We start from the raw sequence: 125327 nt of genomic DNA, 5'->3' as shown, positions 1-125327 counted from the left end.
AGTTTGAGTGTTTTCATGGCCAATTCGGTTCATTGGTTAGGGCAGTGTGACGGTATCAATTTGAGTAAAATTTCATATATACAGAGCAAATGTAGGTTGGACCCACGTGCAAATCGCATTACAACAACAACAAAAAAAAAAAACAGAAAAATATCAAACAGGGAGTGCCACGCACCAAAAGCACAGCCTCCTCAAAACGAACCCCCCAGCACGCAAACGCGTGCATCACACACACACTCAAAGCTTACACATCAGGACAAAACGAACAACACACACACACACACACACACACACACACACACACACACACACACACATACGCACGCACACACACACACACACACACACACACACACACACACAAAGCCAACACATAAGGACAAGACGAACAATAAGCATACACACACGCGCGCACACAAAGTCAACACACAAGGACAAAACGAACAAACAAAGGAACACAGTGGGGCACCGCCTTGGAACGGTCAGTGGCAAAAACACCACTGGGGAGCTTAAACCGGTTTATGGTGCGCACCCAAACTCACTCTTACCCCCACCATGTTCCAAATACATGGGACAGTGTAAATAAAAGTAATCCCCTCCAGGTGAATCTCTAACACACGTAATGGAAACAAAAAGGCATGGCATGTAAAACACAAAAATGCTAGTGTATAAATATATAAAAAGCCAACCTTAAAAACCAAAAACGTATGTACTCAATGCCTTTTCAGAAGACAGAGCAACAAGAGAAACACCCTTAAGGGCCCGACGAAACAGGCCAGAAGACAAATATCAAAACAGTTCAGTCCTGGTAGGATTTAAAAACATCATCATAGAGTCCTCCTCCTCTTCAGCCTGTTTTAATCCCGGGCTATTGAATTATTTACAATGAACATATAGTGACTTAAGAAATAAATATCACACTATTTTAGAAATCAAATTAAGAATTTTCACTGCACATGCCCCAGATGATGCCACAAAGAACAAAACTTTGAAGTTTAATTGAAATATTATATCGATTTAATACCTTTATTTTAGTTAAAAGTTTTGAGATTTTACACAGGGAGTCTATGATAAGTCCGAGTAAAATGTAATCAATACCCGAGTGAAATATATATCAATCAGCAATGTTTTGGACATGTTAAAATTATAAACTGTCACTTATGTGTTTGTCCCTCTCTATTATTAAAAATATATCTTTAAAACTAATAGTCTGATCTACAATTTGAGGGGTTTCGCCGCCGATTCGGTTCATTGGTTTAAGGCAGGGTGGCTGTATCAACTTGAGTAAAATTACATATTTACAGAGCAAAATTTAATGAAGTAGCAACCGGCGATGAAACCCTTCAAATTGTAGATCAGAATATTAGTTTTAAAAATATACCTTCAATTATAGAGAGAGACAAACACATAAGTCACAGTAGCCCGGGATTAAAACAGGCTTGTAATGCGATTTGCACGCGGTTCCTACCTACATTTGGGCAGGGTGACGGTATCAGTTTGAGTAAATTTTCATATTTACAGAGCAAATGTAGGTAGGAACCGCGTGCAATCGCATTACAAGTCTGTTTTAATCTCGGGCTCCTACTGTGACTTATGTGTTTGTCCCTCTCTATTATTGAAGATATATGTTTAAAACTGATATGAGGAGTTTCATCGCCAATTCGGTTCACTGGTTAGGGCAGGGTGACGGTATCAATTTGAGTATAATTTTATATTTACAGAGCAAATGTAGGTAGGAATCGCGTGCAAATTGCATTACAAGCCTGTTTCAATCCCCGGCTACTGTGACATGTGTTCGGCCCTCTCTATTATTGAAGATATATCTTTAAAACTAATATTGTGATCTACAATTTGAGGGGTTTCACCGTCAGTTCGGTTCATTGGTTAGGGCAGGGTGACGGTATCAATTTCAGTAAAATTTCATATTTACAGAGCAAATGTAGTTAGGAATCGTGTGCAAATCGCATTAAAGCCTGTTTTAATCCCGGGCTACTGTGACTTATTTGATTGTCCCTCTCTCTTCTTGGAGATATATCTTTATAACTAATACTGTGATCTACAATTTGAAAAGTTTCATCGCCGATTAGGTACAATGGTTAGGGCAGGGTGACGGTATCAATTTGAGTAAAATTTCATATTTACAGAGCAAATGCAGGTAGGAACCGTGTGCAAATCGCATTAAAAGCCTGTTTCAATCACGGGATACTGTGACTTATGTGTTTGTCCCTCTCTATTATTGAAGATATATCTTTCAATTTTACGTGTTTCACCGCCGATTCGGTTCATTGGTTAGGGCCGGGTGACGGTATCAATTTGAGTAAAATTTCATATTTACAGAGCAAATGTAGGTAGGATCCACGTGCAAATTGCATTACAAGCCTGTTTTAATCCTGGGCTGCTGTGACTGATGTGTTTCTCCCTCTCAATTATTGAAGATATAGCGTTAAAACTAATATTGTGATCTACAATTTTACGTGTTTCACCGCCAATTCTGTTTATTGGTTAGGGCAGGGTGACGGTATCAAATTGAGTAAAATTTCATATTTACTGAGCAAATGTAGGTAGGAACCGCATGCAAATCGCATTACAAGCCTGTTTTAATCCCGGGCTACTTTCACTTATGTGTCTGCCCTCTCTATTATTAAAAATATATCTTTAATTCTAATATTGTGATTTACAGTTTGAGGGGTTTCACCGCCGATTCGGTTCATTGGTTAGGGCAGGGTGACTGTTAAAATTTTAGTAAAATTTCATATTTACAGAGCAAAATTTAATGTAGTAGGAACCGGCGATGAAACTCTTCAAATTGTAGATCAGAATATTAGTTTTAAAAATATACCTTCAATAATAGAGATGGACAAACACATAAGTCAGAGCAGCCCGGGATTAAAACAGGCTTGTCATGCGATTTGCACGCGGTTCCTACCTACATTTGGGCAGGGTGACGGTATCAATTTGAGTAAAATTTCATATTTACAGAGCAAATGTAGGTAGGAACCGCGTGCAAATCGCATTACAAGCCTGTTTTAATCCTTGGATACTGTGACTTATGTGTTTGTCCCTCTCTATTATTGAAGATATATCTTTAAACCTGATATCGTGATCTACAATTTGAGGGGTTTCAACGCCGATTCGGTTCATTGGTCAGGACAGGGTGACGGTATCAATTTGAGAAAAAAATCATATCTATAGAGCAAATGTAGGTAGGAACCGCGTGCAAATCGCATTACAAGCCTGTTTTAATCCTGGGCTACTGTGACTTATGTGTTTATCCCTCTCTATTATTGAAGTTATATCATTAAAATTAATATTGTGATCTACAATATAAGGGGATTCACCACCGATTCGATTCATTACTTAGGGTAGGGTGACGGTATCATTTTGAGTAACATTACATGTTTACTGAGCAAAATTTAATGTAGTAGGAACCGGCAATGAAACAATTGGTTAGGGCAGGGTGACGGTATCAATTTGAGTAAAAATTCATATCTATAGAGCAAATGTAGGTAGGAAACCGCGTGCAAATCGCATTACAAGCCTGTTTTAATTCCGGGCCGCTGTGACTTCTGTGTTTGTCCCTCTCTATTATTGAAGATATGTCTTTGAAAGTAATAGTCTGATCTACAATTTGAGGGGTTTCACTGCCGATTCGGTTCATTGGTTAGGACAGGGGGACTGTATCAATTTGAGTAAAATTTCATATTTACAGAGAAAATGTAGGTAGGAATCGCGTGCAAATCGCATTACAAGCCTGTTTTAATCCCGGGCTGCTGTAACTTATGTGTTTGCTCCTTTCTATTATAGAAGATATATTTTTAAAACTAATATTGTGATCTACAATTTGAGGGGTTTCATAGCCGATTCAGTTCATTGGTTAGGGCAGGGTGACGGTATCTATTTGAGTAAAATTTCATATTTACAGAAATGGTGTATTTTGTGTCTGTTTGCACAAAACACTAGCTTTATGTAAAAAGTTGATAAAACATGCCTAATTCGTGTTAAATTTCGTGTGAAAAAATTTTTTTTGGCAGAAATTTCTGCTGAAAACCAAATGTATATAATATCCAGTATCTACCTTTTCCAGCAGAAATTTCTGCTAAACATATCAAGAGCTTATTTCAGCGGGAATTTCTGCCGAAGATATATCTTTAAAACTAATATTGTGATCTACAATTTGAAGGGTTTCAATGCCGATTCGGTTCATTGGTTAGGGCAGGGTGACTGTATCAATTTGAGTAAAATTTCATATTTACAGAGCAAAATTTAATGTAGTAAGAACCGACGATCAAACCCCTTCTAATTGTAGATCAGAATATTAGTTTTAAAAATATACCTTCAATAATAGAGAGGGACAAACACATAATTCACATTAGCCCGGGATTAAAACAGGCTTGTAATGCGATTTGCACGCGGTTCCTACCTACATTTGGGCAGGGTGACGGTATCAATCTGAGTAAAATTTTATATTTACAGAGCAAATATAGGTAGGAACCGCGTGCAAATCGCATTACAAGCCTGTTTTAATCCTGGGCTACTGTGACTTATGTCTTTGTCCCTCTCTATTATTGGAGATATATCTTTAAAACTAATATCATGATCTACAATTTGAGGGGTTTCAACGCCAATTCGGTTCATTGGTCAGGGCAGGGTGACGGTATCAATTTGAGTAAAATTTCATATTTACAGAAAAAATGTAGGTAGGAACCGCGTGCAAATCGCATTACAAGCCTGTTTTAATCCCGGGCTACTGTGACTTATGTGTTTGTCCCTCTCTATTTTTGAAGATATATCTTTAAAACTAATATTGTGATCCACAATTTGAGGGATTTTACCGATAATTCGTTTCATTAGTCAGGGCAGGGTGACGGTATCAATTTGAGTAAAATTTCATATTTACAGGGCAAATGTAGGTAGGAACCGCGTGCAAATCGCATTACAAGCCTGTTTTAATCACGGGCTACTGTGAATAATGTGTTCGGCCCTCTCTATTATGGAAGATATATCTTTAAAACTAATATTGTGATCTACAATTTGAGGTGTTTCACCATCAATTCGGTTCATTGGTTAGGGCAGGGTGACGGTATCAATTTGAGTAATCTTTCATATTTACAGAGCAAATGTAGGTAGGAACCGCGTGCAAATCGCATTACAAGCCTGTTGTAATTCCGGGCTACTGTGACTTATGTGTGTGTCCCTCTCTATTACTGAAGATATATCTTTAAAACTAATATTGTGATTTACAATTTGAGGTGTTTCACCGTCAATTCTGTTCATTGGTTAGGGCAGGGTGACGGTATCAATTTGCGTAATCTTTCATATTTACAGAGCAAATGTAGGTAGGAACCGCGTGCAAATCGCATTACAAGCCTGTTGTAATCCCGGGCTACTGTGACTTATGTGTTTGTCCCTCTCTATTATTGAAGATTATTGAAGATATATCTTTATAACTAATATTGTTATCTACAATTTGAGGGGTTTCATAGCCGATTTGGTTCATTGGTTAGGGCAGGGTGTCTGTATCAATTTGAGTAAAATTTCATATTTACAGAGAAAATGTAGGTAGGAATCGCGTGCAAATCGCATTACAAGCCTGTTTTAATCCCGGGCTACTGTAACTTATGTGTTTGCTCGTTGCTATTATAGACGATATATCTTTAAAACTAATATTGTGATCTACAATTTGAGGGGTTTCATAGCCGATTCGGTTCATTGGTTAGGGCAGGGTGACGGTATCAATTTGAGTAAAATTTCATATTTACGAGCAAATGTAGATAGGAACCGCGTGCAAATCGCATTACAAGCCTGTTTTAATCCCGGGCTACTGTGACTTATGTGTTTGTCCCTCTCTATTTTTGAAGATATATCTTTAAAACTAATATTGTGATCCACAATTTGAGGGATTTTACCGATAATTCGTTTCATTGGTCAGGGCAGGGTGACGGTATCAATTTGAGTAAAATTTCATATTTACAGGGCAAATGTAGGTAGGAACCGCGTGCAAATCGCATTACAAGCCTGTTTTAATCACGGGCTACTGTGAATAATGTGTTCGGCCCTCTCTATTATGGAAGATATATCTTTAAAACTAATATTGTGATTTACAATTTGAGGTGTTTCACCGTCAATTCTGTTCATTGGTTAGGGCAGGGTGACGGTATCAATTTGCGTAATCTTTCATATTTACAGAGCAAATGTAGGTAGGAACCGCGTGCAAATCGCATTACAAGCCTGTTGTAATCCCGGGCTACTGTGACTTATGTGTTTGTCCCTCTCTATTATTGAAGATTATTGAAGATATATCTTTATAACTAATATTGTTATCTACAATTTGAGGGGTTTCATAGCCGATTTGGTTCATTGGTTAGGGCAGGGTGTCTGTATCAATTTGAGTAAAATTTCATATTTACAGAGAAAATGTAGGTAGGAATCGCGTGCAAATCGCATTACAAGCCTGTTTTAATCCCGGGCTACTGTAACTTATGTGTTTGCTCGTTTCTATTATTGAAGATATGTCTTTGAAAGTAATAGTCTGATCTACAATTTGAGGGGTTTCGCCGCCGATTCGGTTCATTGGTTAGGGCATGGTGACGGTATCAATTTGAGTAAAATTTCATATTTACAGAAATGGTGTATTTTGTGTCTGTTTGCACAAAACACTAGCTTTATGTAAAAAGTTGATAAAACATGCCTAATTCGTGTTAAATTTCGTGTGAAAAAATTTTTTTTTGGCAGAAATTTCTGCTGAAAACCAAATGTATATAATATCCAGTATCTACCTTTTCCAGAAGAAATTTCTGCTAAACATATCAAGAGCTTATTTCAGCGGGAATTTCTGCCGAACTTTGTATTATTTTATGAATGCTGTCTGTCTTATATCTTCGTTTATACCAGCATAAAGATTTGCCAGACGTTTCATAAATTTGTTTTACCGGGCATTTATTCCCAAATTTTGAATTGTTTGTTCTTCACCTGAATTTCCACGTCAATTTCGTTAAGGTCATACATTTCAAATATTGGTTACATTTTAGGTTTCAAATAATATAAGAGTTTTAATTACTTGAATAATCGTTCTAAGAGTTTGTATATAAAACCATTTATAGTAATCTAAGACGAGATCTCATACAAAAATATTATGACTGTATGAAAAATTGCTGCGTTGCTATTCCAGTACTTAAAATTGTTCTGTAGCCGAAGTAAGTCAAAGACTTCACAGTGAAGCAAAGAGGCCTTTTCGTTGTCTTTAACCCTTAACCTGCTATATTTCTATAATGGACTGGTCCATCTTTCAATTTGGACAGTACCACTTATTACTCCAAGGGGTTTTCACTGAAAATTTACTGACTGAATAGTGAACAGTGCAGACCATGATCAGACTGCACGGATGTGCAGGCTGATCTTGGTCTGCACTGGTCACAAAGGCAGAATCATCTGCCGCCAGCAGGCTAAGGGTTAATATAAAGATACCACTTGTATATTCAACTAGTAGGCAAAGCCAAATATGGTACTGATCCTCTAACCACTACCATTGCCGTTTAAAATGTATTTCTTAGCTGTAAACAATAAAAGATAAATAGAAAAATAAAGGCATTAAAGCATATCAACACTGTATTTTCTTAAGATATCTGACTTTAATAGCAGAATACAGTCTGAGATAGTAATGATATAGGTATACAGAATAAGTATAATTTCAGGTGACATCTCTTCAGTTTTGAAAAGGACTTAAATTATGAAATTGAAATGTTTTTACAAATTATGAAACTGAAATGTTTTTCTCTTTCCATATTTGCTTGGGACTATGTAAGATGCAGTGATTTAGCACATGTTACTTTCTTCATTTTTCTTAAAATGTAATACAAAATATGTATTAAATATTAGTGACAATGTAAAGTTGAAGACAACTAAAGTAGAGTCCTGGTTTTATGTATTTTTCTATATTGTACTAATTTTCTTATCGCTTTAAAATGTCTTGAAATGAAATATAGCTCATTTACTTTAATTATTGTTTTTAAGGATGTGCATGATTTTCTATTTTTTTATTTGAATTTTTGAAAGTGTAATATTGACAGCAATTATTGAATAAAAGATTATACTATTAAATGGTATATAACTGTAACATTCATCCATGAAAGTCATTCTGAATTAAGGTAGATCTTTCTGAATTACTGTCAGTCCGGAATAATTCTGAATTAGTGTCATTACTGACATTCACCATTTGATTCAAAGGCATTCTTAATAAAGGTCACAGTCATTCTGACTTGTGGTCGCAGGCATTTTGACTTAAGGGCATAGGCAATCTGAACATGATTACAAGTCGTTCGGAATTAAGGTCACAGTCATTCTGATTTGTGATCGCAGACATTTAACTTAAGGATTATAGTCATTCTGAAATTATTAGTCAAAGTTATTCTGAATAAAGGTCAGTCAATCTGACTGAAGGTCTTAGATCATACATGTTAGAGAAAAAACCTTATCCGAACTAAGAATTTTGTAAAATCAAAAGGTATAGCACATCATATAAACGATTATGAAACAATAATGGATGTTTTTAGGTCGCCCTATGTTAAAATTCAAACTGAATTGTTTATACTTACTAATGTTCATGTAATGGGCCAGAGGCCTTTTTTTTGTAAATGTCCTACATTCCAAAATTTCTAAGTTTAATTTGAATATAGCTAATACTGCGTTGCCGTTTGGCATCTATGGGATATAACTATAGATCTACCCACACAGAGTAAATATACGTTTTTTCAGTGATTTATTAAATAACAAAATGTTTCACAGTGAAATGTTCCTCAAATTCGGTAAGAACTGGTTACAACAATTAAAAGACATGAAATAATTATAGAAAATTTGTAATGCATTTCTTTCATGAATATTATATTTTCATCAGTGGGTACACCGCTTCTGAAATATAGTAGGCCGGTGGTCTAGTGGTAATACGCTTGGCTGTCAATCCAGAGGTCCGGGGTTCGAATCCCGGTCCAGGCAATGGAAATTTCTGAGATACTCCTTAATGTATCCCATCTAACTAAGAAGCCTGTACTGGTTCTTCACAGGAAAGACGGGTTCGCAGGTATCGGTGCTATACACTGGACACGTTGAAGAACCAGACTGTCTATTTGCAAAAGGCTAGGCTAAGTTAGCTGGACAGGCTTGTGTCTAAAAAGGATTCCTCTCTATCTGTTCTGGGGGCTTTATCTCACTCTGACCCTCTGGTCAGATCGCCCTGTATCTGTACTAGTAGAGGATGAACTTCGCGCCCTGTGTGGCTGCGTTTGCTATATGTAAAGCACCTTTGAACGTGTTTATCATGAAAAGGGCGCTATATAAATCTGGTATAGTAATAATAATAATAATATTGCATCCGGTTTTCACTCGGTAACAGACATTTCGATCTTACACTAAAACAACAAACTTCCTCTATGTATTATGTAATATATGTTTTGAGCCGATGTAAGATCGAAAAAAGGTGAAAAATAACCTGTAATATGGGTTCTTCCATAGTGATATCTGATATAATTTGTGTTCTTCATGATGAACAGTAGCGTTATTCCTAATCATGTGTGTGCAAGTAACGGAATCTTTTACGTGAGTTAATAATTTCAGTTATTTGAAAAGCAGCTACCATTTTCCTAATAAAATCTGTAAAAAGACCCTTTGGAAGCATAGAATGCAAAAAAGAAAAATATAGCAGACTCGATTTGGTTCAGTCTGTTCATGAGAGGGAATGAAAAGTGCAAAGTGCAACATCTCTCATGCCCCTACCACCGGCTTAAGCGAAGTTCTGTTACATAAATATTACACGGACTCCATAATCCCAAAGGACCAGAAAATATAAAAACACTGAATCCAAGTTCGGGGACTTTTCACGACCGCCACACGGCACTAAAAGATTGCTATATACATAAGACAAATATTGTCTCTGAATCTGAAATTCATATGCCATTGCATCAGCCAATCAGACACAATGTTTGCCCATGGTGCTAACTGGTGCTGTCGTCTTCGCGAACCACGTAACGGTTCAAATATTAGAATACTATCACTTTAAAGAAAAGAGTATATATGACAGACGCACGTAATTTATTCCTCATTCCACATAAGTCTTTGAGACACAATCGTTGAGACTTTACCAAAGAGGCAAAATGAACCGTGCGTTTTCTTGGAAAGACAATTCAGCTCAGATTCTGAGAAAATGTTTCAGAGAGTCAGTCAAGAAACATTTAAAAGATGAATATGACAAATGTGAAGAGGACGGAAACGAACACAAATATGATGATGATGAAGATGATGATAGTGACGATGACGATGATACAAAAACAACCGATAACAGCGTGTTTGAAATGACATCAATGTCAAGGCAACTGGCACTGCAAAAGCTATCGGACATTGATAGTCGAATCCGACGGTGGAGAGAACTTACTGACACAATTGTGAGTCCTAGATTTCCTCCAAGACGACCGAAATGTTTCAGCGCTTCGGTTCAGCAAGTGATGGCTCAAAATGGAAACTTACCAGGTGTCAGTCTACATGATCAAACTTTTGGCGAGATGAAATATGACGAAGAAGAAAGCCAGGCTATGGATTGCCTCTGTAACGAAAGCAGTGTGACATTTAAGTTCCAGTACCTCATAATGACTGAAAGATTGAAAGTAACAATTGTCAAGGCATCGAATATATTTAGACACTCAGAATCTGAAAAAGATGTAGCAGTTGACGTTGAGGTTTGTTTAATGCCTGGTAAAGTACAGCGACAGGTTACGTCACTTTGTATGGGGACGCGAAATCCCGATTTTAACTCGGTGATGTATTTTAGCGGACTATCACTCACTGAGATGCACCAGATGTGTCTAAGAATCAAGATCAATGGTAGAGACGGAAGAACGGGATCACTTACCAGACTTGGAGAAGTGACAGTGTCGTTAGAAATTTTTGACATTATAGGTGAGACAGTGCTTGAGGAATTCATTAACACACGGATAGGTTCAAGATCTGGATCTGGCGTTGTACAAAGGACAAGATTTCAAGATATGTAATCATGTTTAACAAGATGTGTAATTAACACATCGTTACAATATAAACACAAACAACTCCTACAACGATGTTAAAGTTATACTCACGTATATATTTAAAAATTTACATTCAGATAGTATTGTTATTCAGGGTTAAACGCCAAAAGTAAGTTTTATTGTTTATTTTATGTGTGTAAAGATAACGTCTGTTTAATAATGTTCATGCATACTTTAGTGAAAAATAGAAAATTATTTTATAATTTGTCTTTCGTTCTTTTACATAATTATAAAACGCCTTTTATTTTGATCCTTTCACTGTAATGTGCAATATAAAAAAGCCTCATATGTTTGTTCTTATATCTTAGTACAAAATGTTTTGTTCCCCCGCCTTGTCCGAAGAAAAAAAGGGGGAAATTGACTTCGTGTCCGGTCCATAACACTGTCATCAATGAAGGGATTTTAAAATTGCTTGGCACAAATGTTCCCCATACTGAGACGGCATGTCGTGCGCAAGACCTAGGTCCCTACCTGCACGAGTGACGTTTTAGTAAAAAGTTTGGCGTGTAAGTTTGATTAGGATACTGCAATATCCACTAGCAATTAAAGGTGTTTTAAGTTGCCAACTGATTTGGCGCATTTCTTTAGATTGCTATAAAAATGCAGTTGGACTCTAATATAATTGTGTCTCTAAATCTTAATAATATCAAGTTATTACTTTTTAAATTGTACATATATAATGAACATAGATAATCGCACATGTATGTATGGCAGTACGTTTTGAGACAATCATTGTAATCATAAACTGTAATATAGCTATAGTTAAGGGTGAGAGACATAATTATAGAAAGTCATTTTGGTGTTACAATTATGCTACAAGTATAATCTGTCTAGTATTACTTCATCAGATAAAACTTCTCATTTACATTAAGTACACTACATTTTTAGATTAATTATCCTAATTCTAAGCCTTATTAATCCGTATCACTGATAATTAACTAAAATTATTTATTCAAGTCTTCATTCAAAGGGAGAGCTTCATTTCATTGTTTTGTTCCACGATTGTTCCAAATTTTATTATCGCCATTCTTAGATATACAAGTACAAATTATTCTGAAAATTGTAAATACACTATAAATAAGGTGACATATAGGTCCATTGAGCCGGATGTAAATTTCATGTTTCTTATTTGTAAGTATCATATCACAGTTGTTACACATGCCACTATAATAAATAAATTTCTTATCTTATCTTATCTTATATTATCTTATATTATCTTATCTTACTTTTGGAATTATCATTATACCAGATTTATATACCGCCCTATTTCATGATAAGCTTTACACAGCGCAGTTGTCTGTACATATATTCGTGAAGAAATTGCCCAGTCAAGGTAAACATTGGCTCTCTAAACGTAGATATCTCATAGTACAAAAAAATATGATAAATTCGAACATTGTAACGAAAAAAACAGACACAATTACACGATTAAAAAGAAAACTGCTGTTTTATTTAGATTCCTAGAAATTCTACGAAAATTGAAGTTCATAAGTTGTGAAATTAAAGTTAAAACACCTACACTGACAATAAAGAAATAAAAACTAATACAGAAAGTACTGTTATAAACACTATTTACAAAACCAACATTTTTTAAACAAGAAAGATGTTTTAATGCGAATTTGAATAAAAATAATAAATCCAACAACACCTTATACTTTCTGAATTCCCTTTCCTGATTGTTTTGTACCTTTTAAACATTCCTTGAAATACGAGGCAAAAGGCCCCCTTGTTTGGCTGAAGTACTGATGGAGGTATTACCTGATATTGATATTTTAAACACAAGTATCATTAAACATATCGCCCGTTGACCGAAAAACCGCAGGGAACTGGTTGGTGACCTTTGAGGATATTGTTTAAGAGAATACTGAATACTGTGTACCTATTGATGTTAATTTTATGATATTTTTGTTAGTTATCCGTCCTATATGATTAACAGTTGCCGTAGATGCTATTGCGTATTAACCAGAAAAATGCCAACATATCTATAGCTGTCACTCCCGTATCTCTTCCTTCATGTTTTTAACTCTCAACCTTATTTCCTGAAGTGAAAATTTTGTTCGCATTGTTATCAAGTGCGCTAAAATGAAAATATCTACGATTTCCATTAACTCAAATGGAAAGGATGGTCAAAGATGTGACTGCGTAAACCGTATCACACATACACTCTCACACGAAATAACCCACAACGGAGCTTGGAAAGTAATCGGAAGCCAGTGACGTTAACCACACATCGAAGGGTCCCACTTTTACCAGCTCCAGACATACAGCAGAAGTACCGATCCGTACCCCTAAGTAGCACGTAAAGCATGACCCATTTATTTAGAATGATTGCAATATCATGAGATACGCAATAATGTCTTTAGCGATAATATGACTGCAACATATTTTGTTACAAACATAAATAGCTACTTCCGCCTTGAACCGCCTCGGTAGCCTAGTGGTAGAGCGTCCGCTTCGAGTGCGGGAGGTCGTGGGTTCGATCCCCGGCCGGGTCATACCAAAGACGTTAAAAATGGTACTAGTAGCTTCCTCGCTTTGCGCTCAGCATTAAGAGGATAATGCTGGGACTGGTCAGCCCGGTGTCAGTATAATGTGACTGGGTGGGGTATCATGCCACGTGTCTACAGCGTGACATTCCTGTGAGGCAGCACTATAAAGTTGGGCATTGTGCTCACTGCAACAAGTAGACACCGTCGTTTATATGACTGAAAAATTGTTGAAAAAGACGTTAAACCCGAACACACACACACACACACACACACACACACACATACACACATACGCAAACACACACACACATGTTACCTGAAATACTTGTCATAAATTTGTATATAGATAAACGTTTTACTGAATCCATTTCCTTTTTGTTACCTCCCTTATTTCTGCCATTTCGCGTTTTCGCCCCGTGACCCCGCCGATTTATTTTCTTTGTACAGAATATGCCATCATGTTAACAAAATTCATGAAAACGTTTATAGTAATCACATACTACACTATAGCTGACATTCGATGTAGTTTTATATTCCTAGTTCAACACAATTACGAAAAGTTACAATTAGAGGATGCACAAGATAAATTTAACAAATTTAGTTTTCATATCACAAGTTACATTTCATAAACTTCTACGCAGAACATATTTTACGTTTTAAAATGACTTAAGTGGCCGTCAAAATCTCCGTACTTGGATTCAGTGTTGTTATATTTTCTTGTTCTTTGGGATCATGGTGTCCATTCTGTATCTGTTTGATACAGTTCGGTGCACGGGAGTGTGAGGGGTGATGTATTTTCCATGACCTCTCACGAACAGACTCAGTCAGACCGACTCTGCTATTATTTTGCTTGGCTGCATTCTAAGCTTCCAAAATACCTTCTAATAGATTTTATTATTTATTAAATAGGTACTGGAACTAACACTACAAACTTCAGGTAGGCCCTAAATACTAATGATACAATTTATGTGTAGTTAGCTGCATCAAAATTCACTAATGAGATAAAATATTTGGGAGAAATGGAAACAACTGCGCTTAATTTCATTGAAGGTTTAGGTGACGTCAGTGAATAGCGATTTGAAAAGATCAAAAGCTTAATTATGACATTTTTCTGTTGAAATTTGTCACTAAACAGACGATTGTTTAATGAGAATGTTACAAAATAACAAAATGGCGTAAGTCGGTGCTAGGGGAAGGGGGCGTGAGAGGTTTTTTGCACATTTTATTACCTCTCATAAACAGACTCAATCAAACCGAGTCTGCTATTATTCTTTTTTTGGTTGCATTCTGTGCTTCCAAGGGATCTTTTTACAGATTTTATTAACAATACTCATTTTAATCAATCTTAGTGTATAAACAGTTATAATATGTCCTTCAGTATTTTCTCAAATAGTATTTTTTTACAGATTTTATTAACAATATTCATTTTAATCAATCTTAGTGTATAAATAGTTATAATCTGTCCGTCAGTATTTTCTCAAATAGCACTTTGATACATCAAAATTGGTTTACATTGTATTACAGTAACTGTACCTTGCAAGTTAATATTTCTTTAGGTTTTGATATAAAATTTGCAAGTTGCGATTCCGATCTCCCTGTTTTTCGACCACATCACGCATCGAAACCTGTGCTTTTATCAAGAACAATTGCCGGTGTATACACATGTACGTAGGGGCGTCCGTGACCGAGTGGTTAAGGTCGCTGACTTCAAATCACTTGCCCCTCATCGATGTGGGTTCGAGCCTCACTCGGGGCGTTGAATTCTTCATGTGAGGAAGCCATCCAGCTGACTTACGGAAGGTCGGTGGTTCTACCCAGGTGCCCGCTCGTGATGAAATAATGCACGGAGGAGCACCCGGGGTCGTCCCCCACCATCAAAGCTGGAAAGTCGCCATATGACCTATAATTGTGTCGGTGTGACGTTAAACCCAACAAAACAAAAAACAAACAAAAAAAGTTCATGCCAAATTTCAGGTGCAGCAATAATAAAAATTCTCTACACCAAAATCATTTTTATTATTATTATTATTGTATTTCTTGAACACGTTTATCGTACAATATTAGAGGAGCGTTATCCGGCCGAAAAAGCGCAGAGGATCGGCATTTGTAAGTGATCATACTGTAATATACATTTATAGGTCATTTTATGACGTACACAATGATTAATAATCTATAAAAATTGCTATATATCCATCCTATATAATTAACAGTGATGTTCATTTTAATATCGATTTTGACTACCTGCTACATGTTACACCTAGAACGCGCTCTCGTTAGTCCCTGCCTGAAGAACTGGAAAAAAGCGTTTTACGAAGATTACATATGCATCGTTCTTTATGCACGCTTGAACTTATTAGGATTATAATTGTAGTAGTCATACAGGTACAGGACTAGTCACCCGAGTGTTTAAATATTCAAACATTAGCTGAACTGCATAAATAAGTTAATGGGTAGGATACATGACGTTATTTCTAACGAATTTCATGTTCCGAGTGCCTGTAAATTCCAACTTTATTTCAATGATATTATAATAGAATTTCTAGGCATTGAATTCTTGCTGAAATAAAGAACATCAAATGAAAAATGTTTAAATTTTGCCTAATAAAGTTTAATTACCTGTGTTAATAAGACGAGCGTTATTTTATGTATATATTTTATGCCCACGGTGTCGAACACGCGGGTGTCATAAAGTGTCTTAACTGTCCCTTATTCCGACTCTCGGTGACATTATCTTGTTAACTCAATTCCTACAGTTTCTATTCAATTCAAAGAAACAGTTACTGTGTATACATCATCAGCATAATGTTTACATACGCTCATCATCCGAAGTTTCATGTTCGATGGTTTTAGTTTTGGCCTTTTTTATATTTCAATATTATTCTATTAAACATTATTACGAGGCATAAATTAATTACTAGTATCATAAAACATTTAAAATGTTATTGAATCCATTCCTTTTTGTTTCCTTATTTATTGCCTTGACAGTATAAGCTCATGCGCAAACTTAAATGTAGTGCTTTATTAACAATGTAATATTTCTTAATTGAACATATGCTCTATCTGTAATTAAAATTTTAAGTTAATCCAGGAAATACAGAAACGACTTTGTCTTAGTTTTTTTTCTGTGTTAGTACACCAGAAATATAATGGAAACCGTGTTAAACAATGTAAAGAACACTTCTTTAACAGATAATATCTTACTTACAATAAGTAATTCACATTTTCCCCCTTGACTATCCTGAGTCTGATCATGGTCTGCACTGTTCGCAATTCAGTCAGTATCTTTTTTGGAAAACACCCCTTTTAACAGTTAATGGTAATGTCCAAATTGAAAGATGGACAAAAGATAATAGGTAAGGATAGATTTCTCGGAAGCACAGAGCACCACAGACACAGCCTCAGAGCCATGTATTTGCAAAGTAGGCTCACAACTAAAAGAAGGTATAAAGGAAAAATAATACAGACGGGTTGCTTCAAAAATCCAACAAGTACATTTTAATTTTATGCAAAATATAAATAGAGGGGGAAGAAGGGGTAAGTGGTAAGGGGTAGAAAGTGGGGGTTGGGGATGGGTTAGGGGGTTGAAGGGGAAAGTAGAACAAGGATGAATATACAAAGGGAAAGCTACGTTCCTTAATCACAGTTACACTACAACGTAAACCACAGTAGCGCAGACATGCATGTACCAAAAACAAACACACACACAACTAAATAACGTAGATAAACAGACAAGTCAGGTATAACAACACTGTATGGCACCGCCCAAGACAGACACACAAGCACACAAACGCACACATATAAGCAGGAAAAAACAGCAATCGGACACGGCCTTAGGATTCCAGCAGCCGAAATTAAGGTGGGCACGATAACTTTCTCATAGTCAAGGGGGAGGGGATGCCAAAACAAGGGAGCACAATTGCAAGGGGAAAGGATGGGGTCAATATGGGGAGTGAGGAGAAATAGGAAAGAAACGCTAACAACAAACAAGACAACATACGCAACACAACATACAAGACAGACAGAAAACAAGTTGAAAATAGGGGCACCGCCTTGGAACGGTCATTTCATTATAGAAATTTAGCAGGGTAAAGGTTAAGGAAACTAAAATTGTTTACATATTCATATACCGATGAAACCCCTCCTCGTTTGCTTTGCTTGTCCTATAAAAATGTTACGCCGAACAAACATTAACAGTTCAATTTATTCCGAGCATGGTACGACCATGTGCGCGATATGTTATACGTGCGTTAAACATTTCACACGCACGCACGCACGCACGCACACATAAACACGCCATTTACTCAGACACTCAATATTCATTATACACTTATGCCATGTAGTAATAATATCTATTACCCTTCAATGAAATTTATCCAGTCATTGTTTTGACTATTTTACTTAGCATTACTTAGAACAAATTGTCTCTGAATCTTTAAATCATGTCATTGCATTAGCCAATAAGACACGAGGTTTGTCCAAGGTGCTAACTGGTGCCGTTGTCTCCGCGAACCACGTAACGGTTCAAATATTAGAATATTATCACTTTCAAGAAGAGAGTATATATGGCAGACACACGTGATATATTCCTCATTCCATCAGGAAGTCTTTGAGACGCACATCCCCGCAATTTTACCACGTGGCAAAATGAACCGTGCGTTTTCTTGGAAAGACCATTCGGCTCAGATTTTGAGCAAATGTTTTAGAGAGTCAGTCAAGAAACATTTAGAAGATGAATATGATAACTGTGATGAGGATGAAAACGAACACAAATCAGGTGATGATGAAGATGATGATAATGACGAAGATGATACAAAAACAACCGACAACAGCGTGTTTGAAATGACATCAATATCAAGGCAACTTGCACTGCAACAGCTCCCGGACCTTGATAGTCGAATCCGACGGTGGAGAGAACTTACCGACATAATCGTGAGTCCTGAACTTCCTCCAAGACGAACGAAATGTTTCAGCGCCTCGGCTCAGCAAGTGTTGGCTCAAAATAAAAACTTACCACATGTCAGCCTACATGATCAAACTTTTGGCGAGATAAAATATATCGAAGAGGAAAGCCAATTTTTGCCTTGCCTCGGTATTGAAAGCAATGTGACATTTAAGTTCCAGTACCTCATAATGACTGAAAGATTGAAAGTAACAATTGTCAAGGCATCAAATTTGTTTAAACACTCGGAATCTGATAAAGATTTAGCAGTTGGCGTTGAGGTTTGTTTAATGCCTGGTAAAGTACAGAGACAGGTTACGTCACTTCGTAAGGGGACGCGAAATCCCGATTTTAACTCGGTGATGTATTTTAGCGGACTATCACTCACTGAGATGCACCAGATGTGTCTTAGAATCAAGATCAATGGTAGAGACGGGAAAACGGGATCACTAACCAGACTTGGAGAAGTGACAGTGTCGTTAGAAAGTTTTGACATTATAGGCGAGACAGTGCTTGAGGAATTCATTAACACACGGATAGGTTCAATATCTGGATCTGGCGTTGTACAAAGGACAAGATTTCAAGATAGGTAATCATGTTTTAACAAGAGGTGTAATTAATACACTGTTTCAAATAGTATTCGTACGATAAAGACTGTTCAGCAAAATTACACTCACGTTTATGTTTAGAGATTTACATTCAAATATTTTTCTTATTTAGGGTTAAACGCCAAAGGTTTGATTGTTTATTTTACATGTGTAATAGGTAATGTCTGTTTCTATTTGTGTTACAGTTCATGCATAATTGAGTAAAGAAAGAAAGATATCTTATAGTTTGTCTTCTGCTATTTTGCTTTATTATAAAACGCCTTTCATGTTGGTTCTTATATTTTAATACAAAATGGTTCATCAGTCTGTTTCTTAAAATGCTTTTTAATGCGAATCTTGGTTGCCTACTTGTCCATCCATCCCAGAATCCTTGACCTCATATTCATCCGTCACGAAATCGTTGCCCGCGCATTTCTCAATCCAGAATTCCTTATCTGCACATTCAACTATCCCGAAATCCTTGTCCGCACATTTATCCACCATGAAATCCTTGTACGTACATTCATCCATCCCCGAATTCTTATCCGCAGATTCATTCACCCTGAAATCAATGTCCGCACATTCATACACCCTGAAATCCTTTACGCACATACATCCGTCCCAAAACCCTTCTCCGCACATTCAATGCTAGCTCGATATTCGAAAATTCAGTATCAATCTTTGAACAGGCTGTTAATTCAATATAAGGTCGAAATTCGGCTTTTTGAATATTTTGAATCTCGATCATTGAACTGGCTCGAAATTCAATGCTAATTTCATAGTAGATGCTTAGAAAATTTGAATATGGATATTTAGTGGTACCCTGGGATCAAAATTCGACAAGTTATTAAGTTGAATTTCGATCTTCGAGCTGACATAAGATTCTAAGCTGGTTAGAAATTAAAGACAATGTCGCGGCTCACGACATAATGATAAATGTGCAGTATTTGATTACACACAAGACTATCTAAAACCTTTATTTAATAATCATGATTATCAAACAAAGTATTATAAAAGCGAGCTTTTATCTGACTCTAAGATAGTAGATTTTTTGGCAAAGTGATTAATCCGTTGTAATAGTAATGTGTTTGTTGAAAATATCGTTATAAAGGTATTCTGATTAATCCACCAAACAACATTTAGGTTTCGATTGGTTGACCAATTTATGTTTTCATTTATCTTTGCAGCCACTGTAAATTAGACTTTATAATATTTGTTTAATCCATATGATCAAAAATATTAATTAACGGTACATTGACGAAGAAGGGATTATCGGCTTTCGTGGTGATTTTCACGATCATATGCATAAATGATATTTATATATGTTTGGAGTACAAATATGACTAAGATTTTGTTTGCATTTGACCGTATTCGTATTTAACACTAAGATAAAAACTTCCACCGTTTTTATCAGTATGTGTTTTTTTTTCAAATTTGAATAACGTGAATATTATAGCTGGATATAGCCGCTAAGTCACTGTCCTTGAAACAAATAAAATCTATAAGAAAATCCTTTGGAAGCACAAAAATAATACCAGACTCGGTTTGATTGAGTCTGTCCATAAGAGGTAATGGAAAGTGCAACACCCCTCACGCCCCCTCGCACCGGCTTTAGCGGAACTCTAGTGCATAGATATTGAATGGATTCCATGATCCCAAAGGACCAGAAAATATAACAACATTGCCGCCACACGGCACTTAACCCTTAGCATGCTAGATAAATTGTCGTCTGCTGGAAATGTCGTCTGCTAAAATTGTAAAGTTCATTCAATTTGCTCCAAAATTGGAAGAAATATTGTCAGAGTAGCAAACAGCTCGGAACCTGATCAGACGCCGATTTAATCGGCGTCTGATCTGGTTCCAAGCTGTTTGCAAAGGCTGTTAAATTCGCCTGCAGCAGGCTAAGGGTTAAAGATTGCTGTTGTGATAGCTAATAAAACCTATAAGAAGATTTTTTGGAAACACAGAATGCAACCAAGCAAAATAATCTGTTTGATGGAGTCTGTTCATGAGAGGTAATGGAAAGTGCACCCTAGCACCGGCTTAAGCAGAGCTCTAATACAAAGATATTGAATGGACTCCATGATCCCAAAGGACCAGAAAATATAACAACACCGGTGCTATGAACGAACTATAAGTATAAAGTATGAAAGGATCGGTGCCGTTTCCAAACTTACGCAAAATGTTAGAACCCGGGACATTGGAAGGGTTTATGCCGTTTCTCAACAACGTTCCAATTATGCCACGGCGGTCTGTTTACACAACCTGTCTTTATAGTTTCTAACAAGTAGACATATATTTACAACTTTCTCATTTCATGGAGCGCTGTAGGAAACTTGGTTAAAAACGATTAGCGTGAAAATGAACATGGTAGTCAAGGATTTTACATTTTTTATTCTATTCAATATCATTTCAGAAACATTTTCAGAAAATTAAACAAGAGGGCCATGATGGCCCTATATATCGCTCACCAGAGTTGATCTGGCCTACTGACCTAGTTTTTGAACCCACATGACCACGAGTTGAACTTGACCTAAAGATCATCAAGACAAGCATTCTGATTAAATTTCATTAAGATTTGGTTACAACTGTGGCCTCTAGAGATTTCACAAGCTTTTCCTTTGATTTGATCGGGTGACCTAGTTTTTGACCCCACATGACCCAGATTCGAACTTGACCTACAGATTATCAAAACAAACATTATGACTAATCTCATGAGTTTCAAACTTAAATTGTGGTCTCTAAAGTGTTGAAAAGATTTTCCTTTGATTTGGCCTAGTGACCTAGTTTTTCACCCCACATGACCCAGATTCAAACTTGATCTAGAAATGATTAAGACAAATATTCTGACCCAGTTTCATAAAGATTGCATTACAACTGTGGCCTCTAAAGTATTCGAAAGCTTTTCATTTGATTTGACCAGGTGACCTAGTTTTTGACCCCACATAATCCAGATTCAAACTTATCCTAGAAATCATCAAGCCAAACTTTCTGACTAAGTTTCATAAATATTGGGACAGAACTGTGGCCTCTAGAGTGTTCACAAGCTTTTCCTTTGATTTGACCAGGTGACCTAGTTTTTCATCCAACATAACCGAGTTTCAAGACTAACATTCTGACCAAGTTTCATAAAGATTGGATCACAAATATGGTCTCTAGAATGTTCACAAGGTTTTCCTTTGATCTGATTTACTGACCTTGTTTTTAATCCCACATGACCCAGTTTCAAACTTGACCAAGAAATCATCACGACCAACATTCTGACCACGTTTCATAAACATTGGGTCAAAAGTGTGGTCTCTAGAGTGTTTACAAGCTTGGGGTGGGGGAAGGGAGGTAAAAAAAAATGATTTTAGTACAAAGTAAGCAGTAAACATACTTTCGGCATTGTCGCATACCAGAAGTTTACCATGGTTCCACAGCTGAACGGACTTTTGACGAACCTCTGATGGATGAGAATGACCTCCGGCGACTAGTCGGAGTACATGATTTGAAAATTATATCACCGTATTTGTTTATATCCAATAAAGAAGTAACACTTTTTGAATTAAATGGACGCCCCGAACTAAATTAATCGCCGTAAGAACGGCAATATCACACGTATTTAAGGATTGACTAAAACGTGAGTTTTAGACGCCATTTGCGTAAAAAGTGTGCATTTGAACTTTTCAATTATTGTACATCGGGTAGTAATCAACTTTTGCTATTATTTTAACATATTATCAAGGATGCAACTTGTTTTTGAAAACACGTTCATTTTATCTTACTGACGCATAGTCTTATAATTATATAATTATTCGTTGCAAAAAGTATAACTAGATTTGAAAAGAAATAAGATTAACTAAGCGTTGTTTCCCTTTAATGATAGTTATATCTTTTGCGCGTTTTTCTTCCTTTTCTCAGAATGTTTCAGATTACCCAATAATATTTAATGTAAGTTATATGACACAATTTGGGCTTATACCAGGTATATTGTGACATTCTGGCACTCTTGTTATAATAATAATAATAATGATAATAATAATAATATTATTATTATTATTATTATGTACAACGCCATGGAATATGTCATTGTATAGAAATAGGCATTTAATCAAATTATTCAGTTTCAGTTTCAGTTACATTCACATGTCATATTCACATGACATATACATATATATATATATATTCATCCAGCATCTTAAATATATGTGATAACAAAAGCAACAAGATAAATTTAAACACAGTTATGAAGATAATGATGGGGATGATGATTTAATAGCTCAGGCGTTGCAACAGATTTTAACAACTTTGAAGTTAATATGCATTTTCAGGCTCGTTGGATTACAAATATAGTGGCAATTTTGAAGAGAAGTATGGCATGCTTTATAATTTAATGTAGCAAATGGACACGATTGTTTACAGAACCTTGGCCTGGTTTACAATTTATTTTTCTGATTCCTTGAATGATTTTTTTTGTGAAAAAAATTTGTATTCGGAACAAAAGTGCGTAAGCTGATATTACAATATGCATTCATTTTCAAGAATTCTGTATCAAAAATTGGTTATAATTCTGGAAGAACATAGTTTTCCTCGGGCTACATTCCAAAACATTACTAATAAAAGTGATTAAAGAAATTTACTTTTGGTCTCAGATGCCTGTAAAATATTATTCAGTAAATGATATACGTGCCTTACACTTGAGTACTTTGCCCTCGATACCACGGTGAAATCAGATGAGTTGACAATTAGGGACATAAGACATTTTCGTATATAACATGCCTTACATTTACAAAGGCCACTAGCGACATCTATTTTATTTCTAATAGCACATTAATTATATGATATCAAGTATTCATCGTAATAAAATCACTGCCCATGACCTTGGTGTTGGCTGTTAAGGTGTTGGCTGCAGATTGTACTTCTTTAACAGTTATAATCTTATCTGATTCTTCAAAATAATAAGCTTTATTATTGAAAACACGACTTTTCGCCATCACTACTTATATATGTGAAAATATTTTAATCAATCAAGAGATATTTCGTTTGTATTTTATGGTTTCCTTTCCCTAAAATACTTTCAATGTTGTCTTACATGATATGACATTTTTTATGATTAATTTGTATGTCATTTTCAAGTCACAATACTTCCACTGAAGCCAGTGAAACACTATCTTTTTCCATGGTGCTCACTGGTGCTGTCTTCTTCGCAAAACACTTAACGTTCAAGAAGAGAGTACATGTATATATGACAGACCCACGTAATATATTCCTCATTCTTTCTACAAGTCTTTGAGAAGCCTATCGTTGCGACTTTACCAAAGAGGCAAAATGAACCGTGCGTTTTCTTGGAAAGACCATTCGGCTCAGATTCTGAGGAAATATTTCAGAGAGTCAACAAAGAAGCATTTTCTAGCTGAAGATGACGACTGTGACGAGGATGAAAACGACCATGAGTCTACTGTTGATGAAGATGATGAGGACAACGATGATGATGATATAAAAACAACAGATGATAGCGTGTTCGAAATGTCATCTAGGTCAAGACAACTTGCGCTGCAGCAGCTCCCTGATCTTGATAGTCGAATCCGCCAGAGAAGAGAACTTACCGACATAATTGTGAGTCCTGAACTTCCTCCAAGACGAACGGAATATTTCAGCGCCTCGGCTCAGCAAGTGTTGGCTCAAAATGGAAACTTACCAGCCTTTAGAATGCATCGTCTAGTTCTTGATGAGAAAAAATATAACGACGTTATGCTTTGCCTCAGTAATGAAAGCAGTGTGACATTTAAGTTCCAGTACCTCATAATGACGGAAAGATTGAAAGAAACCACTGTCAAAGCATCAAATTTGTTTAAACGCTCAGAATCTGAAAAAGATTTAGCAGTTGTCGTCGAGGTTTGTTTAATGCCTGGTAATGTGCAGCGACAGGTTACGTCTCTGTGTAAGGGGACGCGGAATCCCGATTTTAACTCGGTGGTGTATTTTAGCGGACTATCACTCACTGAGATGCACCAGATGTGTCTAAGAATCAAGATAAATGGTAGAGACGGAAGAACGGGATCACTAACCAGACTTGGAGAAGTGACAGTGCCGTTAGATAATTTTGACATCATAGGTGAGACAGTGCTTGAGGAACACATCAACAAGAATCGACTCTAGCTATGAATCTAATGTTATTCAAGGTACAAAATTTCAAAATATAATCATAGTTGAAACTATTTGTTTGTATATTTAACTAATAATCAAGGCCTCCGAGTGGTTTGTTGTCTAATTTATCACGGTTCAGAGTTCAGAGGCGCTGGAAGTGAAACACGAGGGCGTTAGCCCGAATGGTTTAATATCCAAGCATCTGAACGATGGGCCATGGTAAATAAATAGACGACAAACCGCAAGAAGGCTTTGATTGTTTTCATTCTTACATGGGCATTGGAATATTTTGGGAAAAAAATATGCTGGGCTTCATTTATGCGAGTAGGAATGAACCGAACGTCTTGTATGAATATGGACTGTGACTCACTGCAGACCTGGTGCTCCTGTGATGAATAACAGACTCTGGTATATACCGGATTCAAGCGATTTGAATAATAAGTACCTTTAATGTATTTATTTTGTAACCATGGTAACACTAACGCCAACCTTTAGTCAGTATATTATATATTAATATACACTAAAAACGTGTGGACATGCAACAATTTGCGTATTTTTGCCACAGGTTTACCTGTGAATATATAAATATGTACAGTGTTATTTGTTTGTAAATAATTATACTGTAATGTGGATAGATGAGACTGAAATAAATGTAAAATCTCATCTAATAGACGTCATAATGTTCTCTTACCGGTCCTTGCGTCAGCCGTTGTGTATTGCTTGAATTTCTTCTTTGTTTGACTGGCAATCAAATCGAGCCATGTTAGAATGAATGGTATAACTGCAAAATTATTCAGATAGTATTCAAGATTGGTACATTTTGATATTGAGAAATCAGTATTGAAATATTCTAATTATTCTTGGACAAATGCCAGAAGCTTGAGTGTTTGATGTATATGTGTAGCGTTTCGTCTGTTTATAGTTCTATTTCCTTTCGATTGTTTTTTATAACGTTAATGGATACATGTAGAAATAGAAACAGGTCTTTCTGTTTGTCTTTTGTTCTTTCGCTCTAGAATAAAAAGCCTTAATTTTGCTTCTTTCACTGTGATATGAAATGCCTGGAATTATGGTGACTCACGAGATATAAAATGTCTTATTTATAGATACAAAATCCTTTTAAATTCTTGTTCTTAAAACGCCTTATGGTTTGAATCTTGGTTGCCTTCTTGCTCGTCCATCCATCCATCTCGAAATCTTTTCTGTCCATTCATCTATTCTGGAATTCCTTTCAGTCTTTCTTTCAACCAAAAATACTTGTCCATCTATTCGACCATTACGAAATCCTTGTCAGGAATTATTGCCTGATTAATTCATAGCGAGCATACCCGTAGAAAATGGATGCCGGTAACCAGTCGGAATATCGGTAGATAGGTCCAAGAAAGTCCACGTTTCAGACACGCAACGTCCCTAAACCGCCACTCACAGCACGCGGACACGCACACGCACACGCACACACACACACACACACATATGCATGTACACGCACACGCACACGCGCACGCACATAAAACATACTAGGATAAAACGGATAAATAAAGGAATACAGCGGAACACCGCCTTGTCACGGTCGTGGCAAAACACCACTAGATAGCTTAAACCAGTTTGTGTTGCATCTAGTCCCACTGTTACCCCATGTTCCAGTGTCACAGGACAGTGGAAATAAAAGTTATTCCCGCCAGGTGAATCCCTAACACACGCAATGACAACAGAAGGCACATTATGTGCTCTTGTAAATTTATGTAAAAAGTAAAACTTAAGAACCAAAAACGCATGTAATCATGCCATTGCAGAAGACATGACATCAAGGGAAACACCCTTAAAGGCCCGAGGAAACAGGCAAGCAGGCATAATACAAAACAGCTCAGTACCTGTAGGATTTAAGAACTAACTATCACAGAGTCCTTCGCATATTCCGTCATTGAAAAGCGCAGCGTCCAATTGTAAAAAGGTTGAACATTAAACAAGCGTTGTATTTCAAAACACTTTTTATTAAAACGTTTTATACTTTTACTAATTACAGCTAGAATATTGCCACGACCCAAAATATTACGAAGTTTGTAAACCGCATGCCCATGTAAACATGCTTTGGTATACCGTCTCACAGTTCTAAGTGTCTTTAAATTTAAAAAAAAAATCTTAATAACGCTAGTAAAATTTAGCATAGTATTTAGGTAAATATAATAACGGTAGTCTTACTGAAGAAGCTTATTATTAACTTACAGAATACTTTCATTGAAATCCTCAGCATCACTACACGCTCCGGCAAGCTGAATTTATTGAGAAATATATATCCCATAAGATGTTGCTTGGGGTACACCCCCCATCTACAGGCTGTAAAAGTATGAACCACTTTGATTTTTTTTTGTTATTGAAGGTGGTCCAGATATCTCGTATGCTTGATGCTGATTAAAGGTATGTGGCCTAAACTGACATTTCTGATTATTAATTTATCTCCCATGTTGTACCTAATTTTACACTTTTGAAATTTTGTAACTACAGAATGCATTTTGATAAAACTTGAACAAATTTGAGGGAACAAAACACTTTGAGTACAATATCCTATTCGGATATAGACTGCATTTATGAATTCAAACATTTCGTCGAAATATCATAAATTTAACCTTTTTATGCGAATACAATAATATACATCGATACAGGTTTACAATTAATTTCTCTGACTCCTGAGCTAGGGATAGAACAAATATTGACATACATAAGTCACGGAAATTAACAAACAAGATATGAAAGTTTTCATTTAATATTTTCGGTATGTGTACCTTCACATTCTCTTTGAGAGCGTCAAACTGAAATACTAAAAGTGTAAATTAACTCCGTGAATGTCCATTGTTATTTTTATCATATTGTTTGAAGGTCTTAGATTTTCCCTGTTAATTATAGATTAAAAGTAAGCCTACTCAGAATATTTTTGTTTTGAATTTTGTTTAGACTGTTATCTATGGATTCTGGTAGAATAAGTGGGATTTTGGTCGAACAGCGACTTCCCTGAAACGTAATTCGCCTATGTCCCAATACCTTTTCATGTAAATCTAAGTGTCACTTTGAACAACATACAGGACAATCCCAATATTGGGTCTAATTTTATAGCTTATTTCACTGTGGGACAATTGGAATATAGAGTTGTGTAGAACCACACGTTTACTTTGTTATTTATGCAGCATCGATATTTATATGGAGTTCCGTTACATATTTTTGTACTTATTTATTATTTGTTATGCAGGGCTTCAGTAGGCCTCTATGTTTTATAGGTCTATAGGGGTGGTAGTAAAGGAGCTTTTAAATTTTTGAAGTATCTAGAATCACATCAATGCTATGATCCAAAATGCGTATTTCACAGTAAATATCACCACAATCCTTCTGTCCCTAACCCCATCCAAATTCAAAGACTTGCTCATCCAAATTTCCATTTTTTTTAATTTAAATACAGGTGAAAATCTCCAGACAGTGAAACTAATTAGTGTTTCCCAGGTTGCAGATCGATCTGAGTATTCTACCTTGGACTGGAACCTCAATTAAAAGATTAAAGGAAAGAAATGGTCGCTTATTGCTTGTTATGCATGGTCCATTATATCGTTCAATACCATGTTATTGGACAGGTATTGTACCGCCGGCACGATAGCCTGTACGCTATAAATAAATGTCTTTTAACACCTAGGCCAGAACTCTACTTGACAATGATCTGAAATCGATCATTAAATCGCTTCCATCGTCCCGCAGCGGAAATTTCATAGCGAAAAAGCCTGACTTACAACGAAACACGATATTGGCAGCCTTGATATAAATATTGTGGATTAAAAAAAAAACTATATTTACTAATTATTTGTTTGTGTGTTGTTAAAATGGGAACAACTTTTCGAAATGTTGCGTCAACAGTGTGTCTGATTTGTGTTTTGTTTGTTATATTTACGATCGGTAAGTGTTGTCAATTTATTATAGCCTTATGAATGTTTTTATCGTCTTTATTACGTATTCGTGAATGGAAATTATTTGATTGTTAACAGCCTTGATTTCTTTTTCTCCGTTTTTATCATTGTATACATTTGTATACTGTACAACAGGAAACAAGGATTTTATTAGTTGTGATAATATCTTGAATTTAGTCCTAGCTCTTACTGGACGAAGTTTTTTTCTAGATTTTTATGTTCTTATATTCATGTTTTTTTTTTAATTAAATGTATTGTAGAAGTCCCAATATAATGGCAAACCCCCATTCATTATGCTCATACTTGGCATCACGTTGACATCCAGATCTTCATCATCTCGTATTTTCTATTTATCATGATATTTTCTATTTGTAATTGTAATAAAAGTAAAATAAAACAACAAAAAGAACAGAAAATATACTTTTATAACTGAAAATTGAGTAAATTGTTACGTATTTCAAAGCAGTTTTATGGTAAAAACAAGAAGAAATGCTTAAAGTTACTCAGTGCAAAGAACAGGATACCCAAATAGACAGGAATATTCCCGTTAATAGCTGCGCAAAAGGATTACTAGTATTGCCCTCAAATTCTGCAGTCAGACAAAGAGAGAAAGCCTTCTAGTGTATACGGTATTTTGTTCAAAGTTTGATTTAAGTTTTGTATTTGACAGTTTGATTTTGATTCTATTTATCAAGCTGAGCTCCAGTCACCAGCCATAGAACAGCATTTTTTTATATCCATCAGTGAATGAAACTGTACTAACCCTCTTCATGTGATTATTCTGTTTAACGCTTAAAAACGTCTATTATGCTAACTCGCGGAAAAGAAATTTTTGGAAAAGGCTTTAAAATACTAGTTTCGCGGAAAATGTTGTTGGTAAAGGTGTTTTTTTTACAAACTAACCTCACGGAATAGAATTTGCTGGTAAATGTTTTTAAAATACTAATCTCGCGAAAAGAATTTGTTTGCAAAGCTTTTTAAATACTAACTTGGTGGAAAAGAATATCCTTGTAAAAAAAAACTTTTAAAATACTAATCTTGCGGGGGGGGATGTTGATAAAGACTTTCAAAATGCTTATCTTGCTGAAAAGAATTTGTAGGTAGCTTTTAAAATACTAACCTGGCGGAAAAGAATTTGTTGATAAATGATTTTAAAATACTTTCCTCTCGGGGAAGAATATGCCTATATAGCTTAAATGGCATTTACCTCGAGAAAAGAAGTCGTCGGCAAAGTTTTCGTGTTATAATTTATCATATCTGATTCAATAATATTATGGTGTTTCTTTTGTGATACTTGAAACGTGAAGGTTGTCTCCTGTGCACGTTTAGCTCGTGCTGTCATTCACGTCATACAAACTTCGCAGCGCGCATTTATAAAACTAAATGTTATTATGTTTTGAAGCCGATTACAAACTCTTCAAGAACCTTTTCTCTTCCAAATTAAAAGTTAATACATTAAAATCAGTATAGACTTTTGGTCAAAAGTAGGCGTTTCTCAAAAGTTTTTACTGAAACGTTATTAGATTCAAGATCAAATAGTAGTCAGTTATTTCGGTATTGGGAAGTAACAAAAGTTTGACTGGGTAGGCAAAGGCTCTAGAGTTTCACGCTTGACACCACCATACGTACGTTTTGAACAACGTCGACGAGTCACCCACTTCGGTGTTTTGTAACGTGAACATCAACCTAACGTTACTGGTCAGTTAGGTTTTTTTCTTACGCTTGAACGATGTAATCTGAATTCTACATGGTACGATTTTGGTTGTAACTATCATTTCGTCACAAACGTTTTTTAAGCTGACTCAGTCGCTTCGAAACTGAAGCGCAACATGACCATGCTTTAGTTGAATACTGTTTTAGATTGTTTCCTTAATTTTTAATCTCGCGTCTCTGAAATTCTACATTTTTAGGCTTTCAACACTACCGTGTTGTAACTAAAATTCTTTATGGTTTTCCCTTACTTTTTGTATCTTGGCTTACTTGAAATTCTACAGTATGGTCTTTTATTTAATTTCGTGTCGTTATTGAATTCCCATATTAAACAGCGCTTCTATTCAGGATCGTTTCGTCACTGAAATTCTACATTTTGTGTTTTAACTGACCACCGTGTTTTGAATAAAATTCTACATTATACCATTGCCGCCCTTTAATAGCCTAGTGTTTCGTCGCTGAAATTCTATATAATATTCTTTCATTCGATACAGTTTTGTAACAAAACTATTTCTTCGTTTGTAAAATATTTATATAACTACATGTATGTGAACTGAAATTCTATATTGTGGTGCTTTCTGTGCCATAAATTGATTTAATATTATACTAAGACCTGTTTTATGTTCTAGAGTGCAGATGTTGTATAACACGTTTTCTATTTTGTCGTCACCGAAATTTGAATTAGACAATTGTGCTGTAATCCAACGCCTTCTTTATGAAGCTTTGATAGAAAGAAGTTTCGTTATTGAATCTCTACACTATTATGTTTAACTGACTACCAAGTAGTAGTTAAAATGCTAAAATACAGGCGTTATTTTTTGTGTCTTGTACGTAATCCAACGTTATGCTGCTTTAATTTACTATAGTGTCACCATTGGAATTTCTACACTACGATGTTGACTACATTTTCGTAACAATGATTCTACATTATTGAGATTTCCTCTGTTTACTTTTGTCTTCTCAAAAATGTTCTGCTATGGTAATTTAAATGACATCACTGAATTTCTACAATGTGTTACATTGATTAACTAACGTACTGTATCTACATTTTATGGCATCAATTTGCTTCTCTTGTTGTGATAGAAATTCTACATTATGATATTGTTTTGAAACCGATCGTCTACATTGCCACCGGCTTCTAATTCACTGAATTTCAACATTACTTGTACAAGTAAATAGTGCAAATTGAAAACTACATTTCATCACCTTGTCTCATTGCATTGCTGTATCAAAATGCATTCATGTATCTGCACTGTAGAGATAAAGGTATGTTTTGATATCAAATAAAACGCTTTTTTTGTAGAAATGTCGACTGAAATCTGCTAGCATTATCATGTTTAGTAGAAATGTTTTGCTCAACAGTTTTAGAAATATATTAATTTCATGTTGCTTTTAATATCGACTATTCAAGATTGAACAACATTATTGCAACCGACTTAATCTTACCGTGACTATTTGATAAACGACATTGTGTCTGATATCATTAGTCCTCCACCTCTGATTCATGTGGGGAAGTTGGCAGTTACTTGCGGAGAACAGGTTTGTACTGGTACAGAATCCAGGAACACTGGTTAGGTTAACTGCCTGCCGTTACATGACTGAAATACTGTTGAAAAACGGCGTTAAACCCAAAACAAACAAAACAAAAGACTTAATCTTATGACTGCTGAAATATCGGATGGTCGTTTTTCATTCTTCCGTCCAGTCATTGCCCTGGTAACGGATTAACAAAGTACTTGGCCTCTTTAAGTCACATTCGGGTACATTGACGTTAGTATTAGTTCTCAGCTCTTGTAGATCTCAAATTGAAGTTATTTCAATTGTTATTGTTGTAAGTGTAAACAGGATTTCAGATTAAAAAAAATATATATCACTCGCTTAAAATGACAGTAACATTTTACTTGGCCGAGATGATAGAAACATTTTACTTGACCAAGTTGTGTACAACCAGGATCCAATTATTTTATTGCTTATTTATAATAATGTCTGGCACGCATAGATCAGGTAAGCACGATCTTGAAAAATACGAAAGAAAAAAAACGTTTTCTGTTTTAGTTACACCGGTCAAGAAAATGTAACATGAAGACACCTCTTTTAATGGACGGAAGGAATTTTTTTAGTTTTTCGTATATTATTTTACCTCAATCTACTCCTCTCATACATTTCTTCCAAAAGTCGTTCAAAACGTTCCCAATCATAACTTGAAAAATATTGCTATAAAGTCAATTCAAGCGTACTCATATTTCAATATATAAAAATCCTTGCAGCAATATCTGTAATCTATAAATTTATATTTTCTAATGGAAGGGACGGTATGGTTTTCAATAACGACATGGTAACCGGTGCCATAAATGGAACTTTTGCATCCGGTTTGAAATTGATTGTTGTCGCAAATCGATGCCAATGTTTGATTGCGCTTAGCAAAGTCAATCATAAATTTTAATTGTATAAGGTAATGGGTGGTATAGTGCGTAGAAGTATGTTAGACAAACATCGTGTATTGAAAGGAAGTATTGAAAGCTAGATCTATTGGTATTCTATACTAGTTTTAGCACTCAACATAGTCCACAGGACAAAACTGGTATAGACAAGCCCCGGATATTCCTCGGGTTTCGTAATCGGAAATGAAGTCTTACGGGCAGCTGACAATAGCGTATAAATGTCTGTTTCTTCTTACACATATATTAATGAAGAAGACGTCTCTGCACTTGCTTTGTTTACATAATATAAAACCAAAATGGGTCATCCTTTGTATTAATAAAGACTTCTCTTCACTTGAATTGTCCGGGAAATATAAAACCAAAATGGGCCACCCTTTGTTGGTTAACATATTCTATTTCCTTTCATTGAAAGCATACACAAAAAGGGTAATAATTATTGCTCATATGGTGTAACTTAACACCTTTTTTACAAAGGTGAATCAAACACATTGGTGTAAGAATACGTGTGATTTGTGAAGATAAATTTCCTTCTGGTGTAATCAAATACCCAAGAGTTTCCAAAGTGTTTTATCAGTGACGTTTGTTGCTTCCGACGAGCCTAGGAGTTCAGCAGAGTAATGACTCCAGTGGCTCCAGTGGTGTTCATAATCAGTATTGCCTGAACAATATCGAAACGATTAAAAATAAAATAATTGCGCCGCGCCATGAGAAAACCAACATAGTGCGTTTGCGACCAGCATTGATCCACACCATCCGCGCAGTTTGGCACAGTCTGGTCAGGATCCATGCTGTTCGCTTTCAAAGCCTATTGCAATAAGAGAAACCATTAGCGAACAGCATGGCTCCTTACCAGACTGCGCGGAAGCGCAGGCTGGTCTGGATCCATGCTGGTCGCAAACGCACTATGTTTGTTTTCGCATGGTGCGGCTCTAATAAATTTGAAGATTAGTTTCTGAATATCCGGTTCAGGAGAATGTATTAATTTGCTCATAATTCAACAGTCTATCAACTCATAATCTAATATATATCAGACAATTAAAACTGGTCAAATCAGTTTCGTGCATCATAACATAACTGTTTCAATGGTACATTAGCAGCTTTATGATACACAATTACCTCCATTTCTTATTACTTACATTGGAAGAGTAACTTTATGAACCATGTATATCGATTGTATTCGTGTAGCACCCATTACAACACTGCATGTAAAATGAATAAGCCTAACACAGCGAAACAGCTATGCGACTCAAAAATATAAGTAGCATAATATTTATTTCGCTGATTGCAAAATGGTGCCAATCAAAGAATCCCACATTAGATGGACAAGATGTATTTTTACAATAACTCAGCAACAAAATAAAAGAAACATTGCTGAAAGTAATTTACTGCCTTGGTATGAAAAAGTTAAAAACTGTTTTATGGGGTTCTTAACTTAGATTTTGGTAACCATTATTCTAAATTGAATTCTATTCATTTGTGAACTGTAACATGTTACACGAGATCTTTATTCATGGTTAAAGCTTAAAAACTCTTTAAGGTTTTATCGTTAAGTTTGCTTTAACATTTCATTTTCCTCTTGTTAAAATGTTTAAACGTACATCTCTGAACCACAGGTGATAAAGTACGTCTCTGAACCACAGGTGATAAAGCCATTTTCTTAAAAATGTAAGTTGCTAATAACGTATCTATTAACTGCTTTTCCTTGAATTGTCAAAACAGACCTACACGGCGAACTCTAAAACGGTGGTTTCCTTGTTGAACTATACAATAACTGTCTACCTTCCCGGTACACTTTATCAATATCAGTGCAACCTTATGAACAGCGTTGAGGGCAGCCGTTCTTCCTGGGCGAACTATGAAATAGTCTGTGTTTTCCTACATACATTTGTACTTTAATTTCAGAGAATTTTGTTTGCTATTTGAACTGCATTGCATTTTCCTGGTGGTCTGTTTTATGGCTGTGTACTTTTAGGTGACCTTATAATTTACAGGATGTCTTCTTCCGTGTGTGTCTCTGTATGAAACAGCGTCTACCTTGGTGAACAGTCTCTCCGTCTCTCCGTCTCTAAACTCTCCCTCGGCGTTGATCTCTAGTTTCTTCATGAATTTTAAGTATCCATAAGCTGTGAACTGGGGGAACTGTTTGTTGTGAATTTAATTTACATTTCATGTTGAAATGTTAAACAAGTTTTCCACTGGCTCAATCAAACCGAGCCTGCAACATTTTATTTTTTGTCGTGTTGGGCAGCCTGTGGAGTTTCCGCGTTTTTATTTTATTACCACAGTAGCGTTACATTTGTACCGCATGGCGGCCGTAAAATGTCTCCACGTACATTCAATCAGAGTTGTTACATTTCGATCTTTTCAGATTGTTAAACACGACTTTTATGTTGTATAATAGTTAACTTTTATGTTGTATTATAGGTACTTTTTTCAGTTTTTCAGCTTTACATTTCGGCTTGGGTGGTTCCAATACTCCCGCTTTAACAGCTTTGGGTATTGTTTAATCACCCTAGGAATTGGTGCCTGCTTTTTAATTTTGTCTTTTGGCAGTTTCTTTGATATGCAAGCTCGATAACCACAGATCCCCTTTCTAAATTTCATTTGTCATTTTCCACGGTGAATTTCTTTTTTTATCAGTTTGTTATTCCACGGGGACCAATATTACATACGTTTAATTCAGTCGTCCCGCATAGTGATCTACTGTTTTCATCATGTTACAGATTTTATTGTTTATTAAAGTCTCATCAAAGTACACAAATCAATATTAAAAACATGATAAAATTCTATATATACATGTACTTTGCCGCTCTTTAGTAGAGTTATAAGAGACTACTAAAAACATAATACTATCACAGTTTACAATAATTACTACACATTTAAAATAACAGTGATTCAAATTAAAATTTATTTAACATACGGTATATATGCATATATGTATACATCAATACATGCATGCATATAGATTTATGTATTTATACATTACCTTGGAATTACAATAAAAAAGCGGGATTTGGTACGTAATAACTATTACACAAAATGTACTAAATGTTATTGATAGTATGGCCAAAGCTATATTATATAATAGGATTTAAAATTATACATTTACTACAGGCAGAAAAAAAAAGTACCGAGTTTATTCATTCGTTTGCCAAATGGAATTAATTTAGAAAGGATATCTAACTACTCTACTATCACTATATACCGGCCATTCACATTTTAGAACAGGAGCATGCGTCTTGCAGGTGCAGACGTCTCTGTTAAATATAAATATTATCCTATACTTGAATATTAAAAGTCCAAAAGGGGCCATAATTCAATCAAAGCAATGTAGAGTTCCAGTATTTACTGTGTCAGTTTTTAATAGTGAAAAATTGTTCCAAGTTTAAAACAATAGCTTTGGCGAAATGGAGAAAAGTTTACCTAGAGGCAAAAACTTTACCAAGAAATTTTAACAAGTGTTGCAAGTTTTCAACATATTCAAAATTATAGCTTTGACAGATTAAGGAAAACTTAAAACATAAAATTAAAGACCCATGAATAAAACTTAGTTTTGAGTATATAAAAAAAAAAGATGTTACATCTAAATCCTAGTTTCCTAATTAACATACAGTACTTATCATTGTAAGGGACCTATTTTAATATATGTATACATGTACATCAACTACAAGGATAAAACATTCCAGTTTTCTACAATATTAAAAAGACTTATTTCTACAGTATAAAACAGCTTATTAGTGGTGAGATAACATTATCTATACAAATGTGAGTTTCTTAATTGTAAAATATCATAGCAGGCTTTGGCACAGCATCTAATTAACATATTGTTGTTACAAGATGTTATCCTACACTGTTAGCTCCATTGTGAACTCAGTATCAATGGTCATGGTTGTTTGTAGTTAAACTTTTTAATTTATGATTAAGTACATAAGTACATGTATATTACGGTTTACAATGTAGAATTCAAATTCACAGCTTCCTGTTGGTGAAAACTAAAGTGTGAAATTGTATGTACTTTCCCTCAGTTTTACACATTAAGATCACCTTGTAGATTGTAAAGTCGATATGTTTTTGTGGTAGTCATAGGGTTGCTAAGAAACTGTCGGATATTTTTGCATTATTGCGTTGTACATTCTGTCACTACATTTTTATAACTGGAGTTTTTTTGTTATGTATAAGATAATCAAACGTGTGCAGCAAATGTGTGTACCGATACAGTTCATAACATAGCCACCTTTCAACTTTTAATACTGAATCCATTGGCAGTCAGCTAGGTTTAACCACCAACCTTCAATAAGTTTGGTTTCCTATTTTTATCAGTGAAAGTGTTGGAGCAGTGTTTATAAAAAGAATTCAAATTGCAAGAATTCTTATTGTGAAATTGACCAGGAAATAATAATTTTATTTTTATTACGGTGTACAAATTAATATATTACTTAAGTTCCCATGATATATTCTGGCATGCATCCATTGCAAAATAATACCAAAAGGGCAATTATTGACCTGCAATATGGTTTCAACATTATCAACAAATGACATTTAGAACCAATGCTACTCGGAGACAAAAGGAATGGAAACCAACGGGTTATTTGAATCCAATTTTTCATGACTGCTTTAATTCTAGCTTTTGACAGTCTGCAGCTACGTGGGTCTTTTAATATACCTCAGTAAAATTTCAAAATATAAATTGCACATTGTAGCGATAACTTCACGACGAGAAAAAGTAAATGTTTCTATAAAAATGATACAATATAAATATATATCATATTTTGAATTTTGATGGAGGCTAGTCGAAACTGTTTGGTCTTGCTTATCTAAAATGAAACGAATATTTAACTTAACGTCCTTTGCTAGGATGAGTCAAATTGTTATTGTATGACAGATTTTGAATACCCGTGCTTTATAATTTCTCAATAATTGAAACGCCGTGCGGCTTCATGTAAATTGATATTGTTTATAAAGCATTACTTCGTGTACCGATCGGAATTGGAAATCCATCTAACAATTTTAGTACGAAGTAATGGACCTGCTTTCAGAGACTGTCCGTAGTTGGAATCTTCGTGTCGATGTATTGATTGTTGTTAACCCTACAACATCTCATAACGTTACACTGTCTCTATGGAGCCCCTGGCAGGCAAACGTAATCAAATTATGAAATTTCAGAAGTACAAAATACCATTTTCTGGTACAAAATGAGTAAGGTATACGAGTTGCAAAATCGGTCATAAATATTTGTACTAGAAAATAGAATAAAATGTCGTCGATGTTTGAATCGATTAGATAATAAAGAATATGGATGTATTGTGAAGCTCATTTTGTACATGTATTCCTCAATCACCCATTAATGCTTTTGGAATCCCCTGTCATTGTACATGATTTGGATGGGGTATTGTCCGATCAAGTTTATTTTTTAACCATTCTTTCGGCAGTAAATGTTTTGGTTAACTGATAGCTCAGAGCCCGATATATATTCATGTCTGTTACTTAGCACTTTAGATATATTCCCTCAAAATAATTAAGTTTGTTACATTTGTTTAATCAATTACCGGCATGCTTTGTGTACTGCAGTGAACATCTTTTGTGATTTTGTTATATTGGTGTAAATGCAAGGGCCAGAAACGGCTTTAATACAGTATGAAGTTATATATCACATTAATATGCTGACGCAGCTGTAGTGTAATGGTTGCCTAGCGACAAATATGTTAAACAACAAACAATTGTTACTTGGAATAGTAAGTGGGTATGACACAAATTGTCAACGTAAAAATAGAGCATGTTTTCCATTATTTTCATTGCATTCGTTTTTGCTGAAATCACATGACAGGTCTATTCTTTACATTTTGGTAGCAGTTTGATCATGAAATAGTTTCAATATGATTTTTTCATGATTAAAACTTAGGTCATACACCGTCAATAACAAGTGAAAATATTTTCTTACATCAAACATGATCCCAAATTTTTGTTGTTGATTTATATTCAGCACTAAAAATGTTCTTCAATGCTGTTTTTGCTCTGGTAAGGGTCAAATATATCGAGCTTTGATTCTCATATGTAGATTACCGACGCGAAAATAACGGAATCTTCTCAATGTTGCTATTATAGTGTATTTATTTACTAATTTACTTTATAATTGCAGGTCAAGATGACGCTGAAAAATTTAATTCTGGAGTTCAGAAGAGTAAAATTCATAAGTAAGTATATATATGATATTGTGATATGTTTGGTCTGTGTATTTAGGTCTATGCCGATTTTCGACAGAATGTTAACATAAAACTCCGGTCAGTTTACTCAGTTAAAGTTCTTAGATCGTGTACGTGTATTGTTTTAGCAGTTACCTGAACTTCCTTGCTTGAATCAAATAATATTAAGAGGAAATAATTAAGTAGATTAGAAACTGGTAGATTCAAACACTAAAGATCGCAGAACATCAACTGCTCTTTTTGTGACGTTGCAAAAATCGAATCTAAAGAACTTGTTTGTTTTCACGATAGTTTTGAAAAAAAAAAAAAAAACAAACAACGCATTATTTGATGGTGCGTGAGTCTGTCTGTTTGCCCGTGATATTACGTGTCCTTAGCAGTCAAGGTGTATTGATTTTAAACTTGGCATATATGTAGGTTGCGATGTCACAATATGAAGTCCGGAGCATAACTTGATAACCGTTCAAGGCATTGATTTCAGTTTTGGTAATTAGGTAGGTTGCGATCAGACAATGTGCAGCTTTTATTTTCTATAATTCAAAAATTCTATATACTCAAAGTCTAATACAAATGTATAAAAATTATCTCAAATTCTGGAAAAGAACAAAACGGTGTCAGAATGCAGACATTTACGCCGGAATAATAGTCTTTTTACATGTCACTTTAAAAAAAAAGGTTTTATGGAAACATATTTGAATTAACATTAATTTTCCGGAAAAACTTAGCTAGTTACGTAATTTGAATTTTGCGAAGTTTTAAAATGGAATTATTTTGAAATAAGTAAGATTATGTAATCATGTGATTCGAGTTTGTTGGATTTTTTTTTTATATTTTTGATGTTATTACCAATGAGCTTACAATTTTAAAGGTATTAATAGAGTAATAAAAAATGCGTTTGAATACTTACTTTGTATTAACAATACTGGCATTAAAAGTGATAGCTGTGTATTGTATTCATATATTCGTGGTAACTTAGGTTTAATACGTATTAAAGTTCGTATTCGAAGTAGAACAGAAATATCTCTCTATGAATTTTCATATGACAAAATTAAAACAAAGATTATTTTCATTGTGTGCTAAAAGCCTGTCAAAAAATAAATAACAAATGCATGTTTAAACTTCTCAAGAAACAATTGATTTTTTGCCAACATATTTGATTTTCTCCTTTTTTGCATACTTTTAAAATAGTAGAATATTTAGGAAACTTGAAGTCAGCAATGTTATAATTTTACAGTGATTCACAAAAATGTGATAAAATGTTTTTCTTGTATAATATATTTCAACAGCATTTGTTTTTATCATTGGATTCTTTTTTATAATGGATTTTTCCATTTATAAATTCATTACATTGATGTGTATTCTTTAATATCATTTCTTGAGATGGGATGAGGTCATTAATTTAATGAATTTACTTCATTTTGACTAGCCCGAAGTTCAGTTGACACCCGTTTACATAGACTTCTTCAGTGAAAATTGCTGAAAAGCAATTTCCTTATTTTCAAAGTTATGATCAAAAGCTAGATGATAGTCTGTTAGTATTTGAACTTTTTTTAACATTGATTTTGACAATTGTCTTTTCATTTTTTGAAAACCTTTTTACTGGTATATTACCGCAGCACTGCGATGTGCGATGCATAAAAATGGTGTCCTTTTTTATCAGTATACATTGCCACTCCTATACGGAATTATAAGAGAAAACAGTATTGAAACGTATAATAATACATGAAACTGAAACAATTATTATCTAAAAGGCTGAAAATATCTTTGAAAACTGCCATAAAATGAAAAGTTTAAGAAGTTGAAGCTGGAAATAAGTACTAATGCACGCTAGTTAAGAAATAGTAGTATGAAGACTGTATCTTTGAGTTGTGGGTCAGAGGACAATTTCATTTTCGTTATACACTCTTCTACCATGGTATACAAATATTTATGATATTAAATATTCATGACTCTGTGTTCTAGTTCCTGTTTACACGTGTAAAAAGTAATTATAAAATTTATTTCACCGATATAACCAATGTCACGGTTTTCATTAAATTTGTACAATATATCATTTCCAATAATTTTTAATTGAATTCGGGGTCAACAGAGTTCGATGGTCAATGACTTTACTATGTCAACAAATTGCTTACTTCCCCCGTTTGCCAACTCGGAACTTTATAACAACATTTTAAAAATAATGCACTATTGATTCTAGTTTCCTTTTGTTTTGGTTCTACCCCCGTTGCTATGGTTAATTTTTCACGTCAGTAGTGTTATTGTCAGGTAGATTATCTCTATACAGTATGAGTGAAATTCACTCAGTATAAATTTACCTTTTTATATGTCTGGTCCAATATTTGACATTAGACTACGGCGCAGGGACAGATGCCATTTGTTCAATATCTCGGACATGCGAGAGTACTTCATCCTATCGTATAAATGTTTTGAGCTTTCCTACAAAAATTGACGAATATACATGTTTATTTTTAACAATGTCCCAATCCTTTTGACGAAGTGGTGACTTTATATCTATTATGTCATCCTTATTATATGCTCCCGGCTGAGGGGTCTCCGTCAAATATTTGTAGGTTCTTGTGAACCAATACAAGACTGCAACTGCAAGTAAGATTATCAAAGATAATATTTATTTCGAATCATGTAAGTCCTTATGGAATGATAAACATATGGCAAGTGCCACGATGCATTCAATAACAAAACAATAGAATGATAATATACAATGCTATTATGATTACTAAAGATATGCAACTATTTAAAATGTCAAATTACAATGATATCTTATTGAGGAAGACCTAAGTTAAAATAGTAATCAATAACTAACCTGCAAGTAAGATTATCAAAGATAATATTTATTTCGTATCATGTATGTATGTCCTAAGGGCATAGCGGTTAGCATGGATAAGTAGAGGGGAATATAATAGGATTAACGGGATAATTGTAAGGGTGATGTATAGACCAAATAAGAAGTAAAGGGAATATTGTATGATGAATATATATATCTTAAAGCTGTCATTTTACGATATAAAGGAATGTACATATAATGAAAAACAACAACCACTTTATTCATTTTATTTATATGTATTATAATGTTACCCTATGACACTTTCAGAACTGGCAGACGACCTGACGGAAGCGCGTGCAAGTGCCCAGCGTGCATGACTGGGAAAGACTGCTCTGAGTCAGGTATGTAAAATTATGTTTCTTTTATATCCTTATTTCGTTTTTTTGTAATATTTACAAAATAAGTAACATCCCTAAAGCTCATTTAACACAAAGAAAACTAAAATCATACAAACTTCGATTTAAAAGACCATTACACTATAACGAAATATCCGTTAAATTACGGGGTTTTTTTTACTGCGATCACAGACTTATATGCTAGAACTCTATCTTCAAGCTGTACTTATACAAAATTGCCTTTCGATTAACCCTCTCCATACATATACATATGAACGCAAGCGCATACACTCGCACATACAGTATTTGCCATGTGACGTGTGTGTGTGTGTGTGTGTGTGTGTGTGTGCGTGTATGTGTGCGTGTGATTCTGTGTTATTCTATTTCTATGTTATTATCTTAATTTACTCCTATAAATGAATCGGAGAAAGGTATAAGCGCTATTTGATCTTCGTTATTACTTTGTAATTGTAGTGCTTTATAGATGTCGTTTAATTCTTGACCTTACTTTCATTTATATGAAAAAAATTTTTAATATTGACATTCCATTATTTCCTCTCCATTGGCTGATTCTAAGAATCTATAATTTAAAGCGAATATTTCAACGATGGTATGAAAACTTACTCAGTAGTATTTAAAGTTCTTATAAGAAGACATAGTTTTATCATTTATTATTCAAAATAAATGATAAAATGCTAAATTTAATCAAACATGAAAAAATGAAAATTTATTTCTGTTGTGATGTTACGAAACACTTAACTGAATGACTAGCTGGCCAATAGTCAAAACTGTTAACCCGCCATCTTGCGAACCTCGGGCAATAGTTTTGGCTATTGACATGTGAGCCATTAATTAAATGTATAATCCCTTGAGGCCAAAGATTCAATAGTTGTTTATTGTTATAAAATATCATCCGGTAGTAAAAACCACTTTAATATTGGCAGACACGAACATCATTATATATAGTCTTTTTAACACAATAACAAAGAAAGGGAAACAGTCATATCTAAGATATAATAGTTTGCAGCTGAAATCTAATACTGTCAATATGACAATTAAGGTATATTCGTATTTAAAGGTCCAATACTAAGGAAAGTGAACATTTTAATTTCTTTTAAAAAGCACAGAAACTATTTCATTTTATTGGAAAATGAAAGTTGGTATGTAGAAATTCCAAATAAATCGCAGTATATGTACAATTATTTTTCTATGAAGTATGAAGAAAGTTAAAAAGACCTGGGGGGTCATTCTGTCGATTCATTGAAATTTCAACATAATACACATATATTTCTTTGAGTTCCAAAGACCTTCTGTAAATTTTGACCTGCCAATCTTCATTATTTAGTGTCTTGCAGAAGTCTATGCACTGGCTATGAAAAAAATTGCCAACTCACTTTCCCTAAGTAATGGACCTTTAAACATAATTATGAATAAATGCTAAATATAGTTTATGTCAACATAAACTTAACATTTTAAACTATTATGCATTAGGTTTAAAAAGTAAGCATGGCGTTTAATTGTAAATGTACATGTATATCACTTTACCATTAAAGGTAGTTCTGCACGTTTGAATCGAATTATTTTTCTACAGTGTAGAATTTGATTAAACATTTTTTTCTCAAAACTTCACAGAATATACCTAGAAAATTCAGTAATTAAAAAGGATAGGGTCGTGCAATTGATTTTTTGCTAGGCTGATTTGAGAACACTGGACCTTACGCAATTTTTTATAATGGGAATCTATGGGAAAATCATATCTTTCATAACATTTTCGCGAATAGAACTTTTTCTGCAATGTAGATATTGATGAAACTTCTCACATTTGTAAATAAACATATGGCCTATAATGTGGCGAAATAAAATTTATAGGTCCATGTGCTTATTTTTGAGATCTTTGACAATGATTAAAATGAACCGAGTATTTCACGCTAAGTTTGAGACATTATTTTGAATTATTTAACGTTTCATATGTTTAATTTCAAGTATAGTAGCAGTGCCATTTTAATAAATTTACTCACAGGTTGTCATTGATTTATAAAATGATTTTCATTTCCATACGCCAAATCCAGGCTTTATACCACGTTTTCCGGATAAATGACGTTACGCCATCACTTCCGGTTTATCAAACGAGCAGAACTACCTTAGTTTATATATTTAGTAAAGTTAAATACATTTGATGAGGATTTTTTACCTCTGAAGTAGATATCTTAAAATACTTTATTGAAAGATGGTCATTGAATATCTTTAAATAGCATATCAAAATGTTTTACAACAACTCGTTTACACATATCAAGTTATTTTCTGATGTAATCCAGTTGGCAGTTCTGTCTTATATACAACTTGGATAAACAAACAAAAACTTGAATATGGCATAAGTAACATTTTTGACCAGTGGAAATGATTTATTTATATATCATAAAACATTTGTTAATAGCCTAGTAGAATAACAATTTAAATAAAACCCTAAGCATCTGTTACACATTGTTGTATTATTAAAGAAAACGATGTATTCTAAAATTGTCATATTATTGGCAAGTTGGCGAAAAGTCGGTCAGTAGGCCTAAGTTGATCTACTGAATATCTTTACCCACAGTTGCCCGTCCAGTCTTGGTGCCCATATGGGTGCCGCCCCCTCCAAAAAAAATATAAAATGAAATGAAAAAATTAAAAACACTGTTTTAAGCCTAAAACGAAAAAAAATAATTGAATTTTGTTTTCCCTATTATACTCTTATATGGAAAAGGTACTTGTGTTGCCGTAACGCTATGGAGGTTTACAACCAACATGTCCAGTCCAGTAACAGCTGAGGCTAGCTTGCTGCAATTTACACATCATGCATTTATAAAATAGTAAAACAATCTTGTTCTGCCTAGTAAACAGCTTAAAACAACTTACATTTAAATTCAAACAAGCCAAATTGTCTAGGCACTTGCAAAATAACAGTGACGATCGGCCATTTTGTTTCAAAACGAAAGTAGAAAACCTATTCCGTTTTTGGCGTCTTAGAATTTAAATGTAAGTTATTCAAGGTTGTATACTAGGTAGAATAGGATTGTTTTCTGTTTTCTAAATGTCCAATGTGTAAATGGCAGCAGGGTAGCTTGCATTGGTACTGAACTGGACATTTTGGTTGTTCCACAGCGTGTCCTAGTAAACCTCCATAGCGTTACGGCAACACAAGCACCTTTTCCATATAAGAGTATATACAGGGAAAAAAATTCAATTTTTTTTTCGTTTTAGGCTTAAAACAGTGTTTTTAAACTTTTTTTTTTTTTTTGGAGGGGGCGGCACCCATATGGGCACCAAGACTGGATGGGCATCTGTGTCTTTACTGTCATTTTACGGGTAAGCGTGTTTATGACTTCGCAAAAATCACAAAATATTCCCCTTTTTCCCCCCAAATATTTGACATATCCATAGTTGTTTAAACTCTAAGAAAAAAAATAAAATTCAAGTAAATTCTACGGTCCATAAGTTAGAAACCAGGTAGGGAATAGAAGATTATATACATAATTAGACTGTTTGTTCGTACCGAAACTAGAATTATACTCAAACAACAATTAAATTTGTTAGGGTAAAAAAGTTTACACAATAGTCTCTGAACTGAAATATAAAACAAGGTCATTATGATTTTTAAGAAAAAAAAAACACAAGCAATACAAATAGCCTCAACACTCGCTCTATTTACCTTCATACCATATTTGACATACGTATAGAAACTGTTTCAGAAATTATTGATTACTACTTTTTATATCGTTTCATTTTGATCGTATTCAAACATACCCTGTAAAGTTTTATGGATTCTTGACTGCTGTTTCTAATAATGCATCTTTGACGCAAGACATTATTTCAATCAACTATCTGACAAAGCCTCTTACCGTAACTTCTGTGCGATCAATTGGTCGTTTTTGTCTTGATGACGGCGCTATTAGTGTAAACAGCTTTGAATCAGGGGTCTATATTGCCATGGCTACGAACCTTGGTCCTAGCTTAGGAAAGATTGTGCGTTAAAATAATTGATCAATCAGACATTCTTTAATGTCTTTTAAAGAATCAGGCCGGGTATATAACAATTAACAATACTGGCCCTAATATCTAGACAAGTTGTAACGTTGACCTCTTACCACGAAGCAAAACTTGATCTTAGACATTTTATGACAACAAATTTCAATCTCCTCATTTCAAGGGAGACATATTGGTTTTCCTTTGCCGTTTGTCTGTTCGTTTGTCTGTTTGATCGTCCGAGTTAATATAAGCTTTTTAAAGCTTCTTGTCAAAATACCTGGCAAAATTGCAACAGAACAGGAGTGGTTGATATGAAGCCTAGTTGTGAATGTCGTCTCCACGGCCCAGCCGATTTAATTTTGTGGAGTTATTGTGCACTCCACACACCCCGCCCCGCACCCCCATACACCTTAACGTCAAATTCGAATAAAATGTTCCATACTTATTCTCCTTTACTATTGATTGAATTTAAACTAAGCTTGAAAGTATTAGTACAAATTACGCATTTTACGACTAAATGATTTATTCACTGATTTATGGCCCTTTGTTTACTATATATAAAGTTTTCAATGTATATGTTTCCCTTTATGAGTAAATTGACGTTCTATTTCTTAAAACAATCAGCCTTATAAAGATTAAATGCACGGGGAGACAGGTGTTTTCCCCCAAAACTGTCCATCTATGGTAGTGTATATTTTACAAAATCTTCCCTATTTTTGCAGTGGTAAACAGAGAACCAAGATTCAACAATAAGTTCACGTTCGTTGAAGTAAATGCTGAACATCATAGGTATGGCGTTCCTTTGTCATATAACTACACAACGTACCCAGGAGACGAACAGTGTCCGTGTGATGCATTTGAATACACGATTACAGATGTGGAAAATGTCATGGAACCAAGCGATCCGAACCGTTACAACCTTTTTGACATAGACAAGTACGCTATCTTAAATTCTTCTTGCTCCCACTTGCTTAATTGTACCGCTTAATTTTCTGGCATATGAACATTCTATATCCATTTGAGCCGTGCCATGGGAAAACCAACGGTTTCTCTAATTGCTATAGGCTTTGAAAGCGGACAGCATGGATCCTGACCAGACTGCGCGGATGCGCAGGCTGGTCTGGATCCATGCTGGTCGCAAAACCACTATGTTGGTTTTCCCATGGCACGGCTCATTTTTCAGTGATATTGAATTTGTAAGATTGAATCACTGGATACTAACAAAGTTGAAAAAAAAGATACAAGGTGGAAATGTAGCTAATTCAGGAATCTGTTTATTATAAAGTTGCAAATAAAAGAGACTTTTATTTTTCTAACTATCATAGATTGCACGAGGCGGATGTACGTATCTATAACAATTGCATGTCCAGTATTGAGATTTATTAGGCTGGTAGGAGGGTGCTTGACAAAACCTTAGAGATATCTGGGATAATTACAGATATTGTTTGTTTTGATTGCCCGCTTAGTTCAGTAGGTAGAGCGTTGGTCTACGGATCGCGGGGTCGTGAGTTCGATCTCGGGCAGGGCGTATGTTCTCTGTGACGATTTGATAAACGACATTGTGTCTGAAGTTATCCGCCTCTGATTCATGTGGGGAAATTGGCAGTTACTTGCGGAGAACAGGTTTGTACTGGTACAGAATCCAGGAACACTGGTTAGGTTAACTGCCCGCAGTTACATGACAAATACTTTTGAAAAACGGCGTTAAACCCAAAACAAACAAACACTGAATACGGAATATATCAAATCAAAATCAAATCGGAATATATCTCACTGAGATATGAGACATTTATGATATATCCACGATCGCAGAACATGAGTGAAAGTTTGAAAATGGTCTCACATTCATAAACGAAAATGACGTCAGACGTCATACGGCGTTGTACAGACACACTTGACATAAAGTTTCATTTCATTTCATTATTTGCAGCATAATAGAATTCTCCTTATTGTTATTTGAAATGAGAAAGGATAACTACAGTTCTCAGCCCGTTTTACGCGAAGAGTTATTACTACACAGTGTATAAGTAGACCGACAAACCTACATCGCTCGTGTGACTGGCAGGGATTTGTGCATACATCTTACTAATAATTCCTGTACTTCACATAAAAAAGACAAACTAAAACGCTTATCCATTATCCAAGTTTAAAATATTAAACAAAGAGTTACGTGGTCAAGAGATTTGATAAGACTGTATCTGGTTTAAGAAAATATTAGTTTCAGATGTGTGCTAAATTATACATTAAAGGTTAGCATTTTATTAGAGAATGTTTTAAAATTTCAGCAAGAATGGCAAAATTCGTCTAGCAAATGACCGGGTTTCCGACATCTCTTCATCTGACCTATATCGCTTGACAATACTGGTCAGAAATGTGAAGAGGAACTTTTCAGACCATACAATGATTACAGTTGCTCGTGAGAAACCGAAGCATGATAGCCTGTACTCATTCGGAGCAGACGACAGCAATGGGAACGGTTATGTTTTTGAACATAGCATACATAAGAGGGTAAGACTTAATACGGAATATTAGTTTTCTTCCTTTATATTTGAAATCATCCTGTGTGACTTTTGTTCCTTAAGTGAGCTTTTAAATAGAATGTAAAAAAGGCTAGTGTTACCTGTACTCAAAAGGTCCAGTTTGCCATTAAATCAAAACACTTACTGATGCTTCGTTGGTATTTGTATTTGTCGTAATTGATTCTCAAAGCAAACCGTGCTGTTTAGAAAACAATGATAAAACATCTAAGCTAAAGACATGAAATCACATATGAAATTTGGTGTATAAAATAAATGAGCCGTACCATGAGAAAACCAACATAGTGGCTTTGCGACCAGCATGGATCCAGATCCGCGCAGTCTGGTCAGGATCCATGCTGTTCGCTAACGGTTTCTCTAATTGTAATAGGCTTTGAAAGCGAACAACATGGATTCTGACCAGACTGCGCGGAGCCACTATGTTGGTTTTCTCATGGCACGGCTCAAATAATCATCTTATTAAGCATTTAAGGATATGTCATGAAAAAAGAAACATTTTGAAACTGTGTCATAGTTTTTATACGCAGAAGAACTTTTTTCTCATTTATAAGAAAATGCAGTTAATATTTAAGGGCAGAATGTTATGTTATCGTGCGTTAATTGTAGAATTAAATTATCTTGCCTGGTCGAAAACATGGCAAAAATCGCACGCATTGAATAAAGTCTCGAAGGGTTTTCAAGTTAAATTTGTGTGTTAAAGATGGGGTTTATACATGCATGAACATCAAAGGAATTACTTCAATCCTTATCATACCAACTGAATATGTTTAATGGTTTTGCTCTGAGCATAAAATAAACTGAAAAAAACACTTTTTTTTCAAATTTTGAATTGAAACAGGAAATGAGTGCTCACATTTAATTTTTTCCTTCAGAAATAAGAAAGGTATCATCGTTTTTCTAATATTATTGCTATTGGTTGCTTATTATTATTGCGTTTGTTTGTAATCTTATTCATAGTTGTAAGCAATAGCCCTTATAGGTGACTTCTCCAAAAGTCTGTTGCATTCATGGTTCTTTATCTTGCCTGGAGTAAAGCACCAATAAACGGGACTCCTACACCGATATTAGTATTTCTTATTTGGAGGCGCATGTGCTCGAAGTCAGGACCCTATTTTCTCAATCAGACAGCGGTACCACTGCAACACTGCATCCGCTATACATTGATTTCGGCATTTTTGCAACGCCGAAATCGCGTATGAATTCAAAAATGATAAACAAGGGTTCATCCATCAAAGTGCGAACGTCTCGGTTAAAATTGCTTGAGTTAGTAGATATTTGAAACTTCTGACAAATCCAGGACATGCGCAAGCGATACTTGGATGATTTGCCAGCCATCTTTAGATAGAACTGCCAAAAGGAGAAAACAACGGGTTGTACTTCCTAGTACTTACATTTATTTTGGTGTTCCCCAGGGCTCAATTTCACCTCCTCTTCTCTACATAAATGGTATTGTCCTCTATTCGATTACTTGCTGATGACGTTAGTCTTCACATCAGTGTTAAAACCCGGTCATTGCAGCTGAAATCGTGAATACAGATTAGAAAGACAAAGACTGGACTGTTTCTTTCATTCTTAGATAAACTGAATCTTTATTAATTTTTCGAACAGCTTCTAAACCTATAAACCTATCCATTCCATCCTTCTTATAATGAACGGTGCCCAGATATCAGGAGTCAAAATCCATAAACAGTGCGGAGTCACATTTTCTAATGATTGCGTTTTGAACCATTATACTGAAGGCATCAAAGTGAAAGAATGACACCGCGTCAATGTAATGAGAGAGCTGAAATTCATTCTTGATATATAGTCTATTGAAATCATTTATATAACTTATATAAGGCCACTTTTAGATAGTACGATGACATATTGAACAACATTACAAAACAATAGGACTTTGAACAAGAAAATGGATCGAGTCCCTCAAATTAGGAAGACGAAATCACTCATTGATCTTATTTCGAAAAAAGTGAAAAAATACCTGTCTCTTTTGCATCTCTGATAATGTCTGTGACATGTTTGCATGCAGTCACAGAAGTTCTAATGATTCAAGAAACTTATACTGCAAAAGAAAACTTTTCTCAAACTCATTTTTCTATTAACTGTATCTGAATGGAATCAACTAACCAGTGATTACAAAATCTCTTCAGTATTTTTAAAAGTAAGCTATGCATGTAATTAGATACTTGAAATAGGTCTCTCTCCCCGGAAACAGCACAAGCAAAGAGTAACTTGTCTGGAATGGACGTAAAAATACAACTGCACATTTTTACGTCGTTACAACAGGAGAAAATGAATATATTTTGATCACGCTGAAAGCGGTCACCTTGTAACTTGAAAGGATTTTTTTTATATTTATCATAGCTCAAACCAATAACGGACATGAAATATTTTTTCTAGAAGAGTCTTAAAAGTGTATTCCTCAAATTGAGGATATTTGCAGACGGTCTTACAGACCCAGCAAATTAACGAACTTAAAAAGGAAAAATAATATTGGAAAACAAAATTAGCAAATACAATACTAGTAACAAAATATCGTTGCTTTCTATTCGGTGCATTTAACTCGGGCAATAAAACTTAAATGTATAAATATTTACTCCTATTTAATCTATATCGATTAATAAATTAAAAATATAAATACCCTATGAACAGGAAATGTTTGATCTCAGAAACATTGTTTGATACCCCACCTCTCCTATTCAGATGTATTTACAAACATTCGTACCGAACTTGTTTCTCTGAATATAGAATTTTCTTTGTCAATTTTGTTTACAAAATCATAAAAACGTCTGTTAATTCAAAGACATTTCTAGTGGTATCCAGAAAAAACATTTGCTAGTGGTATCCAGCAAATCATAAACTATATTGATATAGTCCCAATATAAAAAAAAAAATAAAGATCCCAATGGCGTCTGAAAGTAAAGAGAGAATGAGAACTGTATATGTTGCAGAATATATAAAAAGATAAAAAAGAAACAAAAAGCAATATACAGGTTTGACATTACACTTTTTCATATTTGCAGTCATTCAAATCTGAACATAGTAAAAATCATATGCAATGCTAATTGCAGTTAATGCCTTTGAATAATACTCATTTTGGTCATCGCAATGATAGGCGAATCGGATAAATGTATCACGCATGTGGAGTGTTTCCATAACAACGGGCGTCAAGAAAGTCCGTTCCTAAGTAACACAAACATAAAGAGACTTCTAGTCCTGTAAAGTAGCGATATGGTACGAAATTTGTTTATCATTTTCAAATACTAGCATATATCGGCTGGCGTGAAGGCATGCCTCTATTTCGAAGTTCAGTATTTAATTGACAGGTGCTAGACACACTGCATCCCGGTTGAATTAAGGAATGCATTTGCACACGTTTGAAGAAGCGCATATTGGAATGAAAGATGATTCATTTCACGTTGCCAAAGGCCTTCAATCTGTGTAAGAGAAATACGTATTTTTAAAAATGTGTAAGTAACAAAAACTTTGAAAAGAAGCACACTAACGTATTTAAAACATAATTTTTGTATCTGTTTTCAGTCGGTTGTTCCTGATGAGATGAATTTCACACTTACACAGTTGAATTCAGTCGCTGAAGCACGAACAGGGGCAACTTTCAAATTCCAACTTGACATTCTTTTCCCGGGCTCAAGTATTGATATTTCTGTCGAGTTATTTACGCCTGACAATGAAACTACAGTTATGATTCTCTGTGACGTCACTGTCGCTTCAATAGGCTCAAACCTTGGTAAGTACTTTGCGTGGCACAATGGTTAATATTACAAGAACAAATCAAAGTTATACTGAAATGTTCGTCACAAAATTGTTTTTCTTTGAAAGGTTCGTCTTTCCTGTTTGTCCTCTATTATGGGGACTTGAAGTGTTGGCCGTTCGAAACTCTCGTCTTTAATGCTTATCATTTAAAGTTCAGAAAAAACTTTTTTGTTTAGTCCCTTCAATGTATCTGCACATTGAAATCCGCATCAACTGGTGCTAGAGGCGTGTGAGATAGTGCATATTTCATTACCTAAAATGAACAGTTATAGTCAAAGCAATACATTATTTTACTTGATCGCGTTCTATGCAGTTTCTAGCTTTTTTAAATCATGAGACTGTATGAGTACCGCTTTATGCAGTGCAGAGGAGCAGGAGTGGTGTTGCTGCTGTTCCTTACCTCTCATAAACCGTGTCTGCTATTGTATAAAATCTTTGAAAATATTAGAAGGATTAGTATGTACAACGAAAATGAACAGTTCAGATGATTGAAGATATAGTAAGATTGATATATTTCGAAATAAGCATAAGTTGAATGTAAGGTAAGAGTAATGCTTTTGTTCGAACCGTTTTATTTATGATATCTTTAGTTTTGTTTGCTTACGAGGCGAAGTTACTAAGCCACCTTGTACACTTGAACATCTATCATGTGCAAACTTTTTGCATTCAGTATACGGGTTTTTTAAATTTTTTTTTTTTTTTTTTTTTTTTTGGCTTTCCGCATTGACAAACTACTGTGAGTTTGATCATGTTCAATATACATAAACTATAATCTTATTTAGTTTCAAAACCTAAATTCGATCGCATTCCTTTGTATACATCTACATTTTGAAACCGTGCAAAACAAGTAGCTCCATTTGTATGTTTTCAGGAACGACTTTGCCTGGTGACGTTGTATTTGAATCAAAAGCCGGCTGGCCTGCGGTAAATGAAATTCTGCAACTTGTTGACTGTAGAATACTTATCATTTTATGTTGTTTAGATGTTTTTATTCATACAGTTAGATAAATAAAAAATCCTAACATTTATGTTAGCATCTCTTAGCATTTGTATTGCTATCTGGTTAAAAAAAACCTGATCCAATTCAGGTGTTGCATACTTCTTTAAATTTCTTTGATGAAATAATTTAGCGCTATTATTAATATTGTTTTATTTATCTTTAACATTTAGCACATGCCTGATATGGCGACCATATCGTTCGGGACCGTCACGAACAATGAATCTGATACAGTCAATATAGCCGCTAGCACTATCACAATCCTTTATTCAGCGGTGATGATCGAAAACTCATTAACAGAAAGCACAAAATACTGGATTAGCGCAGGAGCCGAATACCAGAATGAAATGTATATATGGGTGGGACAGGCTTCGTTTGATGCTATTGTTGACGGTAATCAGGTAGGTTCGTTTGTTTATGAGATTTAGTGCCTATTTAATGACCTATTGTCGCCAGTTGGATATTAATGTTCTTTGTGACGTATTCGGGAAATACATTTTGTTTACAAGTAAGGGAAGCATTCTTACTGTTTAATGTTCTGCATATAATCGTGACACGAAAACTCACTTAAAAGAATATGACACGCTTCGTCTCGAAGACAGAGAGTTTGTGAAAGCAATACGGTACACGGTCATAAAGACTGCTGCATGCATCAATTCGCACAAACCACATAAACGTACATAAATATATGTATTAATAATCTCTGTTCGTGTCTCATAAATCAGCAGTGGCTTTAAAGTGAAATTTGCAAGATTTGTCAATATTGTATTAGAAAGAACTGGGTGAAACAATAATACTGACGAAAGAAGTATCAAAATGGGACAACGAAAAAAACGTTATAGCCATTTGAATACCACCTATGTTATGAATTGGCAGCCATTTTGGGCACAACCACATATGGCGAATCATTGAATAACAACTGAGAGAATCATATTTTGTGAGCCATAATATAATATGAACCCTAGTGTGTGTGTAAAAGTGTATACTTAAATTTTAAGATCCAGGTTTAATTGTATTTTACATAATTTTGTCATAAATACCATATTTGGTAAAGCCTATATAAGGAAAGAACGATGACGTCACTGTGCCCAAAATGGCTGCTATTTCATTTAATTGACAAAATTTAAATTTGCCATATCTTTTTTGTTTGTAGTCCGATTTTCATACTTTTTTCGCCAGTTTATATTTTTCATTACACCCTTTCTAAATATATACACTGTCAAATGTTGAATATTCCCCATTTACAAACCTCACTCAGACTAAAGAAAGTACATATGCAGATGAATTCATGAAGCACCGCAAGTTTAGTGTCCATTATATATGCTTGTTGGATATTCATCCTTGTTTTTAATTATGTATTGATGTTAAAAAAGATTTGTTTCTCCGTGAAATTTAATCATATGCATTTTATTTCAGGATGTTGACTTGGTTCCAGACTTTACTGATACTATGCCGTCCAATATTGCACTCGGCAGTTCACACTTGATATCTGTTGAGATGTTTTTACCATATCCATACAGAGATTACACTTTCAAGGTAAAGAATTTGACTCAACGCCTACTTATTGCACTCATTACGACACAAACAAATTTTACAGGAAAACTAATCCAGATTTTTAAAGAATTAAACAGTTGTATAATTTCAAGGTGTCTTGGGTGTATTCAAACTGCCAGTTTTGACACATGATCAAATCTTGTAGCAAAAATCAGTAAATGTATATACTCGATCAAAATAGCTCAGATATTTGAGAATTTTAATTCAAATCCATCATTTTTAATCCGAAAGCAACATTTTCCTCACCTGAATCTCCGTAGATGCAACATCACGTGCTACCCCTAGCTTACATAGATAAGGCTTCAGCTTCTTTTCTCTCATTCCCTGGATACCATCAGCGATGAGTTGTCGGGGATGATTGATTTAAGTTGTAGAACTTGTTTCAAAATCAACTTGAAATAAATTAGTATTAACTCAAACTGGAAACTATCTCGATATATACTAGTACTCGGTTGCAATGGCAACTTTTGATACCAATTAACATACAATAAACTGAACGTAAAACCTTTAGATATAACTGAAAACCATTTGCTGTTTTGCTAGGATTTTTAGCTAACAGTATGGGATATTCCCGCAAATAAGATATTACCCCATGTAAGAAAACATGAAAACTTCAAGCAGAACGACGTTGATAGAGGATTTCTTTCAGGTAGTTACCATGTAACATTGTACAAGAAGCTGTCACACAAATAAATAATGTCATGCAAATGGTTTTGAAGCAACCTGAAAGAAACGATTAAGCCTATGCCTTAGTTTTGCCTCTAATCGAACTTTTGTTTTATGTATACAGGTGTTTACTCCTGCGGACACTGTCGGTGTGATGTCAGTATGTGGAATATGGTTTAATGAATTAGGGCAAAACTTCGGATGCGGAAATGACGTCAGTCAGTTTACGAATGAAACCGTGGCTGACCCTCAGGCTGCCGGAAATGCCGTTGCTGTTCTCAAGCTTGGAGAGTTATTGAACAAAGGTACATTTTTGGCGAGCATTACGATAAAATGTTTAAAGTAATGTACTGATATCACCATTGCATCACAAAAAAACAAAAACAATTTTCACAGTTTTAAGATTTTGGAGAAAGAGCATAGTTTGAACTCCAGTTTGCAGAAATAATACTGGTTTTCAATTTTAAATTATGAACAGTTCACCTACCGTTTAAGTACCCACAATGCTGAAACCATAGCCTATAGGGACTCAGGACTTTAAACTGAATATAATATTTTTTTAATCATGTGAACGTCAACGATTTATTATAAATAGAGGGATTCAGTGTAAGGACCAAACGAACTCACTCGATTTTTTCAAGATTGTTTTGTTTATGTTACAATCAAGCCTCAAGAGATGCCGTTGGAGATATCGTAGTAGCGGACAATAAAGTTGCCTTGACCTTCATAGCACATATGTATCCGGATGTAACAAAGGTCTCCCAACTTATGTCTCTTGGTTTAGCCCTGGAAGTAGATACTGATACAATGTGGATTGGTAGCTCTAACTTTACAGTTGATCCTGAAGTAACGACGGGATTGGTAAGTTATTTTATTTAATCGTACTGATATAATAATGATTGGTAGAACGAACATGAAGTGACGGCTAGATTGCTAAATTACTTTATGTAATTGTAACATTTGTAGCAGTTGGTCCTAGTACAATACCGTTTAGATTGGTAGCTGTATATGAAGTTGTTCATGGAGTAGAGGCAGGATTTGTAAGAAACATTATGTAACCATACAGACGAAATGAAGAGGTAACCTAACATAACAGTTAATCCTGCTGGAGTTAAGACGGGATTAGTAATTTTTTTTTTATAAAAGTGTACTGATTCTATGTGGATTTATAGTTGATCCTTGGTTAACGACTGGATTCTCTTGGTCACTTTGTGAATTGTATTGATACCATGTTGGCCAGTAGAATTAATTTTACCGTTTAACATGAAGAAACGACAAAATTGGTAAGTTTTTTTCATGTAATCGTACATGAAGACTAGTAGCTCTTATTGTGAAATTGGTCCTTCTTTCGTTTCAAAAGTCTTATCAGGTTAAAAAGAATGAAATGGAAGTTGTTTATAATTGTAAAATTATCATAAATCGAAAACCGAACCCCGATATAAAGGGTAAAGTCAATATGTAAGTATCTACTGGGAAATGATATGTAAAATGATTGGGATATAGTGGTGTATAAATGTAAAAGTTTGAGGTATATTCGTATACAAATGATGTCATATTGGCCCTTGGTCAGATCGTTGACAGAATCCCAACAGCGATCATCAAAGAGAATTTGCAGAAAAATAATTAAGCCATATGATTACAGAGACTTTGATGAATATAATCAATGTGAAATTCCAATATATTTACGGCTTCGGCTGATACTTGAATCTGTATCATTCTTTTGGTCCGGGTCTAAGCTGATGGTTTAAGGTTATGGTGCCGAATCTTGGTAGTGTTAAAGACCAGGTTTAAATTAGAGGCTTAAGACGAAACACCGTTAGAATTCAAGTTTAAGGAAGCGGTTTGAGGTTGTATATATTTGGTCTGAGACAAGAATTGAGGTTTAGACCAAGGTCGGTCGTGGGAAGGTCAGTCTCTCATGCTTGCGGCGTAAGCTAATATTTGCAGGGGTCTCCGATGCATATAATCAGTTCGTGATAGTTTGTTTAAACGGTTGATTTGAAACGTAGCTGTTATATGTAAGGTCTAAAGACATGCATTGGATTGATACCAGCTAACGTTTTGAACGATAAGGACCACATACTGATTTTAATTATCTGCTTGATTTTTAGTTAATTCATGTTTCTACCAATCATTTATAAATAATGGGCCAACATAATCATGAGTAGGCCCTATGGCAACTTGGGGAAAATATCAAACCAGTTTCAAATCAATCACAAAAGCAGATAGCCTAAGAAATTTTGTTTATACCTGGTTAGTTGAAAAGCTCGGTACACAAGATATTCTAATTTAGCAGCCAGTGCGCATGACGCGGAGACGAGATTGGTAAGTTCAGTTATATGTTGTCGCAATGATACCACGAACATTAGTTACCATACAATTGGTCCTGTTGTAACGACACTTTATGTAATGGCACTGATATGTAGACTGGTAGGTCTAATTTTACAGTTGATCCAATAACAACGGACATTAAAGGTCCAATACTAAGGAAAGTGAACATTTTAATTTCTTTTAAAAAGCACAGAAACTATTTCATTTTATTGGAAAATGAAAGTTGGTATGTAGAAATTCGAAATAAATCGCAGTATATGTACAATTATTTTTCTATGAAGTATGAAGAAAGTTAAAAAGACCTGGGGGGTCATTCTGTCGATTCATTGAAATTTCAACATAATACACATACATTTCTTTGAGTTCCAAAGACCTTCTGTAAATTTTGACCTGCCAATCTTCATTATTTAGTGTCTTGCAGAAGTCTATGCACTGGCTATGAAAAAAATTGCCAACTCACTTTCCCTTAGTAATGGACCTTTAAGTTGCAATAGAGACAGTTACAAAATATCAGATCGATACTGTGTTGATTGGTAACAAAAACCGTATTGTTGATTCCAAATTTACAATAGTCCTTTTGTTTTGTAGCGTCCAAATAACGGTATTTAATTTACATATGTATTTTTGTCTAGAATGCATTTAACCGGTTCGTAGATTTTATAAAGGCAGAATTTGCCTGTAACAACCGTGGCATTTTCACCGTAGACTTTACACTTGAAAAACAGTGACATTTTATCCTTATTTATGTTTTAGACTGACCCCGTGTTTATGTCTGTTACTTCGAGTCTAAGTCCTACCCTGGATGATGCGGTGGTCGGCCAGCCCTTTTCACTTACCTATGAAATCCAAGTACCCCCTCCCACTACAGACGGTGTTGCCTCCCATTACGTTCTGGAAATTCTTGCACCATTCGATGGTACACCGATATTTTCTGTCTGCTCATTCAAAGTGACATCCGTCGGACAAGATTTGCCATGCCTAAGAACAGAAGATTTAGTCACTGAATACAGCTCTCGGGTTACTGGCAGCACCCCTTCGGAATCAGACAGAGCTATCATTGATCTTGGTAAATAGAATTTTGTTTTTTAAATTAACGGAACGGAGTAGCGAGAATACTTATCGCGCAGTTCGTCAGTACTTACTTTTGACGCTGTTTGAATATCGAATGTAAGACTTTTTAAGCACTCAAATGGAAGTTTCAATATATAAATCCCGCCTCATCGAAAATGTACGAGACTGAATACCCCATACTTCACAGTACAGCTCACAATCAATTATGTTTACACGGCGTTTTATTGAATTTTGTTATGTTGTGATTTTGCGGACAAAAGTCCTTTTATTGTATAGGATTGACATGGGTGGTTTATGTCGCAAATTGTGTAGCATGCCTTTAACATTTTTACTGACATTTTAAAGAAAATTGGAGCTGAAGTGGAAAATGTTTGCCACAAGTAAAATGCCATGGTGAGACAGGGAGATAAAAGTCTTGATGAACTCGTACAATTTTTTAGTGACCCACGGGAGATGCAGCCGCTATTTATTGTTATGTTTCATATCTGCAATGTACTCAAATACCATTGGTCAGCAGTATGACTGATAAGCTCCGTCTATGTATATGTATTTTTGCCTATCTATACGTACATTATCGACTTCTTTTTAAGAAATAAATACGAAACTCAAAAAAGCATTAAGGTATATGTATTTTTTCGCCTATCTATACCTACATTGTCAACTCATTTGTTTTAGAAATAAATACGAAGCTCAAAAAAACATTTAGAAAAGCAGGTGTGATATAAACTTGAAAGTTTATATATCTTGTTATGAAAAGTAAAATAGTTAGTTCTTAATTTATATTGATTTGATATTTTACTTGTCAAATCTTAATTTACTTGGTGTCTATTAATTTTAACTGGTCAAATGGTAAATGCCACATATACATTTACAGGTCATGTGACAAATCTAGAATTATTTGGAGATGCCGGAGATGATATAATAACTTTAGAAGCAATTCTAATGCCTTTAGCATCACACAGCAGTGCTGTTGCAAACTCTGAGCATAACGTCAGTCTAGGTGTAACTGTTGGAGCCAGCAGTGTGCACTTAGTTGATTCAGCAGTTTCGATCTCCGGTGTAGCTACGGTCACCCCAGTAACGGTAAGATTTGTGGACAGCAATGATTTTATTACGCAAGTTTGATCTTATCTGAATGATTAACTATGACTTTATTTAAGAGCAAATCACTTAATCAGATATATTATTTCGATTCTAACACTTTACCAAGGATTTTTAAATACATACTCGACGACATCCATCCAAAGGGGTCTGACACGTATAGGTCACCTTAATATGGCATAATAAATAGTCCCGAGCAAAAACACGGGTCAATGCATATATAACTGTGACCAGGGAAATTGCTCCATATGGGCCCTTTAACTACAACACTCTACAAAACGCCCAGAATTTTAAACACACTTCATTGCATCCACTGTTTCTCATATGAATTACAGGGCTATGCATTTCCACCCATGAAAACACACAACTCGCGTGCTGTTGGCAGAATAGCACAGTTATATATGCATTGACCCATGTTTTTGTCCCCAGTGGCTTGGAACTATTTATTATGTCATATTAAGGTGACCCACACGTGTCAGACCCCTTTGCATCCATCAAATAAGTGTCTGTTTTCTGTTGGTTTCTTTTTTAGCGATCCGGTAAGCATTTAACTTATGACATAATTATGACAGAAAAATGAACTGTTGTTTAAAAACACACAATGTTCGGCATTCTGTGTTAAAAAAGGAAAATGAATTGGGTCGTGTTATAAATCCGCTTTATTCACTAGTTAACAAAGTAAACTAAAACTGTTAGTTATAAGGTAACCCTTACAGTTTGTACATCTCAGATATAACGTCATAGCGTTAAACATCACAGTTTGTACATCTCAGATATAACGTCATAGCGTTAAACATCACAGGTTTCGTGATATAAATATGTTAGGTGCACAATCAAAATAAAATGTTTAGAAAAGAAATAAGTTGTATGTCTTCTACGGAAATCAGCAAAGGGGAGATAATCAAACACCAAGCTTGTACATTAAATATTTTTTTATTTAGAACAGCACAGCGCCCGCTTTTACCATGTCGTTTTATGATACCACGGATACAGTGCCAGTGACAGGTTCAACAAAGGTCATCGTTGACATGGTAACATCGCGGAACGTCACTTACGATGAAATGGATATGGAATTCTTGATGCCAGTTGGAACGGAATACAGCTATTTTCACGTATGTCGCGTGGATATAGCTTTTAATGGCAAGAATATGCCATGCATGACTCCAGAATGGTATGCGAAAATGATACAGTACTCATCCCAGTAAGTTATTTGAATTTCGTTATGAATTTAACAACAGACTTCAATTCGGTTTCATCAAGCACTTAATCAAAATGTAATGTCACGTCAGTGTAATGTATTGTAAAAAAAGCAAAGTTAAATAATTAAGGGAAATTGACATCCATTTAAATATGAAATTGTAAAAAAATTATTCCATGCAAAGCTTCTTGTTAAACTTATTTTCTTTTTATAATATGAACGTTTGGACGACTACTGAAGAAATGACTGGCGGTTTACAGTTCAGTCAAAATTAATCACCAACTCTCGTTACAAATATAAGGCTTTCAGAATAAGTAGTGAAAAATTAGTCCCGTTGAACTTTCTCAACGTTTGATTTTAATGCTCTAATATCCAAATTATGCAAGTTTTACTTTTATTAAAGTACAAACTCAGTTTTGGTTGTTCAGCTGAATGTAATTATTTGTAGATTTGATAATTACGAGGCGGACCGTGCCAGGTTAAATATAGGCAGCATGTGTAACCTTGAATTTGTGGATAACACAGATGAAGATAAAACTACGTTCGAAGTATATCTAAAAGTAAGCTTGTATTCATTTTAGTCTTAAAAACACAAAAAGAAATTGTGCCATTCATTTCGCTCGAAGTATTTGCTGTTCTACATTTGTACCGCGTGGTAAATTCTAAAATACAGTTTATTAAATGATTTGAAATTCTTGTTGCCCAGTCTTTGGATGTCGGTCATTTTAAATATAAATGGTATCAAAACATTTGTTTTAGCGAAAGGCAATGGCGATGGATATTTCATGATTTCAGGAAAAAGTACCAATGATAACAGTAATAGTATTTCATTCAAACCGTCATTTTGCCAATGCTTACCAAACACTCAAGTATCATTACCATATTTTGTGATAAAATTGCGTACCTGAAAAAAAATAGAATACCAATGTCTTAATACAAGATTGTGTACATAATTAATGAATCATCGTCCTTAGGTGTTCTAAAACGACCCGTAATACTGATAAAAAACAAGGATAAATATCAAACAGGGAATGTCACTTTCCAAAAGCGCTGCCTCCCCAAAACTCGCAGCACGCAGATGTGCACACTACCAACACACACACTCACATACAAAGCAATTACACGAGGACCAAACGAACAAATAAAGGGACACAGTGGGGCGGTCAGTGGCAGAGCTTCAACCGGCTTATGGTGCGCACCGAACTGCACTCTTACCCCCCACCATGCTCAAAAGTCACGGGACAGTGTAAATAAAAGTAATACCCGTCAGGCGAATCTCTAACACACGCAATGAAAACTAAAGGCATCGCATGTAAAACACAAAAATACTCCAGAATAATTATGTAAAAAGCAAACCTTAAGAACCTAAAACGTACGTAATCAATGCCTCTGCAGAAGACAGTGTATCAAGAGAAATACCCTTGAGGGCCCGACGAAACAGGCCAGAAGACAAAAATCAAGGTCAGTCCTGGTGGGATTTAAAAACTGCTTATCACAAGTCCTCCCCTTCAGACAGAATCAAAGAGGGAAGCGTAGTGTCCAACTGTAAACGGATTGAACAATAAACATGCGGTGTGTCTCAAAAAAGTTGAGTCGTAACCTCTTTTAAGAAATCGTTTTATAATTTTACCAAATACTGTTGGTAATTACTATGACCAAACATCTTACGAAGTTTGTAAACCACATCTCCCCAAAAATCGGATTTTGAAATACCTTCTCGCAGAAGTGTCTTTGAATTACTACTGAATTCTAAAGCCAAATCAGAATACCATAATAAAAGTTAGCAAAATATTTACGCAATTTGTAACAGCGGTAGCCATTCTGAAGAAGTTTATGTATAATAGGTTAATTACGTTTATTGAAATTCTCAACATGACTACACGCTCTGGCAAACCGAATTAATTGAGAAATATAAAACCGTAAGATGTAGCCTGAGGTACATTCCCATCCAAATGGGGGGAATTTGCAATACTTAAAATAAAATCATCCCTCTTGTCATAAATTTTGGTATGTGTATAATATTGTCATAAATAGAGAGATGTAAATCTTAAAATCTTTGAAGCAGCAGTACCCGAATTGTTAGTTTTATTTAACTGGAACTCCTGGGAATAGATAGTTTCTACCAACTGACCAAAAACCGGTTTATCCATATTAAGAATATCACCCAGATAGCGTGATGTATTATTGAATGCAGTAATAATGTCTGCCTGCGTATCTGGAGAAAGGCTCAACATAGTCTCTTTCAAAAAAAAAAAAAAAACAACAACAAATCTGCGACATGGGGTGCACAGTCTGCTCCCATGGGAATACCTAATACTTGCCTGTGTCTGATTGCCTATTTTGGAATTATATATAATAATATTTTCGAAAAGAGAACCTCATTCGTTATGCCCTCCTTTGAAGAAAAGTGGGTAATTGTTTTGTTTATGTCTGTCGGTAGACACCTTTTTCCGTTCAAATTTAGGAAATATTCGGTCTCCAGTGTTCAAACCTTTTGTTTTGAAGGTTAGGGAATCAATAAACAAACTTCATAGGATATTTGCCTGTGGTAAGTAGATATGGAGTTTCGTGAGTGAAAAGTCAGTGTTACAATGACCTTGATATTAAATTAGTTTCTTATCTATAACGGGGTCTACAGTGGTCAAATTTCTTAGGTTGATTGTATGTGAGCAATAGTTGATCAGATCATTAGGTCAAACATCAAGGTCAGAGCATACTTGAGACAGAAAGTCACACACCCAGTTACACCCTGCAGTCAATCGTCAGGGGCATACAGCTCCTGTTTATATTGATTTCCTTAATCACAAGATAATAACGTACTATTAATGCCCCCTGTCTTGTTAGTCTTGTTAGTTTTATCAGTGGCAAATCAAAAATCATATAAAACTGTAGTCTTAGTTATCCTCCTACTGTATACATGAACAAATTGGAATGAAGGTGTTTGTTAAATACCTTGACTGTACTCCATGCACCATGACTCATATAAAACAATTACGTAATACTGATCAAACTAGTCATTTTTCGCTTGGAGAGAAACAAGACCGACATCTTAACGATTATTTCTTTAGTCCTTACTATATTATTTGTTCTAATTGAAATCATTTTCATTTATACATGTATCAAGCCGTACCCACTTATTAACGGATTTCTCAGTTCGAAAGTAATGTCACAGTTATATTTGACGTGTTGAGTATTCGCTAATCATTTGTAGAAAGAATTTTCCAGAACCAGTATGTTCAGCTAGTACACTCTATGAACCCGATTCATATTTTTTTCTGGTAAGATTAAATAATGGTTAATATCTTAAATTTTTGATATTTCTGGATTATAAGCTGTGTATCGAGAAATATTTATAGGTTATTAGCTTTGTATCGGGAAATATGCACGAGTTCTTCAGCGGAAATATTGCGCGACTTTAGGAGCGCAATATTCTTCCGCTGAAGAACGAGTGCATATTTCCATAAGCAAAGATAATAACCTTTTTATTACATACGCATCTACACGTATAAATATTATGTAAAGATCATAAATATTTTCAATAGCCTGAATAGGATTGACAATACTGAACTAAATAGAAAAAATTAGTGCAACAACACACACTGAATTACGTCACGCACCCGATATGAAATTCAGGCGTCAGTGTATGGAAAAATATTACCGTTTCCGGTACCAGTGTACTTAACGGGAAATAGAAACGAGTATGTAATAAGTACGAGATCAGCGGTGGAAATATTGCGCGACTTTAGGAGCGCAATATTCTTCCGCTTAAAAACGAGTGCAAATTTCCCGACGCAAAGACAATAACCTTTTTAATACATATACTTATCTACACGTATGTAGTGTTAAAATGAGCCGTGTCATGAGGAAACCAACATAGTGATTTTGCGACCAGCATGGATCAAAACCAGCCTGCGCATCCGCGCAGTCTGGTCAGGATCCATACTGTTCGCTTTCAAAGCCTTTTTCTATCGGAGAAACCGTTAGCGAACAGCTAGCCAAACTGCGCAGATGCGCAGGCTGGTCTGGATTCATGCTGGTCGCAAAGCCACTTTGTTGGTTTTCTCATGGCGCGGCTCATATTATGAATGTGTTCAATTGCCTGAATAACATTGAACTAAATAAAAAAAAAACATGCGACGACACACATTAAATTACGTCACGCTTCCGATATGAAATTCAGGCGTCAGTATATGAAAAATATTGACGTTTCCGGTACCATTGTAACTTAACGCGGAATAGAAACGAGTCAACATTCCTAACGGTTGATCTAGATATACATATATGTACAGATAAGGCCCGTGGCCTATGCTATACATAATTATATGTATATATATTTCAAGTTGACAAGTTGTCTTTAAGACTGAAAAGACCACGATATGGTCGGTTTCCTCTTATCATGAAAATTATGTTTTACTCTCTCTCTCTCTCTCTCTCTCTCTCTCTCTCTCTCTCTCTCTCTCTCTCTGCGCGCGCGCGCGCGTGTGTGTGTGTGTGTGTGTGTGTGTGTGTGTGTGTTAGTTTAAATGTTGAAATTTTCAACCCATTTTCTCAATGATTAAATTTTATATTTAGGTATTAGATCGTGCTGACCTTGTTGACATGACGTCTAAGTGGATATCAACTGGATTACAATACTCGTCAACAAATCTCTGGGTAGGACAACTGAGGCTTGATGCGACCAGAGGAACCTCCGTTTCTCCGGTGAGCGGAACTTGCTTTTACGTCCTGGTTCTGAGAAACCTCCGCTTCTCCGGTATGCGGAACATGTTTTTACGTTCTGGTTCTGAGGAACCTCCGTTTCTCCGGTAAGCGGAACATTTTTTCACGTTCTGGTTCTGAGGAACCTCCGTTTCTCCGGTAAGCGGAACATGTTTTCACGTTCTGGTTCTGTTGAACCTCCGTTTCTCCGGTAAGCGTGTTTTACGTTCTTGTTTTGTAGTTATTTTTCAACAACTTTTTACTGGTGACACGGGCAGTTATTTTATGGATCTTTCTAGTTCATCAAAACATCAAATCAATTCTCGTGAACATATATGACTTCTTAACAGGAGATGCAGTTGAAAAAATGCTAAATATAAAGATGAATGATAAATCACTGTTTTGTCAAACCTAAGACCATGTTTTTTTCACAAGTTTTTTGGTCAGACTTTCAAACCACCAGGAGAGAGTTGCACCAGTTAAACTTTCTAGTGCATAACCTTGTTTATTTTCTCTGTATATCATATATTGATGAAGATACACCATGATACAGATTATAAACAATAAAATATGTGATATTTAACAGGTTTAGTGTCAAAACTTTATCAGTGTCACTGACAAATTTGAAGTAGAAATTGTTTTAAATTCAACAAGCAGACAGCTTAATCAGCGGGTATAATGTTTGAAGCAAATCGGTCAAGATTTGATCTTAATGAATAGCATTCCGCTAACTGGTATTATATCGACATCAAAGCTCATAAGTCAGGATTATCGGCAAATTCAGCTGCATTTCCTTCTGATAGTTTGGGTTCATTAATTAATTAACACTAAAGAAGACTTTGGGTAATTTAACATTGCTTCCTACTGTAAATGAATCGTATTCAGAACTAAATAGTCTGGCGCTCGTATTCATATTGCTATAATCCATACACATTCGGAAGAAGACTGTAAGGGCCCACCCTTGCCAATGCCATGAACATGTACGAGAGAAAATTTAATGTCTTGTCATCTGTATTCAAATTGTTAGAAATTAAATGTACTCTGACAAGGTTGATTCTTTTTATTGCAGACCCAAATATAACGTGAAACGTTTTTTCTTTTTATTATTTTGTTTCAGACCAAATCTTCATACACAATTCTCACTAGAAACACAACAGTTTCACCTATACCAATAGGACTGACGGTGTCATACAGTTTATTACTGAAAATAGGGAAAGGTGACACAGCACATATACAGGTGAAGGCCACAGCCCAGCTGGAAGGTGCACATATATGTACTGTCCGTGTTGTCAGTGCCGGCTCTAATCTACCCTGTGTCGTAGATGAAGTTACCACCAGAACTTATACAAACTGGCCAAGTGAAAGCGGGCGACAAATAGTGGAATTAGATGCTGGTTTTGTAACCAACTATGGTATGTCAGTAGAAAACTATGTTTTATACACAAAGTCTTTCCAACCACTGTACTACTTTGAAAAACCATTTCATTTTATTTTATGCCTTGGCATGACTTATAAATCCAAAATATAGTCGAACCTTGCAAACTTTAATGGAGACTTAAAATGATATATTTCTTTATACCCCAGTCACACATACGGATAGCTACGTCTAGCCACGGATAGAAACGTATTAAGCCGTATCGATCCGTACCTGAGCCGTACCTCAAAGTAGTTATCCGTATCAGTCCGTACCAACACTTGATCAAAACGTATTCAAGACTTGTCCCAAACTTGCAAGTTTCTCCAACTTTTGAACATGCACAACAGTTTGAGCGATCCGTAGCCATTTGAGCGTGACTTTAGTCCAACTTTGTTGAAACTTATTCATCCGTAGTTAAACGTACTAAACGTAGTTATCCGTACTGAAGCGTACCTTGTCGTAGTTTGACATGATGTTAGAGATAATCGTAAAGAAAACGCTGGCTACAAGTGGCCTATTAATATGAAACTTACCCACCCGTTACTAAAACTTAATGCAAACGTAGTCATGCGTATTGATCCGTAGTTTAGCGTAGTTATCCGAGGCTGCCCGTACTTAAGCATAGTTCAACGTAGTTCCCCGCAGACACGTCCACGCGCTGGTCAGTTTGCCAGGCACAGTAAAACGTAGCACAACGTAGTACGCCGTACTTATCTGTACTTATTCGCGTCCTGTATCTTTTTGTTCCCCGTTTCTCACCATTTTTCCCGTACTAAGGCGTACTGCTCCGTACTTATCCGTGTCCGCCTCCCCACAGACCAATCCCATCTGCACCGTATCACAACGCACGGACATATCCGTATGTGTGACTGAAGCTTAAAGAACAGTACTAGAAGATAATTCTTAGATATGGAAAATTCCGATCTGTCAACTAAGAAAACCATTGAATACTGTTTTATGACTTTATCGTTCAGACAATTTTTTTTTGTAAAAATAATTTGATCATTGTCAGCAAGGTAAAAAATAATATTTCCTTTAACGGTCTGTTTAAGCTGTTAAAGAAACAAATATGAACTGCCTCGATAGCCTATTGGTAGAACGTCCGCTTCGAGTGCGGGAGGTCGTGGGTTCGATCCCCGGCCGCGTCATACCAAAGACGTAAAAAAGGGTACCAGTAGCTCTCTTGCTTGACGCTCAGCATTAAAAGGGAAACTGACTTCTCTTCTCTTATACCCTCGTGGCGGTGATTCCATCAGGAATGAGGTGTCGAGAGTGATTGATATGAGTTTTAGAACTTGCTTCAAAATCAACCTAAAATAAATTATGTATAAACTGAAGAAACAATTAAAGTGTATAGAGTTTCTCACAAAATTGCGAATACCATTGTCTTAAAGGTTAAAATTCGGAAAAAAATGTCAGATAGCATATGTTTTGCGGCAATTTTGGTATAATCGAAGGATCATTGGCTTTATATTAGTCACGATATATTATCAAATCTCAAGGTACAAAGTATCTAGGGGCTTAATTGGAGTCACGCAGGTCTTACCGTCCGTTCGTTCGTCTATCCATTTTCATGTCCGCCCCTTGTCTAAACCGCTAGAAACTTGCAGCAATAATTAACCTCATAGACGACGTGCGCAACCGAGGACACAAGGTCAAAGGTGACTGTCACACTTGGCGGTCAGTCACTAAAACTTAACTTATTGTCCACACCATGTATTCTAAACCGCTTTGAAGAATTTCATTAAACTAGCACTTCAAGGCGACGTGCAGAGTGTACAAACCATGTTACTTGGTCCAATGTCAGAGTAACTCATGGAGGTCAAATGTCAAATAGCTCAACTTCGTATCCGCTCCATATCTTCTAAGTCGCTTTGCAGATTATGATTTAACTAGCATCAAATATTTGCAACATCAAGATGACTTGCAGAGTGCACTGATCATCAGGTCCAAGGTCACGAATTAAGATATTTTTGTAAGAATTGTAAGAATAACATTTGCCGTTGTGCATGGAGGAACGCTTTGTTATAATAAGTAGAAAGACTTTTTAAACAAAACACTTAAACCCCAAATATCCTAAGTATACATTAGAAATAAACGAACTGTATGGTTTGAAAAGAGACTTGCTAGAAATATACATAGTAGGAATTGCCTGCCTCTGACAAATTGGGGAGCAAAAGCCACTGTTCCATATCCAGATTGTTATTTGACACAAACTTCAGTCATGGTTTGTCCATGATTTGCCTCCACTAAAAGTGCAAGCTCGAATATCTTATAAGCGTAGCCATCTTTTGAACTGGTTATTAACTGGTGTAGCTGAAATAATTCTTGTATGAAGAACTGTGTGGCATGTGTCTTTCTTTGTAACAACACAATTTTGTGCTCTCATTGCTGTGTATTGCTGATTACTGTAATGTTGCCTTTGAATGTGTCTACATAGGATCTGACAGCGAAAATATGACGGCTAACAACTACTACGATGCCGACACGATGGTTGTTGAGGTACTCGTTCGAGCAAACCCAGTGCAACCGGCCGGTACATACCCTGTCGATATAGAAGTGTATTATGATACAGATCGTCTGGTAAAGTCGACATTCACGCAGAGTGACTTTATTACCACTGAAGATTTGTCAGGCGTTGCTACGGTAAGAATTAAATGTGTTCATTAGGAGATAACCACGGCGAGATTCAAAAACGACAAAAATTTCGTCAAAATGCTTGATTTCACCTGGTACGTGGCGCAGATCAGGAGAGTAAATTGCAAAAAGTCAAAATTACTTTTTTTTTTCAATTTGTGATACCTATTGAACACTTTGAAAAATGCAGCAATTAAAAAGATTTATATCTGATAAATAATCTGGCAGTTGTAAGAGATGAGAAATGATTATCATCATTTAACCTCACGAAAAAATTCACCAATAAATAAATAAAAAGAAAGATCTTGCGAAATAGTCAAATTCATTTTAATGCATTAATGATATCAAAACTTAACATTAGAAGTCATCGAATATCTCATTTAAGATAATTATTCTAAATAAGTGTTGAAACCTAACCGCAAAAGTGGGCGTTTCCAAAGCGTTTCAGTGTTCTTTTTATTAGAAAATAACAAAGGGAACATTTTGATTGAGTTCTTTCTGTATAACATTTCATCAAACAATTTTTACCTCCTGTTTACTTTTGCTTTCTTTTACAATTATCAGACGGTTACAGATCCCGTAAACGTAACGGTGATCGTCGGTGAGATCACTGGAAGCTCTGACAACACAACCAGTGTCACTCTTGGAGAAGCTAAACGTGTACTGATTTTTGCCGTTATACCTGAAGGATCATCCTACGATCTTGAATTCTCGTTTATAATCCCATCTGCTGATGTAGGAAAGGTTGAAATCTGCGACGCGGCGATTGTTTCTGTTGGTGATAATCTTCCTTGTATAGATGTCCTCTCCGAAGCTGTTATTTCATCATCGTAAGTTTAAGATTAAAAGAATAAAGAATAATTGTCTTTGATTTTCTTGTATGGAATATTGATGCGACATGCTTTTTGATATTGCTTTTTAATGCTTGATTTTCATGTTTCGCTGTTTGCTTTAGTTCATTTATTTGCATTCTTTTAAAATACACTTAAGTCCCCGACAGCCACAAAATTAACGATCGCCATCGGCTTGACATGTTTTACTTTAGTGAACCTGATAGTAGCTATATAAGATATGTATTTGCCCGTTCCTAGAAAAAAAACAACATATACGTAAAACCGAAAGACGTTTAAAGAAAAAGCGAAAAGCAGAAAGCATTTGCAAACAGGAAAAGGGAAAAGCAAAACGCTATTTAAAAGCATATAGCAATAAGTAGAAAGCAATCAGATGTTCAGTAGAATCCAGCCATGTTAAGATTGCTTGACGTGAACATGTTTATAGATTTTAAAAGAGAGTATGTACATCATTTTTTGAAAAGGCAGATGGCAAAAACAAAACTTCAAACGTAAAATAGTAATAATAATAATAATAATAATAATAATAATAATCAAGGTGCAAACAGAATTTCGCACCGGGATTCCATAGTTCCGTCTTGTGATTGTTTGGCGTTTGGTTCCACCACATTGTCTTTATGCTCAAGACCAATCAAATAATTGTGATTCAGCAGGTTTTGTTTATAAGGTATTAGCTTTGTATCAAGAAATATGCACAACTTCTGCAGCGGAAATATTATTCCGCTTAAGAATAAGTGAGTTTATTTGTTAGGAGACAATCTATTATATATCCTTCTTTAGCGAAGTAGTATATCATATGTGGAAGAACTCTTTCTCTGTTTGGCGCCAAACAATACGTCGACGGTCGTTAAATTTTGCGTGTTTTAGCGTATTTTCATGACTTTTTAACATCGGCTATACGCCGCATATAGAATTTGCTCGAGCTGCGCCCTCGTGAAATTATTCCGCAGCCCTATAACCTCTTCGTATTGTTTCAGTTATGTTAAAAATCTATGCATATTTCAATCTCAGTAATTTCAGCAGAGTTATGACCCTGAATTTGTCATATTTTTTACTGTTTATGCAGTTAGACCGAATTTCACCAAACCTCACGAGTGATTTGAGTGAAGCGTAGTGGTGCATATTATCGCATGTTCTGACTGAATTATTTACAGCGCAGTCGTGATCCTTGATTTGTCACATTCTTTGATCTGTTTTTCTCCTCCGATACAAATGGTTGAAATTCCACCAAACATCACAGAAAATACATATATATATAGTTGGAATATTATTGTTCAGTGATGCTCTCTGAAGTTATGGTATTTTAAGTTTTCTGTGTGGTTAGGGGTGGAAGACATCTTTTTTCGTGAAAAAATAAAACAATCTCATTTGCCATAGAAACGCGAGATGTCCCGATGATCAGAATTTCTATTACATTTGGAAACTCATTCAAATATTAAAATGAATGCTTTGCATTGGTGCAGTTTAAACTTCTGTTTGAGAATTCGCCCAAACGTACAATACGGTATGTAAACACAAATATCTTAATTACTTTGAGTAGTTGATAAAGCCAGTAATAAGCAACTCTTTTTAACAAGGGTGTAGATATTTATAATTCTTACTTATTTTAGATATTTTGAATTTATTGTATCAGATTTTGTGTTTCATTTACCTCTTACGTAGCAAGGTTTTTGAGGATGTTTTGATTGCCAGATAATTCAATTCATAATTGACTGTAAAGAACTAAATGAGTGATATTAGGGGAAATTAATTGTTTGGCAATTGTCAAAACGATCCATTGTGTGTGTATGTGTGTGGAGGGGGGGGGGGGGGTATTATTCTAGGGATAACGCATGTTTTTTTCTGTTATAACATCTGCAGAATCCAGAAAGATTGGTTCGTGCCCGTGAAGGGAGAGAATACCAACGTATCCGGATTGATTCTGTACACGATACAAAATACGCTAACGCTATACTTAGACAAACAATAATCAGTAAAAGAATGAGTATCTTTAATGCATTCTTAATATACATTTCTTTTTTAGTTTTAGTCTAATTAAAGTCAGTCCCTTTACATATTTAGATGTTTTATTATATTTCAACTAATAATTTGTTTGCACCGTTGAAACAGTGTAGTTGAGGTACTTTTTTCTTTACAAGTGGTGACTCTGCAATATTCAATCTGGGATTCGTGTGCAGCCGTGTGTTGAGGCCTGGAGACCAGAAAGCTAACACGGTAAGAATATCATAAGGTGTTTAATGGAAATATTAAATTCGATTTGATTGCAATTTATATTTAAGAGATAGCACAACAATTATAACATGTATCTATAAATTTAAAAAAAAAAAAAAAAAAAAACCAAAAAAAAAAACCACACAAAATTATATATTAGTAAATCATAATCTGTATAAGGCCATAAAAATGTAAAATATAAAAGAGATAAGAGACACTTGGAAGATGATTCTTGGATGATTTGACAGAAATCCCAATTTTGTTTTTACCCGTAAAAATGCACAATAATAGCATTCAATCTTTATATTTACAGTTTAAAGTAGCTTACTACAAATATGTGAGATGTCTTTCCAATAGATAAATAAATCGCAGTAAATCGTCGGCTACCGATCTTTACAATAAAGATAAACAGCCTAATAAAATCTGGAACGTAGATCCCACGGAAGCACCGAGAACAAGGCAAACAGTGAAAATTTCAGACTCGGTTTGATTGAGTCTGTTCATGAGCAGTATTGGAAAATGAAACACTGCCCATGCCACCCGGCACCGGCTTAAGCAGTATTCAATCTTCAAATCTAAATGAGTTGAAATCAATGATCCCGAAGGACTAGAAAATATAACAACACTGAGATAAAGTCGGGGCGACTTTTTACGGCCGCCATATAACACTTAACACCCGCTGTTGTGAAGTAAATAAAATCTGGAAAGTAGATCCCTCTGAAAAACACCCGCCGATTTGCCTTCCGACCAAAAATACAATTCCTGATTTTAATTAGAAATATCCGTAAATCTTAACGAAAATAAACGTTCCTTTCTTTCTGTACAATGTGCAAAGTGAATGTAATTGTAGTAAACTGAGCTATCAAAGCTATCAGTCAAGTACTGCCATCCCATTGCAAACAACAGAGGCAGCTCCTTTAGAATACAAGTATAAAAAACTACAGAGATTCCTCTATAGAATATACTTTTCCTGTAGACACTCAATAAAAATCAAACGGCATACTACAGAGAATGGCAATGTATACACTGGAAGAAATACTATTTTAATGTCCATGCCCCATAGTTGTATTTCCAATTATATTCTAGGTTGTGTTTGAAGCCTACGTACGTGTGTTGGACAACGGTAATGCCGCGGTAGGCGACACTGTCACAGTTACAGCGTCAATGAGATCGTTCAGTAGTACAGTGGAAATTGACTCGGTGGTATTTACTGTAGAAGATCCTAGTTCGTTTGTTGACAGAGTTCATGTAAGTGATCTTAAGAGATCGAATTCAGAACTTAATATTTTACTATTGAAAACTTAATTAAGAGTTAGGTCCATGTTTTGGGGAAAAAAGTTTGAACATCACCAAATCATAGAAAGAAAGAAATTGTTTTACATGAAAATTAGTCAGCATATAAAACATTTATATTATTCTGCAAAACCAATGTCAATTTACTCATATACATGTATGTATTAAATTCCAAAAAGGGGACTGCATGAAGGGGCCACACTTCTGGACAGTTCAGCGCTTTTAAAAACTCACCATTTTTAAAAAGCTGTTACATGTCTCCGTTTTGATGCATCGCAACAATGTACCAGTGCTTAAACTTTACATAACTAGGTAAAACGTCCTTTTTTACAAGTGTTTACTTTTATTTCTTTACAAGTGACATTCCATTTTAAAGGGGGACAACACTTTTAGAATATTTTAAGTATCGTATCCAATTCTACGGGACGGAATGGTAAAATGTATTGGACAGATAGTTTTTTTAAAAGATTTGTTCATTTTCTAAAAAACATCTGTGGTTTTTTGATATACTGCCAAACCTTAAGTAAATATTCACTGAAATCATATGTAGTAGTTATACAGTCATGTTTTCCGAATGTTTAGAGGTGAAATGCATGGTCCGTTGGAGAGTGTTTAAGTTTGTTATGAATTAGTTCTCCTTAATGGCCGCAATTTAGTTTCAGATTCAACGTTATGATACGTTACCAATGAAAAAGCAAATATAAAGTTTATATCGAGGTATGTTTGGGCATTCTGCATGCTTTCCCTCTAACAAAATCGTTAGAAGATAAGGACAAATATTGTTGTTCTTAACAGTTTTTCAAAAGTATTGAGTCATTATTTTTGGTTAAAACGTTTCCACAATTTCTTTTCCTTTAATTTTACAATAGGATCTTCACGTCAGATTCGAGTTAAGTGATATAAACGTGATGTGAATTTCGGATTTAAACTGTGTAAGATAAATAACCCAAATCTCCATGGGATGTATCACATCTCACAATAACTTGAGCAAATGAAGCAGTCAGTGAATGTAGCGTATTGTTTTAATTTCTAAAATATTAGACTTTGCTGGGATAGGGTCGATCATTCAAAACCTACAAAATGATTGCGCCATAAATATAACCTACGAAAATATAACTAAAAAAACTCAAAATTGAATGACCAAACTGACATTGCACCTGACCATAAGATGTAAATTTGATTGATCAAGTTGAATTTTGTTTTGCATAAATTGATTATATTGATCAACCTCATATATAACATAAATACTTACATATGATAAATCTGGGCTTGCTTGTAGAGTCTTGATGGTGTCACTAATGACACGCTGATCTCTCTAAACTGGACAAGTCCAATATCAATGAATATTGCCGAGAACGTCACAGTGACAGCGACGGTCAGTGTGCCTAAACTCTCCGTCTCCAGATTCCTATTTGACGTGGACCTTCCAGTTGAAGACTCAGCTTGTCTGACAGTCACCGACATTCGCGTAGTTGGTATGTACATACAGTATGCGTACTAGAAAAGAGAAGGAGCAACCTCGAATCTGCATGAACAAAACTATTTGAACAGAATTAATCCATGTTTTTCTCTCTATTATTTCGCATGGTTACTTTTTGTTTTAAGATTATTACTTACTATCTAAAGGTCACTGTACTGTACATAGAATATTACCTGAAAAAGGTATGGTTTGTGTCTAAAGTTATTTTTGTTGTTGTTGTTGTTGGATTTATCGTCGCACAGACACATGATAGGTCAGTTGCCTACGCGTAAGTTGGCTTATAAAAAGAGGCATTTTTTTCAAATATAATACGTTCTGACGGATCATTTCCTGCTTGTTTTGAGTAGTGGTTTGTTCTTTAATATCAGTATAACGCCTGCTAGTGTGTTCTAAAATAAAAATGCATATGAGGGGAGACAGCCAACTACATAACATGACGTTCAATACTGGGTTTCGTAGGGTCGAAGTTGAGCGTATTAATTTTTATTTTGATACGAACTAAGTTTCTTTCCATGTGCTTTAAAAATTATTATTTTTATTTGAGTATTACAAATTTAAACGGCAATGTATATTTTTCACAGGTTCTGTTGGAAGAAATGTGTTGTGTGTCCCACCAGATGTTAACACCAAAGGCATTGTGTACTCACCGGTATATAATGCTTCAGTTGGAAACAGTCAAATAAACTATGCCTACATAGATATTGGCATAGTTACCAATACAGGTACTTTTTTTATATATTTGCATAGTTACCGATATAGGTGTTTTTATACATTGTCACACTTACCAATACAGGTATTTCTATATATTAGCATAGTTACCAATACAGGTATTTTTATACATTGGCATAGTTATCAATACAGGTGTTTTTAAACATTGGCATAGTTGCAATACAGGTATTTTCATATATTGGCATAGTTACCAGTACAGGTATTTTTTATATATTGGCATAGTACAAATACAGGTATTTTTATATATTGGCATAGTTACATATATAAGTATTTTTTATGTATTGGCATAGTTACCAATACAGGTATTTTCATATATTTGCATAGTTACCAATACTATGGAATTCCTGGACCGCCATGCCATTTGCCAATTGCAAATTGCCACATGACAAATGCCAATTACCAATCGACAAGTAGCAATTGCCACATAACATATGCCATTTGCTAATTGCCATGTGCCATTTGCCACATGCCGTTTGCCAATTGTCACATGTCATTTGCCAATTGCCATATGTCATTTGGCGATTGCCACATGCCATTTGCCAATTGCCATTTGCCGAATTAAAATTTATTTATATTTATTTTGATGGGTTTAACGTCACACCGACACAATTATAGGTCATATGGCGACTTTCCAGCTTTAATGGTGGAGGAAGACCCCAGGTGCCCCTCTGTGCATTATTTCATCACGATCGGGCACCTGGGTAGAACCACCGACCTTCCGTAAGCCAGCTGGATGGCTTCCTCACATGAAGAATTCAACGCACCGAGTGAGGCTCGAACCCACATCAATGAAGGGCAAGTGATTTGAAGTCAGCGACCTCAACCACTCGGCCACGGAGGCCCCTCCGAATTTAAAAAAAGATCCTTTGTAAGCAAAGAATGCAACCAAGTAGAATAATAACATACTCGGCTGGATTGAGTCTGTTCATGAGAAGTAATGAAAAATGCAACAGAAAATGAATCCAAGTGCATGTTTAACCAAAATAACACGCTACAGTTACCGGCCCGGTTAGCTCAGTGGTAGAGCGCTAGTCCCTCATGCGGGGGACCCGGATTCGATCCCGGGTCCGGGTCGGAACATTTCCCATGGCTATCACCCCTTACCTCTGTTCGAAATAAGGAAATTGTTAGTTCGTTTGGGAAATTATGTACCAAGTACTGGTAAACTACGGTAGCTTGCTTAGGAATGGTATATCACTGAACTTAACCGCCTTGGTATGACTGAGAAATTGTCGAAGCAAGGTGTTAAACTCCAAAACAAACACTCACACCCACGAAGAGAATTTTTAAATACATGTTCCACTCTGTATTAAATGCTATTCCTTAAAACAGGAAACAAGAAAATAAACGGCAAAGGATTGACATTCCTGATAGAGTTCATTATTTAATTACACATGTGATGCCTGTCCGAGGGCAATATAATGGCGGAATAGCAAATAGTCCTGGACCCAATTGCCCAAAAGTTTAACCAATGGATAAATTTTGATGCTCAATAGAAATGTGTTCTATTTTGATATGAATTGATACAGAAATACTCTTTGATAACACACAAATACTGAGCAAACGTGATCATTCAGGATGCAGAAACATAACCTTGAAATTTAACTACTGGTTAGATTATGCGCCGATAAACGTTTTGAGCAACTGAATACTGATGTTGTAAGGTAACATAAAATTTATTTAAAGTCTGCAAGACATATACAATACAATAATTGCTGTCCCTTGGTATACTCTTGTCATAAATTTTGGTATGTATAAAATTGTCGTAAATCGAGAGATGTAAATCTAGAAATAATCTAGAAATGAAGCAGAAGTGTCTGAGTTGTTAGTTTTACCTAACTGCAGCTCGGATAAATAGTACCCACCAATTGAGCAAAAAACGGATTATCCGTATTAAGTACTCGTATATCGTCTAAGTAGCTTAATGTTTTATTAAATGCTTTTATAATGTATGTCTTTGTATCCTGAGAAAGGCCCAGCATTAAATCTTTAACATAAAAACAAATCTGCGTCAAGGGGTGCAAAATTGACAATTTGTTTCCATGTGAATACCAATTACTTGTCTGAAAATTGCATTCTCAAACCTGGCGTAGATATTGTTCAATGAAAAGGAAGGGTTGTACAAACTTCGTCACAGGTAATATAATATTTTACAATGCAACTGGTAAAAATGCTTTATCGAAATTGCAAGTGAGAAAAATTGCATTTCCCCGTGCAAAAGTGTTTTGAATAAGGGCAGTTAATTAGTTTTTAATTTATCAAGTTATAGGAAAGTGGTATACAAAGTAGAAAAATCGTATGTAGCGACTGATGACACCTTGTGATTATAAATTCTAAATTTAACCAGGATTTCGCCAGAAATCTTTACAGACCAAAACAGGTTTTTATTAGAGTGACGGTATACTTTGTCACAATAACTTTTTACGTGGGCTTTTGCAGCAGTAATAACACATGGTGTTAATAACTTGGATATATTAGTAGTGGTACAAGAACTCGATAAAACGAGCTTTATAAGATTGTTTGTGTAGTTTTGGAATCCGGTACACGGTTGGAAGTTTAATTTGCTGATTATCTGTACAAACTTTCAAATTAGAAACTTAAGTGAACTTTCAAATTAGGAACTTAAGTGATATGATCAGTGATTAAATGTTGTTCAACAGTAGGGCCTCTTTTCACCCAAGGGGCATAATTTGAACAATTTTGGTAGAGGACCACAAGAAAATGCTACATACCAAATATCAAAGGCCTATGTCTTGTGGTTTCAGACAAGATTTTTTTTCCTATATAAGTCTATACTATGAAAAACTTGGGAACCCCCGAGGCGAGGCTTCTTTTCACCCAAGGGGCATAATTTGAACAATCTATATAGAGGACCATTAGATGATGTCACATGTACAGTTATAGAAATTGTTTTAGCTGGACTATCCAAAATTAGTACATGCTTCCTACTCACACTTTGGTTAAGGTTTTGCATGTAACAGCTGTCACTGCCATATCTCAGTAGCCTTTGCATTGGATTGAAACTTCAAACAAGGCTTATCAGCTAATAACAAAGGTAAATAACTTGTAACTTATTTCAATGACATTTTTGGCCCTTTTTCGACTTACTGAACATAGTGGTTAAAGTTTTGTTGGTCTTTTTTTTTTAACCCGACTTAAAATTTTGCATACAAATAAGTACATCTGTGTCTCCAAAACGTGTGCAGATATCAGTTTTAAAATCCATACAGATGTTGGTGTATTACCAAGTCCTGTAATTATGACTTGTATTGGCAAAGTTATGCCCCTTTCTGTACTTGGAACAATCCAGGTTTAAGATTTGCATGCAAGACTTATCTCCAGAACTTGCAGATATCGGTTTGAAAGTTCACATAGACATTCACATTGAAAAAGCAATCCTATAACTTTGACATGATTATGCCTGTTCTTGTACTTAAAATTCCATTAAATTGAACATCGCTTTTTAATAGTCGAGCATGCTGTGATGAGACAGCCATTATTAATCATAATAATTTTAGTTTTTGATGTTTCATGCTTAAGGAAGTTAAACAGTTTTTATTTGGTTCACCACTGTTATGTTAAAGAAATTGTTTAATTGATCAGTAATTAATCTTCCACCAAACAGGTTTTGGGGAGCTATATACGAATCACTTTGATCCGTCTGTCCTGTCCCAAATTGTTTTCCTTAGATATCTCTGGAACCATTAAAGCTATTCTTTTTGAATATTCACACAGCTTTTAATAATTATAAAACCACTCCACATACTTAGTCCCATAAATCTGCTTCATATTTTGACTAAATTATCCACCTTTTTCCAACTAAGAAATGTCCCGAAATTGGGTTTTCCTTTTATATCTCTGCAATATATTCAGGTATTGGATTGATACTTTAAACAAACCCTCAGAGCCATTAAGCAAGTTGACACTTTACTCTTACTTTTATTTGAACAAAATTACACCCCTTTTTATACCCCCGTTTGAAAAACGGGACGTATGGGACGCCTCTGACGGGCGACCGGCATCCACAGTCTTTGTTCGTTTAGAGCATATCTTCTTCATGCACGGAGAGATTTTGATGAAACTTGGCACAATTGTTCACCGTCATAAGACGGAGTGTCATGCGCAAGAACCAGGTCCCTAGGTCAAAGGTTAAGGTCACACTTAGAGGTCAAATGTCAGATCCAAAAGTGACTTTGTCCAGAGCATTCATTCTTCATGCATGGAGGGGTTTTGATGTAACTTGGCACAGTTGTACACCATCATGATATGGAGTTAAGAATTGCTTCCCTTTGTTGTTACTATAAATAGCTTTTATTGTAACTTTTTTACTACTGGTTGTAAGGAAAAATGGAGACTCTTCTGTAGTACAACATGCATGTTACATCCAATTTTGATGTGTATTTTGACGTATTTCTACCTGGAAAGGATTTTGTGTAGATTTTTAGCCCACCTGAGCAATGAGAATAACAAAAGAATTATAATAATTTCTACACAACCACAGAATAACAAAAGAATTACAATGATTACTACACAACCACAGAATCAAAATTCCATTTGCAGGTACAGGTGTTAAAAAAATTTGCTATGACGGGTGTATATTGTGACATTCTGGCACTCTTGTTTGAGTTAAAAATGTCTAACATCTGAAATTCCTTAACTCCTGTAATATCATACTCCTCTTAACTACCCGTATACACATATGACTGAGCGATGCATACACCTTTTTGTTAACTTTAGTCAATTAGTATTTTAAACAAGCTTTTCAGCAGTCCTGTTCTATTTACCCGATGAAGTATAATTATTATTATAATTATAAACTAGATATATTGTTAGCTATTTAAAGGTTTAAGGAAGCTATTGTTAAGATAATCCTAAAACGTATATATTGAGTGTAGTTCCTTTCCTTAAACACGAAAAACTATGTTGAATGTATCCCTAATGTAGGTTCCGCTGGAAAGCCTGTTAGTTGAAACATTTATATGCTAATTGTTTAACGAGATGATTAAAATTGAAATAAAGTTAAAATGATACAGTTAAAAATATAATTATATTTCCATAGTTGTTGTCATTTGTTCTGTAGCAAGATAACCAAAACTTTCAAATCCTGTTGTACAATTAGCATACAGCTTTATTTTATACATTATATTACATTATGATTTGTCCATTAATATACAACCAAAATACACAAAGGCTGTGACCATACTACTTTTATCAAATATTGAAGCAGGTTTTGGCAGTTAAGTTTGCTGAGTACAAACACGTTAATGTACACTGTCCATGTCATATAAATTACAATGATATCCTTAGCTTTATCAAATAAAACATTTCTAAGTGGTTGGTAAGCAATGCGTTCTTTTAAAACATGCAATTCTGTCTTATCAGTAAGATTATCTTTTTAGCTCACTAGAGCCAAAGGCTCAGTGTGAGCTATTCTGATCACTCACCGTCCGTCGTCCGTAAACTTTTACTTTAAACGACATCTCCTCATAAACCGCTTGGCCAATTTCATCCAAACTTCACAGGAATGTTCCTTGGGTGAATCTCTACAAAAATTATTCAAAGAATTGAATTCCATGCAATCTCTGGTTGCCATGGCAACCGAAAGGAAAAACTTTAAAAATCGTCTTCTAAAAAACCAGAAGCCCTAGAGCTTAGATATTTGGTGTGAAGCATTGCCTAGTAGACTTCTACCAAGTTTATTAAAATCATGATCTCGGGGTCAAAATTGACCCCGCCCCAGGGGTCACTTGATTTTACATAGGAAAATCTTAAAAAATCTTCTTCTCAAAAACCAGAAGCCCTAGGGCTTAGATATTTGACCTGTAGCATTACCTAGTGGACCTCTACTAAAGTTATTCAAATCATGACCCCGGGGTCAAAATTGACCCCGCCCCAGGGGTCAGTTGATTTTACATAGATTTCTATAGGATAATCTTCAAAAATTAAAAAAAAACATAAACCAGAAAGCCTAGAGCTTAGATATATGACATGTAGCATTGCCTAGTAGACCTCTACAAAATTTAATCAAATTATGACCCCCAGGCTCAAAATTGACCCCGCCACAGGGGTCACTTGATTTTACATAGGAAAATCTTCAAAAAAATTCTAAAAATAAACCAGAAGGTTTAGATCTTAGATATTTGACATATAGCATTGCCTAGTAGACTTCTACAAAATTTATTCAAATCATGATCCCCGAAGTCAAATTGACCCCGCCCCATGGGGTTACTTGATTGTACATAGAAAAGTCTTCAAAATTTTTCTAAAAATAAACCAGAAGGCCTAGAGCTTAGATATTTGACATATAGCATTGCCTAGTGGACCTCTATAAAATTTGTTCAAATCCTGACCCCCCCGAGGTCAAATTGACCCAGGCCCAGGGGTTATTTGATTGTACATAGGGAAATCTTCATAAATTTGCTAAAAATAAACCAGAAGGTCTAGATCTTAGATATTTGATATGTAACATTGCCTAGTAGACTTCTACAAACTTTGTTCAAATCATGACCCCCGGGGTAAAATTGGCCCCGTCCCAGGGGTTACTTGATTGTACATCGGAAAATCTTCCAAAATATTTATAAAAATTATCAGTTTGACATTTGAAACATGTAGCTCATATTACTCAGGTGAGCGATCCAGGGTCATCATGACCCTCTTGTTATAAGACATATCCAATCACTTAACATCTTTGGTCAGGTGCAGCTTTTAGTATGCTATTTTGTCTCTCGTCCGTTTACAATGGACCTGACACCAACTCGATCAAACCCAAGTCTTATCCAATCAAACCATAAAATGCATGTGGATTTTGTAACGTTTGATTTTTAGCTCACGGTGAGCTTTTGTGACCGCTCAATGTGCGGTGTGCGTCGTCGGTCTGTCAACAATTTATAAAAAAATCTTCTAATCCACTGGACAGAATTACACCAAACTTCATAGGAATGATATTCGGGTGGCCTCCTTTCAAAATTGTTCAAAGAATTGAATTCCATACAGAACTCTTGTTGCCATGGCAACCAAAAGGAAAAATCTTCTTGTCCAAAACCACAGGTCATAGGGCTTTGATATTTGTCATGTAGCATCATCTAGTGGTCCTCTACCAAGATTGTTCAAATTATCCCCCTAGGATTTAATATGGCCCCGCCCTGGGGGTCACATGTATCTATTCATATCAAAATATAACACATATTTCTATTGAGCATCAAAATTTATCCATTGGTTAAACTTTTGGGCAATTGGGTCCAAGACAATTTGCTATTCCGTCATTATATTGCCCTCGGACAGGCGTAACATTTGTAATTAAATAATGAACTCTATCAGGAATGTCAATCCTTTGCCGTTTATTTTCTTGTTTCCTGTTTTGAGGAATAGCATTTAATACAGAGTGGTACATGTACATAAATGTATTTAAAAATTATCCTCGAGGGTGTGAGTGTTTGTTTTTGAGTTTAACACCTTGCAATTTCTCAGTCATACCAAGGCGGTAAGTTCAGTGACAAACCATTCCTGGGCAAGCTACCGTAGTTTACCAGTACTTGGTACATAATTTCCCAAACGAACTAACAATTTCCTTACTTCGAACAGAGCTAAGGGGTAATAGCCATGAAAGAAACTTCCTGACACACAATGGGAAATGTTCCAACCCGGACCCGGGATCGAACACGGGTCCCCCGCATTAGGGACTAGCGCTCTACCACTGAGCTAACCGGGCCGGTAACTGTAGCGTGTTATTTTTGGTAAAACATGCACTTGGATTCATTTTCTGTTGCATATTTCATTACTTCTCATGAACAGACTCAATCCAACCGAGTCTGTTATTTTTCTACTTGGTTGCATTCTTTGCTTCGAAAGGATCTTTTTAAATTCGGCAAATGGCAATTGGCAAATGACACATGGCAGTTGGCAAATAGCATGTGGCAATTGGCAAATGACAAGTGGCAAATGGCATATGGCAATTAGCAAATGGCATATGGCATGTGACAATTGCTACTTGTCTATTGGCAATTGACATTTGTCATGTGGCAATTGGCAAATGGCGTGTCGGTCCAGGAATTTCATACAATACATGTATTTTTATATATTGGCATAGTTACCAATACAGGTAGTTTTATATATTGACATACTATATCTTTTATATAATGACATAGTTACCAATACAGGTATTTTTATGTATTGGAATAGTTACAAATACAGGTAATTTTATGCCCCAAAGGTGGGCATATTACACTCGCACTGTCCGTCCGTCCGTGTGTGTGTGTGTATGTGCGTACGTCCGTCCATGTAAATTCTTGTCCGGGCTTTAACTCTGCCATCCATGAAGGGATCTTGAAATAACTTGGCATAAATGTTCACCATAATAAGCCGACGTGTCGTGAGCAAGACCCAAACCCCTAGCTCTAAGGTCAATGTCACAGTTAGAGGTCAAAAGTTAATAGGGTCTGTTTTGTGTCCGGTCCATAACTCTGCCATCCATGAAAGGATTTTAAAATAACTTTGCATAAATGTTACCATAATGAGACGACGTGTCATGCGCAATACCCAGACCCCTAGCTCCAAGGTCAAGGTCATACTTAGAAGTCAAATGTTAACAGGGTCTGTTTCGTGTCCGGTCCATAACTGTGCCATTGATGAGGAGATTTTGAAAATATATACCTGGCATAAATGTTCCCCACATCCAGACCCCTAGCTCTAAGGTCAAGGTCACACTTAGAGGTTAAAGTTGTCCGGCCCATAACTCTGCCATTGATAAAAGGATGTTCCCTATATTAAGATGACGTGTCATGCGCAAGTCCCAGGTCCCGAGCTCCAAGGTCAAGGTCACACTTAGAAGTGTTAGAAGGTGTTTCTTGTCTGGTCAATAACTCTGCCATTTATCAAGGGATTTGAAAATAATTTGACACAAACCATGTTGAGAAGGTATGTCACGCTTATGACCCGCGTCACTTGGATCAAGATCAAGGTCACGAAATGATGTGTGTTTTTGGGCAGACAACTGTAGCATTCTTGGGCATGCTTTGGGGGCATTTGTCACCAACAGTGACAGCTCTTGTTATGTATTGGCATGGTTACTAATACAGGTATTTCTTACTTCTGATGTATGTTCAAACAGATATTGGCTTAGTTACCAATACAGGTATTTTTAATTTCTGATTAATGATTTATTATTGGAATTGAAATAATCACCAAATGCAAATTAAGTGCGAATATGCCTTAATCATTCACAGTCTAAATGCATCTACCTGAGATACAGCTTAGCTATATATTATTATTTACTATATACAGCTAATCTTGTAGTTAGTTCCCGAAAGCTGAGCTTACAAAGGCCACGATGCTTGATTATCAAGGATTAATTATACAAGTTACGTTGACATGCGAAAAAAAACAAAACAGAAATGCATTTTTCAAGAAATTTTCAATAGAAGGCGACGTTGGACAGTTTGCTATTCCAGCAACCACCGTAGTTGGCGATTGTTTTGTTCCTGTGTAATAATCGCGAAGGAAATTGACTTTTGAAATTATAAACTCATTTTTCAAGTTAGAAACTTGCCAGTTTAACTATCCGACACCAGCGGAATTCATGTGCGGTTAATAATTCAAAACAACTTTGGCATTGCATTTTTCCAAAGTAAAGTTATTGAAGCTTATTCAATTGAACTATTTGCATTCAGCATGGAATATGTACTAACTGTAATGGCCACATCTTTTTCAGGTCTTACCTATCGCAGGAACACATTTACTGCAGGTGACGATGATGTTTTAATAGAGTTTGACATTCAGATGGCGGATTGTGCAAGCAGTGATAACGGAAAAGTTCATAAGCTCAGTATTGGAAACAAAGTTGCCAACTACATTTTTATTTATGACTTTGATGTCCAAGTTGTCAGAGATAGTAACGAGAAACCAGACATTGCTTTCGAAATGATAACTGGGGCTGGCTCAACCAGGTATAACGAAGTAGCATTACACAAAAAGTGTTTCCTATCGCTGAATTATAAGGGTTCTATCTGGTTTGCAGAGTCGTTTAGAAGTCTTTTAAGCTGAGTTCTAAAACACGGGGGCATATTTTTACAGACTTTCGTACTTGAAACATATATCAGTTGTCCTTTTTTTAACTGAAACTAAAATATTAGATACAGAACAGTTTACACCTGAATTACTAGTGATCTATACTTTCAGCTCCGTAATACACGTTGAAGGAATTGCTTATCACACTGAAAATTCCACGGCAGAAGGAAAGAACACCAGTTTGTTTGTCTCACTTCCGGCTTATCAGCAGCTGACTTCCGGTGCACTTGTTGTCACTAGCAACCAGTCTTGTAGCAGTATTCATCATACAGATACCTTTGTGCAAATTGACGTAAGCCTACAAATATCATATTATATTAATGAAATCCAAAGGCTTTTGTATTAAATGCGTTATCTTTTAGTTGGTATAACTTTCAGTCACAACACTTTACCATTTTCAACAAGAAATGTGAAGTTCGTTCGGCTTGCTTTTTAGGCATTTCTTTCGATCTTGTTTAAGAATCTTTTGCTATAGAAGTATTTTATCTCTGTTTTAACTTTCGATCTTTTCGTTTTTCTAAATGTACGGTCTTTTCCTGCTTTTTGTGCACTTTGTTTTTCAAAACGCAGTCTGTAATTCTATCAAGGATAAACCGATGAAATGATATTTCTTTTGAAAGCAAAGAAGAAGGAAGTGTCTTGTACTTTTGTGCAAGGCATAAGGTCATAACTGGTAGAGTATTTTAAGACAAACTATGAAGTTTACAGGTGCGCTTCTATAATTTTCTCTACGTACATTTTTTGTAAACGTCTGTGCCACCCTTTAGACTAATGTTAACCTGTCTCTTCAAGATCACAATTATTTTAATAGTTTTCATTAACCATTTATATATAATTCTATTTTCTGGTATTGCCTAGATTTCAAACACTTTTCATGATACTATGTACTTTTTATGGAATTAAGTATTATTTTTTTCTTATTACGTTGTTTTGATTCAGGTCTTTCACTTCACTGTCTATATTACATTTTGTAATTATTATATTAGACGAACATATATTAGAACTGACTATATATAATATGTTGTCCTCTTTAAATAAGCTAAATAATAATAATAATATTATTATATTGGTGCTCAATGATGAAGATAACGGGTTTACGTCACGAGGTTTTCAGCATGAATTCTAAATTTATGATATATTAATAAACCATTACCCTGCTAAATTTCTAAAATGAACTGGTTCATCATTCTATTTGGACAGTACCATTTATTATTCGAAGGGGTGTTCACTCAGAATTTACTGACTGAATAGCGAACAGTGCTGACCATGATGTGCAGGCAGATCTTGGTCTGCACTGGTCGCAAAGGCAGAATCACTTGCCGCCAGCAGGCTAAAGGTTAAATAAATTATTATTACTATTATTATAATTATTATTATAAATTGGTGTTCAGTAGATTACGTCACAAGGTTTTCCGCATTAGTACTAACTTTATGATTTATTTATTAATCAACAAATAACACTAAAGAACCAAAATTTACAAACTGTCCCAGAACAACAAAGATATGCAATATGCCTTATTTTAAACAATCATCGTACCTACACTATAAGCTTTAATTATTTTTCACATTCATAATTAACACACATAATTATATTCACGCATTTTATGTAAAAGCATCTTGGATCTTTTAAAATATCTCTTACTTGCGTGTTTCACTAACTACTTGAAATTACTATAGATGCAGTTAGGCACTACTGTCCCTATTTCACGAACTAGCTTTATCTTTTATAAATTTGTATACGAGTTATGTAAAAAGGAGGATAGAGGACATAACTTATACATATATGTTATGGAGATTTGAAATTAACGATCATTGAGAGAATTGATCCAAATGTTTTGTCATGTTAGACAAATAATTCATGTGTAAATTGTTTTGGCTTTTATGCACTGATATATTGTGTTACATTATTTACATTTATTTGAGAGCAAAGATTTAATAGATACTCTAATAAAAATAAATCAGGAGTGTGGCACAGACATAGGAAATAAAATGCAGAAGTACATCTTTCATAAAACGCACCTGTTTACCAATTAATTTTACGTAGAAGTATTCTTTACATGTCATAGTCGCTAAATTAAAGTATAAGACTTGATGGAATTTCTACCGCAATTCATAAAGAAAACTAAGTCTACCTTTGAACACCATATCATTTTTAAAAAGGCAAAATCGAGGAAATAGTATTATTGTATTTCTTGTTTGTTTCTCTTTTCAGTGCGACGATTTCTTCTTTACCGATGTTCTGACATTTACAGCAGAAATCGCAATAAATAGCTCCGTAATTTTGCCAGTTGGTTTCAGTGGATGGGATTCTGTGGCTCAAGGCTGGGTTGGTACCAATTACGTGAGTAGATACACGACTTACGACGCAGAAGACTGGTTCCCTTACCCGATTTCCGGTGAAAATGAGCTGTCATACAGTGTGGAAGGTGGCATTGATACGAGTACGTATGGTCTTGATAGACTTTGATATGGAAATACGTTTTTGGTATATGTCTTCAGTAAATAATTGAACTATTTCAGTTGGTTCTGTCTGGTATTTTGCGCTGAAAAATATCGAATATCTTAACAAAATGTCAAATACTTGCTAATGCTCGCTCTATATTTTTTACTAGTACGGAGCTACAATAGTAACAAAACATGCTTAAAAAAACGTTAAAAACATGAAATAAAAAGAAAATGTGTTTACTTTACATAAAACATCAAAATTGTTTTCACTATAATTAAAAATTTCACTGATGGCTACGCCAATTTCGAAAATTACAAACACTCCATAACAGCTGTTGATATTTTAAGTTTTACACTGAAATAAACTAAACAACACTTATTTACAACACCTAAAATTTTATGTGTAAATTAAGATTTTCACAGTGCATTTGTTATTCTCCCTTCGAAGAAAAGGCGGTTAATTGAATCATACCGGTCGGTTAGTCTGCCTGTCGGTCGGTCGGGCCGCTGCATCGGTTGGTAATAACATTGAAAATGCCTCGACCTAAAATGGTCAACCGTCATAAGAAGACTGCCTTAAGTCAGTAGATGACTGGCCAGTAGGTCAAAGGTCAAGGTCACACTGACCTTAAAACGGAAAAACAGTGAAGCTGTCAATAACTAGAGAACACTTGAGCTTGCAGTAGTCATCTGCCCGTCTTTTATTGTTTTGAGGATCATAGTACCTTTGAGACTGAACTCGGTTTTCGCTCATGGCTAGAGTTCATTTTAGACATTACATAGCAACTGAGCCGCGTCATGAGAAAACCAACATAGTGCGTTTGCGACCAGCATGGATCCAGACAAGCCTGCGCATCCGCGCAGTCTGGTCAGGATCCATGCTATTCGCTTTCAAAGCCTATTGCAATTAGAGAAACTGTTAGCAGGATGCGCAGGCTAGTCTGGATCCATGCTGGTCGCAAATGCACTATGTTGGTTTTCTCATAGTGTGGCTCAGTTGTAGATCTCTAATAATGTATGTGATAGATGTCATTTATAATAATTTTATGCTTTAATTTTAATTCACAGTAGGTTCTTTTACAATTGTTTCATTAATTATATGAAATTTCAGTGATAAAATATTTGGTAGTAAATATACGGCTTTGTCTGGGTACTAGTATTTTACTTGATAAATGTTTTAGACATAAGATTTGAAAACAAATATTACTTGCAATGATTACAGTTTTTGTCTATGTGACATGTGAATGAATTAGTATCAGTATCGTTGCCGGGTATGTGCAGTATGAAGTTAGAGTTCAATGACTTCTATTTTTACATCAATGGATTTTCCATTGGATGACTAGAGCTTGAAACCTTTTCTATATATTCTACAAACTGTAAAGTTGTTTTTGCCGATAAATGTTATGTTTACCATATAATACCATTTATCACATGTTTGACGTCATGGGAGTGTAATAAAGCCATTACATAAAAATGATAATACACTAAAGCTTTGACGTCAACGTCGTTTATAGTTTAGGAGACGTTGGTCAAATTGACTTGTTTATATAGTAAAAGAAAGTGGAACTTCTGATGTTTCTGCAGGAAAAGCTAACATGTTATAAAAAAATATTATTTCATGACTTTCCACATTGAATTTATTAAACTCGTTGAATAAAATTGATAAAAGCTCGACAGAGCCTCGCATGTTACTATTTTATTCAACTCGTTTAAAAAATTCAATATGAAAAGACACTTATGTAATATCCTCTAGGGGACCAGAATACTTATGACGAGTGTTCAATATAATATTATGTTCATCAGGTAGTTTGATTGTCCTAGCATTTCAGGACCAGAATACTAATAAAGATTGTTCAATATATGTTTATCAGGTAGCTTGATTGCACTGGGACTTGAGGACAGAAATATCGTGGCTGACTGCCAGATCACAAGCTCCCTTGGTAACTCTGGTCCAGCATCGGATGCTAGACTTAACAATATTGGAGGTAAACATATTAAATTTTGAAGTATCTCAGATGCATATTTGTTTTTCACTTTGATAAAATGTCACGCTTTATTGAATTTCTCTAAACTGAAATTCGATGCTGTGCATATGTTCATCAGAAAGTTCCAGATGATACGGCCTGCACATGGTCATATGTACAAATGAAAGACCATGACTACGTTCGAAAAAAAATCTGTAATTATTAACTCAAGATCACAGCTAAAAGTGTTGTTGTAATACATTTTCCAGCGCAATTTGCTGCTATTACTAGTATTTCAAAGCCAAATTGGAGAAAATATTCGTCAAAGTCGCCCGTTAATCATCATAATTATTTGCAGGTGTTTCTTGTATTTCAATCTAAATGCACGGACATGAAAATAAAGTGTTTAGTCCAAGGTTGCATGAATGAAACATGAAAACTGTTATCCTACTTTGATTTAGGAAGTTGTTGTAATTGAAGTCATAACGTGAGCGAAAACGTATCGATACAGCATTCAAAACACATACACTGTATCCATGGTAATGGTCACCGTATACTTCAATTTTTATTAAGAGGCAACTGTCACGTTGTCAAGTTGTTCTTCAAGGTCTGCAACATGCTAATCTTGTACATAGAATATGCTTATCCTGTCATTAAAAAACGTAGGTATATACACAGTGAAGCTTTATACAAGTATTTATTTTGTTTTCCAGCATGGGTACCTTTAATTCGAGATAGCTATACAAGTCGTTATCTAGTGGTTTATTTCGGTAACCAGCACAAATTTTCAAAGGTAGCTGTACAACAGGACGAAGGCAATGCAGATTTAGTTACAGAACTTGCAGTTGAATACACTGAAGATGCAGATGTGGGTGGACTCTCATGGTTCGGAGAGGAAGTTGTAAGTTGACATATTATTGTGGTTCTTAGACGTAAAGCCGAAAGCGCAGCATCGGAAGCAAATGTCTTTATCAAAAGTGGTGTTATTATTTAGGCGTTTGCGAGTTATCAGAACAATTAGTTTCACTAAAACTGTTTTGTTTTATAAAATTCTGCTTATGAAATAAACAAGATTTTCGCATGCGGCGAAGGTGGTATACTTTCAGTTTGAATGTCTTTATACGTAAAACAAAACATCACTAGACTATAATATTTACTCTTATTCAATGAGGATTGAATAAGCGTACACCTAGTAATTTAACAATGTATAATTGCCCCACGTACGCAGTTACATTATTTTTGGATCAACGCTCGTACACAACGTCGACGTCAGAATGCACGGACGATTCAGTGACCCAGTACCATTTTACTTATTGCGCTCAGGACACACAGCGCCTTTACCCCTAAACTTCATTTCAGTTGCGTTTTAGTTGCTACTGTAGTAAGGTACAGAATATTAAGAGGTTAATATACGACTTTTTGTGCTTTCTTGCCATATTCACATCCAGTGCCATAAATGCTGAGGGCTTCAAAATATTCATAAACATTAATGTCTGTACACGTCTGTCAATTCAAGGTGTCTCTGGGCGCTTCACCGACAACTTTGAAAAATGTAACACTAAGTGGGAGGAAAGCTCGAGGGGTAAGGATCACTCTGACAAATGACACGGCCTATGGCGTGCTAGCAGATGTAGGTGTTAAGTTTGAGTTTTATGGGCAAAAGCTGACGTCAGATAAAACACAAGCACAGGCATGTAGCATCTTGGAAAGTAGTCTTATACAGACACCAGCAGGCAAGTATATATATAGACTTTTATTATATACCTATACAAATTATGTCAAAAATACAGTTTGTATAAGTCAATATGAATAGGCAGAAAAATTCCGTACTGTACCTTTTGTATTGTATGTTGCCAGACTACTTTCATTTATTAGTAGCTAGATCTGGGACTTTAAATTCGGCTCGAGTGGATTTTGCAAGGACGGATAACACTCGGCGCTTGCGCGCTTCGTGAGTTCCGGTCTGGCAAAATCCACTCGAGCCGAATACAGCATTCCAGATCTAGCTTCTATTATAATAACCATATCTGAATACATGTAAGCTAACTACGGGTAGTAACGTTGTACTTGAATTCATCCAAATAACTTTAAAGTAAATAACAGTTTTTGTTTTGTTTTTTTTTTCTCCTAAAATTTTATGTCTTAAGCCAGAATTAATTTGTAGGTTTGATTTTAGCTACTGTTTGTTATAATTGTGAAAATTGGAATTTCCATATTACAAAAACGTAGTAAAGAAAAAATGAGGAAAGTATGAATACATAAATTGTGTCAATATGTTCTAGTCCAATGCATAAACATGTCCTCACAAAAATAAATCGGTATATCTTTTAAAAGAAACACTGTTGTAATTCAGGCTGTACCAATTGTTTTGAAATAAAAAAAAACGCTTTCTTTTTTATCTAAAAATAGGATATGTGTTAGTTTATCCCAAACTTTGCATAGTATGCTGATACGTTATTATAAAAGAGGTATATCAGAATAAAAAAGAAATATTACATAAAAGGTTATATAGAAAAGGCTTGTCTTATTTTTTCTGACGTTTAAGCGGGAAAAAGAGCAACAACATTTTAATAGCAATGACTTAGATTCTACCAAATATACGAATGGTGTATAAATATTGTCTGAACTTCTATAAGTATCAACAACATCCTTAATCAGTATTGTTTTGTCTTATTTATGTTAATTTTTGTGGTCTTCTATGGTTAAAGCAAAAGAAAGTTCATATATAAATTTTCAAACAGTTGAAAAAGAGTTTATATAAAAATATATCCAGTTAAAACGAGTTTATATAAAAAAGACAATTACCCAATTATTTTGTTTTAAATTTGATTATACAATTAAGAACATGTGGAAAACCACCAAAACGAAACCTGTGCGGAATGTTAAATGGATTACAAGCATACATGTTAAGAACAGTGCACGTACAAAGATCCGAAAGAAATTGTACAATAACTTAGTTCCCTTTAAGCAATGACCAGTTCACGTAAAATCAGTAACTTTACAATCTAACAACAATATTATACCTTTCCTTTGTTCAGGCTATCCAGCATTTGGTCCACGAAGTTTTATTGTTGCTGCATCAGGAAAAGTCTATGTATGTGACCGACAAAGTGACAGGTATATAAAAATATACAGGTGTTCAAAATATCCAAATTCATACATAATTAGACTTTCAATTTGGGAACATACTTTATTGCCATTTCTCGTTTTTAAGCTTTAGAATTTGATAAATAAGGAGATATTATTTTTCACTGATTTGATGTCATGTCGTAGTTATATATATTTATCAATATCTTAATGAATAAAATACCAGAATAATTATGTAGCATTTTAAGCAATAGCGAAATGTTGCAGTTTGCACATTGACTTAATTATATGCGATCATGTATGTTGATCCGTAGGTTAGCTTTTATTTTGTTCTTTACATGAGCATTTTTGTGTTTAACATACTATTGCGCATTCTGTTACCATTGCTTGTGATTGATACTCACCCAGAGGAGATAATTTACTTAAACTGTGCTTACACTGTTCTTATATTTTGTAATATGGTTGGGATGAAGTATATGCAAACTTTTCTAGTTGTCCTTTGCCGCTACCCGTTCTGAAGCTGGTTCAATCTAAAGTATTGTTGTATTCAATTTACCATACCATAATGCTTTTGCAACAGCTTTTGATGAGAATTTGAAACCTGTTTATTACATAGATTAATAAAGAGTATCATTCAATTTGATATCTAAATACCCATATGTGATCTGTTTAAGGCAGTAATCCATATTTCAAAATATTGTGTTTTTCCTACTGTTTAAGCACAACATGACACGTTCGTCACGAAAATTTAAAGCATACCATGGACTTCAGCCTATCAAGGAATTTTGAGTATTTTGTTAGTCATCCATCAAATGATATCCAGCAATTTAGATCGATCGAAATGCCCAATAGTAAAACTCAACATGGGATGTATTAGAACGAGCACGAAAGATATCTCATGTTTTAACCTATTTTTTACATTTCAGTAAAGTATACAAGGGAGGTTGTACGTCTAGTGCTGACAACGGGGCCACCTGGTCAAGTGAGTGTTCAAACTGTAGTATAAAGAAAATATAAGATGTTCACCATTTTGTTGTCTAGAGTTACCTGCACAAAAATCTTTAATTTACAATGTCAGTATCACTGTTGTGTGAAATACTGAGATCATTTCTTACAATAACTATAGTAAGTGCAAAAATCAAATAATGTGATTTGTTTGATCCGTTTGCATAAGACAGCAGGTATTGTATATAAATGTTAAGACACTACATGTATATTGATATTTACATTTCTAATTGCAGAACTTGATACAAAAGTTACATGTATGATCGGATACGAGGGCGCCAGCGATCGCCTGTACGCGTACGCTCCAAACCAGAAAACGGTAATGGTGAGCGAAGCCGGTTATCCGTGGGAAAGTGTTCCTCTCGGCTATTTAGAGGAAGACCAATTAAAAACAACTTGGATCAGTGCAATTATAGTGCCAGAATTAGCTAGTCCCGAGTTGGACAGGGCAACTCCACACAGCATGTATAAAATACAAAATTGGGGACGTATGTACTTTTCAATTATTGTTAGCAATATTACAGCAGTTATTCTCTCTTTTTCAATTATCTCGCTCTCCAATGAATATGCCTTAGATACGATTTTAACTTAAAGAGACGTGTCAGTGGCCTTATTTTCATCGTCTTCTTTAAGATAATTTTCGTTTAGAAGTTCTTTGATTTTGACATTTCAGACGCTTACTAAAAAAATGTCAAGGCATTCATAATCCAATCTTTAGCGTATAAGCATCAAATGTCAGCCTCCCAAACATTTTTTAAAAGTGTAAACAACATATTGATGTTTTTTTTATTGCAGCAACAATAGATGGCATGTTTGAGAGTAACGTTATAAAAATGAAATGGGCAGACGCTTAGAGAAACACACAGTATTTCAATAGAAAGAAAACGAACTGCTAAAAGAGAAAACTTCGTTGTCATTATTTTTATAGTTGAATTTTGTAAATCACGTAGTCTTCATTGAAATTAGATGTTCAGTTTAATCATTGTTCAAAATCTAAAAACAATGCATTAGAATATTTCAAGAATTGTATTGAATGCATATATTTTTAATATTTCAATTCACATATGCACTTACATACGGGCTTGTTTGGTCAATCGAAAGTGTTATAGTTTTAAAAGAAAATAATCTTAAAATAGCTACATTATAAAAAAATTATGAAGAGCAGTTTGAGCATGACGATGGAATCTAGATTGCTGTCTGGAGTCTTGATTTATTGATATTGGTATAACAGGATTTTCACATTAAGCAAACGTTTAAGATCTGAAGAAACGCTGCGTCATAATACAGAACTGTTAGATGGTCATTCCTCTTTGATTGAACAAAAGAAATTGATCAACAGAAAACGTGCTTGTATTTGTGTTATATTAGTCGACTTTTGATATACAGTACACTATAACTGTTGCGTAGGATGCTGCTGCTCTTTCACAAAGCCACCTTGAAGATTATAGAGATTTGGAAATTAAGGGTCTATCTCAATTGTTTGGCAAACAATCGGCGATACCAGTAGTCTTTTGGGTTAATAACGCCAATATATTATCCGTAATTTCAAAATGTGCAGAGACGGTATCATAATTGCACTATTTTATATGACACTTTTTTTTCTTATATAACTACAGAGTTGGTATATTAATGGCCCTGATATGACTGGATAACATATTAAAGAGATGCAAAAAAACCCAAAAAAAAAAACCTTCTCGCAATTAAAAAAATAATACATTCATGAAAGTAACCATTTGTGTTATCTCACTTGGAGTTTACCAATATCTAATATAATTTACTACATGTTTTTGCTATTTCCTATCATTCTTATGCACTTTATCTTTTTCCTATTTTCCGCGCGGGACTTATATAAACAGTTCACAACGCTTTGCAGTTTAAAAAAAATGGAGAAATATTCGGAAGTACATTTGCTTTAATCATTTGAATTAGAAATGAAATCATTTCAGCCCTTATCTGTGCCGTTTTACATAATAGTGCTGTTATAGTGCTGTAGACAATGTTTTCCATGACTTCAAACGAATATATATGTATCTTTTATGTGTATAGTGATTAGAAAACGAATGTTCTTGTTTCCAGTAACTGCTACTGAACTACCTGCCAAAGACTATAAGTCTCTATGATCTACCCGTACCTTTTATTTTTCGAAACGCTTCTCCAAACTTTCTCTTTTTGCAGAGTTATTATTTTTTTCCATGTTTAGACAATTCATTGCAAATAATGATAGTTATTCTTTACAAAAAATAAACTGCTCATTAATTCAATATTTCTTTTTAAAAATAACTTGTTCTTACTCTATTATTTTGAAGAATAACAAAGGCCTACTGGGTCAGGTGGACATTTTGATAATTTTATCTTATTTAATAGCTTTATAACAAACTAAATTTTCATTTAAAACTAACGATTTTCTTTTTTATTAAGTGAAATATCAACATTCGGATTACCCACTCTTGCATAATGGTGGAAGAGTGAAAGATCGATAAATTTGAAAGTCTATAAATCATCGTTATTACTTTACCTGTGATATCTATTGTTATCTTCTTCTCATTATTGCTGATCTGTAATAAATTAAACAATTAGTGAATAAACTTGTTCGTAGTTATCTGTTGGGATTGTTGAATTATGTAATACTTTTAACAGAATTTGTACACGCATTCCGAACTCGGTCATTCAGCCAGTTGAAAATTGAAAAAAACAACAACAACATTGTATTATCGATTACCCTGGAAGTCTATCCATTATCTGCTTTTACAATGCATATGGTTTCCTGAATATAAGATGATATCAACATTACTTGTCTATTTATGCGAACCATGTTGAATAACCTACGAATTAAGAACATCCGAAAAAGCCATTTAATCTAGTTATCTCACATCTGGATTACTGCAATGTCATACTGTATAGTGTAGCTAACGATGAGCTGCGTAAGATGCAACGTATTCAAAACATGACTATTATGTGCAAAACTTGTACCCAACGAGATGAAATTTGACAGTTCCAAACAAGCATTGTATGACTTACATTGGTTGTCGGTGAAAGCAAGGATTGAGTTTAAGATCCTTTCTTTCATGTATAGCTGTCAAATTAGCAGACCACCTATGTATTTAACAAAAATGCTTACAGAGTATGTTCCTAGTAGATAATGTTTGAAATCGTCAGAAAATTCTGAATGTCTATATGTTGTTCCATACAACTAGTGCAAAACATTCAATGATAGAAGTTTCTGTACTATTGGTCCAAAACTGCGGAATGAACTGCCGTTAGCATTACGCAAAAGTGAATCACTTGATACATTCAAACAAAATCTGAAGACACTGTATTTTAGAGACTTTATGACATTGTTTTAAATTTTTGGATAATTGTTTTAAATGCGATAACAGCAGATGTTAGTTTTTTTTTTGTTTTTTGTGAATTTTTACTTTTCATCATTTATAAGGCTTGTTAAATTAAATGTACAACGCCATTGAATATGTCATTGTGTAGAAATAGGCGTTTAATCAAATCAGTTTCAGTTTCAGTTTCAACCAGATTTGAAGATTTTAAATAAAGTAACTTTTTTACAGTATGTATGGTCTTTAACGGTATTTCATTAATGTACCAGTTCCTTTCTATTTTTAACCACATCTTCCAGAGTTGCACCGCGGGGCGGGGCGAATCGGCGTCAAACTCACAGTGTCTGCTCAACATACATTGAAATAAAATCTATAAGTCTATAGGTAGTTTATAATAATACAAAGTTATTTGTTAGATGCACTTTTCTTTCATACTATAAAATTATTGCTTTGAAACTTTGTAATTTTCTATCATCATGAGATGAGAATATTAGGTCAAGACCCATAACTCTCCCATGCATTTTAATAGAATTATAGCCACTGTTGTTCTATTAGTAGTAAAAGAATCATTTTGTCATGTTCAAGGTTAATGTGACTAAACTTTGCAATTTCCACTGTTTTTGCGCTTGAAATACCTGGTTTTATGATTTTAGTGGAGTTTTCACGTCTGTTTTTCCATTTATGACCAAATCTATTAAGCTTCTGGTACATTTATACTTGACTTAACAAAAGCCGACAAAACTATCACGTTTTACCAAGAAAACTACTTGCTTGTTCTCAGTCATGGGAATGACGAAACAGTTTATCAAGTCAGTTTTTAGTATGACCATATTCTTGTTCTTATCATTTAAATTCGAATAATGAAGCTGAAAACATAAAGAAATTAGTCAATTTTACGAGATCATTCGCTGGTCTTCTATCCTTGAATTCATATCATCAGCTGACGATGACTGCACTCTATCAGTTTCACATATGTGTTTACAACCAGTAACACCGGCGCGTGAAGCTGCTGAAATGACGCATTTGTAATGACGCAGATCATTTGCGCAAATAGAAATAGATACTTATAATTTATAATTTCTCATGGTAATAATCGTTTGAAATCGAACCATGCATTTGAATATATAATGAATTAGGTTGACCATTTGTGCTTCTCATTCAAAGAATAAAACATATCAAACAATACATTTGATCGGGCTTCCACAACCATGAGAAATGATACGAAACAATGCATTTTGGCAGTCTTCCGCAAAGACCGTATGTTCGCACATGTAATTTGGCATCGAAACACCAACTTCAAGGAACAATGCATTTGTTCACGAAGGCCATTTTAGCGTCCTCATCTTTTGAAACAGAATCTTGAGAATGATAGTTATTTAAGGATTATTTGCAGGTGCTCATCGCTTGAAGATATGGTTAGGTTTTAACGTTCTCAAATTTGATAAATGACTTTGCTTGCCTTGTGTGTAACAAGAGGTTTAAAAGTAATTTTTCTGCATGGCGCTTTCTGGCTAAATGATGACCGCATGTGATACTTTTCGGACTACGCTATCACAAGCTGCAGAAGGTATTCAAAAATATACAGCACGTTGTCTCTTAGCTTTTAGAGAAATACTTTAAAATTCTTCTTAATATGGTGTTATACTTCCAGAATACCATGGGATGTAATGTCTCAAACACCATTTCAAAATCAAATATACAAATAATTCAGAAAGCTGTTAGAATTTATTACAACAAAATGTAATGCAGTTAATACACTTTAGATATCTTATCGTGTGAAAGACTCCCTGGTTCTTTAAGAATGAATTTCCGAAACGTAATGCATATTGGCGAATTGCATGTGGTTTAACAGGACAGTTACACTTTCTTGTCGGCTTTGTGTAGTTTTCTTTTCTTTTGGTGTTTTACGCTTCTATTATTACCGTAATGGATCTTTGTTCTTATTTTCTTTTATATAATAATAATATTTGTTAACCCTTCTCCCTTCCCAATCCCCAACCAATGTTTCCTCACTCAAACATTATCAGTTTGTAAGTAAAGGTGTATAGTTTGTAGACTGGTTCCAATCATACACTGAGTTAAGGAGTGCTTAATTTAGTCATTTTAATCTGGTTAAAAGAACGTCAACAAGACCACCTGCTAAGGAAAGGGGTGTGCTAAGCAGTGCGTCAATACAACCAAACTCTAAACAACGTCAATTCGACCAATCCCTGTTGAAGGAGTATACCGAGCAGAGCATCAAAAAGTGATTAACGCAAACTACTTAAATATACACGTGGGTAATACAAAAAACAAAAGCGGCTTGGACACAAAGAATGTCATCCTCGTCGTCTCTTCATAAGGTTATTTTTTCTTTTGAATTCGTTATTACCCTCTGGTGTCGTCGGCGCTCTATTAGACATTCTAAACCGCTTACATTCAATGCAAGCCACAGCGTGCGACCTGGTAAAGGCTTCGGAGCAAGCATTTACATTTCAATATGTTGTATGTGAGAAAAGAGGTAGATATGAGTACTTTGATGAAATGTGGCAGTAAGCAGTAGGTCTAGCAGATCAGCAGAACGTACCAGTCTCCCGTCCGGGAGTGGCTGCTGGACAGACTCAAAGGAATAATTTAGCTGACGATACAGTTAAGGATTACTCATGGTTCTGGAGGCTAAACTTACACATTTCCTTTAGGAAACATCTACTCACCCAGTTAGAAGACTATGAAAAGTTAAACTCATAGATAACTGGCTCACAAATATAAATTAACGAGAGATATATGCTGCTATGTGTTTTTTCTTTCAGAAGTGCGTTTGGTCCAGCTGATCATGAAATTATAATCGAAACATTAAATTATTATATAAGTCCTAATCCATTGCTTCTTTTCATTTCTTATTTAAATGAACGGTTTCAATGAGTGGTTGCTAATAATGAAATGTCAAATTAAAATTTAGTTCAAGCAGGTTTTCCCAAGGCTGTATTTTTTGGACCTGTACTTTTCTTACTTTTTCTAAATGACTTATCACTTTCTATGAATAACTGTGATACAGACAGATAAGGTTACAACTATACACAGTCAAAATATAAAGATCATACAAATGTCGAAACAAATTTACAGAATAGTGCATATGAATTTAAAAAAATGGTGCAGTAAAAACAATATGGTGAATATGTAGATAAATCACCAGCCTTGAGTTTAGATACTAAACAAAAAACAAAACACAATAGCATCACAAGTTGATATTTTCATATGATGATGAAATACTACTACATATAGAAACCCAGAAACTGTAAGGAAACCACTAAAATTGGAATTAACAGATAGATCAACTGCGCATCAATGTTTTCAACTCAAATTGCTCTCTTTTTATTTTCCAACAGAATCTTTAACTGTGTCCTGTAGTTCAAACATTCGTCTTCTGTTTGATTATAGCTGTGTCGTTTGGGGCGGTACATCTGCCTACAACATAGACAGATTGTTTTAACTTCAAAAACGTGCTGCTCGGATACTCCTTAAAGCTGACATTATGACACCCTCGGTGGATATGTTCAGGGACTTGGGATGGCTGTCAATCACTAAACGAATGACCTATCACAAATGCCTACTAACTTATATATCACTTAATAATATGACACTGTAATACATTAATAAATTGATCACAAATATTTCCTATTCTTACAAGAGAAGCCTCAGATCGGTCACAAAAAAAACATCTCAAAATTTCTAGACCAAAACAGCATTATATGATAGGTCATTCTCAGTCGGTGGTCCAAAGATGTAGAATGGACCTCCTAAGAAATCAGAAATCGTGAAACTCTAAGTCAGTTTAAAAAACATTTTAACTGTATCTTTTAAATGATGCTATGTGAGCAATCTCTCTTTTATTCTATTGATCTACTCTAGTTCCCGAAATTTAATTTACATGTTCTCCATACTTGCTGGTACAGGCTCCATGGGTATTGTAAAGTGTAGTATTTTTTAAATGATAAGTGATGGCACCATTAACCGGGGGTTTAAACCTCTATGTGCAGCCCATCTGGGCGTACCACGTAAGGCTTTAAGCACTGGTATCCGGCAATAGGGGTAAGGTTGCTATTATAATTGTTCCTTTTCTTATTTCTTGATTTGTGCATTCCATTTCTCTGACCACCACCATCCACAATATCATTCATGATGTATACCCTTATTCTTCCCATTCATGAGTTCATAGACATTGTAAGTTCCATGAACATTTATCAGTCTTACCTACATTAAATTTTATAAAAAATATATTCATTATTTTTCACACATTTTCTTTTGGTCATTTCTCACTTAATTGCACGTTTCATTTCATTCTCGTCTTATCTGTTTCAGTTGAGTGTAATTCGTATGAAAATTTTGCCATAACATATATTTTTTTAATTATTTTTTATTTATTTTTTTCTTTCTTATTTACTTTTTCTCTCTTTATGTCTTATCACAAAGTGTAATAGTCTAAAAGTTTTCACTTTTTATATGATGTGGTGTTATCTTTTCTTTTAGTCTACTTCTATTATTACATGTCTTTAATTTAATATCGATGTGACTTTAAATCCGATAAAAAAGTATTTGGTCATTTGTAAACGTCCCGCTTAGCGAGGTTACGACCCTGCTGCTAGGGGCACGCCGAATGTTTGGTGTTAAACCTCTTTACATTGGACGATACGCTTTTCTTTCGACTGGGGCTGAACTGCTTTGTTTTGAGATTGCATTCATATGGCGGGGATTACTTTTATTTACAACGCCCTGTAATTTTGGAAAATGTTGAGGTTTGATGCAACATAAATAGGTTCAAAATTCAATTGACCGTTTCTATGTCGTACCCCACTGTATTCCATCATTCGGATGTTTTGACCTCTTTGTCTGAAAGTTTTACTTTGTTTATTCATTTCTGTGTTTAAGTTAAAAATGCATCATTACATCATCTGCTTTAGAGATTCGATCTATGGGTATTTAAACTTTTACATTTTTGTCCTTGTATCTATATTATAGAAAGTAGTTAATGATAATCTAAACATGCCCTCGCAATGCAATGGTCACTTTAAACAGTTTTTAGTTTGCGAATTAGATCATTAGTACACAAGTTATATAATTCATACAAGTACATGGTAAGTACGCACCAACGTTACATATTTACAGCTTCTCATCCAGGACTACTATAATGTATGGTCTAGTACAGTAGTAGAGCAATGTGATGATTATTTGTTCATATGTTTAAGATAACGTTTCATATAGGTTTAACGCTGTTGACCGTATAATTTATATTTGCATAATAGAAGAACAAAATATGAAAGAAAGAACCACAAAAAAATTGTTTTCAGTGTTTTAGTCAGCCCCAGTACTCGTCGAGGCCGCCAATCCCAGGTCATGTCAGCATCAATATATGCCTGAACGGCGCCGTTGTTTTTATGTTGACATGTTGATTAGCACAATTCAGACGGTTGATATGCCACTATAATGTCCTCCCTACCTAACCAAAATAACAGCAGAATCTGTGTTTGATTTTGTTCATGTGATGAAATGTAAAGTGGTTGTTCTTCCTAAAGACGAAGACAAAAAGTGAGCGTTTTTATCACAATAAACATGTTATAAACGTTTCATGCATACTGTTTTTTGTTGATTTGTCCAAGGCGGTACCCTAATGCGTTCCTTTATGTCTTTGTGTTGTTCTTATTGTGTATTTGTTTTACTTTGTATATGCTGTATGTGTATATATATTATTCACACATAAAATGTATAAACAGTATATACATGCACTACTGAGTTTTAGTTGTTGAAGGTTTGTTCTTGAAGCGTGACTATTACTATCAGGTCTTTGTCCTTGTTTTTTTTTGCTGACTTTTTTGCCGTTTGCATTGCTGCGTTAAACATATGTAAAGAACATAGACAAGAACACTTTTAAACACAAGAAAAAATGAAAGTAGAATTACAACCTTCAAACAGTAAATTTTGTTACGATTGCTTGGTTGAAATTTTGCTCTTGATTGGCGAACCTGATCCACTATGTTGGTAGACGTTACACAGAAATAATGTAAAAAGTTCTATCAATACATCTTTATGCGATTTTCGGATAGCAATATCTGAAAATCAGTCAACAAATTTACAGTCTGTTGCTATTCATTATAACAATAAAGAAAATCAGCAACTATTTCTGATTTGAACTAAAGCAAAAGTTTTTTTTTCTAAATCGAATACGTATTCCACATGAGCGTAAGCACATCTGCGCAAGTTGAATGTTGAAAATAGAATAATTTAGCGTTTATGAAATGGTAAAATTGTTCTTTTCGGTTGCCTGTTATAACGTATACTTTACAAATCACACCGCGTATATGATATATGTGATTCATGCTCAGATCAATCCCACATAAATAAAATTATCATGCCAAACTTTAAAAAATGCATTTTTACCCTTTATTCAACAATAAACTGTAACATTTATAAATTATATCCATCTTCATTGTTTTCTCTGAACATATTTTGTCTGGTGACAATTCATTTGTAAAAATTATTTTTAAATTCTTACTTTCGGAACCTGCAAACCTTATGCAATGACATCAACCACCGTAGAAACGGATCGCCGCTATTCTGGATGCCATCTTGAGAAAATGTGATTTTGCAATTAGCTTTAGCATAATTATCAGTAGTTTCTCAATATAGAGGGTGGGGTTAAGCTATTCAAAATAGCCATTATCTTTTGTATTACCTGCTGGGCAATGTATTTCAACTTTTAGAGCCCGTGGTACTGGCTATAGAATTGTGCATGCACGCTTGCTTGACTGAACAAGAAACCCAAATACCATACCAATTTGTTACTATTTTTTGTTGTTGTTGTTTTGTTTTGTTTTGTTTAGCCAAGTTTTCTTTAGGGCGATATACATTACTTATATTGTAATAGTTGTAATGCTAATGCTAATTGTTGTATGTTAAATAGAGAATATTAGGCTACTGTCTTATAAACTTAAATTTATTAAGTGAGTAGAAGAAAATATAAAAGTCGAGGCTCTAGCCGAGACATATATTGTTTCGTAGACGAACTTAATAAATTTAAATTTACAAGACAGTAACATAATGTTCTATTTATCCTACCTTCTGATCTAAAATCATTTTTAATTAAAATTAAAACTTTACCACCAACTAGATCAGAATCTGCCTTGCACAGAAATCAAAAAATTAATACGCCCTCCAAATTACATAAATAGGTCTTTAAAATCCCAAATATTATAAAATAAAACCTGAAAAACAAAGGCTTTGTTTTGTTTTGTACCCGACCTCTTTGTTCTTCTGAACATGAATGAATAATTCTAATTTCCTGCAAAGTGAAGTTTTATCCGAAGTTCAGTTGCAAGTCGGATACCCATTCTCACCAAGCAAACGTTAGACGTGACTTATATGAAATATTAAAAACTCTGGCGAAATCCTGGATAAGTTTAAAATTAATAATTACAAGGTATCTACAGTCAGTACATACGATTTTTCTACTTTGTATACCACTTTACCACATAATTTAATAAATGACAAACTAACTGCTCTAATTCAAAAGACTTTTGTCAGGGAGAATGCTACATTTCTCGCTTGCAATTTTAATAAAGTTTTTTTTACTAGCAGTATTATTAAACATTATACAATGTGGACCTGTGACGAAGTTTGTAAAGCCCTTTCCTTTTTACTGAACAACATTTACATCAGGTTTGGGAATGCAGTTTTTAGACAAGTAAATGGTATTCCCATGGGAACAAATTGTGCACCCCTTGTCGCAGATTTGTTTTCATATTGTTATGAAAGAGACTTTATGTTGAGCCTTTCTCCATATACGCAGGCAGACATTATAACAGCATTTAATAATTTTAATAATACGTCACGCTATCTGGATGATATTCTTAATAAGTTAATATGGATAATCCGTTTTTAGGTCGATTGGTGGATACTATTTATCCTAAGGAGCTTCAGTTAAAGACACTGATTCTGTTATGCAAGGTATGTGGCCTATGGTCCGCGTATTGACAGTAAGAGTCAATATACAAGACTGGACGATTGATAGATTTGCTTCTGTTTATCATATTAAGCTACTGTATAGCTACTGTGCAGTGCATAGATTGCATGTGATATTTTTTCACCTTTATAGCAAACCAGTTCTCACTTTTGTAACAAGTTTAGAAAGCCTGATTAAAAGTGATAAAATACAACAACATATTTATTTTTCAATTAATCAAGCTTTATAAACAATTATATCTCATTATTGCTTGATTTTTATAAAAAGAATGAATAAATAAAGAAAATGCATTCAGGCGCCTTTTTAAAAATAATGAATAATTCATGTATAAATAAATCATGTGTATTTGAACAATGATATCTGTTTATTGCTGGATTTTTTCATGAAGGTCCATATACTTTTTTTATTTATTGAAAATGCAACCCAGCGCTTCTTTAATTTCTAATAAAATCCAGCAATATTCAATTTTTCTGTATTTATTTTGTTACTTAGATAAAAAAAAGATCATAATTAATTAATAAATGAAAAAATGCTTGTCATTTCTCTTATTGAGTTTTAAATAATTATTTCATTTTTCATTAAATAAAGGTGAGAGTTTTCTAAAATGTGAACAATTGTACTGATGAATTAAAATAGTGATCTTACAATAAAATAAGTTTGTGTATAATCTGAAAAAAGCTGCATTTCAATCAGTGAAATGTATAGCACTAGAAATAACCAATTTACATATCAATAAAATTTATGATCCTCTGACATGGACTACATGTCAAGTCTAAAGGGGTTTTATGGACCCTTATCAGACTGGACCAGACAGGATCCTGTTTATTGGGGATTAAAGTGTCTGGCTTTTGGGGGGGGGGTCACTTATATAGGAGAGTTTCTTTGTCTTTAATTAAAACTAACAATTCGGATACTGATGCTTCATTTTTAGATTTACATCTCTCTATTTATGACAATTTTATACATACCAAAATTTATGACAAGATGGATGATTTTAGTATTGTAAATTTTCCTCATTTGGATGGGGATGTACCTCAGGCTACATCTTATGGGGTATACATTTCTCAATTAATTCGGTTTGCCAGAGCGTGTAGTCATGTCAAGGATTTCAATGAACGTCATCAATATATTACATGTAAACTTCTTCAGCAAGGCTACCGTTCTTAAAAAAATTGCGTAAATATTTTGCTAAATTTTACTATCGTAATCCTGATTTTGTTTTAATATTCAATAGTAATTTAAAGACACTTCTGCGACAAGGTATTTCAAAACCCGTATTTTATTGGGATGTGGTTTACAAACTTCGTAAGATCTTGGGTCATGGTAATTTTCCAACTGTATTTGGTAACATTATAAAACGTTTTATTAAAAGAGGTTACGACCCAACTGTTTTGAGACATACCGCATGTTTAGTGTTCAACCCGTTTACAGTTGGACACTACGCTTCCCTCTTTGTTTGTGTCTGACGGAAGAGAGGGGGGGGGGGGGGGGGGGGGGGGACTCTATGATAAGCAGTTTTTAAATCCCACCAGGACTGAACTGTTTTGATATCTATCTTCTGGCCTGTTTCGTCGGGCCCTTAAGGGTGTTTCTCTTGTTACTCTGTCTTCTGCAAAGGCATTGAGTACATACGTTTTTGGTTCTTACGGTTTGCTTTTTATATATTTATACAGGAGCATTTTTGTGTTTTACATGCCATTCCTTTTTGTTTCCATAACGTGTGTTAGAGATTCACCTGGCGGGGATTACTTTTATTTACACTGCCCCGTGTCTTTGGAACATGGTGGGGGTTAGAGTGAGGTTGGGGGCGCACTATAAAGCGTTTTAATCTCCCCAGTGGTGTTTTTGCCACTGACCGTTCCAAGGCGGTGCCCCACTGTGTTCCTTTATTTGTTCGTTTTGTCCTCATATGTTTCCTTTGTATGCGTGTGTGTGTGTGTCTGCAGTGTGCACGTCTGCGTGCTGTGGGTTTCGTTTTGGGGAGGCTGCATTTTTGGACCATGGCATTCCCTGTTTGATATTTGTTCTTGTTTTTTTGTACAAACGCCATATCGCCGCTTGACAGAAAAAATTGGCAAACCGATTCCTCGATGATTTTATTCAATAACATTCCATTCCAGATGCAATATATTCCTTGATTTAAGTGCAGAAAGCTAAAATCCTGAACAAGCGCTATACATAAGTCATTTTCCATTTCTCCGAGCGTTTCCGTTGTAGTAATTGCAAATACGGTAGGCATACACTATACATTAGTGACATGGTCCCACGTACCTAATAAAAACGCGTTTATAAAAATAATTGCATAAATATGTCTTTTAGCAGTTATTCTCAAAAACAAGATGGCGACGTTTTAAAAAAATCAAAAAAGTAGTCCGCCAAGCTTTATCAAGTCATTGGCCTGATAAAGCAAAAGTTATCATACCCCTTGATTTTTGCCTTTATTTTGCATGAAGGTAGGATAAATGCTAATATTATAATGTCTTTAATGTGGGATTATAAACCTTGTTACTGTTCTAGAACTTTCATCGGTGTGTGCATATACATGTATTTGCAATTCTTATCCGAACGAATGTGTACGTAGGAACCCATTTTTCAACTTACCGAGTTCTTTTAGTTCAAGCAATAGACGGATTTTTTTAAAAAATGCTAATAAAATCTATAAGAAGGTCCCTCAAAACAATAAAAATACAACCAAGCAATATAACAGCAGGCTCGGTTTGACTGAGTCTGTTCATAAGGGTTTATGAAAAGTGTAACACCGCTCACGCCCCCTAGCACCGGTTTGAGCGGAACTCTAATACAATGTATGCCCATGATACCAGTTGACCAGAAACTATTATAGCACTGAATCCAAGTAAGGGCACAAAACTCTTGTGATAGCAAATAGAATATATAAGAAGATCAACAAGTTGTTATGCCGAATATAAAATTCATTATTCGGAAATGGTATAAAGAAAAGCTTCAATTTACAGTCGAATAAACAGCCATATTGTCTGTTTGGCATACCTCAATGGCAAACAGTGAATAGTATAACACCGCAAGAATTGTAACTTTCATACGTATCGGATCAAAACGCGACGTAAGATTCTGAGTCACAATGATTTTTCTTTTGTATTCAGAAAAGATGTTATTACCATACGGTTTTTGACACACATCGCATGTTTGCTGTTATGCTGTTATGCCGTTTTATAGTTGTACACTACGCTTTCCGATTTGATACTGACGGAAATACGTGAAAGACTCAATGATGCAAAGTTCTATATGCACACTTAATAAACTGAAATATTTGATATTTGTCTTCTGTTCTGTAATATAAGAGTCCTAAATGATGTGTCTCTTGTGGCTGTACCTTCGATTATTGTTTTATATACTTTATTTTTATAAATATTTTCGGGAGCGTTTTTGTAGTTTATATAGCGTGTTCCCAATCCGTGACTCTAGTTGTCTCACCAGGCTGAAATGAAATACTGTGAAATCATTTAAATTCGCTGGCATGAAATTTCGCGCAAACGTGAAGAAGCGCTGTTTCGCGCGGGCTTTTATTCGCGCATTTCAATTTTAGAAAGGAAACAATATAGTAAAAAAATAATAATAGCGCGGTCTTAAATTCGCGCATCGGTCCTAGCGCGAAATACGCGAAAATTCGTCCTACGCGAATAAAAATGATTTCACAGAAAAAGTTATAATTACTGCGCTATCACAGGCTGCAGAAGGTCGCCGTCGGTCTTAATTTCCTTACTTTGTTTTTGTAATTTATGAACATATTCATTATAGTAACGTCCATAATTACTCTTACACATGTATGTAGCTTTTCGTTTTTCTTAATTGCGTTTTTACGCGGCTATTAGTAACCGTATTGGATATTTGTTTTTATTTTCTTTTTACATGCTAACAATGTTTTGACTCTTCCCCTTCCCACTCCCTAACCGATATTTTATTACACAGATATTATCAGTTTTCATAAAGTTAAAGGGTGTAGTTTGTAAACGTTTCGATTTCACACTGGGTATAGGAGTACAGAAGAGTCATTTGAAGTCAATAAGGTCTCCTGCTAAGAAAAGGGGTGAGCTAGGCAGAGCGTCAATACGACCAGTCCCTTACTGAAGTTTAAACAGCACCAATACGACCAAACCCTAATAGAAGGATTATCCCGAGCAGAGCGTAAACAAGGGATTAACGTCCACTAAGCAAATATGCACGTGGGTAATATAAAAATGGCTTGTGCAGAAAAACAATGACTTCTTCACTGTCTCTTCAGAACGTTATTTAACCTTCCGATTTCGTTATTGTCCTCTGGTATCGCCAACGCACCATTAGACATTCTAACACACACACACACTCTCTCTCTCATTCAATGGGAGACCCAACGTGCGACTTGGTAAAGGATTCGGAGCACGCATTAGCGTTTCAATGTTGTATGAGAGAAGAGAAATAGACATGAGTACTTATATGAAAAGTAGCAGAAAGCGGTAGGTCTAGCAGATCAACAGAACGTACCAGTCCGAGAGTGGCTGATAGACAAACTCAAAGGAATAACATAGCTGCCGATACAAGTAAACCCTAGGATTTTGTATAAAAGGAAGTGGGAGGAGCCTAATTTCAAATAATGGCTGTTGTTTTTCGAAATGGACATTCTTCAGACACATTTAAGTTACATGGGTTTAAAAATCTATTATGTACAAATACATGTATGATTTTGGTTTTTATTTTTGTTATTTGAACTGTTAGCTACAGGAATTTACCAGTAAAAATGATAATATGTGAATTTGATGTAAACTTTAATCAGGGCTGTTATATTTCGATCTTTTCAGATCGTTCAGCACGACTTTTATGTCGTATTATTGGTACTGTTTAGTTTTTCAGCTTGAACATTTCGGCCTGGGTGGTTCCAATACTCTCGCTTTCATAACTTTGAGTATTGTATAATCACCCCTTGGATATGGTGCCTGCTTTTTAACTTTGTCTTTTGGCAGTTGCTGTGATATGCAGGCTCCATAACCTCAGATCCGCTTTCTGAATAACAGCTTTTTTTCAGTTCTGCCCATTGTTTTCTCGTTTAGAGCAACCCCATTATTTTAACTGGGGACATACGCTTCTTTTCATGGAATTACATGCAAGTGTATCATTGAAGGTTCCATGTGCACCGCCGTATGCATACATCTGTGGATGTCTCTAAATTGTTTTTGTTTTTTTGTACTTGTAGCATGTGTAAATGTTGAGTTCTGCTCAACCGTGGACGGTAGCATGTATTTCCACTCAATCAAACCGAGTCTGCAACATTTTAATTTTTGTCGTGTTGAGCGAGTTGTGGAGTTGCCACATTTTCTATTTGACCCTAGTCACATGGTTTAAACACGACCCATGTGCCTGGAAGTGTTATATCCGCTTGAGTGTTAGATGTTAGCAGACTGACATACCTGTGGTTCGTTTATCAATGGAATCTTATGAGTGATGATCACTGACCTTGACTGACGTCTGCTTTATTTTATCTGTTTATAATACATGTATTACAACAATGATGGTACACATGATTATATTTCACTTGAGTAAAATTCCTTTTTGTAGAAGTAATATTATTTATCAGTTACAGCAGTGACACAGTGTCATGTACAAATATATAATTATTATACTTTTCTGAAGTCTTTTACGAAGCCTACCACCACATGTCCTATGACCTTAGGAATGCCGGCACAGTTTTATGCAGACAACACAGAAAATGACGTCAGACGACCTCCAGCTTTTTTCAGAAGTAAAGAAAATGAAAGTAAGCAGGCTAAACTTGAAAACGAAAGTCGCATTTGCATTGGTCTATAGTCAGGGGTCACGCGCAGGGATTACCCCGTCTAAATGTATGCGCGTCGACATTTTTTTTGTTTACTAATGGGGGAGTCAGTTTTCAGCACTTTCTAACGATCTGGAAAAAAACCTGGGTTTTAGCACGACATGTCAGCTTTTCATCTACGAAACAATATTTGAACTCGGAATAAACACAAATCCCACAGGGGTCCGTAACGGAGCAAGGGTATATGGAGATTTTTGGAACTTCGTCAAATCGTTCAAAAGGTCCCTTTTGATGTTGTCTGAAAGTGTCATTATATGCCTCGGATGTACGATAATTCCGTATTTGAGAGCTGCAGACCTAGACATTTGAGAAATATTTTCAAAATGAATTTCGTGTCATGAATGTTGATTCTGCGGAAGCGTGAAAGGGCCATCAGACGCTAGTACGTTTTACTACGTTACGGTAGCGGAAAGGATATAAGATTGATTTTTGTGTGTTTGGATACAGATTTATGACTACATTACGAGTACAGTGTGACAAAATCTCAAATACTGCCCAAACAGTTTCATCTTCCTCCCGACCTAAAACTCCTGCTTTATTACGTTGATATTCATAAAGCATCAAACTCTGATGACAATTTAAAAAAAAAATATGTCGTTTTTTTCGGAGAGTAGAATTACATGGGTTAGAATTAGCACCAGGTCCAAGCCAAGTTTTCTATTGTGACGTAACACATGGACTTAAAAAGAACAATGTGGACAACATAGTGTCTCTATATCTTGTTGCACTTGAACATTGTCACTTTGAACATTGCCACCTTGATTAATTCCATCTGGATCATTTCCATCTTGATAATTTCCTCCGTCTCTTGGACTGTCATTGTTATCTGAATGAATTCATTCTTTACTTGAACATTGACCTGGAATTGGTTCTGAAGAGTCACAAGCCTGTACAACAACATTTTGGACATCCTGTCTATAAGATGTTTGAATATTTTCAAATGAAAGTCTAGATGAAAATCATTTTAAATCCCTATCACTGTGATTTAAAATAAGTAGAACACTTCCCAGAATTGTTCTTGTAACTTCATGTCTTTCAGCATTATCAACATGCCCATATATTTGGCGGAAACTAATGAATAACAGGACGATAGTTAAGGTCAATACTTACGGAACTAGACGGGAAGTAGTTTGAGTGTTTTGTAGAGAAACCTGAAAATAACCTTTTCTTCTGTTATACATGTTCAAATAATATGTTCGTGACATTTGTTTTCCTGATATTATATTTCCTTCTCAATCTAAATATTTGATAATAATAACATAAGATTGTCCTACTTTTAAGTTTTCATTAATTTTATTACTGGTAACCTAAATTAGTTCATTTTCAAAAGTGTCTATTGTTACGAAAGATAAAAGGTATGGGTAAGTTTCCCGGAAGCACAAAGCACCCAAAACACAGTCATGGAGGCATGCATCGCAAAGTAAGCCCACAACAAAAAGGTGTAACGGAAAAGTATTGTAGACGGGTTGCTTCAAAAATCCAACAAGTACATTCTAATGTTATGTAAAATACAGAACAATTGGAGGATGGGAGGGTAGATAAAAGGGTCAGGTGTTGGAGGAAAGTGGAAAACGTCAAGGATGAATATTCAACAGGGAAAGCCACTTTCATAAAACGCAGTCTCTCTGAACCGTAAACCAGAGCAGTGCAGACACGAACGTACACATGACAAACACACACACACACACATACACACAGACACACACACACGCACACACATACACACACACAACTTACGTACATATACATTATATATATACATGGTTTTTGGTAGTTCTTTTATTATGTATCAGAAACAAAGAAACTGGAAGGGTAAGACTTTGTTTGTATGCAGTAGTTGTATTTTCAATTTTGTATAGTAATCAAATGTGATCAAATTATCAAGGTCCTTATAGATGAATGTCATATATTGACAGACTTCACGATCAGTTATCATGAAGCTTATGCAATCAATTAGTGAAAGCCACCAGTTTGGTGTATAAATGAAAAATCAAAGACTAGTGCCATTACTTGTAGTCAAACGATACATTATAGTTCATAAGTAAAGAGTGTCTACTAACTTAATAAAATATTTATTTCTTTGGTCTTTAATACTTTGTTTATTATAAACATATGGAAATGGAAGCTGAAAACTTAAGTGATAGTGAAATTACTTCCCAGTGCATATTATTTACACATGAAATTCTTTGTCCATAAAAATTGCATTGCTGTAATTCTGGTTGCATGTTGATGATAAGATCATTTTACTGTATTTGTAATGTTTTGTTTCAATATAAAGTTAAGATCAGTTTCATTTGTTTGACCTTCATCAGTATTATGATATCAGCGGTAGTTGCTCGTAAACAAAATCAAATTACCACGTTTCAGTATAGGTGATTGACATTTAAACAGAGTGGATCAAATATTCATTGTACAATAAGACCAAAACAAACAAATTAGGGAAATTATGGAACATAACCTCGGAATGATTGGTTGTGAGAACGAACACAATTGGGAAGGTGGATACCAGTTATTATACATCCACTCTTAAAATTAGTTTCAACCCGTTTTTCTTCTTGGTGTGCGCAAGTGTGCTCTGTACTGTACTTTCATTAAAGTATAATGCCGTCTTTCTGTATGTACATTTGAAATACATTTATACTCGCAGCAAAAGTTTTAAAGATCTAAATGCGCCTACTTGAAATATTACGATCCGCTTTGATAAGACTGACAGGTGTATCTTACATTGGCTATAAACTAACTCTGCGTAGGACTTTCACTCATAGCAAACTCAGTTAAATATAATCAGCTGCTACCTTGTTTGTGTTTAGATATAATAATTGCAGTTTGAAGACATACGAGGGGTGTTCCAAAAATAATGTCATTTGTGTTTTATTTCGCGGAAATCGTGTCATGAGTACACAAAACCACCTAGTGTCGATAGAACGATCACTGAATCGTAACATAGGTAAATATCGCGCTCACACGTTCACTGACTTTGGTACAGTGCACATTGCTTTATAGCGTATTCATTACACTTTACACAAAATGACTGGGAAAAGAGCTGAAAATGTGCTTGAAATTAGGGCCTACATAAAAGGTAGGTCGCTACTCGGCATGAAGCTTGTAGATATTCACCGTGAGGTGTGCGACATTTATGGGGAAGGTCAAATGTCTCATAGGACTAATTGTAGGTGGGTAGCTAAATTTAGGACCGGACAGCAGCAACTCAAAGATGCTGCTCGCACAGATCGTCCTGCAACAACTACGTCGAAAGGTAACATCGAAAAAATCCTCAATTTGCTAAAAAAGGATGCCCGATTCACCGTAAGGCAATTGGCCCGACTGACAAACTTGTCGTTAGCACGAGTTCATGGAATTTTGAAGAAACACCTAAAACTTAGAAAAATAAATGCAAGATGGATACCCAATTTGTTAACAGATGAACAAAAGAGGACCCGTGTAACAATGGCAAAAAAAACTTCTGAACATGTACCTAAAATACAGCAAAAAGGTTTTTGATAATATAGTTACTGGTAATGGAACCTGGGTTTATTATTTTGAACCAAAGCGGAAGTATTCCAACCGAATTTGGGTCACCAAAAATGCGAGACGCCCAAGTATTGCCAAACGAATACGAACGGTGAAGAAGGTTTTGTATATATTTTTTTCACTCATAAGGGTCCAATCATTCAAATTCCGGTACCAAAAGGCAGTACGGTCATAGGAAAATTCTATAATAAAAAGTTGTTCTAAGAAAATTGAAGAACTACTACAAAAGTCGCCGCCCCAAAACAGGACTTAAGTACCTCCGACTTTTGCATGATAGTGCACCCGCTCACAAGGCACGCATTGTGACCGAGTCAGAGGTTACCGTCCTTCCACACCCTCCGTTTCGCCAGACCTGGCCCCCGTGCGACTATTTTCTGTTTCCCAACCTTAAATATCATCTGTCTGGAAAGAGATACAAATCGAGAAATACCCTTGGATCTGCAGTTTATCAGTATCTGATGAATGTACCCATAGAAGAGTATGAACAATGCTTCCAAAAGAGGATTGACCGCTTCAAAAGGTGTATTCAGGCTGACGGAGAGTATTTTGAAGGGCAGAGCAAGTTAAAATGATCAGAACATTTGCAGTATAGGAGAACCGATGCAAGTGACATTACTTTTGGAACACCCCTCGTATAACTATTAATTAACTCTTTTCCATAAAATCAAATTTGTAAGTAATAGGATGCATTTCTACTCAACAGGTTTTAATCATTGGTTAAATTATAATAATTTAAAGTGAATAAAATTAAGCACTTCTTTCGTAAAAGTTTCAATGTTGACTGTATTTGATAGTGGGCAGTTAAAAACTTTCAGGATGTCTGAGTTAGTATAAAATCAACATATTCAGGAATATTTCTTATATAATTATTGTTCACAATTTTTCATGGGCTACATTTTACGCACGAAAAATACATTTTAGGCCATATGAATATTATTATTAAAGATATTATAAAAAATATTATGAAAGACTCTACTACTGCACAGGCGACCTTTCGCATTGTTTATGGCCGATATTAAGATTTTGCAAAATAAACCTACAGTGTATAAAACTGTTCCTCGGCTGAAATGAAATAATTACTACTCTATCACAAGCTGAAGAACGTCGTCGTCGTTCTTAATTTCTTTACTTTGTTTTTATAATTTATGAACATAGTCATTATGTTAACGTCCATTAATACTCTTACACATGTATGTAGCTTTTTGTTTTACGGAATTGCGTTTTACGTGGCTACTATTAACCGTACTTATTTTCATTTTAAATGATTACAGTGTTTGTTGACCCTTCCGCCTTCCCACTTCTCAGCCGATGTTTCCTTCCTTAAATATATTAACAGTTTTCTTAAAGTATTTGTGAGTAAAGTATAGTTTGTAAACTGGTTCCTGTCTCACACTGAGTTAAGAAGTGCATAGAGTTTAGTCATTTGAATCTGGTTGAAGAACGTAAACAAGACCTCATGCTAAGAAAATGGGTGGGCTAAGCAGAGCGTCTATACAGCCATTCCCTGACTGAAGTTTAAACAGTGAGTCAACACGACCAATCCGAAACACATGGGTAATACAAGAAATGGCTTGGGCAGAAAGACAATGTCTTCTTCACTGCTCTTCAAAAGGCTATTTTATCTTTTGATTTCGTTATCACCCGTTGTTGTCGTCAGCGCTCCATTAGACATCCTAAACCCTCTCTGATTCAATGCAAGACCCAAAGTGCGACTTCGGAGGATTCGGAGCACGCATTAACGCTTCAATATGTTCTGAGGAGTGAGGTAGAAATGAGAACTTTCAAATTGATGTAATGTGGCAGGAAGCAGTAGGTCTAGCAGATCATCAGAACGTACCAGTTTCCTGTCCGAGAGAGACTGCTGGACAGACTCAAAGGAATAACATAGCTGCCCATACAGTAGCGGAGTACTCATGGTTCTGGAGGCTAAACATACACATTTCCTTGAGGGAACATCTACTAATCCGGCTAGAAGACTGTTTGTGAAGTGCTTTCCCAGCCTGAAAGCTCGATATCTTTTCTGCTATAGCATTGAATAGCACATGTCAGCAATTTGAGAAGAGATAAGACTTCATCAACGGGTAATATATGCGAAGTAAAAATAGCAATTACTCTGTCTTTGCAAATCTTGTAAAGGCCATCGATGTAAGCTGCCAGCTGTACCCAGGTTTCTATGCAGCACTAAAAGGTTTCAGCAACCTTATAACCATTCAGGAGTCTAGCGGCTGCAAACTTTCTCTGAAGCACAATGACTGAACAACGGCTGCAGGACTGTTCCACATACACCGCGACCAAGTGGTTAGTATTGACCAAGTTATAAAAGACACACTTTGACGCCACAGATCAAATAAGAATCGCACGTATGTTTGGTCATGAAAGGGAAGAGCATGGTATTTCAGACTGCACGAATAAGGGTTCATCCTGAATAATAGTTTTCGTTTAAACAGTATTTATTGTTATATCATATACATAAATCACATAAGTACAAGCAAGTTTATTATCAAAATAGTGCAAAGAACCTGGAAACAAACTTCCATTGAAAACTTATACTAATTCATTTCTTTGAAAACATGCCTTAGCATAGTATTTTCGTACGATTATTAGAAGAAAATATCAAAACAGAAAAAATATTACAAAATGAAAAGATGAAAAGAAAAAAGCAAAGAAATAAATTGTCACAGGGAGTGTTACTTATCGAAATAGTTATAACGGTAATTCTCTTACCCAAAACCACCCTTACGAAATGGTCAAAAAGATGCGAACATGCCGCGAACATGCTGCGAACATACCTATTCAAAGGAAGTATTCGTGGGATATTCGCTGCTACCCGCGATCATGCCGCGATTGATTTGATATTTATTCGCGGGATATTCGCAGGAAGACCAATGATTGCGGCATGATCGCGAGAAGAACTTAGAGGATTGTATTCTTTTGGTAAACTGTTCATGAAGAGCATTTGATAAGAGGAGGTTATTGTAGATCAATTAATTTGTAACATTATCTGTAAGGTCACAGTATGAGTCTGATAAGTTAATTACAACCAGATATTTTGGACATGTTAAGAGGGAAATATGTATGCATTACAGACATTTTTCAAATGTGAAGGGTGATTCTTAGAGGATAATAGGAATATATTGTTATTTGTGGTAAGTCAGAAAATTCATCTTTAATATGTAAACTCATATGTCTGAATAAACATGAGGAATTTTGAAAATGAAATAGATGCTTAAACTTTTGTAGGGCTGAATCAGATTATCTAAAAGGAAATATAAAAGTCATAAGTTTTATAATTAAGATGCAAAAGTTAAACTATGACAGATTTGTAGTCATACATATAGCTTATAAGCAGTATGAAGAAAAAACATTGGGATGAAATGAATACATGCACTGAGACACTGTTATTAAAATTACAATTAACAGTTAAAATTCATACATATTTTATATTATTTTATCATTTAAATTCAAAATATACCAAGTATCATGATATGAAAAAGTTCAGACATTGATAATTTGAATTTGTTACAGCCTTAGTGCTGAAGTTTATTCAATAAATTTATATCTCTGATTCCTATTAATTTATTTGGTTTTTTTTGCACTTTTTTCTGTGCATGCTATTTTGTGGGACTTTTACTGGCCAGGTTTTGCTTGGTAGTCATGGTATTCAGCTAGTTCGCGGCATGTTCGCAGCAACTTGTTCGCGGGATGATCGCAGCAACTAGTTCGCGGGATGATCGCTGCAACTTGTTCGTGGGAAGCTCACAGCTACTTGTTCACGAGAAGTTTGCGGCAACATGTTTGCGGCAAAACTAATTTGCATGTGAAAAGTGAACACCAAACGAACATCCCGCGAACATTGTATCAATTGTATCAAAAATGTTTGCGGCATGTTCGCCTGATATTCGCGGCATGATCGCAAAAGGTGTTCGCGACAAACTATGATATTTCCATAAGGGTAATACTTTGATAGACTACTGAGGAAGGGCATTTAAGTAAAAAATCCATTCGTGTAAATGACTTATTCTTGCATGTAAATTACATTGATAAAATGGTAAATTAATATTCTAATATTCGTTGTCCCAGCTTCTAATTTCTATGTCCCATTTTCTAATTTGTTTGTATGGAAAATCAGACTTATTATGTAATGTGAATGTCCGTCATTAATTATTCTGTGTCCCAATTTCTTAACTATATGTTCCCGTTTGTAAATTGTTCTTATAAAAATCACTCTTGTTGTGTAAATTATAACAATTGGACATTAAAATTCTTACTTGTAAAATGTCTTTTACTTATTTTGAAATAACTCGTATGTGATTGTTTTAACTTCCAATATTCCGTGTACAAATTTCTTATTACTTTTATGGAAAACGTAGGACTTTGTAATATAAGTTAATTAAGAAAAAAATGCCTTCCATAGGTTGTCCAGGGGGGTCTTTTTGAGACGGCTTGTCCAGGGGGTATTTTCGAGGAAAAAAGCCTTCCATAGGTTGTCCAGGGGTGTCTTTTAAGGGGATGTCTGTCCAGTGTTTGTGTGGCGGTGGGGGGGGGGTGTCTTTGGAGACAGCTTGTCCTGCGTAGGGGGGGGGGGGATCAGAAAAAATGCCTTCCATAGCTTGTCCAGGTGGGTCTTTTGAGACGGCTTGTCCAGAGGTATTTTCCAGGAAAAATGCCTTCCATATAGGTTGTCCAGGAGGTGTCTGTCCAGGGGGGTCTCTGGAGACAGCTTTTCTAGGGGGGGTGTTTTTCAGGAAAAATGCCTTCCATAGGTTGTCCGGGGGGGGGGGGGTCTGTTTAGAGGGTGTCTTTTGAGACGTCTTTTCCAGGGGGGGGGGGTCAGAAAAATGCCTTCCATAGGTTGTCCAGGGGTGTCTGTCCAGTAGGGGGACGGGGTGGGGGTGCGTCTCTGGAGACAGCTTGTACAGGGAGGTGTTTTTCAGGACAAATGCCTTCCATAGGTTGTCAGGGGGTGTCTGTCCAGGGGGTTCTTTGGTGACGGTTTCTTAAGGGGGATGTTTTTTTTTTCAGAAAAAATGCCTTCCATAGATTGTCCAGGGGGTGCTCGTCCAGGGGGGTCTTTCACGATGGCTTGTCCTGTGTGGGGGGGGGGGGGGGGGTATTTTTCTGGAAAAAATGCCTTCCATAGGTTGTCCAGGGGGTACACTGTGTCAAATTACTTTGTCTAGGGAAGGTGTTTCCCCTACTTATGCTTGTCCAAGGGGGGTGTTTTAGGGGTGTGTCCAAGGTGCGGGGAGGGGGGGTATTTGGGGGTTAAAATGCCTTCAATAGGGGGAGGGGGTGCGGATATTTTCTGGAATAGCCCATTGAAGCGCCCTCTGTCTTAAAATGGAACCGGTATTTCTGGTTCCTTCTTTGTTATAATTTCTATGTGGCTGGATACCAATATCACTGGTACCCTTCTAAATTCTATTTTTCAGATTGTAACTTTTAAATGCGTAGGCCTACGAGACAAGTTTCCTATTATAACTTCTAAATGATGTTATATATGTTTGATAGTACGGAAAATACTTTCTGAATGACAAAAATGCGAATAATGAGACTTGATAAAACACTTGTTATGTGTATTATGAAATTTACAGTTAGTGATTAGCAAATCAGGACCTAGAGAAAGAAATACGGCGTAAAAAAATTAAAACTTCAGCATTAACAATTTAAAAATACAAAATATGTAAAATCCATTTTGCATGCAGGAATTTTTGTGACAAAATGTTATGTTTTACACTATTGATTATCTTTTCCATACAAACAAATTAGAAAATAGGACATAGAAATTAGAAATTGGGACAAAGAATATTAGAATATTAACTTACCATTGTATCAATGTAATTTACATGCAAGAATAAATTAAGTCATTTACATGAATGGATTTTTTACTTAAATGCCCTTCCATAGACTACTTCGAAATATAATAGATTCTACCAGACCAAGATATGCAAAATTTACGCCAGAATGCATCGTTTGTTTTATCTTATATTCCAATATAAGCTATTGTTTTAAAGTAGTTTGCGTGTTAAAGACCCACCATAGAATATCTGTATTCTACTGTGTTCCCATAATGGTAATTATACAACTTGATTTGCATCAGAAAAATGAGAAATACAAGTATTTACTTTGTTTTACAGATACAAATTGACAGTGACATTTAAGAGGCCAAGATTTTGGTGTTTATTATCTAAGCGTTTTAAATATTGATTAATGTATTTAGCTATGTATAGTCTACATTTTAAGACATTTGTAGTTGTGAAGTTGAAATGCTATCCAAATTCCTTGGTAATAAGTTGTCAAATGCATGTTTCCTGTAAAATCCGGAAATATTACTTTTTTGTAATAACAAACTGCTTTAAACTATCCAATTTGATTAAAGAGAAAATAAAATCAAAACTTTCACCGAAGTAGATTTACGAAGTGCAAGAGTAAATTAAAATGTTTTATGAACATATTTCAAAAAAAAAAATGACAAATTTCTTTGAAATGGTGTATGGCTCATATTTAGATTCACGTTGTATGAAACTGTTCCCAATCCGTGACTCTGGTTACCTGAAATAATTACTTCTCTATCACGAGCTGCAGAAGGTCGTCATCGTTCTTAATTTCTTTACTTTGTTTTTGCTATTTATGAACGTACTCATTATGGTAACGACCATTAATACTCTTACACATGTATGTAGCTTTTCGTTTTTCGGAATTGCGGTTTTACGCGGCTACTACTATCCGTACTTATTTTCATTTTAGATGATAACAGTGTTTGTTGACCCTTTCCCCTCCCCACTCCTTAACTGAAATATTATCGGTTTTCTTAAGGTATTTGTAAGTAAAGGGTAAAAGTTTGTAAACTGGTTCAAGTCTCACACTAAGTTAAGGAGTGCACAGAGTTTAGTCATTTGAATCTGGTTAAAGAACGTAAACAAGACCTCACGCTAAGAAAAAGGGGTAGGCTAAGCAGAGCGTCTATACTGTCATTCCCTGACTGAAGTTTAAACACTGAGTCAACACGACCAATTCCAAACTGAAGGAGTATGCCAAGCGGAGCGTCAACAAGGGATTAATGCCCAGTAACGCAAGTATGCACGTGGATAATACAAGAAATGGCACTGGCAGAAAGACAATGTCTCCCTCACTGCTCTTCAAAAGGCTATTTTATCTTTTGATTTCGTTATCGCCCGTCGTCAGCGCTCCATTAGACATCCTAAACCCTCTCTGATTCAATGCAAGACCCAACGTACGACATGGTAAAGGCTTCGGAGCACACATTAACGCTTCAGTATTTTGTATGTGAGAAGTGAAGTAGAAATGAGAACTTTCAAATTGATGAAATGTGGCAGAAAGCAGTAGGTCTAACAGATGAACAGAACGTACCAGTTTCCCGTCCGAGAGTGGATGCTAGACAAACTCAAAGGAATAACATAGCTGCCGATACATTTACGGAGTGCTCATGGTTCTGGAGGCTAAACTTACACAATTCCTTTAGGGAACATCTACTCTCCCGGCTAGAAGACTATTTGTGAAATGTTCTCTCAGCCTGAAAGCTCTACATTTTTTCTTCTATGACATTGAACAGCTCATATCAGCAATTTGAGAAGAGATAATTTCATCAATGGGTAATATATGCGAAGTATAAAATGGCAATTAGAGCTGTCTTTGCAAAGCTTATAAAAGCTATCGATGTAAGCTGCCAGCGGTACGCAGGAATCTATGCAGCACTAAAAGTTGATATCAACACCCTCCGCTGAATTATCATTCAGCAGTCTAGCGGCTGCAAACCTTCCTCTGCAGTACAATGACTGAGCATCGGCTGCTCCATATACACCGCGACCAAGTGGTTAGTGTTGACCAAGTTATAAAAGACACACTTTGACGCCACAGATCAAAGAAGAATCGCAAGTATGTTTGACCGTGAAAGGGAAGAGCATGGTACTTCGGACTGTGAATAAGGTCATTGCACGAGTAAGGGTTCATCCTAAATCATAGTTTTCGTTTAGACAGTATTTATTGTTATATCAAATACATAAATCACAAGTACAACCAAAGAAAGGACTTGAAAGCAAGTTTCCATTGAAAACATAATATACTAATTCATTTCTTTGAAAACATGCCTTAGCATTGTATTTTCGTACGATTATTAGAAAAAATATCAAAACAGAAAAAAATATTACAAAATTAAAAGATGAAAAGAAAAGAAGCAAAGGAGAAAAGTTGTCACAGAGAGTGTTACTTATCAAAATAATTAACGGTCATAATCTTACTCAAAACCAATACTTGTATAGACTTCTTCGAAATACTAGACCAATATATCCAAAATATGCGCCAAAATGCACCGTTTGTTTTATGTTATATTCCAAAATTTACCATAAGTGGTCCAGCGTAACCCCTGCCACACACTTTACCCCCTTCGCAGTGCTTATCTTTTTTCAAGCCACATGGCTGCGCTCATGCGTCAGTACGATCTCATTAGAGAGGAGTTTAGTTATCATGTAAACAATATGGAAGTACATGACTTTTCAATAGCAGTTATTTGTAATCAGAATCTCAGCTTTTCATGAAAAGCAAATGCTTGTACTTCCCTATATATCTATATCGCCATTTCTCTTATCTCCCCTTAGTTATTACCAGAAGACTGTATATTTTCCTACACAATAATGCATTGCTATCAGACTTTACGTTTTTGTATAAGTCACTCCCCTTGTTACTGTTCAAGTAAACATCCGCAAAACGAAATCATGGGATGGGATAACTTAGAAAATAAATGCATATACTAATAAGAAGCTCTCGCCCTATATAGTATTCACTTGCAGTATTTATTACATGGCTCCATCTATAAATCGCTA

At 35.1% G+C, this 125327-nt stretch overlaps 2 protein-coding genes and 1 non-coding gene across 3 annotated transcripts; all 3 read left to right on the top strand.

Moving 5' to 3' along the window:
• Positions 1-13489: 13489 nt before the first annotated feature.
• Trnas-cga (transfer RNA serine (anticodon CGA)) lies at positions 13490-13561 on the top strand. Its single transcript has one exon. It is a non-coding gene; the product is annotated as a tRNA-Ser (tRNA).
• Positions 13562-24391: 10830 nt separating this feature from the next.
• LOC128547711 (uncharacterized) lies at positions 24392-25222 on the top strand. The gene has a single exon (XM_053520820.1). It carries the CDS (start codon positions 24392-24394, stop codon positions 25220-25222), a length of 831 nt encoding a protein of 276 aa, XP_053376795.1.
• A 3694-nt stretch (positions 25223-28916) lies between these two features.
• On the top strand, positions 28917-98391 carry LOC123529018 (uncharacterized). The gene is made up of 33 exons (XM_053521550.1): positions 28917-29143; positions 39442-39496; positions 42615-42688; positions 47410-47623; positions 48973-49195; positions 52762-52969; positions 53867-53919; positions 54166-54393; positions 55409-55528; positions 56337-56517; positions 56880-57073; positions 59297-59609; positions 60489-60697; positions 61657-61916; positions 62362-62473; positions 66486-66614; positions 67729-68023; positions 70469-70674; positions 71230-71495; positions 73655-73730; positions 74814-74975; positions 76300-76495; positions 77082-77222; positions 86936-87170; positions 87403-87583; positions 89504-89732; positions 91608-91721; positions 92414-92601; positions 93217-93433; positions 94739-94817; positions 95714-95769; positions 96029-96280; positions 96588-98391. The coding sequence occupies exons 1-33, from the start codon at positions 29071-29073 to the stop codon at positions 96644-96646; spliced, it is 5598 nt and encodes a 1865-aa protein (XP_053377525.1). The 5' UTR covers positions 28917-29070; the 3' UTR covers positions 96647-98391.
• Positions 98392-125327: the final 26936 nt, after the last annotated feature.

This window comes from Mercenaria mercenaria, chromosome 13 (genome assembly GCF_021730395.1).
Source record: "Mercenaria mercenaria strain notata chromosome 13, MADL_Memer_1, whole genome shotgun sequence".
NCBI classification, from domain to species: Eukaryota; Metazoa; Mollusca; class Bivalvia; order Venerida; family Veneridae; genus Mercenaria; species Mercenaria mercenaria.
This window is presented reverse-complemented; position numbering and strand designations above follow the sequence as displayed.

Coding starts and splice junctions, on each gene's coding strand:
- LOC128547711 (XM_053520820.1), top strand. CDS start 24,392: ATGAACCGTGCGTTTTCTTGGAAAGACCATTCGGCTCAGATTCTGAGG.
- LOC123529018 (XM_053521550.1), top strand. CDS start 29,071: ATGGGAACAACTTTTCGAAATGTTGCGTCAACAGTGTGTCTGATTTGT. Junction 68,024..70,468: donor TGGTTTTGTAACCAACTATG/GTATGTCAGTAG, acceptor GTGTCTACATAG/GATCTGACAGCGAAAATATG. Junction 93,434..94,738: donor TCTTATACAGACACCAGCAG/GCAAGTATATAT, acceptor TCCTTTGTTCAG/GCTATCCAGCATTTGGTCCA.